General features: G+C 42.2%; 7 protein-coding genes across 12 annotated transcripts in view; 5 read left to right on the top strand and 2 right to left on the bottom strand.

Moving 5' to 3' along the window:
- Positions 1-46,334, top strand: part of pik3cb (phosphatidylinositol-4,5-bisphosphate 3-kinase, catalytic subunit beta) — a 56,464-nt gene extending 10,130 nt beyond the window's left edge. The window contains exons 2-24 of the mRNA XM_035154666.2: positions 1,309-1,388; positions 16,490-16,685; positions 20,292-20,520; positions 22,409-22,638; positions 26,849-27,028; positions 27,789-27,956; positions 31,400-31,489; positions 32,306-32,560; positions 32,696-32,792; positions 32,934-33,064; positions 33,451-33,501; positions 34,398-34,586; positions 35,189-35,310; positions 35,556-35,699; positions 35,839-35,938; positions 37,374-37,570; positions 38,057-38,166; positions 38,353-38,431; positions 40,291-40,458; positions 40,558-40,681; positions 40,769-40,914; positions 43,691-43,823; positions 44,658-46,334. Of these exons, the coding sequence (XP_035010557.1) occupies positions 16,527-16,685; positions 20,292-20,520; positions 22,409-22,638; positions 26,849-27,028; positions 27,789-27,956; positions 31,400-31,489; positions 32,306-32,560; positions 32,696-32,792; positions 32,934-33,064; positions 33,451-33,501; positions 34,398-34,586; positions 35,189-35,310; positions 35,556-35,699; positions 35,839-35,938; positions 37,374-37,570; positions 38,057-38,166; positions 38,353-38,431; positions 40,291-40,458; positions 40,558-40,681; positions 40,769-40,914; positions 43,691-43,823; positions 44,658-44,795 (3,240 nt within the window). The 5' untranslated portion in view covers positions 1,309-1,388; positions 16,490-16,526 and the 3' untranslated portion in view covers positions 44,796-46,334. The remainder of the gene's footprint in view (positions 1-1,308; positions 1,389-16,489; positions 16,686-20,291; positions 20,521-22,408; positions 22,639-26,848; positions 27,029-27,788; positions 27,957-31,399; positions 31,490-32,305; positions 32,561-32,695; positions 32,793-32,933; positions 33,065-33,450; positions 33,502-34,397; positions 34,587-35,188; positions 35,311-35,555; positions 35,700-35,838; positions 35,939-37,373; positions 37,571-38,056; positions 38,167-38,352; positions 38,432-40,290; positions 40,459-40,557; positions 40,682-40,768; positions 40,915-43,690; positions 43,824-44,657) is intronic.
- Positions 46,335-52,864: 6,530 nt separating this feature from the next.
- LOC118106568 (period circadian protein homolog 2) lies at positions 52,865-70,688 on the top strand. Of its 2 annotated transcripts, none has more exons than XM_035155232.2 (22): positions 52,865-52,987; positions 56,426-56,996; positions 58,104-58,196; positions 58,359-58,513; positions 58,797-58,918; positions 59,076-59,277; positions 60,208-60,259; positions 60,766-60,908; positions 61,665-61,743; positions 61,871-61,977; positions 62,144-62,297; positions 62,412-62,520; positions 62,631-62,898; positions 63,240-63,387; positions 63,500-63,636; positions 63,797-64,003; positions 64,132-64,377; positions 64,596-65,680; positions 65,820-66,081; positions 66,216-66,453; positions 66,711-66,861; positions 67,988-70,688. In XM_035155232.2, exons 2-22 carry the CDS (start codon positions 56,542-56,544, stop codon positions 68,141-68,143), a joined length of 4,569 nt encoding a protein of 1,522 aa, XP_035011123.2. In that variant the 5' UTR covers positions 52,865-52,987; positions 56,426-56,541; the 3' UTR covers positions 68,144-70,688. The 2 variants fall into 2 exon arrangements, with proteins under 2 accessions (XP_035011123.2, XP_035011122.2); XM_035155231.2 differs by having other exon boundaries at positions 63,237-63,387.
- A 3,655-nt stretch (positions 70,689-74,343) lies between these two features.
- Positions 74,344-78,448, bottom strand: her13 (hairy-related 13). Of its 3 annotated transcripts, XM_035153534.2 has the most exons (5): positions 78,342-78,448; positions 77,250-77,385; positions 76,839-76,925; positions 76,646-76,727; positions 74,344-75,654 (listed from the first exon to the last, which is right to left on the bottom strand). In XM_035153534.2, the coding sequence occupies exons 2-5, from the start codon at positions 77,334-77,336 to the stop codon at positions 75,188-75,190; spliced, it is 723 nt and encodes a 240-aa protein (XP_035009425.1). In that variant the 5' UTR covers positions 77,337-77,385; positions 78,342-78,448; the 3' UTR covers positions 74,344-75,187. The 3 variants fall into 3 exon arrangements, with proteins under 3 accessions (XP_035009425.1, XP_035009424.1, XP_035009426.1); XM_035153533.2 differs by lacking the exon at positions 78,342-78,448 and having other exon boundaries at positions 77,250-77,705; XM_035153535.2 differs by lacking the exons at positions 77,250-77,385; positions 78,342-78,448 and adding an exon at positions 77,050-77,198.
- A 2,674-nt stretch (positions 78,449-81,122) lies between these two features.
- Positions 81,123-83,437, bottom strand: her8.2 (hairy-related 8.2). The gene is made up of 4 exons (XM_035154762.2): positions 82,709-83,437; positions 82,498-82,593; positions 82,328-82,406; positions 81,123-81,862 (listed from the first exon to the last, which is right to left on the bottom strand). Exons 1-4 carry the CDS (start codon positions 82,769-82,771, stop codon positions 81,495-81,497), a joined length of 606 nt encoding a protein of 201 aa, XP_035010653.2. The 5' UTR covers positions 82,772-83,437; the 3' UTR covers positions 81,123-81,494.
- Positions 83,438-87,325: 3,888 nt separating this feature from the next.
- Positions 87,326-100,440, top strand: cab39 (calcium binding protein 39). Of its 2 annotated transcripts, none has more exons than XM_035154594.2 (9): positions 87,326-87,571; positions 91,856-92,011; positions 92,135-92,299; positions 93,468-93,586; positions 94,610-94,778; positions 96,974-97,033; positions 97,367-97,432; positions 97,904-98,047; positions 98,307-100,440. In XM_035154594.2, exons 2-9 carry the CDS (start codon positions 91,898-91,900, stop codon positions 98,493-98,495), a joined length of 1,026 nt encoding a protein of 341 aa, XP_035010485.1. In that variant the 5' UTR covers positions 87,326-87,571; positions 91,856-91,897; the 3' UTR covers positions 98,496-100,440. The 2 variants fall into 2 exon arrangements, with proteins under 2 accessions (XP_035010485.1, XP_035010486.1); XM_035154595.2 differs by lacking the exon at positions 87,326-87,571 and adding an exon at positions 89,969-90,187.
- A 4,190-nt stretch (positions 100,441-104,630) lies between these two features.
- itm2ca (integral membrane protein 2Ca) lies at positions 104,631-109,852 on the top strand. The gene is made up of 6 exons (XM_035155280.2): positions 104,631-104,858; positions 106,950-107,093; positions 107,183-107,371; positions 107,894-108,004; positions 108,518-108,668; positions 108,809-109,852. The coding sequence occupies exons 1-6, from the start codon at positions 104,769-104,771 to the stop codon at positions 108,898-108,900; spliced, it is 777 nt and encodes a 258-aa protein (XP_035011171.1). The 5' UTR covers positions 104,631-104,768; the 3' UTR covers positions 108,901-109,852.
- A 17,066-nt stretch (positions 109,853-126,918) lies between these two features.
- On the top strand, positions 126,919-139,093 carry meis3 (myeloid ecotropic viral integration site 3). 2 transcript variants are annotated; one of them, XM_035153544.2, is made up of 13 exons: positions 126,919-127,405; positions 127,777-127,883; positions 131,973-132,112; positions 132,420-132,594; positions 132,680-132,730; positions 132,819-132,869; positions 133,272-133,421; positions 133,634-133,742; positions 134,001-134,143; positions 134,816-134,892; positions 135,784-135,842; positions 135,946-136,032; positions 137,737-139,093. In XM_035153544.2, the coding sequence occupies exons 2-13, from the start codon at positions 127,872-127,874 to the stop codon at positions 137,934-137,936; spliced, it is 1,254 nt and encodes a 417-aa protein (XP_035009435.1). In that variant the 5' UTR covers positions 126,919-127,405; positions 127,777-127,871; the 3' UTR covers positions 137,937-139,093. The 2 variants fall into 2 exon arrangements, with proteins under 2 accessions (XP_035009435.1, XP_035009436.1); XM_035153545.2 differs by lacking the exon at positions 126,919-127,405 and adding an exon at positions 127,429-127,678.
- Positions 139,094-143,474: the final 4,381 nt, after the last annotated feature.

The following is a 143,474-nucleotide window of genomic DNA, read 5'->3' as shown; positions in this document are numbered from 1 at the left end:
ATGGTGGCACTGTGTGTTTTTGCCAACAGTATACTTTATTTTTTTCTGCATAACGCAAAGTCCCCTCGTTGGGTTCCAAAGTTTCAGTTCTTTGAACTGTAGGCAGATGGTCATGGCAGGGAAGCTGCCTTGGGCAATTGATCTGCACATACAGATATGATGCCCTTTGCTTCCTGTTTATTCTTGATGTTTCGAGCTAGCACACAGTGTAATTAATGCCTGCTTTTGATTTTTTTTCTTGGCTTCTTAACACTGACGCTTGAATTTCATTGTACAGACAATAATTTTGATTAAGTATCTATCAGAAAACTTAAGTGATCCCCACAGGCAAATTAGTTATTTAGAATTGCGTAACATACAAAAGAAATACAAATTCAAATGTGTGAAAGGCCTCTTTAAAGTTAGCATACAGCAGGTCCAGGGTCCAGTCCTCTCGGTTGCAGTCCACAAACTCAGCGTGGAGATAGATGGAGATGATACTGCCAGAAATGCCGGGTCGGGCATCAGTTAGCATCTGAATCTATGTACCAATCCAATACCACAACTTCAAAGTAGATTAGTTTCACCCAGATAAAAATAACAGTGACAAACATGGCAGATGCACACATACAGTGAGCACAAAGTTCAGTCACTTAGTAAACAACTGTTTAAGACATTTGCCCCTCTGATAATGGTGTTGTACTCTACAGTCCAGTCTATGGGACATCTTTATCATCAGTATCTGCATTGGTAAGATGACTAAAAATGGAAAGGATGAATCACACACTGAATCAATTGTTTGTTACTCAGTGTTGTTTTCTGCTGGGTTTTTTTGTTTCCAAAAGCGATTTACAGTTTATTCTTGTTCGGGCAAACTGCCTTGTCAGTGATTTCTAATATTGTCTCTGCTGTGACCTTGAGTGAAAGGGAAGTGATTAGGTATCATAGAAAGGAGAAGTAAGGAAAGTCGGAGGGGTCACAGGGGGCACTTGGAACGCTCTGTACTTTCTGTCTTATCTCAAATGCCGGTGAAGCCAGGGCCCCTTTGAGTGTGTGTGTGTGTGTGTGTGTGTGTGAGGTTACGTCAGGTGACACAGTATTGCAGAGAAAGGCTCACTTGCAGAGCAAATCACATTTTGTGAATCAATTCACGTTTGCCACATTTTACATGTTTACTTTCTCCCAGACTTAATGTGTAACTTTCTAATCTACTTCTTACATACACTACGAACACTCACACACTTATTTAAACAGCTCCCAGACATCTACTGCTGTGGTTTTTCTCTCCTCCCCTTAACTGTCAGTTTGTTTTGTCCTTTTGTCCATCAGATGCAGTGTCCCAGAAGCAATCCATACACCCCCAGTGAGGAGCAGAGGCACAGGAAATAAGAGACTTTAGGAAAGAGCAGGTAAAACCTCTATGCTTCTGTCTGTGTGCATGCGTATGTGAGTACTTGTTTTTGTATCCTCATTAGGACATTTTCCAGGTGTAAGGTGTAAATTGTGCTTAGGTTAAGGTTAGAGTTGGTATGAATTGGTCATGGTTAAGGTTAGAGATGATATTAGTTTGGCTGTTCACAATGAATGGAAGTCAATGCAAAGTCCTAACAAGTATACTGTAGCTGTGCAATGGCGTGTGCGTGTCAACTGTTTTTGTGTTATGTGTGTATGTCCGTCTGTGTATATGCTGGATTTAATTATCATCATAGTTATCTTGACATACTTTTACCTGTGATGCCGCAGTGCATGTGTGTGTTGCTCTGTGATCGTGGGAGTGGGAGGAATGGATCACTGACTTCACTGGAATCTGAGTAGGCCTCGTCCTGACAGGCGGGGAATGTGTTGAAGTCAGCCAACATGCTTCATTTTCACGTCAGAGCTCATTTGTTGGGTTTGCTTTTTGTGTCAATAGTACAACAGCTCTGTGTTGAAGGGAAAAGCTGCTTCCTTATGTTTCACTTGTAGTTCTATTGGTTCAAGTCTACACTTGTCAGTTGTGCACCCTGTGCCACCTTCAGCTAACTTTGGACTCTTAAGGCAAGAGTTATTGGAGGAAATAATAATATATATTTATCAGCTATATGCACTTATTGGCATGTCACTTCTGTTCATTGTTTTTATCTAATGATATCCAATAGCAAAGCTCATAATCAAGTGGCCACTGAGTATCTGTACAGATGTCTTTTTCCCTCGCTGTGTGATCGCTGATCAGCAACCCCCCTTTTTTTAAGAACAGATAAGCCAAGCACTGAACCGTGGCACTCTCAGTACTACTGACCCAATTTTTCAAAGTGCAGTAAATTAGTGTACAGCTTGTTAAGTGAAGAGAAGCTTGTTCGTTACAGTTTGTCTTTTTTTCCTCTGTCCTGAGTCCTTGTGTTAAACTGAAATAAGCCTTTTTTTTTTAAATAAACTGAATACAATAATAATACTGTTGGAAAAAAAAGTTTAATCCTAAATTAATGTGGGCGTTAGGTGATGACAATTTTCCATTATTTTTTGACAGTTTGTTAATCAGTTATGAAGAAAATAATTAAATGATTAATCAATACTGGAAAATAGTGGAGGTGTAATGATTTTCCAATCCATGGTTCGGTTCAGGTCTTAATTTTTGACTCACAGTTCAGTTCATACCTTGCTTCTTTTTGTTTTTGTGGCGTTGACAGAGAATAATGAAAATACTCCCACGCTGCTGGTTTGCATGTGCCCAGTGGAGTCTGCAATTTTATAGGTTTATTATACATGCGGAGGTAGTTAAACTTACCAAACTTTTACTGTAGGGGGGATCACTCATCATTGTTGGACCAAAATTATCACATGACACACATGCAGTTGGAAGACAATGCCAATGCTAAACTACCAGAGATAACTACTTCTTTGCATTTCAAAAAACTGTTCTCGCCAGTGGCAGTACAGCACCACTGCTGCTTGATTTGCAGGAAAAGAAAATTGCAGTTTTCTCTGGGTGAAGTGGTATCAGATATTGGTGTTGTTAAATCTCGAGCTCACCTTTATACTTTGGATCATATATAATGTGGTTCAGGTGGTAGAGCAGGTTGGCTTAAAGGGTTCAGGCTCTGCTTTGCCGCTCCTTTTCACCGTGATGGCATGTACGCCAGCTGCAAAAGCTGGCGGAGTAAACACTGTCTTAACATCCTTCCTCCTCCTCACACTTTCTAAATGTGGTAGAACGAGTGCAGCTTTGACATCCATCAGCATAATAACCATGTTTCCTGCCATCAGTCAGCGCCGGTGGCCAATAAATACCCACCAATAATCAGTGCAGATGCCTTTCACCTGTGTATACCCTCCTCCGCCCGCCACTCAAACGTGGAAAAATGGAAATGGAAAAATGATCCAATTACTCATGCTACGTTCTGTCTCGATCACGATCTTCCCACAGTCACAGCCGTGATGTTTTCATCATTGGCAAAGTCATCACATAGCTGCTTGTCATAGTCATAGGACAAATGAGTAATGTCTACTTTGTTTTTTTGTTTTCCTCCAGAAATGACCTCCTGATATTTTCTTTCTTGCGTTAACTATCAACACCAAGCATTTGTCTGAAACCCTTTCACTCAAACAATCCTAGGAAGCCCTGCCCTTCAATTCTCAGGAGTAGGTTTGCTTGGGTGGCATTATCCTTATGGCAGTGACCCTGCCACCCAAGGGATCACAGAGGTTGTATATAATTAGACTAGCCAAGCTGGACAATAGCACATGCACTGTTAAAGCTGACTAATTATAGATGGAGGATAATGAAAGGCAGTTTACATGCATGTATTATATTTCCTCCTTGCAAAAACAAGAGATGTATTAGTCTGTCTGTATGTGTGGTTTTGATTCTTACAACACTGGCTTGTGTGTGTTTGTGTGTGTGCTATATTAACAGGAAGGGATGTTGTGGCAAGGCAGTGTGCGTAGTCGAGACAGACAGACGGATAGATAGAGGGACATTAGAACCGCAGCTAAGTGTTCCAAGCAACCAAGTCACCTCTATAGCGAGATTACAGCCGGAGCCAAGAAATAACTAATTTCGAGGCTTGTGCGAGTGTTAGTACGTGTCATTCGGTGCCAATGTGTGGCGCCTTTGTTTTTGAGAGAGATAAATGGTGGTGTGGCAAGATACTGGGAGGCAAAAGACAGAAAAATCAGCAGTGTGTGTGGGAGCTGTCCCGGCTATATTCACGACAGCTCTGTGTTATTTCTGTCTGTTTCTTTCCAGTTTTGCAATACTATCAGTGGCTGCACTCCTCTGGATGCCGTGTGTCTGTTTGTATCAGGCTGGGATTATCTATCTATCTAAATCGATTTTCAAACTTCCCTCTTATGAAGAATCTCATTGCAGAAAAGAACCGTGCATCTGACAGTGACCTCAAACAACCTCTCAGCTCTGTTCTTGGCTGTAATTGGTTTTTCTATGCACGAGTATTCATAATGGACTCTGTGGTTAAAATAAAGCCAAAGTTGCCATGGTACATCTATTTATGATGAAAAGAGCAGAAACAATTTGTTGAGGGTTTTTCAAAATGTGAAATATAATTTGAAAGGGGTGTGGGGAGGGAGAGAAGTGAGATTTAAGAAAAGAGCCCGACCTATTTATCACTTGCATATAAAAATCTGCCGATACATATCGGGATCTGTGTCTTTGTATGCCAATATGAATACTGTTATTAACAGAATAAACAACGCAGGAGACATGTTTATTTAGGTATTTTAAATGTATAAGCAAGTTTAAGTTATAATGATTGTTGTTCTGCCCGTTGATGTACTTTACTCTAAATATCATTGAGGGTTGACCCTCATTTACAAAGGTATCGAGTTGAATTACAGAGACAGAAAAAGATGAGAAAAGAGCAACAACAACATAGGGGCAAACTAATAAACAATTACAACTAAGCTAAATAAATGCCATTAAAAAATATTTGGATTAGAGGAATCAAGATGATCACAATGTAAAGTACATGACTTTTAAAAGTGTTCGGTAGAAAAACATTGACCTTAAGAAAAAAAGAAAGTTGACTGTCTAATGATAGCCGTTTATTGTTTCCTCATAGTCAGAGTTTCCAAGGAGAGCCCCCCCTGTCCTTTTTTTTTTTCTTTAAAGAAGCTTTGTCAAATGGAACAAAGGCTAATCCTTATGTCATCCTCATAAAGCAGCTGCTAGTGCGCCATCCTACTATACGTCAAAACAGGAAGAACCATACCGGCCACTTCCACTACTCAGCCTGCGTATCATCTGCTGTCACTGGATGCTGAGGCAAAGGAGGAGGTCGGAAGGAAACAGTCCTTTCAGTATTCAAATTAGATCCGATGCATTGTTGTGTTTTTATAGAGGAGAAGAAGAAGATAGAAGAAATTGTCTTGGATTCATTGTCTAGAGTCAGTGAGACAAAGAAGAAGAGTAGTCTGTGGGTGGATATGGAATTTTTTTATTTCCTGTTTCACAGAATCAGATTGGCAATGCAAACTTTGCACATGCGTAGGCTTCCTTGTGTTTGTGGTGTGGGTGTATCGGAGCTTGCTTTGAATAATGATATGTGGTTGTGGTTAGAGTTTGCATATAGCCTCAAGCTTTTCTGCAAAGGTATGTTCAGCTATGTTTGGGTATTGAGGATGTGTCACTGCTCACATGTGTAGCTGTCGTATATTTGACTATAGTATTGATTTAATGCTGTGGTGCTCAGACTAATGAAAGCAGCGTATTTACATGCTCTTAGCTCCTGAACCTTGTGACCTGTGTGTTGATGTTTATTTAAATACAGTAAAACATGTGAGTGTTGTTTATGTGGAGGGGGGGGGGTGCTCTGTGTGACTAGCCATGTGACCCTGTTGCCCCCCTCCACCCTCTGTGTTTTTTACTGATGCTCGTGTGCTGATTGGGCTGTGTGTGTGTATTAGAGAGAGATGTTTCAGGGAGGGAGGGGCGGGTTTGGTTGTGAGGGTTGATGGGGGCAAGGGCAGCACAAGGGCAGTGTTTGTGCAGGGCACGGGACTGTCCTCACTGGCACGCACACACACACATGCAAGCATAGACGGGCTGGCAAAAACAGAGGCTTATTGTGGCCACTCGGCCCAGTTGTGCCCTCCCACTACAGTCACACATTGTATCACACGTTGCCTTTCCAACTCTGTCTTCCTCTTACCTCTCTCTTTGGCTCTTTGTTTATCACTCGTTACTCTGTTTTCCCTCCTCTTCTGATGTGACCTGACACTCATACCTCACCTGTAGTATTAGCTCATCTGTGTCCCATTTTCTTCCCTTGTTCTCTTTTCTTGAATGCTATCAACATCTTCCTATCTGTCCTCCACCCCTTCTTCATGACTGATTCCCTCTCCAGTCATTTAACCCCTCCTCCCTTCATCCCCCGCTTTCCTTCTCATCTCTGAGGGAGGTGTGAAAGGTCTGAGAGTTGAGTCATGCATAGAGAACCCCACTACACCAACCCATGTTCTTTTGTTTCTGGCTGTAGCAGCCCCTATGCACAATGTATTTGTTTAGATTGTGTTTTATTCACTTTAGTTTAATTCTTTTTTGATTCAACAATTGACAATTTCTTGACTTTTTAGACAGCCTCATTAAAAACACACTTTTACCTATGCATAATATGTTTTTATTTGGTTTTAGTTTCCATCGTCCTCGCTTAAATTTAGGCGTATAAAATATATATATTTTTTAATACATTGCTGATAATTTGTAAAATATTTGCACAGCCTTTTACTTTAACTTTTACTTATCTTCCATAAATCTTAAGTGCTCTTCTTGCCCTTTATTTGCATTTTAAACTACTGGATGCCTAAATTTCCTTTGGGATCAATAAAATATCCATTTATCATCTATATCTATCATCTCTATCGGTGCTGCTAATGTTTGTCTCTACGTGTGCAGCCTGTGTGCTTTGCCTGACTCGTTCTGTGTCTGTGGTGAATCAGACTCTGTGGAAAAATCACACTTGCACATCTGATTTCCCCCACCACCACCACCACATCCTCCTCCTCACACACAGACAGAGATGAAAGCTAATAAGATGAACTGATAATACATTTCTATAATGCAGACTATCTGCATCACAATTGACAAACATAAATTATATTCCTCTCTCAACAGGGTGCTTATACTTTCCTAATGCGACTCATTTTACCTGCCTGTTGTATCTTACTGTAATTTTTTCATCACTTTACGTCTTCCTCAAGGAAAAGCACATACTTTGTCTCTGATGAATTACTATCCCAGTATGATCTCTTGCAACATTGAGGCACCCTTTGCCAATTATTTGCCTGATAACAGTTAAATAATGGCTCACAGGTACATGTTCTTGGATTTGTTTGTGAGTGCTGATGTATAAAGACATAGTTCTGTTATTTCACTTCTCTTCATTGTTGGAATTGAAGTTGACAAAATAACAAAAACATCCGTTAGGTTAGGCCAAACTTCTTTAACGTATCAAAAAGCACTGACTGAATATTATAACAATCATGAAGGGAGGGTTTGTTGTGGGACTGTTTTATTAGACTACATTAGTTTAGCTAGTTGTAATAAATAAATAAACTGACTGTGTATACCATGATTGCAGATTTTATCGATATGACCTGCCTCTAGTGGAGACGACTGTGACACTTCTCTCTTATTACCACCCACACTTGCTCGAGCCGCCATGTGCTCATGCATGACACAGCTCAGTGTGGACAGTGTGTTCTAGGCACGTTCAAACTGATACTGCCTGAAAGTGGAACTTGTGAGATCATGTTTTCGACATGGGAAGATGAGTATGTAATATCCTTGGGTTCAATTGGTTTAACCCCAGAGAAGGGAGTTGCAAGGCAACTGATTTAGTAAAATGAATGCTGTCTTGTTGTCCTTGAAAGTGGTGAATGATGGTGCTTTCTGTATTTCAATGGGCTTTTGAAAGGACTTCTGCAAACATGTTCTGCCCGCACCCCAGTATGTGATTTGACGTTAGTGCAGGTTTTTTCCATCGGCTATTAGAGACACAAATACCACTGAGACATAACCAGACAGGGTTTCAAGCCATTGAGGTTTGGGAAGAGCAACAAATACATATAGGAAGTTACTCAAGCAAATACTATAGAGAACAATTCTACAGTAATTTGTACAAAAAAACCCTTGTGATATATGTAAAACTATTATTTCTTTAGTGGATTCCCCATCAGGTACCTACAATAGCACAGTTTTAGGCACCAAAAGTAAAGTGAGGATGGTTTGAAAATAATTTCGTTACTCTGTTTTAAACTAACTTGAAAGCAAATATCATTAAAGAGAAAAAAGAAAACGATCCTGTGAGCATCCTTTTCCCCATCAAATGAATTGTCCTGTGTAATCTTGAACACATACGTTTTTCATGTGGCAGGAAGGTTGTTCCAAGCATCTTGGGGAACATGCTGTAGTTCCTTTGTGGAATTAGTCTGTCTTCTCATTTAATCCTAGACTGATTCTATGATGTTGAGATCAGATCTTCATGGGGACCACACTATATTTTGTCGGACTCTGGGTTAGTAGACTGGAGATAGGCTGGGGACTGAAGTGTTTAAAATGACCAATCGAAGGATGAGAGCATCAGCCACTGTCCCCGCCTCCAAAGCGACCTTTGAGATTGAGAAGTTTCCAGCTTTTCAAACTCAACTTTTTATCTGTTATTAGTACACAATCCAAATACTTGTAGTGCACTGCATGTTTGCCTTGATTTTCATCTTGAACAGACTCATTCACTCCAATCAGCAAGTGTCAGTAGGGAAGGATGTGTATTGAGACACAGTCTGTGTAACATAAGTGAGTATCTTTGGAGGGATTATTCATTTCTCCAATCTAACGTGATCTTTTCACGTTCTTCTTACTCTCCTTACCCGCTGTATTGTATTTTCCAGCTCATGATGTAACGATAGGTAATGGATTGGATATGATTAGTGTCACGCTGGATTAATAACCATGAGACATGTTGCTGTGATTGGAGGTGAATTATAGCCTTCACAGTAATGCAGGAAGATGTTTATTCCTGCTCAGCAAAACAAAACACCTCAGCGAAAACACCATTATGTCATAATCCATTACAGAGTATTTCCTGCTGTGACAAGTAAAAATGTCTGTTGGGCAAAATGTTTGTCCACCATGAAGTCTTTATTGTGATGTCACAGCAATGCCGTGGGAACTGACCTCATCTGACATCTACCTAATAAGAGTGAGGTTGATGGAAAGGATGGCTGATTGAGTCATACCTCTGCTGGGACTGGACGTGACTGACATACTAGAGAGATGTGAAGCAGGAGCGACTTGAGCTCAGTCAGGAGAACAAAAAATATTCCTGGAGGAAAAGGACAGGTAGTTCTGAACGTTTATGAAAAGGCACATCGCGCATTTGAAGGTGAAGTGAGCCTCTTGCTCCCCCATTCTTATTGCAAACGCTCACCTTGTGTTATTCATTAAAATGTTTAATGTATTTTAATATTTCCTGTTTATTCATCCAAAACAGATCAGGCCTGTTAACTGACTCTACAGTCATTAGATTAGCAGCCTGCCCATGGACTGTGCTCGGTATAGTACGACTGTTTCTGTGTTTGTGTCTGAGACAGCTAGTACTGACAGGAACAGGAACTGCAGATATCTGTTTTTACCTCTGCTAAGGACGTTATGTTTTTATCTTCATCTACAGACTCCACTGCTGTGTGGCCTCAGCTGTAAGGCTTGTTTTAATTTAAGGGGTCTGTTGGTCCTTGATGAACATATGCATTTTACTGAGTGCAGTTCTAGGTTATCCTACAGTTTATCTGATTTTACTGTTGTCTCTATATTTAATGAAGATGTTTTTAACCTTTTTCTGTTAAATAATCAAAATATGTTACAAAAATCTTTACCACCAGAGATAGTCATGCGCAATGGATTCTGTTTGCTGTCTATAATGTACATAAGCAAAAATTGTTGCATATACGATCCACGCAAAGACATTTTATCTTCCTCTGCTCCAGCTAAGCTGATTTGACAAAAGCACAGTAAACCGTTGAATCTCTTCAAGAATAAAAATAGCAGCTCAGCCTCTGATTGGGCGTTCATCAGCTTTTTTTATGAATGACTGGTCAGGACTTTTGCTCCGGTTGTTGTTAGTCACTCACTTCCTGGCTGCTGTCATTGCTTCCTGCCTGAGAAGTGGGTGTTTGCCACCGTGTCAATCGAGGTGGTTTGTGTGATGTAGCACTGTTAGCTGTGCTACGGATGTGGTTGGTTCACGCTCGCTAACCTTACACACACACACACACACACACACACACACACACACACACACACACACACACACACACACACACACACACACACACACACACACACACACAGGCTCCCACTCAATCGTTTCCTCTCAGATGCTGCACGTATGCAGATAATTTTATCTTCAGCGCCTGTGAGAATTTACGGTGAGATTTAACACGGAAATTTGTTTCAAGGCACTTTCTCATTTCCATTTCCAAGAATGATGCTTCAATTTTCTGAAGGATACAGCTTGAAGAGGATGATTTCATTCATAACACCCGATGAAACTGATAGCTGTTGAGGAATGGAGTCACTGAAGTAATAAATAGCTGTATGATGCTGGAAAAGATCGAAAAATCCTTGGGAGGACAAACATTCATACAGCTCTTCTACACGGGGTGCTTTCCCCATCACACATTACTTTTACACTGTCAGCACAGTCATCAGGCACAATTTGGGGTTCAGTAACTTGACCACGGGCATTTCAGAAAGTAGACAGGAGGTGCTGGGAATCAAACCACTGAAACTCTTTTTGGTGGATGACCCTCTGTATCTCCTGAGTCACAACCACTGTCACACCTGAATGTGTCTGTCTACATCCACACCTAAATATAGTAAGTGTTAGTCCTGCTCAATTTGTGACTCACACACAGCTGACTGTTTATCCACACACTGGCCAGAAAAACACAAACAGCTTTTCTGTGAACCCACAGGCCAGTACACTGTAATATTTTAACACATGAAGTGTATTGTGCACTAAGCTACAAGAACGTTTCAATATTTACAACATACAGTTTACACTGCTCTGTGGGAGTTACTCGTGCTCATCTACAATACGTGTTGTTTTTTTTGAATTTAGTCATCACTGGTTTCAGAGCATGTCGTTTATGAATGGACTGTCTTCTGTTTCTGGGTTCAAGTTCATGGTGTGTTCAGCTTTGGTGTATTATGGCTTGGTAAGCTCTGTGTTTCCGTCTGTGCCCTTTGTGGTTAGAGGCTGAAAGTGAACCAACACTCAAAGATGTTCAATTTCCTCAGTCAGGCAGACTAAGCATCTGTATGCAGCTGTATGTACTTCTACATACTCATTTACAGGAGTACTGTGGTTGTAGTGGAGAGGTAAAGAGGTCTTAGATCCTCTTTGTAAACTTTATTTGTAGAGCAGTGGGGGCGGGAAATGTGTCACAGGACTCTTAATCACCAGACATGGCGATTTACACACACACACACACACACACACACACACACACACACACACAGTTAACACCATTTATGTTAACTGTTCTTTTTCAATCAGTCGCACACAGACACGTGGACACACACTCCATTGTGGAGAGCCTCACAGGCTCTTACTGTCAGACAGAGGGAGCTTTAGAAAGAGAGTGCTGAGTAACACTAGTGTTTAAATAACCATCAATGCATCTGGGCATGAAAGCCCTCACAACATGTCACTGTCATCGTTTCAGAGGAACTTCTCCCATTACAAGCAGCTATTTGCTTCATACTGTATTATCTGAGCTAAGATTTGTCATGGCTGGTTTGATTACAGTGGAACTCTAAGTTGGAGGTTGTTATTATTTTCAGTTTCTGACAGTCAATGGCAGTCTCATAAAATCAACCCAGCTTGTCTGTGCGTCCCTCTGATCAGCTCTCCTTTTGATCCAGACACGCCCCTTTTCTGCTACATTTGCACACATTTGATCAGACATCCAGATTAAAAGATTGTAAATAAAGATAGTTCCTCTTTTGATCCCAGGCAGCTGTATTTGAGTTTGTGAAAGGAAACAAGCACAAGCACGTTTTAAATAGTGGTGAATCTCCTGCACTGAAATAAGTTGTGTTTGTAACTGTTACATAAATGCAAGATCTGCCTTGGTCAAGGACATTTAAGTTGGATCATAGCTTTGCACCTTAAGCTGTGGGACGGAGGCTGCATAGCTACACATTGTTTACTAACTCGACAGATCCCTTCAGGCTCTTCTGTTTGTTGTCACATGAAACTCTCTCTTTCTCCCTGATCTGGCAAACCCTCTCGCTCTCCTCTGATCCTTCCGCTGAAACTCGACCTCACAGCAGACCTCTGGCTGTCTGCCACCACATCCTCAATAACCTTGCTCACCTGTGTATATGTGTGTGTGTGTGTGTGTGTGTGTGTGTGTAAGTGAGACAAAGAGGTAGAGAGGCCCAGTGTGTCGGCATCACAGCAGGGTGAGACCATAGGGGTGAGACACTATCCAACCTGTCCTGTGTGAAAACACGTTCTTGAAGCCTATAATTATTGAGACTAGGGTTTAAATGCATACTTGTGCATACACATGCACTTGTTCATTCATCCCTGACCACCCGGGGTTGTCAGTGCATCAGACAGACATGCCGGGTGTCATGTTACCTTTTCATGTGTGTAACTGTGCACCTTTTGTGATTTTGTGAAAAATTATCGTTGTCTGCACTTTTAACTGTTGATCTGAATGGCTTCTTCTGTGTACTTTCCTGATTCCGCCCAGACATGTGTGTGTCAGTGTCAGTGTTTAAAGCATTGTCCTGTATCTTTTATTGTTTACTTGTTTGTGTATCTGTCAGCAGGATCACACAAAAACTACTGAACTGATTTGCAGTACACTTGTGGGAGGGAAGGAGGGGACTTGTGGGCCAGGGAAGAGCACCTAGATTTTTGTGTGGATCCAGTTACAGGGACAGACCCAGGAATCTTTCAATCATTTCCTGAAACGTTTTTAAACACCAGCATCTTTATCATTAATGCACACATCTCTGACCAAAACAAAGCAACTCTGGCCTCCCTTCTTCTTATCAAGGTGTTGTCTATAGATTGTAGCCCAGTGGCAATGGCCCCTAAAACAACCAGAAGCACAACTAAATAAGTATCATAGCCTCTGTGTGAGATGCTTCACTTTAATTGATCAACTTCTCTTTTGGGGCTGTGCACTGCATATTGAAGCGCTGTAGATTTGTGCGTGAATGGCCTAATGAGACCTACACTCTAAAGCGCTCTGAGTGCTATATAAATACAGTCCATTTACCATTCATACTCTTGGTGGGCCTGCATGGCAGCTAGTTATCATTGCTAGCATTGTTAGCACAGGTTTAACAGCACGGTCATGGGCAGGTGTCTACAGTGTTTATGGGCTCTGACAGAAAGCGTGTCCATCCAGGTGTTGTATTTACATCCCTGCCGATCAGAGCTGGAGCCATCATAAATTTATGAAGCGCCAAGTGTTTCAAAGGGAGGCATACATTTATGGTTTTGTGATCTGAGTTTGTACAGTCTGGTTCAATGTATCAGATTACTTCCTTTTCCCTTTATTTTTTTCAATTATAAAAGATAGACAGACATGTCTAAGATTTTTTGGGCTCGGTGAAGGTACGTGTGCTGTTTTAGTTTCATATATAAACATTCCTATATAGTATATGCGTTTAACTGAGATTTTCACATTCAGTAACTTCACAGTCCCCTTTAAGAGACGTTCAGACTGTAATCTACAGTTTGAACAACACACGGAAACGCACAGCATTGTTTTCCATTTGCATGGCTGATAATGTTAAGTGACTAAGATTGTGGCTCCAAATGCACCGCAGATGTGCGTCCATCCTCAGGCACGTGGCATAACAGAGGCTCATCTGCTGGTAGCTCGAGCACTTAACTTGGAGAGGAAAGACCATTAGAGGCAATCAGGCCGTCTTTTTTAATGGGCGGATCGGGATGAAATGGAGATGGACATTTGGCCTGGTGGAAGAGTTAATGGTCTAGTCCACTTGAGGACAAGGTAATGAGAAAAAGGCAGGTGGAAGTGGTGTGACTGTGCATCTGTGGTTGAGGAACGGGTCCTAATGGAAACCAGGCTGTGGGCTGTTTTACACCAACCACCACCAGCTGATAAGCCACTTACTGCAGCTCTGTGGAATTCCCTGCACTCAACATGCAGCCTGTATGTGTTTACGTGTGTTTTCTTGTTGTCTGCCTTATATCTTATGTAGTTTGGAATGTATGTTTGCAGTGTGACATTGCAATGCGCTGATATGTATTGATTTGGGGCTTCTGCATTTCTCATTGGCCTTTTCCAGCCTGTGTTTTTGAACACACACAGAGAAACTGCGTGAGTCAGGCAGGTGGCTTACTTCCCTGGTAGTTTTTTAATCAATGATTTTGGTAGTGCTCTGTGTTTTTGTGTGTGTGTTTTGGGACGACATGCATGGATCATATGTATTTATGTGAACGTTCATGCATACATATTCATCAAGTGTGCTATATATATATATATATATTTTTTTTTTTCTTCTCTGTGTGTGTTTTGTGCCAGGGAGGAGCAGATTGTCAGATGAGGGGAGGGCAGGCTGACCTTTTGTTCTGTTTGCTTAGTGGGCATTCTTCTTAGCACTGGCCCTCATCCAAGTAAAAGCCAGTGGCCTTCCACAGTACAGCGCTGCCCCCACAGGGACACAGTGACACTGAATCATCCACGCCTGTCAGTTTGTTCTTAATGAAAAGGATTAGAGAAAAATAGTTTTAAATATAAAATAAGAATTGCTCGTTCATACTACTGGATCATTGGGTGATGTCTGTTGAATTGTCATATGACGATGTGTACAGTGAAACATATAATTTACAAGTTTACTAAGCTCTGATAATAATAATAAGCGTTAGCAAACATCATTAGCCTTAGTAATGCAGTGTAGAGGCCATAGAGCTGTAACTTCAAATTTTTACACGGGGCGGAGAGTTGCTGTGGCCGGTCAGAAAACGTTTGAACGACTTGTTGGTTCGTCACATCATCTAAAGCTAATTAACTTGATAACAGGCCTAAATTAAACTTGTCTGCTGTCAGTTTGTGTCGGTACTCGTCAACGATAGTTTGTGGGAGAAGAACCGCCAATCTGTACAACCACAAGTGTTTCTTCAGCTCCAACAAATGAGCGTTTTGACACCTTTTGACATATCTTATTGTTAAATTAAGCTCAGGCTTCATATTTCTTTAACCATGACCTTCAGGGTTTAGAACAAGAAACTCATAAATGACAATAATAATAATTTTATTATATAGTACCTTTCAAAGCAGATTTTACAAAGTGCTTCACAAAGAGGACAAATATAAGCAAGAATACAAAACATAAAAGTCAAGGAATTAACACGTTTAAAATCAGAGACAGCTGATAAATAATACATGGCCTGTCAAGAGAGCCCTCTACTAGTAGGGGCTGAGCGAAGAAGAAGAAGAACACAGTAGATGGCGGTAATGCTACTTGACGTTGGTTGCCACCCGCCAATAAACCGAACGAAGAAGAAGAAAATAATACATCATCATTAAAAAGTAATGGCAAAAGAAAAGGATGAAAGAAATTAGTAATAGCAAACAACAATCAAGTTAAAGCCATTAAATAAAAGTGCATTTTAAAGAGTGCCTTAAAGGGATAGTTCACTGAAAAATGAAAATTCACTCATTATCTATTCACCACTATGCTGATGGAGGGGCGGGGGGAGTGTTCGAGTTCACAAAAAACGTCTGGAGTCTCTGAAGTAGATAATGATTGAATTTTCATTTTTCAGTGAACTATCCCTTTAATCAATGAAATAAATCAATCAAATTTGATTTTATTAACCCATATTCACAAATTTTCTCATACGTCTTAGAAGGGTGCAACATCCGTCCCTTAACCCTCAACAAGAGTAAAGAAAAACTACCCAAAAAAACACTACTGAATAAAGAAGGAGATCAGATTTAGTATCCGCAGATGCACTGTGGTGGTGTGGGAATCACCATCCACAAAGCCAAAGTTTCACATTTCTGTATTTCTTGGAAAGAAGCCATTAAATGCTTTTCAAACTTCTTTCTTCAAGCTACGCATCTCTTCCTCTATGATTTGATCTGGTCTTATGTTTGAAGTCTTGAACTTGTGCATGTGCAGTTGTCTGCCTTGTTTAAACCAGTCTCAAATTATCCTCATGATAGCTGAACGGTGTCTGGAATCCAACACTAAGTTGCAAGGTTTCCAGTAAAGTGATGTCAACATGGGATTGTAACATGCTCACATGAGATGTGTTTGTTTTTATGTTCAGTGAGTTCACTGACTGTGAAGAAGGTGGATGACTCAAAATATAATGTGCTTTCTGTTAGTTCTGTAGTTGTTTGGCCAGCTCTCTAACCTCAGTGATCCTTTCCTGTATCTAAAAATAAAGGATAAAGTTTACTAATACAATCGAGCCTGAAGTTAGTTTGTTGTCTCTCTCTTCTGTCCGTCCAGGTCCTTATGGTTGAGGTGGTGTGCTGTGCCCCTTGCCATGCCTCCTGCCATGACAGACCTCCTGGACATATGGGCGGCCCACTCGCCCCTGGCCGGACACCCTCCGGCCCATATCACTGTGGACTTTCTGCTGCCCACTGGTATCTACATCCAAATGGATGTTCCACATGAGGCCACTATTCAGCACATAAAACTGGTGAGTGACATTGGATGTGTTTTAGAGCATGATGGCATTCCTACAATAAGATTTCCAACTACTTAAAGAGATGTGTGTCTGCTGAGAGGTCGACCCAACACATTAATTTAATTTATTTACGCACTGTCCTGAAGCTCCATTATTGTCCTTGCATGCCTCTAGGCCTGTATAGTCGCAGTCTGCAGCTATACAAATATAAATGATAAGTACACACACACACACACACACACAGTCACACAGTTAACCACTTAGACATTATCTAATGCCTGTTTTGACAGAGGTGGCTTTTGAGGTAAGTTAGGTGTTTTTTGTTTGTCAGCATGCAAATACCTTGTGACATCATGCATGACTTCAGCCAATAATGTGAAGTGGATGGCTTTGAGAAGTTATTAAGAGAATAACACTAAAGTGTGTGTTGGTCTGCAGGGATTTTTAAATGATCATATTACCATTGATATGTGTGAATGAGAACCCGGAAAAATGGAGACACCTGTATGATGCCAGGAGATGAAATACAATATCACTGCAGTTACCGTCACCTTACTTGAGGCTGACCTTCATGCTGGTGCTTTTATGCCTCCGTGGCAGAGGCATTATGTTACCGGGTACCCTTCTGTACGTCCCATTATTGTGAACACGATATTTAAAAAATTCCTTTTGGGAATTCCTACACATTTTTTACAAATATTTATTTGGACTCAAGGATGAACTGATTAGGGTTTGGGTCATTGTGACCTCACAAAACACGAGAAGGTGGGCATTGGCACAAATGTTCACTTTCAGCTTTCAACGGTTAGGGTGACCTCATGAGTTTTGAAAAAATGTATGTTGACTGAAACTGTACTGGTTGGCGGAGGCATACAAGCGCAGGGTGGTAATTCTATGTTTTAGACTACACTGTATTGGTGGCTGTTCAGGATATTCATATAGGCAAACCAACACTATACTGCATCATGTCCCAAACAGCCTCACAAATCCTGGATTCTTTCTGAATCTACTCCACCAAGGTAATATTTGTTAGTGTTGTTATTATTATTCTTGTTGCATTGGATTGTACTTTTTTTCTGGTGACTCAGTGTTTGATATTCTTTAATTGTATTTAAAAACGTTGTGTATTTACATGGTGGCTCAAACATGTTCTCCTCAGGCAAACACTGTAAAATAAAGCCAGAGGGGCCTGTTCTGAATGGCTCTGGTGAAAGGTCTGGCATTTCATCAAAATCACTTCTGGCCTGTTCCGCCCTGTAATGTGACCAGAGACACAGACAGATTTCACTTTGTCAGACATGCACAAATATTTGCTATCAACAATAATGTTACTGTTGACTTTTCGTGGAATGATACGATGATGAGTGAGGTTTTCCCAAGTTCACTGGACTATATGTTAACGTGGTCATTCATGCATAGAAGTTGTTGGCATGGACACGTGAGCAATATTCATTGATTCCCTGAGGGAAGCACAAACAGAAGTGAGCAAGCGGGAGGGAAACAGACTCCTTTTGAGCCTTTTCTGTGAAATGAAAGTGAAGACAAATAGGAAGAGTGTTAGTTGAGCCAAAGACTCTTTATCTGTGATCTAACAGTAAAGAAAAAAAAAAGCTGGCTTATGAATGACTCAGATTTCTAAGAAAGCAAACAGTTTAGAAATGTTTTGTGAAAATGACGAGTGAAAACATTTATTTTCCCTTTGTATCTTTTTGGCTTGTAAACCTGTAAAAAAAAATGGAAATTGAATATGTATAAAAATTACACCATGGTAATTAATTTCCGAGAAGATTATGCAGTGAAATTATTAAATCTTCTATGCATTTCTCATGTGGTTTGTGGAGAGATATTTTCAACATAACATGAAATCACGAGTGCTCCTGGAGAAGAAGGTATTCGTTGTGAGGGTAACTGCATCCTGTTCCAGTATATGCTACAGCACAGCGCCATAGCCTCAGACAACAACACGTACAACTTGACACCCGACCCAGTGATCACGCTGTGGAGGCACAGACGCATGAATCATGCCAGGATTGGCTGCTGGACATATTATTCACATCCTGATCGGCTAACCCAGAAGCTGCGTCATGTTGCTATGAGTCATGTTTGACTGTGACCATTAAGCACACAGTTTTGTTAATATATTGCATTATATGACGTGTTATTCTTGTTTGTTTTAAGTAGGGCTGGGAGATAAAACAATAACAATAAATATTGCAATATAACTTTCATCAAAAGCAAAATAACAAAGTTTAAATATGTACCGATAACTTCCCTCATGAGATCACTCATGTGTCTTAAAACTTAAAATGAATAATAATGTGACATTTATAGAGATAAATATCAATATCAACTCATTTGAAAACTCATTTGAAAACTAGTTTTTGGTCATATCTCCCAGCCTGGGCATCTACCTTATTCGACATACGTCTGTCTGTGGAACGCATATCTCTAAGTGCTTTACATACAATATAGACAAACATGTAAACATGTTGATAAAGATAAAAAAAATTATAAAAATAAAAACATGTTAAAATATTTCATATAAGAGAACAGATTTTAGGTAACATAAGAACATGTTAAAATGACATTTAAAAGGAAATAAAAAATAAATTGTGGGCCAGTGCAAGATCTAGTTCAAGGCTGAAGTAAAGAGAAATGTTTTAAGTTTTCTTTTAAAGACGTTAACTGAACTAGCTTCTCTGATTTTCTTTTGGTTGTTGTTGGGAACCTCTAATAGACTTGCTGCAGATGATCTCAGTGTTCTAGAGGGGACATAGTTAACGTACATAAGACCGAACCTTTGTTATGTTTCTAAGGTGGAAAAATGTGGTGTTGGTCACCTTTAATATGTGGGCCTTGAAACTCAGATCAGAGTCTAAGATAACTCCTAGACTTTTCACTTCTTATTTAATCCAAGGAGTAAACTGACCGAGATTATTTCCCAGCATTTCCTTTTTTGATTTTGGGCCATCTAAAAGAATTTCTGTTTTATACTCATTAAGCTTTAGAAAACTACAGAGCTTTTATTTGACAACATGGTTCTGAGGATTGTTGAAGATAGCTGTCATAGCATAGCTGACATGCAATGTATGAAAAAATAACTATTTTGTTTTGTTCAGTTTTGTTTATTGAAAAACAGTAACTATAAAATCTTCATTGCAGATAAACCAAGCATGATAAACACAAAGTTTTTTGAACTTCACTTAACAGACTGTTTATAAGAAGCTCTGCACACAACATCTAGCAAACAAACAATAAAAAGTCACAGTATAATGTAGAACTTTTTGAGGAGGACTCACTAGTGACTAGTGACAGAGCATCAACACAGTTCAAACAGGCAGGGCTACAACAGGCACTGCACTAGTCATGATAATTATCAATATTTACAGATTCAAGAATTTTTTTATTTTGCAATAAGAAGTTGCTGTTCGCTTTGTTTTATTGAAGCCTGTTAAAAATCATCATATGACTTCATACAGAATGTATGACCATCAAGCCAAAAAATATGGAGTTATTCCTGGTTGCACATATTATAAGTAGGATTCATTTGATTCGGTCTAATGGAGACCTGAGGTTTTGTGGTACTGTAGTACTTAAGTTCTTCTTTTGACTCTCCAGCTATTATGGAAACAGGCTCAGACGTTGCCGCTCTTCGCCGCCCTGGGCGAGATGGAGAGCCACATGTTCGAGTGCGTCAACCAGGCAGCTGTGCACGAAGAACTGGAGGACGAAACTCGCCGGCTATGCGACGTCCGCCCCTTCCTGCCGGTGCTCAAGCTGGTGACACGCAACTGCGGCCGAGCAGAGCGTCTGCTGGACTCCAAAATCGGCGTGCTCATTAGCAAAGGTGTGGCACCGTACTTTTAAGCTTTTTTCCTCAATTTATAGGTTTCAGATCATCATGCAAGCTCTCACATACATTACTCCCTCTATGACTCATTCATTTACCGTCCCTCTTTGATATTCCTAATAAAGAAAAGCACTCAAGAGTAGGTAAGTGGGAATGTAACTTCTTCCTGTGCACAACGATCCTTAAGCATCTCCTCCAGGACACTATGTAACTCTCCTACTCAGCATATTCACCCGAGCCATCAGACCTGAGGCCCGTCTGCAGCTGGCTTCAATCAGATGACCTGCTGTCTGATGAACGAGCAGACATGTTTCTGACATGTCTTCCATCACTTGTCACCTTGAATTATCTCTGGTGAAGATTCTGCCTTTTAGAGGAGCAGAGAAGATCAATCATGACTCTGATTTGAATAAACGTGTTGAAGCTCAGACCCACTGATATTTATTCATGCATAAGAGGAAAGAAAGAGTAACACATTCAAGCTTTTTAGTTAGACTCTAGTAGCTAATAGAGCTGCAACAATTTGATTAATTGAGTAGTCAATGGATAGATTGATCAGCCATTTTCCCTGCTCTATTAAATATATAATTTTAGTCGTTCATTGAACATTTGCTGACCTCAGCTTCTCAAATGTTTAAGATTTTAATGTTAATATGTATGCTTTTGAACTCCAATCAAATAAATATATCAATTTAAATGATGTTGAACTTTCTACAGACAAAATGATTGGTTAATGGATCAAAAATGATCATTCTGCTGAGTAATAACTATATTTCAATAATGGAAATAATGGTTTGTTCTAGTCCTACCAGCTTATGTATATTTGAATGAAGTGTGGTCCATGCGCACTTTATACATTTTTATTGTTTGTAGACAAGCAGATACAAAAACAATTGTAAAGCACTATTTCCTCTTGCTCACTAACACCATGTCTACACAGAAGCAAAATAATTCACTTGTGTCATTGCAATTATGTGATTGGCTTCTTGTGTTTCTGATTTATAAAGCAGACAATTTGCCTATTGTAGGCGGTGATGGAATATGTGTGATGCAACCGCCATGTTTGGAGTTACAAACTTTTCTTTTCAAGATTCACAAAGTGGCTTGTGTGTCTTGCAGCACATTAACAGAGCAGCAGCATCACTCTGCAATGGAGGTGTTCACAATATTGAGCTATGGGTCATGCGCATTTTGGAAACATTCAGGGCACATTACAAAATCTGTGCCGTCATGCACGTAAAGTACAGGAAATAGAGATGGGGCGGTGGTGGAAACCTCCTCTGACAGACATGCAGAATTCTGGAGGGCCTTTGGTCACAACAGACGTCTTCAGAGGGAGGGAAGGGTCTCTGAGTTTAATTGAAAGCGACTCAGACGATATTGATATGCTCCCCTCCTGGCTCCACTTTGGTCTGACATGATCTTTAAAAAAGCTTTTGTCAGAGGAGAGTGGTGTTTCCAAAGGAACTCCACAAGCACGTCTGAATAGTCCCACACATACACACACATGCACCAACCTTGTGCAGTGCACAGTAACAAACTATTGCACACTCACAAGGCCAATTGGGCCCCCGCCCCTTCAGAAACAGTTACAAAAACCAACTCACACAATGCTGCTAATGTTGTCCAGAGCATGTGCAGACTATACAGTATCTTCCTACTTGCAGTGCGTTTTGAGCTTTACAAGCTTCATGCTTCATGAGTTCATATAAAAAAACACTGATTAATTAATTGTTTCCTAAGGCACTATTACTGTCATTTTATATTCTCATAGAACATTATTAAAAAGCAAAGATATTGCTGTATTCTCATCTGTCCTCTTTAATTAAATAATGATATATTTTATGAAAGTTATGTAACGATGCCCTTAACTAACCTCTACTAGGTCTCCATGAGCTCGACGCTATCAACGACCAGGAGGTGAAGGACTTTCGCAGTAAGATGTTCCGCATGAGCGAGGAGAGGATGCAGCGAGTCCAGACCATGACGAGCACAGAGTGGCTGCAGGCCTGCTTCTCCCCACAGCTGGAGCCCGCGGCCGGGACGCCTGTCACCGATGGACTCTGTGACCGGTCAGCCGACCTGAAAGTCACTATCCACTTCTCTCAGTCTCAGGTGAGAGTCTGCGACACAAGTCTGAAAGATGATGACAACAGTTGCAGAGCATCTGTGTTAAGTGAAATACAAATACCCAAAACAAAGTCATTAATGTAACAGACTGCAGCATTAGGTCGAGTAATTGAGTGGTCACCATTTGACAACAGACAAGAAAGATTTGTTATTTTTGATTAAATAACTGCTTTTATTTTTAATTTGTTCTTTGCTGTTATCAAAGGAAGTTACAATAATAATATCACAACAATGTTGTCTTTGTCCTGACTCTTCACAACCAAACCAGTTAGCAATCCTGTACGCATGAAGCTTTATTAGTGAGTTTTATTTCGTACCATGTAATGTATTGAGAAGGTCATCTAAAAATACCTGTCTACTGCCAGGTTTGGAGAACTATGACCAAACAAGTCTTATGGGACGCAGGAGTACATATATTTCATACAGTTACATTTTGTATTAAAGCTTGTTGGTAGTTTGGGGTAGGCTCATTTTTAGAGATGCTGCGATACTGAAACCAATGTTGGAAATGCCTCTGACACTTGTGAAAATGCTGGAACTGAAAATGTCTTTGAACAGATCTGATAACACGTCTTAAAAGTATATTAGTTTCACCCAGATAAAGAAATACTATCTACTTTCCCCAGAAAACACTTCTTCTTTGCAGCTCCAAAACAGTACAGTCCCTGACAAAAGTCTTGTCACTTATCCATTTTGTAGAAACAACAGCTTATAACCTGACTTTTAATTTATCCATTGGTTTTAGAAATGGCTCATATGAAAGCTAAAACCCTCCCAAATTATGTTTAATATACTAAAATAAATTTGCTTCACTGAAGAAAGATTGAACATTTAATGAACACAGAAAGGTCAGATTTTGGCAAGACAAAAGTTTTGTCGCCTACAGAGAGTAATGTGAAAATTGAACAAATAATTTACTTCAAATACAAAAATATCAGTGAATTAAGTAGTGGTGCTGTGAGATCCATATTTAATATCTTGTATGACTTCCATGAGCTTGAAGGACTGCATCCATGCGGTTCGACAATGATTCATACAATTTATTGATGAAGTCATCAGGAATAGCAAAGAAAGCAGTCTTACATGCCTCCCAGAGTTCATCAAGATTCTTTGGTTTCGTCTTCCATGCTTCCTCTTTCATTCTACCCCAGACATGCTCAATGATGTTCATGTCTGGTGACTGGGCTGGCCAGTCCTGGAGCACCTTGATCTTCTTCGCCTTGAGGAACTTTGATGTAGAGATGGAAGTATGCGATGGAGCACCATCCTGCTGCAAAATTTGACCCCTTGTATGGTTGGGAATGTAAGAGGTAGCTAATACTTCTTGATATTTTAGGCTATTGATATTGCCTTCCACCCTGCAAATCTCTCGCACACCCCCATACTGGATGTAACCCCAGACCATGATTTTTCCGCCACCAAACTTAACTGTTTTCTGGGTGAATCTCGGATCCATGCGGGCTCCAGTAGGTCTCCTGCAATATTTGCGGCGGCTGTGATGTAATTCAACCGAAGATTCATCTGAGAAATCCACCTTCTGCCACTTTTCCAGCGTCCATCCTTTTAGCAGGCTATGGGCCTTGGCAAATGCCACACGTTTTTTTAATTGCCTTTTGTTTAGTGCTGGTTTCTGGGCACTGATTTGACCATGGAGGCCATTTCGAGACAGAATTCTACAAACTGTCCTGGTTGACACGGGGACTTGAGGTGACCAGGCCTGGTGGAGCTCTGCTGCAGTGGAAAAGGGGCTGGCCTTGGATTTTCGAGCCAACAAACGGTCCTCCCGAGCAATTGTCTTGCGGGGTCTGTCGGACCTGGGCTTGTCAAAAACATCTCCAGTCTCTTCAAATCTTTTTCTTATTCTTTGTACTTGACGCTGAGACACATTGAAGGTGTCAGCCACCTCAGCAGTGGATCTGGTCTTCAGCCTCTTGATAATCAACGCTTTGGTCTCAGGGTGAATCTTAGGCATGTTGTCAGAGGTCAAGTTGCAGTTGATGTGAAGGTCTGGTGTGCTGGGGTTCTTTTTATACACACCCACTAATTGATTGATCAATTATTGATCACAGGTGAGGCTGTAATCTAGGATTGGGTGCATCATATGACAAGGCGACAAGACTTTTGTCTTTGCAAAAACTGACTCAGTGGGCTTTACCAAGCTGTGAACGTTAGAATGCTTTTCAGCAGTTTCGTTTGGCACCAAAACATTATTTCAAAAGCTGTTGGCATTGAAATTAGCCATTTCTTGTAAAAAAAAATTGATTACAAATATATTTTAGGGGCACTTAAGGTCAACTTGTACCCAAGCAACAAGACTTTTGTCAGGGACTGTAGATGGTCTTGTATTGCCATTGGTAAGTACTGTTTTAGAGCAGTGAAGAAGAAGCGATGTCTGGTAGTGTAGTGTTAGCTAGAGCTAGATAGAATGTCAACAATTTGGCAGTATTTCACACTGGAAAATCCCACAAGTATAACAACTATTGCAACCAGTGTTGCATGTTGCAACATCATAAGGCTTTTGAAGAAGCATCACATGAAAGAGCATGACGAGTTCATCAAGGCAAGGGGAAGAGAGGATTTGTTTCTGTTCAGAGGTTCTATGGCATTCATTCTCTGTATGTATTTGTTTTTCAAATGCTTTAACCTTAGTCAGGTCATACAACAATTATAGCAGTCATTACTTCCATGCAGGGCTAGAAGATATAGCTGTTACAATACATGATTTTTAAGTTTTTTAAATGCACTGGAATCAATGGGTACTTGTTATCCACCAATATGCAAAGTCCAGTTATCAGGAAGGGAACATGTTATATGAACCGCTCTTGGACGAGCTGTGCATTTTGTTAATTGTAAATAATTCACATTCTTTCAACTGCTTATACAAATATATTTGTTTATACATTTAAATGTTACGTACAAACCAATTAATTAAATATAGGCCTTTATTATGTTTGTTATGTTAAATCATCATTATAATTACTCTCTTATTATTAGGTATAACTGTTTAAAGTGCTATGCAGCCATGCTGGTAAGATAAGAAACCCATAAATACTGTCTGTACAACATCTGTGCATACGTGATGATAACGCTGCTCACAGTTGGCAGCTTCAAAGTCACATGACTGAGCCCGGACAGCTCATCATGTGACTAAAGCAAGTGGGTCAAAACCATCAGTGAAATTATGCCATTCTCCCTGACAAACACACACCCACACACACCCACACACACACACACACACACACAAACACATTAGCATGAGAGCTCAAGGGACCAAAGCACTGATTAAAATGAACCTTTCTTCCTCTTGTCCTCTGGACTCTCTGTCATCTTCTATTTGTTTCTTTGCTTTGTTTGAGAGATAATATTATTTCATCATAAAACAGATGGTCATGTCCCTCCAGACTCTTGTATATCAGTTTTGATGAACATCATGGACACACAAACGCACACAGACAAGAGCGGGCCATCTGTGCCACTGTGCTCAGGTGGACGTTGCCAGGAAGTCTTGTTTGGGAGGTCAGACACAATGAGGCTCATTACAGACAGGAAGTGTGGTGCTTTGGTTTATTGTTGTAAAGTGAATATGACAGTGTTTCAGTGTGAACCTTCTCATTGACATCATCAGGCCTAATCGGTGGTTTAACTCACTGCATTAGAATCTGAAAATAATTTCCCCCTCAGATCAGAGACATGTTGTAAAATGCTGGGTCTCTGTGTGGATAGCACACAGTTATTGGTTCTGTAGTTCCACCATAACGTAGTCATGGCCTTTTAGATGTTAATTATTAATGGATGACATTTTTATTAGACCTGCAGGAAATTAAAATTCCCCCTCAGGTATCAGGTCAGCGCTGTGCTATAAATATCATAAAGCTGTTAGTATGAGTGTGGCATTCAGAACATTCTGCCTGGCTGTGGTTGTGCGTGAGGGACTCATATTTTACACATTTTGTTCACGCTGAACTTCATTCAGCCATGAATGTACACATATCCAAATGATTATATTTTTTACTCAGCCCTGTACATTCTCACATTTCTTCCCCGTCTGCTTTTGTGACATATTTTAGTCATGATTTGACTAAACCACATATCTGTTAGCTATTATTTCAAAGGTTACAGTCACATTGTAAACACAAAAATAGAAAAAAAAACTCAATCTCTCTCTGTCTCTCTGTTTTTCTTTCTTGTCTTGCAGGACTCAGCCAGTCTGAAGGTGCCATCATCCTGCACCACTACAGAGCTGATGGAGCTGGCAGTGAAGAAGTGGCTGACCACCCATGGCCCTGAGGAGGAGGCATGGAGGAGTCAGTATGTACTGAGGCTCAGCCAGTGTCAGGAGTTCCTCTGTGGAAACCACCCGCTGATTCAGTACAAGGTCAGTGGCTACACAGAAGACTAGTGTCTATATATATATACTATATGTGTGTGTAGTGTTACTTGTTAGATTTCAGTGTCACTTGTGTGTGGCCTAAGAATAATCACACATGGAAAAGCTGATAATCTAAATATATGGACAATTTAATGTTAGCATACAAAAATGTCTTTGTAACAAATGAGAGTTGTAACACCACCAAGGAGGTCATAGTTTCATCTGGATTTGTTTGTCTGTCTTTTATTTAGCAGCATTAAACAAAAACTACTAGATGGATAACCACGAAACTTGGGATGATGTGGTGTGGGTCAGGGAAAATCCAGGACTTGTTTTCATTGTCTTTAACATAGCAAGATTGGTCATAGTTGACATTTAAATCAGGCATAATTCGGGGGCAGATATGTGTGAGAGATTCATTTTTTTTTTTGCAGATTGATATGTGCTCTTCTAGTTATTCTGAGGAGAGAAATAATGATAAGGCAGTCAAGTCGTGTACTACACAGTGCATTCTTCTTTAATATGCTCTCACGGTTTGCTTCACTAATACATACTCCTCAAAGTACTTAAGCGGATTCTTCCTCAGAGCACCTCTACTTTTAGTCGTAATACAACAATGCATTTGCACTGTGAATGCTTGTTCTTCACATTTCAGAATCCAACTTTAACATACAGCACGAGTATGAACAACATCCAGCTTTTTGCATTAGCAAAGGCTAAAAGATGCACTTGGCTAAAAAGCACGTCTGTCCTGTCTTGTTCTCAGTATATCCGCACGTGCATGCAGGCCAAGGAGTCTCCCCACCTCACCCTGGTCCACACCAGCACCATCAAAGCCATGTTTGACAAGGAAATCTCCACCATCGGAGCTGTGGTTAGCCGCAAGTCCTCCAACCCACCTTTACCACTACCTCCCAAGAGAAGGGCTCCCACGGTGAGTTCAGAAACGTAAATGAGTGAACTTCTTAATTTTGTCTGTGTAACATCTGATGTTGTTTTGAGAGGATTTACAAGTATGCAGGTCAACTGATGTGACATGTAACTGATTTGTGTCTCATTGGGCTAAATTGGTAATTCTCCTCACATACTATTTTTAGCCTGGTCTAATTATTGTAGGTCACTCGTATATCTAAACTCATGCCTGCAAATTTGATCAGGGATCACTCAATATCTGCCAGTGTTTACTGAGCTCTATTCTTGTGTAACCAAAATAGTAAAAGCTTCACAGTTTGATGCACCTGCCCTGAATGAGGCAGGTGTTGAGGTTTACCAAGTAAACATGTACATGGGCACCTGCCACCTGTCGTTTTATGAGGCAGTGTTCCGAAACCATCTCCTCACTGCTGCTGCCAGGTGCACGGTGACAACACCCCTCGATGTGTGCGTCCACATTTTACATGTCAGGTTGACTTTATTTGGCCTTCGTTAGCGACTCTCTTGGGGTTTTAATTGGCCGATGCAACGTACCATGGTGATGTGGGGTTTGGCTTGTCTGAAAATATTACAGGTGGGAGCCATCATATGAAACCTAACCTGATGTATAGATTAACTAAGTGTTAATTGTGTTTCATAATCTATTAGGAATTCAGGATTCTTTAAAATGAAAAACAGAGATAAAAAAAAACGTAAATGTAATTTTACAAATCCACACTTTTTAATTTTATATTAGATGGTAACCTACTGTCCAAAAGTAGTACCAATGATGTCCTGAATAAATTAAAATATTTTCTAGGTTAATACTGATGATCTTTTATTATTAAGTAATCAGCTAATCATTTTCTTGATTAATCTTTCAGTTTGTCTTTAAAATTGCCCATGGTTATGTCTTAATGTGTCATGATTTGTCAGACCAACAGTCCAAAACTTCTCTATACCAGAAGACTAAGAATCATCAAAAACTGCAGTTCATAGTCCAAATATAAAGATGAACAACACTTCTGCACTTCCTCCTTCTATCCCGGAATTAAGTCAAAATATCCTTGATATGAACGTTGCCAAGGTTACAAGGTCCCACCGATATAAGTGCTTGACCAATCGCAAGTCAGTCTCAGCTGTCAATCATGACGTTTCACCACGTTTTTAGTAACTAATTAAAACTACACTTACAGAAAAAAATGACCACGAAACCGGTAAAATGTAAGTGTTTGGTTACCGATCGGATTATTTTTAGGATCATAGTTTCATAATGAACCAGAACATTTTACACTTCTCCAAATAACAATATATCTTAAAATTAGTTCTTGAAGCATTTTGCTAGCACTTGTGTTATTGTCCATAAAGTTACCATCCACATAGCGACAGTAAAACTGTATTTTACACTAATATGTAAACTGCAATAAAACCCACGATTCACTTGCATTCAGAACCAAAGGGGTTGATCTGTAGAGATCACGGCTCAACCGTGGTCCATTACACCACTAAGAGCTTTCTAAGATGACAGAAAGACTGATTTGACATGTACATAAACATGTTTAGTTTGGTCCATGTCCCATCAACTAACATGGAGGAGGAAGGGTTTATGAACTATAATTCAGCCAGCCACCAGGGGCGATTGAGATGTTGTGGCTTCACTTTAGGGGAACAGTTCATCTCGTCCATCTATACATTCTCTGCTTACATTTAAGAGGATGGATTCTTGAATTAATATTTGGTACTTTTTATGAAGCAAAATTTTGTTTGGTGTTTTTGCCTTTTATATAAACGTCAGTGTAGAGGGAAGAAGTAAATGTGGGGAGAGAGGGGGAAGTGAGAGGCTACGTGTCTCTGCAGATTGAACCATGGATGTCGTGATCATGTGGTATATGTTGTACCCTGTAGGCAATAACAACATGCCTAACAGTTTTAGTCTTTTCGACTGGAACCATTATCCAAACCATGTGCCCTGCAAACTCAAAGAGTCGTGTTTTCATCAACACAGAAATATCTCATTGCATGTTTTTCCTGTTTTCAGCCTTCGTCTCCTCCTGGCGAGACAAATGTGACACTGTTTTTGCTCTGGTGAATATCGCTCATGTTTACAGCTCGCTCGAAATCAAATCATCAGGGTGTCAAACTGTAAATATGGAACAAGATCATGTTTCACCAATTATAGCATAATTTCAGTGACTTTTCTGGTCTGACTTTTCTAATAGACCTGATTAGAAGAATTTAAAGCCAGGACAGGGCCTCACTGACAACCTCTGTTGGTTTTGTTCCAAGTTTAGTGTTTAGACACGGAGATGAAAGAGCCTCTGTTGTTAGATTCACTCCTTTATAAATAGCACGAGGAGAGCAGGACAACTAATTTGTTTTCCTTTTTTCAAGAAGCTCTCTAATCTTAGCTGATAGTGTATTTTCTTTTTCTTTGCAATTGAAATTTTATTGAATTTTAGGAGAACATAAATACACAAATACACTACAAAACAAGGAAGAAATGACAATACATGTACATACAACTTGAAATAGAGGACTAACACATAAACTAGAAAAGGAAAAAATAAATAAGAGTACAAAGAGGGTTTTGTGTATTTTGTTTTGCTTTATTGTTTAGACATTTTTTTTATGTAACTGTAACTGAAAAGTGAATCAACTTTTCCAGTTGAGGAAGTGGAAAGAAGCAGACTCTGGTCAGACAGTAAGAAGATTACTGTAACAGTGTGGTTGACTGTGAAAGGAAGAAAGGTTTATTTTCAAGAAAGGAACCTGTTACTGGATGCTGTGTTGGAGGAATGCTGACTGATAGTTGGTCTAAACAAAGCAAGAGAAGGAAAAAGAGGGAAGCAAGTGTTATTGTGATGATGCAGTACATGAAGCTGTTGTGTCTGCGGACACAAATGTAGCATTATATCGAGAGGCAAATTACCCACACTCACATGAGGGTTTAAACGCATCAGCACACACGCACACATCCACCAATAGAGAGAAGTGGGAGAAGTGTGTTAGTTAGTCATGTTCATAGCCTCTAGATGTCATGTGATGCTGTTTGTCCTGCTGACTGCTGACCCTTGCAAATCCACTTGGCTTGACATCAGAATGACCCGCCTGACCTCCCCCACATTTGGGGGGGGTGTCTTTGTGAGGACTATTTGGAGCCGACAACCTACAGAGTGAGAACATTTTGGTCGGTCCTCACTTTCTGGCCCACGTTTAATGGGCTGTTTGAGGGTTAAGACTTGGTGTTAGGGTTAGAATTAGGTTTGGGTTAGGCATTTAGTTTTGATGGTTAAGGTTACAATTAGGGGCTAGGGAATGCATTATGTCAAGGAGTGTCCTCACTAAGATGTACAAACGTGTGTGTGTATAGAAGCAGTGTGTTTTTACATGGTGGTTACACTGCATTATGCTCGTACTGCTCACTCACTGCAAGTCTCTCTTTCTCCTCTCACTTTCTCTCTTCAGCAAGTACAGACGTGTGTGTGGGACGTGTCGAGCCCGTTTAAGATAGTCCTTGTGAATGCCTGTAAGGTGAACGCAGAGGAGACGGCCAAGGTAAACCCGCTCTGTCCACCTCCATGAAAGAGTCATTTATGTTCCTGTTAATGGCACTGCACAGTGCAAGCACAGTTCCCACTGACAGTAGTAACCCATGATGTACAGTGAGTTAGGTAGTGTAAAAACTGTCATGAAAGATTTATAATTTTGCAAATTATAGCTGTTTTCAGACATGAACTCTGGAAACTGTCTGGAGAATTTGGTCAATAAATTTTCCTGTATTTTGTCTTGCAACCTGCAGGAGATAGTCAGCGTCTTCTACATGTAAGACACCTAATCCTGAGATATTTACATCATCAATGCGCCCCTTCACTCACTGTGAATTTTCCTGCTGTATTCTCACATGAGCTCACTCTTTTTCTGGACTTTTTCTGGACATTTTACCAGGGGCTTGGCAGGAAAAGATCCAGAGCAACTGACTCGGACATTTACTTTCAGACATACAGCCCCTCTGGAAAATTTGAGGAAATGTACAGACCTAAGTCTGAAAGCAGCTTATTACTTTTATTACATGCTGCTGTGACTCAAAAATAATTGCTTTAAGGCAAATTCCGAAATGTATGTATGTGTGTGTGTGTGTGTGTGTAAATGACTGGTTTCTTGAATTGGTGCAGTAGCGCCTCTGCTGGCTACAATGTAATCCTATGGTGCAACTGACACCCAAATGTATTTCTCAATAAATGCTTCTGTCTGAAAAAGCTGAAACAGGATAGTTGTAAAAGAATATTCAATTTAATACAAGATTTTTAAAAACAATGATGCTATACCCTTGCTGCCCTTCCACACACACACCTACCCCTCCTCTTCACTCAGGTCCAGGTGAGGGCAGGGCTTTTCCACGGCACAGAGCTCCTGTGCAAGCCGGCGGTGAGTGGTGAGAGCAGCGGGCGCTCGGACCACATGTGGAAAGAAAGCACCCTGGAGTTTGAAATCTCCGTCTGCGATCTGCCCCGCATGACCCGCCTCTGCTTCGCCATCTATGCCGTCATGGACAAGGTCAAGAAGCAGAAGTCCACCAAAAACCCTCACATAAACAAGTACCAGACCATCCGCAAGGCAGGGAAAGTGGTAAGAGACAGGCTCACACTCCGACCGACAGTGTGTCATATAGTTTCCACAAATACACCATCTTCACAGGATTATTGATTCATGATATATATATATATATATAATATCACTGTGTTCTCTCTCTCTGGCATCCAGCACTACCCTATAGCTTGGGTCAATACCATGGTGTTTGACTACAAAGGCCAACTGAAGACTGGAGATATCAACCTGCACTGCTGGTCTTCCTTTCCTGGTATAAACACACACACACACACTTTATGTCATTTTATGTCCACAAATATTATAAAATCTAAATTAGTTTATCCAGTGATTTGCACCCTGCTGTAAAACCGCAACAAACAAGTGTGTGTCTGTTTGTCTTTGCCTTGCCCAGATGAACTTGAAGAAATGCTGAACCCCATAGGAACCATTCAGACCAACCCGTACGCTGAGAACGCCACAGCCCTGTTCATCCACTTCCCAGACTACTCGTCGCACCCTGTTATCTTCCCTCCCTTCGACAAGGTCAGACAGCCGTTGGTCACAGAGCTTGGTTGAGCTCATTCTCATAGAGACATTTTTCCAAGTGTTTGGACCAATGAAAAATCCCAGTAAGCTTGAATATTAAGACGCGTGACCAAGTTACTGCTATGTGATTGTACCATACTGACCATAAACAAGTGGATGGGATGTTTGGGACTTGACTGCAGTTGAAATTGCCATCATGGTGGTGTAGTGCTCCTCGTAACGGTACTTAGTGATTATGATAAAGTGGTGGCTGTTTGCATGAGAGGATCAGGACCTCCTCTGCCTACTTAATGCACTCAAGCTTTCAGTGTTGTATCTGTGTGTGTGTGTTTGTACTGATACGGTGTCCCCTTGCTTTATTTATTTTTTTTTTTTTTTTACAGATACTGGAAAAAGCTGCAGAGATAGCCCGAGCAAGTGACTGTGCACCCATGGTGAGTGTAAGGGGATAAGCATGTGGGCGTGCCTGAACGTCTTCATGCATTGAGAGCACATACAAGTGCAAACAGGGTGAAAACATAGTGGCATATTTGTCCCGGGACAAATAAGCCTGCACCATCATCAAACCTCCACTGCTCACACTGTGACACACTCATGCAAGTATAGCCTCTCAAACAGACAAACACTGCTAGTTTCTTAAGAAACCCCCTTGTTGTGATTTTTGGCAGGGTGTAGCAGCAAAAACAAGTTCAGTACAAATCAAAACTGGAGGCTCTAATCAGGTTACTTGTATGTTTTCCTGTCTAACCGCCCCTCAACCTTTTAAAAAAAACATACTCCTGGGTGTGTTGCAGCCTGTTATGTAATCCTGTTATGTAGAGGGCATGCCTGAACGCAGCACTTTTAATGTGAGGTGTATGTGAGAAACTAGGATTATCAATGACTTCCAGTTAGTGTAAGTGTTTTGTTACCGTATGAACAGATTCACACAGCTCTGCTAATGTTTTTCCTCTCTAAAGAAAGTTTGCATTTAAGGACATGTGAGTTTGTATTCATATTATGTTTACTTCTAATCGATAAACATGAGACTTGTTTTAAACAGAGACATGTCAGTGTCAGTCCTGTTGGTTAAAGATGTGTAGAATTTTATTCAAGATTCATTTGATTAGAAATGTCAGGACACTTTGATACACTCCTGCCATCTTGTGGTTCCTCTCAGTCACTGCTGCTACTCATCTTTGTCCTACCCACCTTTCACGTTCTGTTTCCTCTTCCAATTTATCTTCATCCACCCTCCGTTCACGTCTTCTCTCCTCCACATCTTCATAATCCTCTCCTTCTCAAACCCCACAACCAACCACTCCTCCTCCTCCTCATCCCTCTGTCTCAGGGTCGTGGGGGCAAGAAGTTCCACATAGAACTGAAGGAGATCATGGAGCGTGACCCGCTCTCCCAGCTGTGTGAGAACGAGAAGGATTTAATCTGGACACTACGCCATGACTGCCGAGAGAATTTCCCTCAGTCGCTGCCCAAGCTGCTGCTCTCTGTCAAGTGGAGCAAACACGAGGACATGGCCCAGGTTAGCCAGTGTGTTCACTGTTTGTCCACTTAAGTGAAGCAAATTCAGCTCTTTCCCATCCACACTACGGTGACACCAAGTTTCATAGTTCTTAATATTACTAATTAAAAAGATGAAATTTATTTCATATATTTTTCCTTAAGATGTGTTGTTATCCTAATGTGAGGCCATAAGAGTTCTTCTTCCTCCATGCAATTATATACACTCTTCAAGTTAAAAGGAAAAGATTACAGGAAAAGAACTCAGAATACAACAGAGTTCAAATCTGATCTTTTATTTCTTTATTTTTAATAATAAAACTACTCCCACTCAAAGTAACTAATATTTTAAAAATGTACATTTAAAGTGTCTCCTGGACACAGCCTGGACAGAATATTGCCTGTACCAGTTTCAGTTCTACAAATTATATATTGTGTTGTTTGTCAAAACGTTTATTGTTATTTTGTGCCAAATTAACATGAGGATTTTGTCTCCACTGTTGCGAACAGGATGTTTATATTGCATTTAAACTTTTTATATTGATAGAAATTATTATTTAAATCCAACACCATCAATTTTTTATTATCGGCTTTAAAATGAAGAATATCAAATCTGTGTTTCAGCTGCAGGCACTTCTTCAGATTTGGCCCAAACTGAGTCCCAGGGACGCTCTGGAGCTTCTGGACTTTAACTACCCTGACCAGTATGTCAGAGAATATGCTGTGGGCTGTCTGAGTGATATGAGGTAAACATGTGCATCCTCCCGCACACAGATTTTATACAATAGTGTTTTTTTTCTTCCTCTCATAATCAAGCTCCTGCATTCAAATCGTGTGCTGCATATATCCATGAATGACTGTCAGTAGAGTGCTGTGTGTTGTCTCTTCCTGAAGAGCACACAGGCACTTGAAATAGAATAGAAGGTTAAAGCTAGAGAGCTACCTTACACAATCAAACAGCTTCTCTGACCCCTGCTCTCTGTGCCCTCAGTGACGATGAGCTGTCACAGTACCTCCTGCAGTTGGTGCAGGTGTTGCGTTATGAGCCTTACTATGACTGCGCCCTCACCCATTTCCTGCTGCAGCGTGCACAGGGCAACCGCAAGATCGGACACTTCCTCTTCTGGCATCTGCGGTGTGTACAGACTCTGTGTGTGTGGCCATGAACACGTTTGTGCATTGGAAAGTAAAAGATGTGACCTTCATGAACAGCAACAGTTGAGTCTTGAGAGGTTTAATTTCTGAGACTGTTGTCTCTCTGCTGCCCTCTACAGGTCAGAGATCCACATGCCAGCTGTTTCAGTCCAGTTTGCCCTCATGCTGGAAGCCTACTGCCGAGGCAGCATCCCTCACATTGAGGTTCTAAAGAAACAGGTACATCTCACACACACATTCTCTTTTAAAGTCCTTCACACATGATCTCACACATTGTTTCTGTATCATATCTCATTCTTTATTTCAATATCTCTGCCTCAGACTTTGACGAAACTTGTAGCCCTTACTGTGAGGTCAGAATAACTGAGGTCTATTGTTATCTGTGGCAGGGCTTTATGTATGGTATTTTTAGTCACAGGGACACCAACGCCACCCCTCTGACCTCTAACCTTTTAGTTTTGACGGTCACTCCTCTGGACACTTCCTCCTATTTCCTCATCATTTATCTCTCCATTTCCTGTTTTGAAGAGCTTGCACAGGGGGTTGGGATTGCAATGCTAACATAGCTCGTTTAAGGAGAATGAACTCAATAATATGGTATAAACAGGGACAATTAATTACAAAAGTGAACTAGAAGGGCGCTCAGTAGAGTGCAAACCTCCACCAAAGCCCAGCAGTCCCCTTATGGAAAGCACATTTAAATTCACTAGATTGAAGCCAAACAAATTTCACACTCATAAATATTAGTCCCCTAAACATGTCAGAATTTTTAATCAAGATCCATGAATCATTTTCTGAGAAATTAAACAAAATGTAAAAGCAACTGTCTTCCCTGACCCATACCGCATCTTTCCAACAAGTTTCGTGGTAATCTGTCCAGTAGTTTTTGCATAATCTTGCTAACCAACAGACAAACAAAATGAAAACTTAAAGGGATAGTTTACCCAGAAAGGAAAATTCACTCATTATCTTCTCACCACTATGCCGATGGAGGGGCGGGTGAAGTGTTTGAGTCCACAAAACACTTCTGGAGTTTCAGGGATAAACAGTGTTGCAGCCAAATCCAATACAATTGAAGAAATTAGTGAGCTATCTTCAGACGTAAATAAAACAGAAAAAAAACATAACATGCCTCCATACTGCTTGTGTTGCTGCATTCAAAATCGACTCTAAACGGCGTCATTTACACGTGTTTTAAGCCCAAATGTCGGCTGATATCTTCCGACGAGGTGCATTCAGGGGCCGCCAAAAATGCTAACGTCTGCTAACGTCCGCTAGCTTAGCCACTTCTGGAGGAATTTTGGGCTTAAAACACGGTGGAAATTACCTCGTTTCGAATCGAATTTGAATGTCTGGGCTTGCGGACACTTTGATGACACCACACGAGCAGTATGGAGGCATGTTGTGTTTTTTCTGTGGTTTTATTACGTCTAAAGATGGGTCACTATGTCTTATGTCTTCAATTGTATTGGATTCGGCTGCTACACTCCAGAAGTGTTTTGTGGATTCAAACACTTCACCCACCCCTCCATCGACATAGGGGTGAGTAGATAATGAGTGAATTTCCATTTCTGGGTGAACTATCCCTTTAACCTCCTTGGTGGAGGAAAATATTGTTCCAACCTTAACATGCTGCATCTTTTGACTCCACCAGGTGGAAGCCCTGAGTAAGCTAAAGTCGGTCAATGAGCTGATAAAGCTGGGAACCACCAAAAATGCCCGGAGTAAGACCAAGGAGGCCATGTTGACCAAGGAGGCCATGATGACTTGTCTAAGGCAGAGTGGCTACTCGGAGACTCTGTCCGACCTGCACTCGCCTCTAAACCCCAGTGTCCTGCTGTCTGGCATCAAGTAAGACAACTCTAATGTTGCAGAGTATGAGAGTTACATGCCCTGACAACAGTAATGCAGATATTTATCTGAACTTTGTCCATTTTGGCCATCATCATTTTAAGTCTCTGAAACTTTTTTACAAACACCTTCCAAATTGCAGATTTTCAAAAGCAGTTTCTGTGTTTACATGTTAAACAGAGCCTTTTGGAAATAATGACATCACAGATTACCTATAAGCAAAGACATTAGTAAAGCCAACTATTGCTTTTGTTTTGAAGTTACTACTGTCGAAGGAAAACTGCTCACAGTTCTTCTCTGGTGTACTAGTGACCCCACATGATTGTTTGAGCGTTTGTAGTCATTATTTTGTTCCTGTCTGGATGGAGCTATTTTGTTAAACGGAGAGGAAAACATCCATTTTAAGAATATCAGCGGTAGTGTGGACAAGGCCTTGTTCTCCTGTACTTGGCCTCATTCCCTGTCTCTCTTTGACTCTTTCATCAGCGTGGAGAGGTGTCGGTACATGGACTCTAAGATGAAGCCGCTCTGGCTTGTTTACAACAACAAGCTGATGGGGGGAGACACCCTGGGAATCATCTTCAAGAACGGAGACGGTAGGGGGATCATAGAGGGGGGGACGGAGGAAACTTTGGGAAGGAAGATACAAAGAAGAAGTGGGAGGAGGAGGGCAAACTATACTGTGGGGTCATGATCTGAAATCACTTTCCATCTTCTGAGTAAATAAATGTTTCCCTTTTAAAATTAACAACTTTTATTCCACACTCACTTTCCTTTCGTAGATCTAAGGCAGGACATGTTGACTCTTCAGATTCTTAGGCTGATGGATTTGCTGTGGAAGGAGGCAAATCTGGACCTCAGGTGAGTTTTTGTGCTTGTGTGTGTGTGTTTAACGGACAGACCTTGTCGAGCTGTTTGTTCCTGCTCTCTGTAGGGAAGGGGAAGCTCTGGTGGGGTGCAGCAGAGGAGGGGGAGATACTAAATTACCCCATGCTAGTTTGACCTCTAACCCTTTTTACACCCTAGACGTCCACACACACACACACACACACACACACACACACACACAATATCTGCATTACATCCTAATCAAATCCACACGTTTGGAAACACTTTTTCTCTCTTCGTCATACACTGACACATCTGGAGCTGAGCACTTGAGGGTCTGTTTTGACAGTTGAGCTCCAGAACTGTGTTTCAGGTTACAGGGACATGGGTTCAGAGTTTGAACGCAGTGAGGGGACATTAAGATTAAGACAAAATCACTACGGTGCGGTGGATGCAGGTTTGTTCGGTGATGTCTTGCTGATGTATTTTACCTCCCGAATCTAAGCTTTGTTGTCCACCTGCAGTCGTTTTAGTTGTTTAGTTCGTTTGAAATCAGCACATCATCACATCACATCAAGCTGAGTAAAAAAATGGTTTAAAGGCATTTGGTCTCCATTAAACCTGTGTCAGACTGCAAATGAAATCTAGAAATTACTTTGAACTGTTCTGAGGAAATTTAATCCAGGTCACGCAATCTCGCAGCCTGCTGAATGAACAGCTGGTGCCATCTTGTGGAGACAAAAGTGAAAGCAAGTCAGTTGAAGTGAGCAAAGCAGAAAATGTTATATGTTCTGTAGATCATGTGTTTCTCCAGTATGAAATTGTGTGTCTGACAGTGGAATGCACCCAGAGGACTCCTGTATGAATGAACCTCCAAATGGACCACAGGATAATATCTTCATCTTTAAAATACATTTTAAACACACACAAAGTTACATTTACACTGCCTGGTCGAATTACCCAAATCAGATTTTTGTTTTCACTTCCATTAGGGATGCACGATATGGATTTTTTTCAACCCATACCGATAATTACATCCTTCTCATGGCCGATAGTGATAACAGATGATCTTAAGTTTTTGTATTCAGGAAAGAACCCAGGAATCCAGCTCAGTATTGTGCATTGCTGCCACCCACTGGCATAGCAACATCATTGCAATTATCGGCTCTATCCGCTTAAAGGTTCAGTGTGTAGAATTTAGTGACATCTAGTGGTGTAGTTGCATGTTGCAGCCGAATACCCCTCACCCTCCCCTTCCAAACATTAAAGAGAACCTGTGGTAGCCTTCAGTTGTCATAAAAACTCAAAAGGTGTTTAGTTTGTCCAGTTTGGACTGCAGTAAAAAAACATGGTGGCCTCCATAGAGAGGACCAACTCCTGATGTTAATATAAAGCATTTAAATATAAAAGGCCCATTCTAGGCTAAAGAAAATGTCAATTTGTACAATTTAGATGTTCACACAAAATTTCTGTCAATAGATCCCTTTCAGCTAAATCTTACACACTGAACCTTTACATTTTCATTATCGGAATAATGAAAAAGAACATATTTCCCTTTATCAGCTGATAATTTATTGTCCCTGATAATTATCGTTCATCCCTAACTTCAATGACTTTGGGAACAGTTTTCATTCAAATGTTATTTGTCACCACTACATTTGATAGTTATTACCATACATACAGTTTATGCAGTATTTCAGGTGTAAACAAAATTGCATTTGTGATAAATTTGTGATTTAATTTGTCTTTATTGACCGTGCTATATACATATTTTCCATATTTTCCTCAGGAAATGTCAGCAGTAGAAACTGCGGCAATAATTGTGAAACATGACTTGACGAGGTAATGATGTCTTTGTGTGCTCTTTGCTTCTTTTCCCTGTACATATGTAGAATTGTACCGTACGGTTGCCTAGCGACAGGTGATCGGGCAGGGCTGATCGAGGTTGTTTCCTCAGCGGACACGATCGCCAACATCCAGCTGACCAGCAGCAACGTGGCAGCGGCGGCCGCCTTCAACAAGGACGCTCTGCTCAACTGGCTCAAGGAGAGAAACTCTGGGTAAGATGGTGATGACTGAAGCTCTTAGGACTGAAGCACTGACTGAAATCTGTGAAAATCTGCTCATGTGTGTCCAACATGTATGTTGTGTATCAACAGTGATGCTCTGGAACGGGCCATTGAGGAGTTCACTCTGTCCTGTGCAGGCTACTGTGTAGCCACCTATGTTCTGGGCATCGGAGACCGTCACAGTGACAACATCATGGTCCGCAGCACTGGACAGGTCAGACATTTATCTGTGTAAACAATACAGGTTCTGTTGGTTTTCCTGCTTCCACAATGTTCACTGACGGGCTCTCTTGTCTGTCAGCTCTTCCACATAGACTTCGGTCACATCCTGGGCAACTTCAAGTCCAAGTTTGGCATCAAGAGGGAGCGAGTACCATTCATCCTCACACACGACTTCATCCACGTCATACAGCAGGGGAAGACGGGATACACAGAAAAGTTTGGCAGGTTGGTTTCACTGTGTCTGTCTTTTTATTTTCAGCCTCTGCCTCAGACTAATGCAGTAAATCCTACTTTCAGTGTAGGTTTCAGTGTTTGTTGAAACTGTGTTAAAGAGGTGTTCATTCAACTGTATGATCATTGGTGGTGGAGCTGCTGAACTGCTTTGCATTATTTTGACAGCTGTTGATATTATTGTGTAATATTTTGTCTACTATTTTCAAATCAATGAGGGAGGTCTTGCGCTGTCGAGAACACGGTAACCAGGACAAGAACCTAGCTCATGTTGTATGAGTGGAGCTCATTTATCTGTGCGAGCATATTGTGATGTTTATTTCCACTTCCGGTTTAATGTAAAAAGCATAGATGGAACTTGATGTGGTGCATGAATAGGTCAAAGACATGACTTCCATCCAGGAGACCAGGTTTCAAGTCCTGTAACTTCTTCACCTTTCACTCATTTTGGTGGGGTTTAATCACCGAAACTATTTCATATCATACAATTATTGAATTGATCACTAATTAGGTTGATTTAACAAGACACAAACTGAACATCTTTATTTATTGTAAGAGTGTTGTATTCAAACAGGATGAGTGTGCTACTAGAACTCACCTTTGTTTGAAGTGTGGCAATATAAACCTCTACCTGTTACAACACAGTTCATTTAGGTTGTTTTGGGGGGGGTACAAACAGTCACAGGAGTCACAGGTGCCGATCTCTCCATCATGGCAACAACATTTACAGAATCCCTTTCTGTTTGTCAATATGTTTTCAAAGTAAAAGCACAACGTTCCCTTTGTTGCCGCAATGGTTTTACTGAGCGGCATTACAGAGCTTTTAGTTTTTGTCTTAAACTTAGGTGAAAAAATTGTGCTGATTGCTTAACAGACCTGAAATAGTCGACATCCAATGTATGAAAAAATAACACTAGTTTAGTGAATCATTTATATTTCTATATAAACGACAGGTCAACGGTAATAAAGCAAATTCAGTTTCATTTTAAGCAAAGCATTGACTATGAAATCTTCAGTGCAGATAAACCAGGATGAATGTAGCTCTGCATCATAGACTGTTTGTCCATTAACACTCTCAACACAGGAGAAGAGAACAGCCCATTCCAACCTGATAAGGTTTCGAATGGGCACTGCTCCATTGACATAAAAAAAGGCTAAATTGATCTCAGTGCAGCACCCTCTTTCACCAGAAGGTGGCAGAGGAAGCTCAGGCGCTGATGAACATTGTATTTAAGAAAAGAAATAAGCTGCAGTTTACTCAAAAGAGGGAATGCTTCACACACACGGGTCAGTTGTTTTAGCATTTAAAGTTTAGAGTTAGTAGTTTAGAGTTTGGAAACATTTTGTATCTTTTCTGTAATTTCCTTTTAATAGATCATTTAATCCCCCAGGGCTTCAAATACATTGAGTGTGTTGAGAATTTTTTGTTCTACGCAAACGTAAAAAACTACAAAACTCAAACATTTAACCTGTTGTCACTGACCTCATGTATTGTCATACATTATTGACACTATTAAACCTAGATGGTTTATCTACTTCTGTGTTGTTCTACACTTTTTTATACAATAGGTGGATGCTTTAAAAAAGAACCCTGGGCTCTCTGTCCAATCCTGAGCGAGAATGTAAATCTCAAAACCTTTTTTTTTGGGCTGATAAATCACACAAGTTCAACCCTCAACATGTGTGTCTGCTGCTGAGGTCTCATAAAGCAGCACCGCTGGAGCGCACACTGTTTACCAAGTAGGCAAATCATTTGGGGAAAGTTGAGATACCTGTGTGGTGCAATAATGTGTGTTGTAATGACCTACATTCATAAAGGTATCACAGGAGCGTAAACATGTGGAGGCAGCTCCTGCACAGCATCAGCACTTTCTGGAGTTAATCTAAATAATCTCACTGATGTGTTGTAGAGAAGTTCAGATCCACTGTAAACATTACCCGGGCTGTGTCACACTGAACTGGAGGAGATCCGGTGATGGCTTAAAAACTTCTTTAAGTCATTACCTTTGTAATCACACTGACTTAATGGATTATGTATAATCATCACGCTGCTCCTTTGACATTTAAACTGCCAAGTTGTCCAGCACCTCACAGCATGGTTTCTGGAGGCTTTCTGTCTTACTGGTATCCTGTGAGTGAGAGCGAGAAAATAATCTGTACTCAAAATTGTTTGTGTAAGAGTGAATGTGGTATATGTGGGTTCAGTAAATGGTACATCATGCACCAGGCAGGAAACACATACACAAAGGGTTTTGATGGAAGTGGAAATACTCTGGTGTAAACGTAACTTCTGACTTGATGATCTGCAGCACATTCAAAACAGCCTTTGTAGCTGAAGATACAATTTGAGATCATTTGGTTTTCAGTGTCTCGTATATCCCTGACATCCTAAATAATAGGTTATAGAAGAAGTGATCAAAAAGGACTTTATTAATGCCAGAAGAAAAACAATAGGCAACCCTTTGAAGAAAACGATCAGAACTTAAATGCCCGAGCCTGTAAACAGGATCTGAACACACCATCTCACTGACACAGAGACAGGGTGCAGTGAGTCAGGGGAAATTTGGAAACAAGGAAGTCTTTGTCTTCTTGATCAGCTGATTTGTTGAAACAACAGTGTCACCTCCGACCTCAGCCCCCTGGTGTACGGTCACAGTCAACACAGGTGGTTAGGAACTAATCTGTTACACCTCAGATGTGTATGCATGTGTATTATCTGTGAATGTCGAAACTAACTTACAGTGTGTGTGTTTCTGTTTCTGTTCTGCAGTTTCCGTCAGTACTGTGAGGAGGCCTATCTAATCTTGAGGAAGAACGGGAACCTCTTCATCACTTTGTTTGCACTCATGTTGACTGCTGGACTGCCTGAGCTCACCTCAGTCAAAGACATCCAGTACTTAAAGGTACAGCGCGCGCACACACACACACACACACACACCAGTGTCATACTTGTAAAACTTGCTGGTCAGTCAGACTGAGAGAAACTGCCTCTTATAGATGTTTTCACAAGAGTTAGACTTCACCTAAGACCTTTTAAAACCACCCGGAGCAACAACAACATTTTGCTATGTGTGTTTTGTGTTTCTCTTTTGGTTAAATAGTAAATGCTCTGTATTTATATAGCAGCTTTTCTAGTGTTGATGAGCGTTCAAAGCAGTTTACAGAAAAGTTTTGCCACTCACACATTCATACAGTGCATCTTTGTGCAACAATTTCTCTGTCACACATGAATCACAGCCGTCTGGGGCAATTCATGTTTCCCAAGCACACTTGGAGGAGCCAGGATCGAACCACCACCCTTCTGGCTAGTGGACAACCGCCTCTACCTCCTGAGACACAGCCATAGATTGTATCATAGTTTATGGTTAAACTCTAAAATATCAAGCATCAATTACATTTCTTTGTCACAAGGGTTTGATAAATGCATCTTATAATATATATCAGCTGATTTATTAGTATTGGAAATTGTTTACTCCCTAATATCAGCATCAGTCCCCAAAACTCTATATTGGTCCGACTCTTTAATAGATGTATGTATATATAAGATATTATATAACTCGTTGCCACAATTATCACCATGTTGTTTGAGAGTTGCTATATAAACATCCATATGAAATAATTTTCTTTTACAGTTATCTGCTGTTTAACACAGTCTGTGTCCATTTCATCAACTTCCTCATGACTTCTCCATCCTCCTGACTAATCCTCCCTCTCTCCTACAATTCCTCCCTCCTCAGGATTCACTGGCTCTGGGTAAAACAGACGATGAGGCACTGAAGCAGTTTCGCCAGAAGTTTGATGAGGCCCTGAGAGAGAGCTGGACAACCAAAGTCAACTGGATGGCCCACAACGTGGCCAAAGACAACCGGTCCTAGAGCAGCTATGGCCCCTGAAAGTGCCGGGGCTCTGGGGCCAAGAGGACTCAGTGAAGACACAGTGTGTGAGTGTGGGGGAGAGGAAATGTGACAGAGGAGACAGTGGCACATCCACCTATATTTAAAGAAGGGAATCTAGCAGAGTATTCCAAATGAGCAGATCACCCCCATGTACCGTACATGCAGGGTAAACCTACTCCCAGACTGCCATTACCCTCAATCTCTGTATCCCCCTCACCTGGAATCACTCACACCGGCCTGGTGCCCCCTGGAAAAATCCAAATTCATGGTCTCGTGACATTTCTGTGGAATCATGGTGGGTAACGTCGCTGCTCATTTTGCACAGGCACAACAGCTGATGGAGCACACAGCCAAAGGAAGGGAACTGAAGCACCCACTCTGCCCACACTAAACCTGAACCAGTCCCTACGCAGCGGGCTGGGGATAAAAAACACATTTCGGGAAGCGGCCGAATTTTGTTGAAACTTTGGTGGCGGATTTGAGACTCTGCATGCATGGACTCTGAATGGGCCCCTGGACTGTATCAAGTATAGCAGAGATGTCAAAAGTCCAAAAAATTCAACACAACAACCCACATGTCTTAAAAGAATGTGCACAACGCCCACAGGAAGTGCATCTTAACAGTTTCGCTGTCTCAAAGTGTGCCTCAAAACTGCGGGACGATTGTATTTTTTTATGATTTTTCTGTTTCTTTTGCCATTTAAGAATATCACCAGACTTCTATGTGCCAGACTATTTTAGTAGCCCACAAAAATAAAACGTGTGAGGGAAATAATGATTAAAAGAGAAGGATTGATTAGAGAAAAAGACGCCGTTGAGCCTTTTTGGTCCACTGAACACTGGAATGTTTTTACAAAGACGTATATTTCAGTTGTATTTTTTGTTTCTTTTATTTTGAAATGACAATTTGCATTGTTTATTTCAAATGTCTTCATATCAGAGCATTATTGGACAAAGTGTGATCACCTGTAGGTTGTCTCTGCCCCACTCGACATAAAGTGTATAAGTATGTCAGCCTTTTAAAGCGCCCGCCCAAACCATGACGAATAAACTCACTGAGAAATAACTGATGCTTTTAACGTGGTAGGACCAAAACAAAAAAGAAAATGCATTTGTATTGTTTATACTATGTTTTTAATGATCTGCTTCAGAATTGAATGTGCAAACATGTGCCGCTCTCTTTTTAAGTGTATTTGTTTTTATACGAGCAGGTGTAGGCGGGGGGGTTTCTCAGTAGGGACGTTACACTGCAATGCAAAACTACTTCCCCGTTCCGACGTACGGTGTTTGATTTTCGTGCAATATCCGAGTATATGAACCATATCCTATTATATTAAACCTCGGGCGCAGACCTGAGCCTGTACTGGTTTTGTCTGTTGGTTTATGTGTGATGCAGCTGTGTTTCGCACCACTAGCCTTCAAATGTCTCAGACACTGGATATTGTCAAATATACAGGCTTTTATTGTTTTGCTGGTTTTTGTTTTCATAGGAGTTTTATTAAAGTTATTTTCCACTTGGCTGCTGTTCCACCTGTGCTCTATTTATTGCCAGAGATGTGGGCTGTGTGACCTTGGCCCACTCGGGGCAGCTTCACAGATTGTGTCTCTGATTTGAGCACTGGGATGAATATTGATTGGTTCCTGAGCAGAAGTATATTCAGACCTATTTTTGCATGCTTGACGCACAAGTGAGGGTACGAGAAGAAAAAGTAGTTTAACTGGAAAACACAGGAACGTTGTACCTGTTCATATCCTCTTGTTGAGGAAACCAGCTGAGTGTTAAGTTTAGATGCTTTTTTTCTGTGAAGTTGCTTAGAGCATCAAATTGCACATTCACGGCTGTTTTTCCCGACATAGAGGCTCAGAGGATGATACTGCACAAGTGATAAATGATGGAATCGTGAGGCAACATAAGGTTACATCTGATTTCAGTGTCACACAACCTTCTGTCCAGTCGTTTCAGGCTGCACAGTGCTAGTTAGTCAGTGGCTCAGTTACAGGACACTCATTTCTACAGAGAAAACTTCATGTGATCATGTTAGATTTGGGCAAGACCATAAGATATAGTTTCTCACCGTGACTGGAGGAGCTCCAGTCTCCAACATCTTTACAAACAAGAGACCAGAGCAACTGCACAGAGTCATTTTAGGACAGATTTCTACAGCATCTTCTCCTCCCCCATCACACAGTCTTAGATCCTGAGGAATATGCTTTTTGTGCTACATGTATGCATTGTATCCCTCCATCCCTCCATTATCTAGACCACTTATCCGTGAGGGTCATGGGGTCCTGCAGCCAATCCCAGCTGACATTGAGCGTGAGGTAGGATACACATTGAACAGGTTGCAGACAAAACAAGCATTCACTCTCGTATTCACACCTACAGTCAATTTAGAGTCTCTAATGAAGCTAATCCCAGTCTGAGGGAGGAAGACTGAGTACCAGGACTGAGTACCTGGGGAAAACCCACAGACATGAGGGGAACATGCAAACAGGTAAGTATTGAAAGTAAAAGTATTTATTACATTGGCCACTGTGAATGTCTTAGTACTAGATATCACATTACTTGATTATTATTACTGATGAAATAATGTGTAAGCATTTTACTGTTTATTTTGTCAAGGTGAAGCTAATTTAATCTGTTTTATATCATGTAAGGAAGTATAATCCTTTCCTACCTGTCATATAAATGTATTATGGAGTAAAAAGTTCTGAATTTCTGTCTGAAATGTAGCAAAGCAGAAATGAAAATACTCGAGTTAAGTACCTTGAATTTGTCCCTAAAATCAATATTGGAGTAAATATACTTTCCACCATCTGCCCATCCAGTATCTATACCACTTACAAGGATCGCCAGGTGACTAGTCAATACTCGATCCAGCGAATGCAACCAGCTGACATTGGATAAAAGGTGGAGAAGACCCTGGACAGGTCATCGTTGTATCGCAGGGACAAAATCACAGCTACGGTCAAAAGTCTGCAATTACTCTAATCCCATCCTGCCTGTCTTTGGACGCTGAGAGAAAGATCCCTGGATTCAAACCAAGAACTGACCACTGACCACTGCACAAACATGCCACCACTACTTTTTATACTTATTTTTTTTCATACTTTGACATTTGATAGAACGATGTGGCATTAGGCCATTTTTCGATTCATATTGTGGGGACTTAAATCTGTTTACAAAGTGAAACTATGAGGAATTGACTTACTTCCTTATGTCCCCAAAACATTAATCCTAAAAGATTTTTTTAAGGTTCTAAAGATTTTTAAGGGTTAGGGTTAGAGTAAGGTTTAGTTAAGGTTTACATTATGTTTAGATTAGGGTGAAGGTGAAGATTAAGGTTAGGTTAGTCATCCTTGCCTGTGGTGAGCTTCTATCTCAGGTCCAAATGAAAGGATATTGAGGTGGTCACACACCTTTGTGTGCAGGCTGGTAATCATCTGAAGTGTTTTTTACTGCTGTTTGTATGACGCATGAAATGTGTTTCTTTTCACTCTGCAGGGAAGAAAGCTATCAAAGTCTTTAGGGATCCCCATTTGTTGATTCTCTTTTTACTTGAAGTCACAGTCACTGCTCAGCGTGAATCATTTGCTGTGTTGTTGTTGGCTGGGGTTATGTAACACAGTCACCTGGGAGAAGGGTGGTTCATATAGAGCACACACAGTGGCAGGTATCCTCAGTGGAAGGCGTAAACAAGAGTAAGATAATGTCACAGTGAAAACTCCTCTGGAATCAAAGAATGAATGTAAGAGCAGTGGAGAAAATGGTTAAAATGATGTGAGTATAACAAACACTGGTTCCTCCCTTTCCTCTCAAAATGCACTCAGTTCTTCTTTGCATCGATTCCACAAGTTGTAGAAAACCTTTCTTTGAGATTCTGCTCCATGATGACATGGTTGCATCACATCATTACTGCAGCTTTGGCAGCTGCACATTCTGCTCTACCACATCCCAGAGGTGCTGTATTGGATTCAGATCTGATGATGAGGAGGCCGCTGAAGATCACTGAACTTGTAGCAGACCGCTTTCTGCTCCCACTCCGCTTAGTGTTGTGATGTTAGACACACACCGGAGTTGTGGATTTATTCCTTTACTAGAAAAGAAATAAAAGGTGTCGTACACTTCCAGCTGAATCATTTGTGCTTCTCACTGAAGCTGGACATGGAAGTGCAGCACTGATATAACAGCCAGATGTGCTACAGGAAACTAGGGTAGGAACCTTTTTACAACCGCATCTTATCTTAAGGAAGTTCACAAAAATAATAAAATAAAGATATTTGCTCACCTACAAAATCAGAGAGGTTTTTTTACCTCCACCAAGAAGGTTTTTTATTGCTCTGTTTGCAGAATTGCACAAAAACTACTGAATGGAGCGAGTGGGGGGTTGAATGAAAAAAACAAAAAGAATATAAATATCTCAGAATGAAAAAGCAGAGAAACGTAGTAGACACCGACGAAGATGTGAAGCAAGTTTGTGGTGATAAGGGCTGACGTCAATGTACTGTAACAAATAATGTGATCTCTGCAGCAGAAGTAATACTTTACATCCTGCCTCTGCCTGCTGCGCCACCCCTCACCTGAATCCTGTGGAGAATGTGTTGCTGTTGTAAAACCTCCACTGCGATGTGTATATGCGAAAGGCAAACTGCGGAGAAGGTCCAAACCCATTTGTCCGGAGATCCTCTGCAGTACGGTGTAGGGCCTCGATGCAGGACCCCCCCGGAGTCCCTTTTTCTCTGGGGCCCCCCAAAGTCCCTTGAACGCCCCTGACTCTGGATCTCCTTGACGATCCCAGGACATCAGCATTTTCAGAGATACTCACACCAACTCAAAGTCACTGAGATCACTATTATTCCTCCATTCACCATTTATGTGAACATGAACTGAAGCTCCTTAACTGTATCTGCCTGATTTTATGCACTGCCCTGCTGCCATAGCAGGAGTACAGGTGTCCCTAACAAAGTGCCCCGTGAAAAATGTAGAGGATTAGGTAATCCTTTGGGTCAAAGCTCCTGGGCTTTACAGGCAAAGTCGACCACATCATGATTCACTATTGTTGAGTGGATTCCACCCACCTGCAGGGTGCCTCAGTTTACTGTCACCACCAGAAAATGAAATGTGCTTGATTAAAAGAGATGGCAGTGAAGGAGGAGGGGGGTGATTCTTGAATCAATGTCACTGTCAGGGCCACCTATGCCCACACAATAAGTTTCCACCTCTCCCCTGGGAGGTTTGCTTCCTAGGAAGCGTCAGGAAAACACAAAGGAAACACGCCAGGAAAGCTGAGGGCAAAAATAGCTCCTCATTGAGGATCAAGCTGTCGGTGTGAGATCATAGGAGTCATGCAGTGCTGCATATGTGAGAGTGGATGTAAGAGACTTGGTTGGTGGGTGGTCAGTGAGGCAGACAGCCGGCTGTGTTGACTGGAGAGCCACCTCAGCAGGAGGGGGGGGGGTGGCACAGTCCAGATTTCTGCACCGAGCTCTTCTGGAGAGGGACAGTTTGGGATCGAGCAGGGGGAAGATGGTTTTGTGAAAGAAAAAAAAAAGTGTGAAATCTGCAGTCTCAGTCTCTCCATGACGTGTCTACGTTCCTTCATCACCACAGGCTGATGAACAGAGGTTTCAGTCGGTTATCAAAACCCTCATCATCCTCACATGTGTCGCCCGATGACGCAAGAAAGAGAGAGGGACAGGTTGCAGCATCGCTTATGTTTGTAAAATCGTATTTTTAACCCTTGTGTGGTATTCATGTTTTTGTCGCTCAGCCAGTGTTTGCGGGTCTGGTGGACCCACTGCATTATTGGGTCTTTCAATCAATACAGCTATAACAATTTATGTAAAAATACTTAACAGATGTTTTCTTTATCCTAATAACAAGCAATATAGACAACATATTTGGTTAATATTTGTCATTTACCTTTTCGTTTTTTGTGATAAAATGCAATTAAAAAGGAAAAATCAAGTACAATCAAGATATAGGTGGAAAAAACAAATAGCAGTGTTGATGTTTATTTCTTGGAACTCAATTATAAATTGAACATGCTCAGGCAGTCTACACAACACGAGCAACACTTGCAAGTTCCATGCATACGATGAAGCAGCATCACAGGCAGCCCAGATCTGGATTCCGTATTTTGGGTTAGGGTTAGGGTTAGGCAGCAGCCCCTAAATGGCATCAGCTGCTCATCAACAGTGACATTAGGCCCAGGGTTGTAAAATAGGGTGAGGCGGGGCACCCACTTGTCCCATACTGTCCTGATGGCAGCTAGCTTGTCTTTCTGCCGCCGAGCTGGTCTGTCGTCTCTGTTATCAAAGCAGATAATCCTGGAAATAATATGGAAGATTTCCAGAGACATTGTTCCTTGGAAAAGTTCTCTGCCAGTTTCTGCCTCCTATCTCCCTGTGGATTTGAAAACTCCAGCAAGGATAAGAACCCCAAAGTATGCAAATAAATGGGTTTGGTCCATCTCATTCCACCTCTCTCCAAAAACACGCTGTCCCTCCAAATTAGTGAAATCCAGAATGATTTTCTGGATGGAATCCAGGATGAAAAGTTCAAAAGAAGACTTGATGTCCTGCACATGATTGACCGCTATCCATCTTGGCACTGGTTGCATCCTTATTACATTGGTAGCCATGCGGGGTGGCTCATTCCTTGGGCAAAAAGACCATTCAATTTTATAATTTTTTGACATCCGTATTTCTCCACTTGCTGGCTGCTGACGGCCTGGTCCTGGGGCTGGCTGCTGATGGGCGGGTCCTGTGTCTGGCTGCTGACGGGCTTTTCTTGGAGCTGGCTGATGGTCATTCTCATCCTCTTCTTCAAACTCACTGTCAGACTCTGAATTGACAGAAATATGATCTTCATATTCTGAAAACTCTTCCTCTTCATTGTCTTCCAAAGCTTCTCTCTCTTCAAAAATCATTTCTAAGGCCCTCTGAGCAGAGTATCTTTTCACCATCTTCATGGATTGTGATAAGGAGCCACACGGTCAAAGCTATGTATTTGTTGTATCCCGCCCCCGATTTGCAGCTGGGATAGTGTGAGAGAAAATATAGAATGTTTCCCACAAGACAGAGGGTAAATGTGCAGGAATGAGGGAGCAGAAGTGCTTGAAATGTACAGTTTCCACACCTTTCTTACCCCTGGGTCCAGTGGACCCGAACACCACATATGTAATGTAAATGTGTAGGGGGGGTGTACAGTGTACAGTCACTGAAAATATGTTCTTTTATATGTTCATCACAGAAAATGAGCCAAGGCCAATGAGTCTCAGGTTGGAGAAATTATTAATCGCATCATTTTTCTTTTAGCAAACATTGAAAACGGGCCCCACAGACCCGAACACCACACAAGGGTTAATGTCTCTAAATCAGCTATGATTGTATCATTGATCTATTTTCTCTTGAATAACAAATCCAAGCGAAGTTCCATGGGTTCTTCTTCCCGGAGAAAAGTGGCAGCGTGCGGTGCATGTGACCATGGAGAGAACACGCCTGCTCATTCTTACTCTCCCTCTGCAGCTGTTCAGCAGTCATGTATGTTAGAACTGACATATGTGTAATACATGTCACTATGGGACACTCCGCAACTCGCCGGGCTGACTTTTCCTTTCTACAGCAGTAACTGTTTGCATCGCGTACATGAGAGCTGATGAGAATCCGACGCTGAAGTGATGCTGAACATGGATGTCGATTCCTGCTCATGTCTGCACTCTTCTTCTTTTTTTTCCCTCATTTATGTAATTTCAACACTAGATACGTTGTTTGGGATTCGCAATAATTCACAGTCTGGCGGCACAATTCACATAACACGGTGTTCCACGTGAAGCCACTGCCTTGTTTATGTAAAACGACGGACAGGGCTCCGGGCCAATGAGCGAGCGCCGCCGAGATTCCGTCACTTTCGCCATGGAGACCCGCAGCTCGCGGCCAATCGGCGGGCGCCGGGGGAGGAGCCCGAATTGAGGTCGCGCGGCGAGCTCTGTGATTGGCCAGCGGGGCCGAGCCGGAGAGAGCAGGGGCGGGTCCCGCGGCCACCTTGTCAGCGCGGCTCCCGTCTTGGGACAGTTAATGAGAAACCGAGCGCTTCACCAGTCGAACCGCTCCACGCTTACCGGACACCGAGCTCCACCGGAGAGACGACCCTCACCTCCGCAGCGCAGGTGGGTGTGTTTTATCTTCCAGCCGCTGGTTCGAGAGAAATAAGGCAAAACCGAGTGTACCAACTAAGTTGCATACCTGAAGACTGCGCATGCGCCAGCTGTCAGACGTGCTCTACTTTTTCTGCTTATATTTCTAAATAATGTCTCTTTCGCCGTTTCTCTCTCCACCTGTGGGAGGACAATGTCCCCGAGTGCTGCGGCTCCTGCGCGGGGAACATGTCGCCGTTTCGTGGCGGGTTTTCCTCCGCTGCCTCTTCTTTTACTTAACTGTGTCAGTGTACCGTGCGGTGGAATGCAGGTCAACGTGTGTGCGGGTTCTGGATAGCAGGTCAATGGCAGCTCGATAGGGGGGGGGATGTCTGTTCCCATTAACAGAAATTGTTGTGTTTAACTGAATTCGACACATTTTTGACAAATGTCATCTACGCGTAGATTCGATTTGTTTGAATCGATTGATAGGTTTTATTCCTAGCTCGTTCTGTTCACACACACACACACACACACACACACACACACACACACACACACACACACACACACACACACACACACACACACCAACCTGTGGATTGTAGGTCGACGCATTAATCCAGTGTTGTGATGTTAAATAACTGATCTGAATGTCGCTGCTGGAGCTTCATCAGATAACCACTGGGAGACTTGATGCTGGTTTTGACCCCATGACAACATTAAAAATAATAACATAGTGAGAGGTGTAGTGTAATGGCAACTACTGACATGTGTGTCACTTTCATTCAAATACATCGCATGTCATTTGGCGGACGCTTTTATCCAAAGCGACTTATAAAAAGTGCATTTAACATCTATGAGGGGCAATTGAGGGGTTCAGACTGAGGATCGAACCGGCGACCTTCTGGTTGGAGGAGCCACTCTACCCCTCACCCCTCTCAATACACAAATACTCGTGTAGACTTCACATGGGTGAATATGAAAACACAAATAATGAGAAAATATACAACTACATGTTGAGTAGTGTTGCAGACTTCATGTAACCCTGGACTAATGTTTCCCTGTGTGCTTTTGCAGGTAATCCCCGTAGCATTTTAAAAACCCAATCTTAGTCTGTGTTTGTGTAATTTCAGTGTCAGATTTCATGACAGAATGCTCCTCTCATTCGCTGGTTACAGGTGAAAACGTGTGGTTTTATGAAAGAAGGCTGCCACTGCTCCATATCCATGTGACTGGAGCAGCAGCGGTTGTATAATGTCTCAGATCTGTGCTAGTGTGTTGGTAGTATAAGCGCTTAAGCTGGAGTTCTTTTTCATTATGTCACTCTGCTGCTCTGTTTCTGAGGGTTGCATGCTGGCGTTGCCCATATCAGTTTCTTCTGGTATATTGTTGGGGAAAACCTTATGTTCAAGGAGGAAAGTTTCTCCTTCTGTTTGGATTTTAAAACATATATTTGTTAAATGCATCAGTTTTGCTTGTGCTGATAGTGAACCTGAATGGGATGGAACAGATCTTACTGTCAAGTCAGTATCATGGCTGCTTGCATAAGTTTTGAGGGCACAGCTCTTTCACTAAAATTATGCCAACACGAAAACAAACCTCTTCATTTTTCGACCTTGTTAGATTTTGTGTGTGGCAGAGTTTCCAGCGTGTTAACCTAATTTTATAATATTTTGAAGCATTTATTGTTGGCTGTTCAAGGCCTCAATCCCTGCTGCATAGACTCAACACTGTTTCCTGTAAACTGACTGAGTAATAAGTATCTTTGCCTTTATATATTGTAAAATATAGAGAAGTTATGTAAAGCAGCTTATGTAAAGAGTGCAGAATAGACATGTTGCTGAATGTACACACGTAGAAAAGGAGCTGCAACCTGATCTTGGATCGCAGTAGAAGAACAGTGAAATATTTTGGATTCGGCTCCCATCCCTGTTGCCAGTGTTTCCAGTCAGGGCTGAAATGGATATAATTCACCAGTTTAAAGTTGTAGGGCACTTTAGTTTTTCCAGCTGTTCTTTAAATTTACATAATTCAATGTCTCGGTATGTCTAAAATTTTACACTAGAACAAATAAAAAATGGCAGATGTCAAAAAAAGGGATCAAAAACAAATTTGAATCTTTAATCTCTTATTTAAAGAATGTCTTCTTTCTCGTTATGTTGCTATAGGCTGAAGGCCTCCCTCATTTTTCTGACATCGACACACAGTCATGAAAAGAATAGTCAGGGACCCTGTAACAACAGTTTGCATTGAATTTCAAGGATTCATTTACTTCCACTGCTAAGTTGAACTGTTTCTTCATCCATGTTTTAAAATCTTTCAATGTTGCTGATTCACTGCAGCGCCAAGTGTCTTTTCCTCATCGCCCCCTCCAGTATTTGGCTGCCTGGGAAAACTGTTGAACATCACTCTATGCACGAACATGCTAAAGAAAACTGGGCTGTTGTGTGTGAGCTTTCCAGCAATTATACCAAACCTTTCATTGTAATTGTAGTTTAAAATCATCTTCAAAGAATTATGTGATGCTTAGGCCAAGAGGAGGGTTACCTTGTGCTCAGTGGACCGCCGCAGTTTTAGTAAAGTGGTGTAAACCCTGAAATAGGCTGAACTACTTTTGTTTACTGTGGAACTACTCTGCTTTCCTCTTGTGTTTTTATCGGGCTCATTTATTGCACAGATGTTACCAGTGAAATTCAGCCTGAAGTGTTGGTCCTCATTTCACTAGGAGTTGTCAGGCGTTGTGTAAGGTGGCTCATGTAATTACTTAATACATTGAGATGGTAAATGTCACATTTTTTGATATTCCTTCTTGATTCAGGGGCACTGCACTGTGTGACATAGGGATACGTTTGTTTGATTGAGACTTAAGTGAACACAAACAATGCAGCAACACATCTGTTTATCAGCTGCTTCTGTGGGACCTGCATCCTTGGCATTAATGATAATATTGTAATTTGCGATGCAGAGGCAGAGCTGTCTTTTTCTCCTAATGTTCTATTAGTTCATTTGTGATGAGAGTGAGTGGCATCAGCTGCAGGGAAAAGAGACGGCTTGAATAGCACAAATGATTTCAAAGCATTTTGTCTTTCCAACATTCATATTAGTCATGATGAAAGTCAATGGGTTTGTTTCTGAGTTATTTTCATTTCCGCAGACCCACCTCTCTTGTGAAAAAATCTTTTGAGAAATTTAACTTTTTGAAGATTTGATAGCAGCTGTGTGTGTGTGTGCAACAACAAGAGCGCTTTATCTGTGCTGCTTCATGTCTGACATTAAAAAAAAGGCTGAGATCAAAGGCTGCACTGACTGAGTGTGGTCAAACTGCATACTTGATGATTTCATTTAATGCCCATTGATTGTGTCTAACTTTGGAACCAACTCTTTATCTTCCATTTACAGAAGTACACTTTATTGTTAACAGTTTGTCAAAGTAATTTCCCCTGTGTCTGTTTTATTTTCCTCCTTCAGACTGCATCTAACCTTCAGAGGCATCAAGTCTATCTACGTCCCAGTGCCACACTCTTCGTAGCATTTCCATGTTGAAGGTGACCTGATCGCCACTCATTTGCCCATTGGTCCATCCCATGTCTGAGGACAGTGATCCAAAGCACTACCTGTACTCAACCCTGGACAGTCTAGAGCGGAACCGGGAAAGGGTCAGCTTTCACCTGGAGGAAGAATCAGGCTCTCCCTGCGGCACCATTAGCCAACTTCACCATATGGCCAACAGTTACAACGAGGGTTGTGGGCGGCGGGATGGGGTCAAGCTGGAACCACAGCTGGGTTTGGCCTCCGAGGGGAGCGACAGCAGCCATGAGCACCCGGCCTCGGCAGGCTCCCCTCACGACGATAGGAAGCGGTCGCGCCCAACCTTAGACGAAGATGTAGAGATGGGTGGGAGCGGCTCAAGTGGGAGCGGGACAGAATCCCACGGTAACGAATCGCACGGCAATGATTCCCATGGCAATGAATCTGTGGGCAGCTCTAGTGGCAATGGCAAGGATTCGGCCCTCCATGAGTCATCAGCAAGCAACAAGAGGTGAGGACACATCTTGTAGTAAGTGAAGTACTTACCTATCACAAAGGGGGAGCGGACAATTTCTGTCACTGAAGTAGGGTTCATTAAAGGTAATTGAAGGCCCATTTTTTCTGAGTTATTGTTGGTCTGAGTCACTGTTGTTGTGCAGTAACAGTGACTGTCAGACCGAGAGGAGCAGTGGGTGTTTTGTTCCTCAGTACGAGACAGTCAACAAAAACCCAATGACTCTTGGTTTCATGTAGAGTTGAATTGTAATCACATTCAAAAGTGAAAACTAAAATATTTTCTGATTTATCAACAGATGCTCAAATAAAACCTTGTGTAGATGATGACAGAATGATTTTGAAACAAGTTCTCTATTCTGTTTGTAGTAAGTTTTAATTTTCTGGGGTCCTTGTCTTTGCTCTTTAACCAAATTCAGTGATATCAGGCTTTTAATAGCATGTCCCCATGTTATCAGTTTGACTAATGTTTTCACCCCTTGTTTGAAGAAAACAGCACAATTACTTTTACACAACCAAGTACTAATGTTTTCTCCACCTCTATAGAGAGCTCCATTAGAAAGTCTTCAAAATACAGTCCAGTATGATATAGATACAAACATGAAGCTCAAATATCAATATAGAATCAATATTTCATTAAAACCACAAGCAATGAATTTAAGAACTATTTTATGAGGTTCTGTTATGTTGTGAGTATATTTAATTGCTCGATAACAAAATTTGTAACAGATAATCGATGACCTGCACTGCATCATCAATAGTTATATGTATGAAACGTGTTTCAAACAAAATCAGCTGTTAAATGCACATTTATTTATTTCCTTAGCCGTCGTCCTTGTTCCAGATTTCATATACAGGAAAAAAGTGTTGGGCCCAGTTATTTATTCCATGTTAGCTACTCTCCATATTTGTGTAGTCTAATTTATTCAGAGAATACAGCTGGTATTTTTATAGCACACTCTATAACACCAGGTCCTTGACTCACTTGATATGTTTAGTCTGATGTGTTGTTTTCAGGTAATCTAGCTGTTCTTTCATAATGCTCTGTTGAGGGGTCTCTCTGTACACCTTCTTAAATAACATGACCTGTTGTTTCTGGTTCCAGCTCAAACTCTCACAGCCCGTCGCCGCCTAGCAGCTCCAACGCCTTCAGTCTGGTGAGCTCCGAGCAGGACAACCCGTCAACCAGCGGCTGCAGGTTTGTACACCTCTCACATTGCCCCGACCCCAGTGTACACGCACAATTAGCATACCCCATATAGTAGCTACCCCTCCTCCTCATCACACTCCAGAGTGTGAAAGTGCTGATGAGACCTTGTCATTTTGATACACGTGTATCTGTCTCATGTACGCCCTGCAGCAGCGAACAGTCGGCCAAAGCTAAGACTCAGAAGGAGCTTTTCAAGACCCTCAAGGAGCTAAAGATGCACTTGCCATCGGAGAAAAGGAGCAAGGGCAAGTCCAGCACCATCAACACGCTCAAGTATGCGCTGCGATGTGTCAAACAGGTGAAAGGTAAGAGTTACCTCTCTTTTCATGCACATGATCACGCACTTATTCACATCATCAGTGTTGGTGATTGATTGACAAATGCACTATCATGATCTTTTCTTTAGTTTAATAAATATTTTGAGGAATTTTGACCAATCAGGGGCATCTATTCAGAATCATGTTCCCTGATTTCTGGATGTGGATGTAGCATTAAAGTCTTGCATAATAATGAGATGCAAGCATCTTACTCAACACATACAATGTGAATTGATGTTTCCATTGATCCATGTCTACTTTTGTTTTGCAGCCAATGAGGAATACTACCAGATGCTGATGATCAACGACAGCCAGCCATCAGGGTTTGATGTATCATCCTACACCATTGAGGAAATCAACCGCATCACATCTGAATACACCATGAAAAACAATGTAAGTAGCTCTAATCTCCAGTTAGAGGGCAGGGCAAAAATTGGCTTTTGATAAAAAATAATTATTTACTTGATCCAGACAGAAAAGTTATCTGGGTCATCCTGAAATGAAAAGACACTTAACAGATTGGGTTTGTTTTCGACTTTTTCCCCTTTAGGATATATTTGCAGTTGCCGTCTCTCTCATCACGGGAAAGATTGTTTACATCTCAGACCAGGCGGCGTCCATTTTGAACTGCAAGCGGGAACGGTTCAACAATGCCAAGTTTGTGGAGTTCCTAACGCCACAGGACGTCAGCGTGTTCTACAGCTTCACCACGCCCTATCGGTTGCCCTCGTGGAGCATGTGCACTGGAGCAGGTACCAGCCTCAAAACTAAAATCATATAACTTAACTTAAGTTCTTTCACAGACTTAAAAAACATATCTCACTCTAGTAAAGTGACAAACTGGAGTAACACGGTACCAGACGTTATGAATGTAGGTATTAGATTTCCATCTGCCTCGAGGTACACGTGTAACACCCAACCCACCTCAATATACACGGGTGCTATTTTTCCTCATGTAACACCCCCCATGCACACACATGCTCATACACGCATATCACATATTTCATTAACATGCCTAATCACACATTATCGACCTCACTCCTACTCAAACACCTGCCACATATTTGGTAAGGGCTTTATTTGGTGCATGTGCGTAAATCAAATGCAAACCAGCCCATAAGCTGTGAGATAACTCAGACCTCTGAGAAGCTTCATATTTGAAGTCATTACTGAGACTGTTGTCTGGACTGTGAAAAAGCAACATAGAACACTGCCTTTAAACTGAACATGCTGATATCTACCTGCCACACCAATGACTTGTAGTGAATAAGTGGACATTGTGTACTATAATAAAGCTGCAATATTCACATATTTACAGTCTAGAATCAATTTAGAAAGGGACTCCATACTTCCTGGAATTCATTGTTTCAATTCTCAAGTGAATATTGATTGATTATTTTTTTGTCACCTTTTAAGCTGGACATGATATCAGTCACTCTTCCTTTTAATGCCATTTTAACCCACTAGACTTAACTACGTGTGCTGTAGTTGATTGTGTCGTCTCACTTTAACAGCAGTTGTCTAAGTGATGACTCAGCAGTTGCCTGTTTAAATTGAAAGTTATCTATAGTGCTTTCTCCCTAGTGGTCTTCACGCTTGAGTTGCATAACTGTGTGGAGTATGAATTCGTCCATGCATTGGGTGATGCACTCATCCCACTTTGTCCCCTGTCACTTATTTAGAGTCGTCTCCCACGGAGTGCATGCAGGAGAAGTCCTTCTTCTGCCGCATCAGGTCAGTAACAGCAGCTTCTCTAATCCATAGTTTCCTCTGAGTCGTAGCAGGGGGTCAGTGAGCAGGGAGGAAGTCAGCAGCTGTGAGCTTTAGAACTGGAGCTAAATTGTAAAAATAAACAGCTTGACTGCATTATTTTTCTGCAGGATCCATTGTCATCATTTACTTGATCTATGACTATGAAAATATATTTTAATAAGAGTTTTAATAGAATTAATTTGCCTTAAGAACATAGTTACAGTAACAAAGTTGACGTGTGACCATTAGTAGTCCGTCTTCATTGGTGAAATATAAGTCATGACTATGTAATAAATCCAATACATAATGGTACCTAATGAGCTAACGATTTAATAAGCTTAGTTTAATTAATTGTATTCTTATTTTATTCTCTATCTGCTCTTTGATGCAACAAAGTTAAATTGTCAGTTTTTATGCAGACTGGTACAAATTTGGACCAATGGTGAATTGTTTTATAATGCTGTGGGTGTTATGTGTGTGTGTTTCAGTGGAGGTAAGGAGCGTGAAGGGGATCTTCAGTATTATCCCTTCCATATGACTCCCTACCGCATGAAAGTCCAGGACGCTGAGCTGGCTGAGGAACAGTTCTGCTGCCTCCTGCTGGCTGAAAGGGTGCACTCCGGATATGAAGGCGAGTCCCACAACCACAAACACATGCTGTCATATGACATATGGAGTGGACATTTTGACATGCACTGATAATTATGACTCATGTAATACACATTATGGCACATCACTAAATTCACTGAAAATCATCTACTGAAAATACAAAACTGGACTCAATGGCTGTGTTTACCTCTGTATTCAACTCATCCATTGACAATACTCCGAAGTGTGTACATGTGTGTTGCATAAAATGACGAGATTATCGTCTTTAGTGCTTGAGCTCTGTCTGTTGGCTGCTCTCTGAAGCAACAGCTACATACAGATACAGTACAGTTGTAGAACAGATGGCGAGCCTTCTGTTAAACTCTGCAATAATTGTAAATAATAGTAATAACCTGGAAACTAAGCATTATTCAGAATGGTGCTACAAATTATTCATAAGAAACAAATCATGGTGGGCAAAAACAATTTTGATTTGATATTGAGTATTTGCAGCAATATTGTAGCAAAGTTCTAATAGTGAATTATAATCCTGGGATCAAATTATGAAGTAATAACACCGCTCATTTCAAAAGAAACATATTTAGTGTAAATGTTTAAAATGAGCTACTTTGATTTTATTAATGGGTTGATGTTGCACATTTCTATTCAATTTGACCTCTTGTGGTAATGAGTTTGATATACGGACCGATGGTAGTGAAGCTAATCTTGATTTACAAGCCATTCAAAGTTAAAATGTGTGAATGAATAATAATAACTCTCTCTGTCTTTCTCTCCACAGCTCCCAGAATCCCCCCTGACAAGCGCATCTTCACCACCACACACACGCCTAACTGTGTGTTCCAGGATGTGGATGAGAGGTCAGTGGGTTGAACGTGCTATCATTCCTTCAGAAGTACTGTACTTCTGGTTTGTCGTGTCTTGTGTGAACCTAAGTGCAGTTTCCTACTTTGTCAGAAAGAGTAATTATGGTTGTTTCCCCATCAGGGCTGTTCCTCTGTTGGGTTACCTCCCCCAGGACCTGATCGGGACCCCTTTGCTGCTCAATCTGCACCCAAGTGATCGACCCTTAATGCTGGCTGTTCACCGCAAGAGTAAGAACCTCTTTCATTCACTTGGTCTTCTCATTAGAGTCTGTTTTCTAAAGTTCAGTTCAGTAGTTATTTAAATTATTTGACATCTGACATATTTTGGCAAGTAAAAAATTGCTTGGTTTATGACGCTCAGCACTCTGATACTCACACACCCGTTCCGTTGCAGTTCTTCAGTGTGCTGGTCAGCCCTTCGACCACTCCTCCATCCGTTTCTGTGCACGCAATGGAGAGTACATCACCTTAGACACCAGCTGGTCCAGCTTCGTCAACCCCTGGAGCCGCAAGGTCTCCTTCATCATTGGCAGGCACAAAGTCCGGATGTGAGTGTGCACAATGTGGTGTTGTAGTTACAGGTTACTGGCATTCGTTGTGATGTGTTGGAATATATTTCAGTTTCAACAAACCAGATGACATAGGTGTCTGTGTGTTTTTAGGGGTCCTGTGAATGAAGACGTTTTTGCAGTGCCTGATTTCCACGGAGGGAAGATCATGGACTCGGACATCCAGGAAATTGGTGAACAGATCCACAGGCTGCTGCTCCAGGTACATATCCACACACAGAGACACACACTAAATCTCACTAAATCCCCCACTGAAATACAAGTTATCATTTAAGCTCTGTCATTTTCTGTAACAATCTTTTCTCTCCTCAGCCGGTCCACAATACAGGCTCCAGCGGTTATGGTAGCCACGGCAGCAACGGTTCTCACGAGCAACTTGTGAGCATCAGCTCGTCCAGCGAGAGCAACGGGAACATGACCCAGGGGATCGCAGTGGAGGAGACGGGCAAGGCCAAGCCGCCCAGGACATTCCAGGAGATTTGTAAAGGGGTCCACATGCAGAAGAACCATGATTCCCAGGTCTGCTTGCACTCCCCCTCATCACTGCCAAGCAAACATGAGCAGAAGAAGACCACTGATGGTGAGTTCATATCACCATACTTTTTCCATTTTGTGCTTGCTTTGACTCAAAGCTGATCACATTAATCCAGTTAAAATGTATAAATCCCAAAAAACGTAAACACCAGAACTGTTTTAAAAGATTGATTCCTATGTGGTTATTTCATCATTTAAAACTAAACATCGAAGGAAAAAATAATTGCAAATGTGAATGATTTATTTCATAATATTTCAGTTCAGTGCATCAGTGTCTAAAACAAATGACTGATCAGATTCAGAAATCAAATATGATGAGAAGTGAATTAAAAATCAATGTTGACATTTTCTCATCCCTCTCTTTATCTCCCTCTTTCACTCCAGCAGCTCAGAAGAGTCCACTAGTGCGTCTGAAGGACTCTGCGCCCCATCTGCAGGTCAGAGACAGTACTGCAGCCGCCACGGAGGACTTCACCTGCAAGGACCAGAATCTTTGCTCCTACCAGCAGATCAGCTGCCTCGACAGTGTCATCAGGTAAAGACCTGCTTGTGATACATGACAGATGTTGGTTAAAAGATCGTGTGTGTGTGTGTGTGTGCGTGTGCGTGTGTTCTCTCTGATTTAACTCCATGTATGTCTCCCTCAGGTACCTGGAGAGTTGTAACATCCCCATCACTGTGAAGAGGAAGTACGAGTTCTCCTTGAACACCACCTCCTCCAACTCAGATGATGGCAAGAAGGGCTCAGAGGAAGCCATGCAAATGGCTCAGGATACCAACACAGGTATGTGGATGTCACTAAGATCCAATTTGTCAGTACCCTTGAGTTGTTCATTTTCGTTGTTGATTGCTTTAACTTGTGTGCACCTTATGTAGTGATAGGAGTTTGACTATAATAACTTTGGTTTAGGGCTAACAGATGATCTCTGTCTTTAACCATCCAGATCCTTTGATGATGGACGCCAAGCCCGGCCTGTCAAACATGAAAGCACCTAAAAAGCCTCAATCTGGGGCCGCTGCAGTGGTAGGAGGCCCCCTGGCCCCCCTCACTCTACCCAGCAAGGCTGATAGTGTGGTGTCCATCACCTCGCAGTGCAGCTACAGTAGCACCATTGTTCATGTGGGAGACAAGAAGCCTCAGCCAGAGTCTGGTGAGCTTCCACATCCAATCCGGTTTAGAAAGTCATGTAGAACACAAACCTGAAATCGTGTTCAATCCAATCTTATTCAATAATAAGCTCTCTTTGACAGATGTTAATGGCTCTAATTCTTTCTACAGAGATAATCGAGGATATGGCAGAGAGCCCAGCGCCTCCAGCTCTGCCCGTCAGCATGGTGTCTCCGCTAAGCCAGGAAAAGGAAGCCTACAAGTGGCTGGGACTGACCAAGCAGGTGCTGGCAGCACACACACAGAAAGAAGAGCAGGCCTTCCTCAGCCGCTGCAGAGAACTCTGCAACGTCAGGAGCTTCCAGAAGGACTCTTCCAAATATCTGCACATGCAAAGAGGCCAAGCCAACGCTGAAGGTATGCAAGGTTTCATTTAACTATAACGGATTTTGCTCAGTAATTAAGTGACAGTTCTGTCCACAGTATATATTTATAAATCATTGACTGATTTTAACAGTAAATGTGCTGCACTACATATGAATTAGGGGTAAGTACCCAGTTCTTTGCCAGGTTAACCTTTGACTCTGGTCTCCAGTTCATACACAACCGTCTGACTTCTCCATATGTCACGACAGAATCCTCTGGTCTTCGAGGGGCTGTCAAACATGGCACCACCAGACCTGAGACCAACGCTAAGAAGGGCAACCGCAGCAGGAAGTCAAAGAAGCCACGAATGAAGCATCCCGATTCGTCAGACAGCGCCGCGTCTAACCGCAAACCCAGGCCCCCTCTCCAGGGACTCAACCAGACCTCGTGGTCGCCGTCGGAAGCCTCTCAGTCAGCTTTTAGCGTCTCCTACCCTGCCATGGTGCCTGCATACCCGCTCTACTCCCCAGCACCCGCTGCCCCCCCTCAGCCCCCTCGTCTTGACCCATCACTTTCCACAGGCTTTGGAGAGGGTCAGAGCACTCAAGCCCCGCCCACAGCCACTCCGTTCCCCACTCCTATTGTTACACCAGTGGTGGCTCTGGTTCTGCCAAATTACCTCTTTCCGCAAATAGGACCAATAGGACCAATAGGACCAATAGGGCAGCTGGGGGCTGCTCCCAGTCCAGCGTTTTTTCTTGAGCAGTCCCAAACGCAACCTGCGTATACTACCCAGCAGCCCTTTCAGCCCCCGCAGACAGCATACACCATGCAAACACAACCCCCCTTTGCTAACCAACAGCCGTTCCCTGTGCACACTGCCTTTACCCCCCAGCAGCCATTCCAAGTGGCTCAGACCGCCTACACTACACAGCAGCCTTTCCAGGCCCCTCAGACTGCCTACCCTGCCCAGCAGCCCTTCGCTGCCCAGCCTTCTTTCCCCATGCAGACTCAGTTTGTCGCTCAAACCCCTTATCCAGCGCAACCTTTCTCCTACAGCCTAGGCCCAGAGCCCCCCAAAGTCCCAGCCGTGGAGTCTCGAGAAGGGGCGGCATCACGCTCCTCCACCCCGGTCTCTGGGAACCGGGAGCCAGCAGCTTCACCACCGCTGTTTGAGTCGCGGTGTAGCTCACCTCTGCAGCTCAATCTTCTGAGCATGGAGGAGGGGCAGCGGTCTATGGAACATCAGGACAGCACAGCGGCCTCTGCTGGATGCCAGGGCAGCAGCACAGCAGCAGCATCAGGAGCCAGGGCAGTAGGGGAGAAGAACGGCTGCACGGTTAACCATCAACAGGTGAGAGACACAACAAACCAAATGAACTTTGATTTAACATCAGAACTTGAACAGGCTTCACTCCCTCATACACACAGCGACATTTCCTCTTCAAGCCTGTCATAGTTTTTATCTTATGGTTTTCCTCCTTGTGTCTCAGGTGGAGTCTCCAGGAGATGGGGCTCACAGTGAGGGTAACTCCTCGTCCTGCGACTTGCTGGACATCCTGCTGCAGGAGCAGGAAGACTCTCACTCCGGCACTGGATCAGCCACGTCTGAATTCATGGGCTCAGGATCAGGATCGCGATCGGGCTCTGGATCGGGCTCTGGATCGGGATCAGGATCGGGATCAGGATCAGGATCGGGCTTGGGCTGCAACGGCTGTGGTACCTCAGCGAGCGGAGCCTCTGGCAGCAGAACAGGTCAGCAGACATTAGCGGACATAAGCTTTACTTTTATTTCTGCATTGTCATGATATTACTAGTTTCTGTTTGGTAGTTACTTTAGCAATGCCAAGTTTTGACTCTTTTCCTGCCCCTTTTAAAACTGTGTATAGGGAGCAGCCACACCAGCAAATACTTTGGCAGCGTTGACTCCCTGGAAAACGACCCCAAGACGAAGGCCAAACACAAGGCTAGGAGCAAAGAAGGCTCTGAAGTGTGCCAGTCGCAGGCCAAAGTCTCTACGCAAGGGGAAGGAGAGCATTTAATCAAATACGTTCTCCAGGAGCCCCTCTGGCTGCTAATGGCTAATGCTGACGACAAGGTCATGATGTCATATCAGATGCCATCGAGGTGAGTCCTGACTGAAGTTCACTTTTATTTTGCATCCATTTAATAATTCCAGAAATACCTGTTTGTGACTTGCATATCTCCAGAAGCGTTCATCTTATCAGCTTCAGAATAACAACTGCAACCAGCATTACCACAGGCCAAGCAAACAGACAGGTTTAGAGCAGGCACTGCACTAGTCCAAAAAAGGCAAAAAAGAGTGTGATGGACACATAATGAATGTGTCTAAATGGAAGTGTATGTGTTTTTCTGATGAACAGGGACATTCAGAAGGTTCTGCGGGAAGACAAGGAGCGACTGAGGCAGATGCAGAAGACCCAGCCCCATTTCTCCTCAGACCAGCGACGAGAGCTGCTGGAGGAACACCCCTGGATAAGGAGGGGAGGTCTGCCTGCTGCTGTCAATGTTAAGGTCAGAGTCACACACACATTAACTCCATCACGGTTCTCACACACTGGTCTTTTGTGTTTGAGGAGTCCCTTAACACATTTGGTATAAAAATGTTCAAAACTGAAAATCTTAGATGAGATAAGTTTTATAATACCTTATTGGTTTCTGTGTGTTTAGCTTAGCTAAGCATTACAACTGCAAACAGGGAAAGACCTTGAATGACATTTAACATGTTAATGTGAGATGTTTCACCTTCGGACAGAGCCATGCTGGTTGTTTACCTGTAGCTTACTGAAGATATTTCCCAGTTCTTATGACTAGTTATTGAATAGACTCAGTGCTCACATGTTGAGATGTAGGTTGTTTTTAAAGGTTTCGTTGGTAGAATTTTGTGACATCTAGTGGTGAAGTTGCATGTTGCAGCTGAATACCCCTCAACTCAACCCCCCTTCCAAACATTAGAGAGAACCTGCGGTAGTCTTCAGTTGTCAAAAAAACTCAAAAGGTGTTTAGTTTGACCAGTCTGGGCTACTGTAAAAACACATGGCGACCTCCATAGAGAGGACCCGCTCCTGATGTTAATATAAAGTCTTTCAATATAAAGGGCTCATTCTAGGGTAAAGAAAACAACAATTTGTACAATTTAGGTGAAAACATCACTGGGTTTCTTTTATATTAAATTCCTGGCAATAGATCCCATTCATCTAAATCTTACACACTGGACCTTTAACACAAACATTACAAGCATTACAGTATAGATTATGTGTGACAGTGACTGTCTTTGTCTATAACCTGTCACACAGACTTTGATTAATAGGGACAATTCTCTTCTGGATACAGTGCTGTAGGATTTCTTCTCCTGTTTCACTGGCAGACATTTGAAATAACAATAACACGGACAAATGCCCTAGGGGATTGTGCGGACGTCGATAACAACTTTCGCTCAATATTGGACAGATTGCAAAAACATTTAGTCCATATTAATGATTGAGTCCACAGCAAAAAATTTTCCTATCAAGGGCCAAAATGTCACAGTGTACAGACAGGAATGTTTTCAATGATCAAAAACATGAGAAGTTCTGAGAGGCTTTTTCTTTTCAATAGTTCGATAAAAGATGTTAATTATTGGTTTTGTTTATGTGTTTAGGAGTGTGTGTACTGTGAGGACACAGTAGGGACGCCCATCGAGGAGGACATGCTGGACATGGACATGGAAGACTTGAGCGAGCAGCTGAGCCGAGGGGGTCAGAACAAACAGAACCAGTCAAAGGATTCTCAACCTCGACCATACTCCTGCTCCTGAACAGACATTTACCCTCACGTCGCCAGCAGGGGGACACAAAAGACTTGACTAGCCCTGGATCCTCATGATGCACAGACGCACACACATCGTGTGAGATGTGCCTCTCCTCACAGAAACATACATACAAGCAAACAAGCAGAACTTATGATGATATGCTTTGTTTGTGTGTATGAATGTGTGTGTACTTTACATAGGGTTGCTATTGGAGTGCAGTTTTTTGTGCACCCACACAGGGGGCAGTAGTGCTTTATAGTACTTTGTTCAGCTCACACACCAACACTCTGAAATGGTCCAGGGTGTGTGGCTGATGACCTTTTAACCTCTGAGATTTTTTATAATCCAATCCTCGCTGTCAGAGGCTGAGCTTTACAGCAAAATGAAGGGTTATTATCAAAAGAAATGTCTAAGTTGATAGACAGTGGACCTATTTTAAATACAAATATCCTAAATTAGAAATATATATGAATTAGAAATGTTATTCTGACAAAATAGTTGTCATTAAACAACAATTTCAAGGTGTTCCCACCGTACCCTCTGTTTTCCCATCAGGAAGTAGTAGACTAGTTGTGGTGCTCATTGGATGATGTAATATCCAGGCACTCAGCGGTGGTTGCACTTTACTCAGCAGCAGTTTACAACGCGTGTAAACTCAACGATGACAATCTGACACCTAGTGCAAATCTGATCTTAGATCAAATCTTATTTATTTTTTACCAGATGATGTATGAAGTAGTTATTTTGAAGCTAAAGCCAAATCCACTCAGCTGAAAGATGGTACTCACGAGCACAGTTTACATGTGTTAAGAATTAACACAATAGGATATTTAAAGTCACTTCAGTCTGTAACTAAAAACTGTTGTGGACCACTGCAGACCTTAAAACAGCATGAAGAGGTGGGCGTCATCACAGCTTCAGAAGCTGCTGAAAAGAATTTTTGTTGCATTAAAAACAATCTACGTCATAATGTCGATGATGCACAACAGGACCGACAGGATGTAGAGACTTAAGGCTGCCAATCAAGTTCAAAGCTCAAGAAATGTTTATTTTTTCTAAGATCCAAGATCCATTTTCTTTTCACCTCCACTTTGTATCTAAGTGATGCAGCCTGTTTCCTTTTTATAGATAGAAATATTTATAATATATATATATATATATATATACACTTGTAAAATTATGTAAATAAATATTATTGTTCTGTCTGTATGGTGCAGCTCTACTACAAAATGTCATTTTTGAACAAATCATTACCATTTTAGGGATTTATTCATTATGCAAAGTTACATTGCCTCCAACTGCACCCTTTTTAGATTAGTTTCTGTGGATTGGACTTCATCTCCGCACTGAGAAACCTTCTTTTTTCTACTATACTGGCATAGTTCAAGGGCCACCATGAGGACTCCCAGTCATAAGTCTCTGCAGGTGCCATAGTACAGCTTCTTGAATGCTGCGAAAGCAGTTTGACGCCGGGGTGAACGCTGAGCTCTGACGTCGTGTTTCGTGGTGGGACACAGCTTCATGGTTGTAGCACACAAGGGGGACCATGTTGGCGTCAGTGAGCTTCTGTAGAAACCAGGCTTACTCAGGAAATGGCACCCGCGCCGCCCCCCTCGCCATCCAACAGTTAGTAGTGAAGAAACTGTGGTCCACGTTGACTGTGTAGTTGATGTGAACAGTGTGAGAACTGGGAACAACTGGTGCTAAGGGAGAGAAACAAACAGTCAGGGCAGGGCCTTTGAATGTAACACAGACTGGACCCAAGAAGTTTGTGTCTTTTTTGTTTTGTTTAAAATTTTTATTTCCTGTTCACTTTCAGAACTTTTTTTTGTATTGCTCTATTTTTTTTACTTTGTCTTGTGTTTTATGTTATTGGTCTTATGAAGGAAAGACGCTTTTTTTGTTTCCGTCATTGGGGATGCACCTTACCTCTAACAAATCCCAGGTCATGTTACTGTAAGCAGAACACCGCGTGTATGCATGTCGGCAAAGCACAGCGGACGGATACTTGTGTAATTCCCGTGAGCCACAAGAGTTTGTCTTGTTGACTCCTGCTGTTCCTATGGATGGTGGCAAAGAGAAAACAGGGCCCCGCAACCACCTTTACCAGCTGCAGTCTATCTCCGTCTTTGTCTTCTCGTGTGCGATATATGTCAAAGGGGCCGGGCCTCCAACACTCACCTGTGTCTAAACCAGGGAGAATGCAAGAATGTAATTTAATTCACGTCTGAGCTGAAGTGTGGGAATGAGATGTGAACGCAGGGAGTGAAGCCGCACGTGTTTTTTTAGCCTTACTTTTCTCTTAAGGCCTCACAATGAGGGAAATGCATTTAAAGTGCAATACACACTGGTGGGCTGTTGGAAGCACCCTGATCTGTAAATGCAAACAGCTCTGGCACATGATGTCGTGTGTGGTCTTATAAATTGGTTTCATTGCCGCTGTATGAATCTGTGGTTTATTAAACTAGCACAGTTCTGTGCATTTTTTTGTAGTTCAAATGTGTTGTTTGACACGTGGAAACAATGTTGTAATAAAAACTACAGAAATATGTATAACCAGTGTGACTCATCTGTCGTGACCCCAACTGACTCTGAACTGAAGCCTAAAGAGTCCACATGGACCCTCATCAAGTTAATTCTTCGTTCATTCTTATGTTCTTTCTGAAGAAAAAAGTGAAGCCAAAATAAAAACACGACATAACTTTCTCCTCGTTAAAGCAAAGTGAGTCAAGTTTATTTATATAGGACATATAGATTTATTTATAGAGTCACAAAGTTCACTTCAGGGCCATACAAAGTTGAAATCAGAAATGTACAAGCTCATACAAAATGTTCAAACAGGAAATCAATACAGTGTGAATAAAGTAAAGTGCATAAAAACTGATGCAGAAAAATTACTCAAAGACCTGTTTAAAGAGATGAAGTAAACTCTTATTTGATATAATCTTGCAAATTCTGCATATTATTGTATAACATATACCAATTCTATATATTTGCATATACTATATGTATGCCTCTTATTGTCACATTCAAACACACACATATATACTGTATGTATGTGATCAATATTTTTCTATCGTCAATGGAGGACTCCATCTGAGTGGAGCAAAACATTTACAGGCCTTTGAGCTCTTTCCATAAAATAACCCACAGGATCTTTTATGGTGAACACAAGCTGCACTCAGCAGAGCCTGTGTGTGTAGCCCAGCCTTTGTGTCGTTTGTCGTCTGTAGATGAAATGACTCATCAGGGTTATTTTCTCTTCAACTTGCTGACTTGTTCTCTGCTGTATTAAACTGACCTTTATTTATAAAAGTGGTGGTCTCCCTTCAAATTACAGACCTTTACTTACAAAGAAAATATAATGAGTTTAGATCGATGAGTCCCACGCTTGTTTGGTTGTGACAGTGAGAATTGAAATGAAGGTGTGCTGGGTGGGATAAGGTGCAGTGAGTGGTGTGTGTGTGTGGTGTGTGTGTGCACGCAGCATGTGAGAGCTGCTGCTACAGAGTGATTGTTCCCTCACAGTCAAAGACAGTTGAGAAGCACCAGAGGATGGCAGGGCTCTCCCAGGGGATCTGTTTCAGCGCCATATGCTCGCCTCCGCCGTTGCGTCTCCCTCACGCCAACTGTTGTATTTCGCCGACCTTTAACCTCAGAAATCATATGCATGGTCACAAACTCACAGCTGATACATTTGGGCACAAAAGTCCTCCCTCATTTGTGTGTTTAACACCCCCACCCCCACCACCAGCACCACTAGCACCAGCACCACCTTTAACTAAAATCTGACAAAGTGCTCCGCCTATCCTCTGTCATTTTCAGTTAACAGATTCACCCTTTGATTAGGGGAAGTATTCCCACAGTCATTAACTCTGCGTTTATACAATCTACCAAAAACATGCAATTCACAATATATATGACTGAGAGTTTTTGCCTTATTTCCAATGATACGCAATATTTGACTATATTTTCAGAGTGTAGAGTCAGATGAGGATTTTATTTGAGTGTGCAGGAAATAATAACTTCAATTGTATTAGTTTGGTCAGACAGAATGGAGTGTGACTGTAATTGAATTTAGCCAAAACAGCGTCCTCTCATATTCCTCAACATCCACTCTGAGGCAGAAGCGACACAGCACTCAGTGAATGGTGTTCGTGCAGTGAGCATACATTCAGTATATTTAAGGACATTAATTACAAGGTTTGTCAAAGAAACAAGTAGAGAACTATACTGAAAAAGTAAATGTTGCAGTTTCAGACATCTGATGTGTCATGTGGGTCATACTTGGTCGCAGCTGATTGGAGGAAAACTGCTCCAAACTCATTTCAACCATTTGTTCATCCGTGTTTGTTTTTAAGTTTGTACGTTTGTAACAAGATCGCACAAAAACTACTGGACAGATTATCACAACATTTGGTGGAAGGATGCAGGAAGAGTCTGGAGAGAACCTAATATATTTTGATGTGGATCCAGACCAGGGGGCGGATCCGGAATTTTCTTTTTCACAACCAACCTGACAGAGGTTTAATTAAAACTCTACACAATTGTTCCTGCTCTCTCTCTCTCTCGTCTCTCCCCTCTTTTCCACCCACCTCTCCTCTCTCCTTCATTTCTCCCCTCTCACCCCAACCAGTCGAGGCAGATGTCCGCCCACACTGAGTCTGGTTCGGGAGGTGTCTTCCAGTTAATGAGGGAGTTTTTTCTCTCCACTCTCACAAAGTGTTTGCTCGTTGTGGGAACTGTTGGGTTTCTCTACAATATTGTCAGGGCCGTGACCTGAAGTGCCTTGATGATAATGTATGTTGTTATTTGAAGCTATACAAATCAACTTGAATTGAATTGAAGCCATGATGCATATAGGATCAGTATATGGTGTAAATGAACAGGTCGACAAACAGCAATCATCGTGTGCACATTCGTGTACCACAATATGCCTTGTTGCATCGTTAGACCAGATTATACACTCAGCATATATACATTCAAACAATGTCCACCTCCAGAAAACATTATGAAGGGATTACATTGGGTTATTTATGAAGTTATTTATTATTAAGGCATTTTAGATTAAGGTTAAAGCAAACACTTTCTCATTGGATGGACATCCTACCGTTTTCTGGTGCATAGTCTGTACCTAGGTTTGCTGTGTGTAATATTTTACTCTTTGTTTAAAGTGAAATGTTGAATTGCCTGTTGAATCGCCATTATTCTCCAAAGGCTGTGTGTGTGTGTGTGTGTGTGTGTGTGTGTGTGTGTGTGTGTGTGTGTGTGTGTGTGTGTGTGTGTGTGTCTTTTCTCTTTGAAGAACCTGAGCCTGCTTGGATCCTCTTTTTAGTGTCTTTTCAACTCGACGGCCTTTTGACGCTCCTCTGTCAAATGTCTGTCAAAGCTTTGATCACCGTGTCTCGTCCGTCCGCTCCCATTTCAATGCGTTTCCCCCGACGTTCACACCCGAGTCCTCCACCTCCACCTCCCCCCCTGGGCTTGTCTCGTTCAGGACACCAGAATCACCTGGTATTTCCAGATATTAGACGTGGCCTTTTCATGGATAATGAAAAACAAGAGATACGTGCGTGTTTCCCGGGTGGAACGCGCTCAGACCTTCATGATTTGAGTTTGTAGCCGACATGAGGGGTCGTGTCGCCCCCGCCGCCGCTGCCTCTCTGTGGGGTGACGGCTGGCCCTCGCAGTCCAGACAGGATCTAACAGACCTTTGTTAACAGGCTCGGTGTGAGAGGGACGGCTCTTCAGAGGTGTGACCCTTTCATGTGCGCAGTGCGCTTTTACGCACGGTGCGTGCTCGTGGTGTGAGGGCCCCGCAGCTCCAAGAAGAAGCAAGCACATTGCGAGGACATGATTTTTGATTTGCTGTGTGACTATTGATTTTAATGTTGAGCAAGTCAGAAATGAGAGTTTACTATGTGGCACCAAAGTGTCCTGGGACTGGGAGACCAAATGGAACACAAACATATACTAGAATATGACAAATTGCAGTTTCTTTTCTTCATAATATTGAATTGTGAGAGAAAAGGTGTAAGATGTATTTATAACATATACTATACAGGTTTTAGCCGAGAGAAATATACATCTGTGATAAACAAACATTCTCTGACAAGATTTTATTCCACATTTCTTCCTGAATTGAACTTTTACCCACTCTTCTCCTGAAGACATTTGATCCATTCATCGACTCATATCACACACAATTCATTTCAGTTACATTATTTTATTTTGAAAACTCAAGACAATATACAGGCTACAGCTGTTCTAAACATCATTACAACATAAAGTGGTCATTCTATAGGAGGCTACACTGGTCCATTAAACTACAGGTCTGAAATACAATAGAAATATTTTATATTAATTAATTAATCAGAGGCAATCTTCTAAAAGAGCTTCACTCCTCATACAAAATCCTATGTACAGAGTTATTGACAAAAAAAAGTGTGAACATCCGGAACTGTTCGTTTTCTGTCCTTTGTTGGGTTATAAGTGTGTTGATGGGGGTCTTCAGGTGTAGGGGTGGGGGATCACAACAGAGGACTCAAAGCTGGGTGTCACTTCCTTTGAGAGGAAGGGCCCCTCCGATGAGAGAAAGGAAGACTCCACCTTCTAACACTCTGGTTTACACGTTCTTCTGTGATATCCGAGGCACTGTTGTCTACTTCTACTTTTACACTTCACTAAGTGGTTTCCTACATTTCCCAGGGTTCAGGGGAAAGCCTGTCATCTCGCTGCAATCAGTTGAGAAGAAAAGCCACAGTCCAGGTTGCTCCTTAGATGCAGAGCGTTCCACGGATTTATTCCATTTTGGATGAACCTAGGCTGCCGTCGGAACTGTAAGGTCTCCTATTGAACAGATTGGATTATTGAAAATCCATGCATGTGACCAGCTACCTGCAGGGGTCGAGGAGATCATAGATGCAGGGTATGCCACCAAAAAAGTGTTTGTGAGGTGGAATTTTCCCTTATGTCAGCAGGAGGGTCCAGTGTCATAGCGTTAAAGGACACCCCTCATCCCCTGCTGCTACATGTCTCCCCTCCTGCCCTCTACCAGGGTCTCCACATAGACTGAGGGTATGTCATGGCGGGCATGCCGAGGACCTCCCTGCTCTCCATGCTCTCCGTGGAGCTCTGGTTGTGCTCACTGTCGGTGTCGTCCAAGTCGGAGCACAGGTCCTCGCTGGACGTGGTGGACGGGGCCGGGGAGAGGGCTGAGGATGAGCAGATGGAGAGACTCCGTCCTCCGGGCGAGGCCAGACTCGAGCAGAATGTCTCGTCGCCTCCGTGCCAAGTGCTGCCGTTGCTCCCGGGGGTGTCTGTGATCAGATCCACCAGCACGTCCTGGAGGTGGTCCTCGTTCAGGGGCATGCACTCCAGGAGGTGGTTGAGAAGCTCCGCCGCCACCGTGGCGTCTATCCCGGGACAGCTGGACACAAACATGTGGACCTCGTGCATGCACTGGATGTAGCCGGCTGCAAACCTCTCACTGGCTTCATGGTTCAGTGTGTCTGATTCTGTGGGAGGAGAGAGACAGTTGGGAAATGAATAAACATGATAGGACTCATATGATGCACCACTGCTTGTGGTTATGGTACAAATCGGGAGATATTGCCTTTCGCAGAGGTATTTCCATTTTGTGCGAGTGTTCCACTTTATTTCAGAGGGAAACATTACACTTTATACGCCACCACATTCATTTGTCAGCTGATGTTGCTTTTCATCTACTTCATACGGATTTTCATACAAAACACACCATCAACCAGTCAAATATGATGCATTGAAAATATAAATACTACAGCAATGAAATGTTACTGAGTCAGCATGAACAATAGTCCACCAATATGACACTTCTTCTGAAGAGGCCATTCTGCTTTAGTTTTCACTTAAATACATTTTGTAAACTCAGGTCTCAAAACATGTTTTACCATTGATCCCAACATGTTATTATCACTGTAGTCAGTCCGGGTGAGAACACTGAATAAGATTGAATTTGTGATTTAACAACTGTAGACTTTCACCATCTCAGTTTCAGATTGTTTTTCCACAAAGGATGGATTTGATTAATACTTTGTCCTCTTAGGTTTTAAGTTTGTATTCCCCCATTACACTTAAAGCGGGGTAATGTAACATTATAATATCCACATATACCATAAAATGAGGCTGGATATCATCTTTTGAAACCTCAAATTGTCTATGAAAGCATTTTAAGCAGTTAAATAATGTAGTTACTAGGTTGAAAATAAGGGATTATCCAACAAAATAATGGGCAGAATTTGAGCTGTTACATCAAATGCTATGTGTCCCTGATCATACATAGGACAGATCACTGAGGTCTGCAGGTTATAGAGGATGTACACTCCAGTTATCAGGGGTGTGAATACGAGTTAGTGTTGGTAATTCTCCAACATCATGCGCATAAACTTGTTTAAGATCTACTGACTGCATGCTTATCTGATCTCAATTGCTAACTAGCATCAGTGTATAAATGGGCAAATCTGTCCAGACCTTGGCTCCGGTTCTTCAAGATGTCCTCCACCTTCTTCACCGTCATCTCCAGCACCTCTGCGTTCTCCATTTTAGAGTGAAGCTATGGCAAAGACGAGCAGAGAAGCTTTAGAAACAAAATCTAGCGGCTCTACCTCCACACATGCACAGGTGATGGAGCCTGCGGCCGGCGCAGTGTGCGCTCCGCACTCACGTCTGTGTCCGCCAGCAAAGTCCGCAGCTCCTGCAAACTCTCGTTGATGCGAGCTCGCCTCTTCCTCTCCACCAGAGGCTTCCTGACCTGCAGGAACACAACAGATCTCATTTTAGTAAGAGGACACCGCATTTCAGTGACAGGATCCTGGCACAGGGGTCGATCTGTGCGTGGAAGGTGCATTACGCGTGAAATGAGGTTTTAAATCCACCATGTATGTGGGATCGGGCTACTCGTCTGTGTTTCTTCTAAACAAACTCCTGGCATACAACTCTGCAGTCTGCAGGTGATGCGAGATGCGTAATCCTGGACACAGATGCGACGGGAAACTGGCGTGACAAGTGCGTCACTCTCATGTGTGTGTGTGTGTGTGTGTGTGTGTGTGCGCGTTATCTCCCCGTGTGGACCAACCTTTCTGTCCCCTTTCTGGATCCCATAGTAGGGCTCGTCTTCTTCCATGTCTGGTCCCGTGTTGCTGGGCCGAGCCGAGGGGGCCATGTTGGTCGGATCGCCGCTTTCTGTCGACTCGCCTCCAGCGAAGAGGCAGCTGGCGAACACGGCCGGTTACAGGAAGAGAACAAAATCAACAACTCGCAGGCGAGGCGAGGCGTCCCGTGTTTATTATGCAATCCTATTGAGACGTGCTGCTGGCGCTGAGTGGCTGTTGTTAGTATTTATAAGGGCTGATTTACATGTGAATGGGGGCTGAGCTGCTCTGGCTGGGGGACAACAGAGCGCACACGGCCGGAGCCAATGAGCGCGCACCCCTTTTGTCTGCGGTCAGGCCCGGTGTGCGCCTCGCAGAGCTGCTGCTGCCGCTGCTGCTGCTGCTGCTGGACGGCCTTTAATCACACACTTTGTTGGGTTAGCGGCTCCGACCGACCCCCCTCCTCCTCCTCTCTGCTGCCACTAATGAACTGTGTGGACCTCCTCCCCTCAGATGCACTAAACTCCATATCATTCACAAACTGAATATCAGATGGATGTCTGCACGGGGTTGTACAAGTCAGTCACTTTAGTATTTCAGACTATATCAGTATAAAGATACAAATAGATACATTACAAAATACAGAATACAATCATCACTTGACACCAGGCTTGAAAACCAAACACGCGCACACACATTCCAAACACAAGAGTGCTGAGGCCCTTATGATCACATTGAGTCAGTTAATCGACACTTGTCAAATGTTGTGTAATGCATAACAGCATGAAAGGTGGAGTCATATGTTATGGCCACAAACACGTGGCTTGCACTTGTCCATCTGGGACACCTGAGCAAACGTCTGAGCCCATCATCACATTCCACATGAAGCTGTTTCAGTAGCTGCACCACGAGTGTGTTTACATCTCTACAGAGAGTTCAGATACATATAGGCAACAGTCTTTGGTAGAACTATAGTGTTATTATCCAAATAAGTGTTTTAGTTATTTAGCTCAGACAATCATTTCAGGTGCTTGTCTGAGCTTTTACGCGCGTATATAAAAAATATGAAAATACACCTATATTAAGAGCCAGTCCTGACTCTTCCCTGCCCGACCCACTCTCCTCTCCGCCTGCCTTTGTGTCCGGTCCTCAGCAGACTCGTCTGTTCGGCTGGCGGATGTAACGCGATGCCGTCAGTTGGCAGCTGCTGCCTCTGCTGCTCCTGGCGGCCCCTCGGTTCCAAACTGAATCAGCCGGGGGAATTAAGGGCCCTTCTCCAAAGAAAGCGACAGGTGTTGGCCTGCCTGCGCCTCGTTTGTTCTCCCCGTGGTTTTGTATGATTTCGGAATCGTGCGCAACTGCATTCTCACGTTGTCTGCTCCGCTGTGAGAGTTTATTCTGCGTGCTGATAACATTACCCCGGACAGGCCCACATGAGGTCTTTATTGTAATGTGACATGTACGAGGCTGTTATGATTTAATAACACTCTGACTCTATAGAGTGGAATGATGCTGACCTGTGATATCAGTGTTGGTATGGTTGGATGTGCTGCTTTAGTCCTTTGCGCACAATGTCTACTTGTTTATGTGTAATGGGGGCGCTCAGCCCTCTGCCCTCGTTATTGAACATGCTTTGTACAGGCTATTATCATGCAAATTGGCTTCACAATGGAGCAGCTCTGTCTGCTCGGGAAAAGGGAGCACGCAGGCATCTGTGCCACCTTCCAGGTATAATGGTTTATCAACAGGTGCTCTTTTTACGCGCGGTGTCCGCAGGAGGCCCCACTATCTAAACTATAGTAGCCCAAATGAAGGAAGAGTGGCAGACCTTTGAAGTGGAGGGGCTTTGGCACCTCGCCACCCTGTATCCGTGTAGCAGAGCTTTAATGATGTGGACTGCGGAGAGAGCAGCTGTCTCGGCTCGCTTTTGTTGCTGAGCGAGCCGAGGGACCAGGCGCCCCCTCTCCCACCCCACTTCAGACCCGCCGCCTGGCGCCATGTGGCGACCAATCATAACGGCAAGAATAGCAGAGAATTGACCAGATGCACGTTTCTACCTTTCTGCTTTACTCAAGCTAAATGATGAATCACAACTGTATAAAAGCATAAACACCATATCTCTGACCAGAGCTACAGTTGATGGTGTTGCGCACAGATGGAGATGACTGATGCTCCAAACCCTCCTGTCAAAACTCATGGGTTCCATGGCTTTACTCACTTTCCTTTCTCTCATTGTTGCTAGTTTTTATGATTGTCTTTCTATATTGTTGATCTTTTTTCAATTTTCTACTATTTCTATACTATTCCAGAGGTCAAATGAAACAACTTTAGGCCGGAGTCCCTGTTTCCTGTGTTTCGACCTTGCACCTACAGAAACACATTGTACAATCTAGTTGCTCCACTCATTGTTCATTTTTAGGTCAGCCTTCAACCTCAAAAACATGAACATCAATTTTTACAATAGGCCTAATTCATTTATTTAATATGAATCAACCTCCATCCTGATAAATGTTAAAGGGTCAGTTCACTCATATCCCATTTCAAATTGAACTTATCTCTACTGGCATCAAGCCATGCAGACAACTTGGCATTTTGTCCAGGTTACCTTTTCATTCAACAACCTCAAACAATGGAGATGATTTTCTTTGTCCCAGTGTCCCAGTAAGCTGTAACTGGAATTCAGCCATTGTTATTTTATCATACACCTGTGCTGTTCCTACTGTGGCATTTCAAAACATGGAAATAGCTTTGAGAAACACAAATGTAATTGCCTTGCTAGATAAAACTCTAGGCTAAGGTTTAGTAGAAAAAACTGATTGATGACGTTGAATTGACCTTTAGATCACAGCGGCAAATGTTATCCCCTGATGAGGTTGTAGCCAAATCAACACTGGCATGAAATAACAGTGTTTCTGGCCACCTGACAAATCCATGGCCTTTTTCATTAAAGATATTTGACACATCACAGCAGGGAAAGCACAGGTGATGGCTCACTATCATTGTTTACAGTAGAACCGAGCCATAATGTTATTTGTAATAGCTTTTATGACTCTGTGAAAAAAGGCCCATGGATCATTTAAGCTTTGGTTGATGTCTAAAGCCGTTTTCAGACATGACCTGAGAATTGGCCCTGAGGATTCTCTTTACAAAACACAGACACTGGTCATCACCTCGATCTCTCTTGACATCTTCATATGTGTTTTCTACGTGTGTGTGTGTGTGTCACCACTTTTTCACCGAGAGATATTTGTTTTCTTTTTGTTTCATTCATTTTGCGTCTGTTGTGCATTAGAAGCGTCATCAGTGCATGTCTGATATGGTCCAACAGCGAAACACCAACAGAGCTAAAATGCAGGAGGCCTATTTGCAACTAGCTAGCTTGTTCTTAGCTAGGTGTCTCTTCACTTGACATTTTTTGCTGGGCAGATAATCTGTGTTTATCTGACTTTACCTCCTGAAAACTGCTGCTGCTGAAAATGTGGTCAGACTGGATTATTCTGCATTGGTGTTTTTTTTACACTGATGACCCATTTCACAGCCAGCACGACATTTCTAAACATATTGATTTATTCAGCTTTAATAAAGTTTTCAAATGTTAACTGACTTTAACAATGTTTAGTTTTATTTGTTCACTTGTAAGATTGTTATTCTAATCTCTACTGAATGATTTTACAGTATTAAACACTTTAACAGGCCTCATTTGCCATATATCTAGAGTTTAATGATTCTATGAGTAATTAACCTGAACACCGAACAGGGGGGGGGTCTCAATGTGAGACCAAGCTACACTGTTATATGTCAATGGCCACTATAACAAAAAGGTCCAACATAAAACATAAGATACTATCAAATCTGAATAGAATGTAAAATAAGTTTTATTATTATAATGTTTAGGTTAATTTTACAGTAGTGGAGGAAGACATACAAATCTATGCAACAGCAAGCAAGTGGTCTAAGAAGCAAAGTCATGCCTTATAACATCAAATAAATAAAGCTGTTAATACAATAAATACATGAAAGATTAATAAGAGCCTTCTATAATGCAGGCTACAAGAAGTCGACTTCTAAAGAGAAGTACTGAGAAAAGGATCATTAAAGCACACCTACAATAATAATCACTGGAACCAAACTGTCCCACAGGTTTGTCTTCTGAGCACCATATCTATAAGATACATAACAGAGGATGGTCTAAAAAAAAAAGGAGAACCAAGATCATTAATCCGACCCATTCACCAGGGCCTCCACATCTCCAGCATCCCCAGGTGGGAGCTGTGCATTGCGGCCCTCTCCTGATGTCCAGCTACATGGCAGTTGGGCCCCTCTCTCTGGAGCTGCCTCCCAGACAGGCACTCCCCTCTGAGGGGTGTGCCGGGGATAACTTGGCCGGCTGGAGGAGGGACGCTGTGTCTGCGCGTGGACTGGGTGAGGGGATGCTCGTCGGAGGACCTGGGCAGGGACTTGAGGAGGTGGTTGAGCAGGCGGGAGCCCAGAGTCTTGTCCATCCAGTCACACGTGAGCAGCATGTTGTGGACCTCATGCATGCACTGGATGTAGCCCGTGCTGTATTTCTGCTGGGCCTCCAGGCCTGATGAGGAATCTGCAGGGGAAGAAGGGAATTGGAGTTGAAGTAATAGCATCCCCTGGTGGTGAAGGCTCAACTTTATCAAGTAACCATGTTGAAATACTGTCATCTCCTCGAAGGAAGCTGCTCAGCAATACGAAATCCTTCACAGTTGACCATCGCAAAGTCATTCAACTATTAAAAACAATGTGTCCAGATTATAAATTTCCTTTAAAATCACATCTCAGCTTAATGTATACACATTTGAAGGGGGGCTGTGGTATCAGGCACTATATATGCTGCTGCTGCCCCCTGCTGGCTAATGTCAACTAGGTCAAAGATGATGTAAAAAGGAATCCACTGAATTTCGCCCCATTGGATCACAAGACATCAGACAGGAAAACAAACATGACAGCTTGACGTTTTCATGCATTAGAGCCAACTTAACCACTGTGATGCATAAAGTCAAGTGCACAGGCTGTATGAGACGGTGTCCCTCACCGCTGAGTGTATGGCTCTGGATGTCCTGCAGGTGTTTCACTGTCATCTCTAGGATATCGGCTTTCTCCAGCTTGGATTGCTGTTGAGATACGAGCAGCGTCTCAGTCAACGCGATTCAGCCTCACGTGTTTACGCACAGATGGAGAGGAGAGGCGTGAGGGAGTACTCACATCAAGTCTGAACGCTCCGATCACAGTGTCTTTCAGCTGGTCCAAACAAGTGTTGATCCTCTCCCGCCGTTTCCTCTCAATGAGCGGCTTTCTGAGCTGTGAAGGTAAAGAAGTGCAGTTGGTTAAAGAGTTGGGGCTCCACGCTGGAGCGCATGAGGCGTGTGTGGACAATTAGTAAAACCAACCCATGGTACATCCATGCGTAAAATACCTTTCTCTCCTCCTTGGCACCGGGATGTTTCCCCATGTTGTGCGCCATGGATGAAGCAGTCATGCTCTTCCTTCCCTCTGGTGTCTGTCCGCTCCTGTGTCTTCTCCTGTGAATCTGAGCGCGTCTCTAGGGCCCTCGGCGCGCCACGGCCCTCGTATTTATAGGGCAACATTAGCATGTGAATGCCGCAACTCTTTGGCTGTGGGATTTTCCCACACACGGGGTCCCATCAGTCAAGACTGACAGGTCACTGGCTCCATTCAATAACCGAGAGACCCGGCCTAGAAAAAAAAAACGCTCAAAAGCGACAGATGTCCAGCCTGAAACCATGCGCCACCCCCCCTCCACCCACCACCCGAGGAAAAGACTGCAGCTTGCTCCTCTCCCAGGGATGAACAAGAGTGTGCAGTTACCGGGCTTTACTCCGGGGAGCCCGTCGCTCATTCTGTTCAGCAGCAACTTTACACTACCTGCGAAGAAGCCAGACCCATCCCCTCAAAGCTCAGGGGAGGACACAATAGACTGACAAATCACCCGAGGACAAATCGGCCCATATTAACAACACTCTTACCTGTGGCCTGTCATCTGTAATGGTACATTGATTGCCATGAATAACATGTAGATGGTGGCACAACAGCTGCTGCAGCTGGAGAGTCACACTGATGGTGACACAACACACATGTCTCTTGTTTTTTTAGAACAACGTCCGCTCTGGTGCACGCACACGCACTCAAACGCACACGCACACAAACACACACACACACACACACACTTTGATCACACTCGTTTGTGTTAACTGTTGGTGAGCAGATGTCAGATTGACCAGATGCCCCCATCCCCCCCCATCCCTATTTATTTTAGTTCCCTTAAAGTTTGGGTGGGGGTGGGGGGGCGTTTCAGAGCCACGCGACTGCCAGGCGAATGCCGGGTCGTGGGAACCGCGTCCGAACAAAGGCCCCCATTCATCCGAACCTAATCAGCATGAAGAGAGTAGTAACCTCCAGAGAGGACGGACAGGAGGAGGAGGACGCTGAGGCCTTGGCAGGTGACCAGTGGATGACCAGCCCCACCATAGTAACCACTCATATCACAGTCAAATTATCATTTCAGATGCTGGAATAACTAGGGTTATGTGAAGAGTTGAGAAACCCTGTGTAACCTTTCAAGTTTCAATGTCAACATCCTCTTTTAGTTGTTGCCATGGGATTTGTTGCCTATTTCACTTCAGGGTTTGTAGTTATCAATACGTTTTAACCCTTCATTAGCCCACATTTTAATGAGAAGGCTCATTCACACAGATGAGTTGGTCCAGGTAGATGGGTGCTGTGATAATCACCAGGGCAACCATCAGTGACTTGAACTTGTTTCAAGCAGCAAGAGGGAGTCAGAGTGATGACAAGAGCAGTCAATACACTGACACAGTTCATGCTGCAGGGGACAAGAATGTCTGTCCCACATCTTACGTCAATCCATCCAATTGTTGTTCAGACATTCCCCTCAAAATCACACTTCATGGTGGCGCTGAAAGAAAAGTTTCTACATCTCAAAAGTCATAAGGATACATCTGCAGGGAACCATGAATGACTGCAATGAATTTTCTTGCAATCCATCAGATGGTTATTGAGATATTTCACTCTGGACCAAAGCTTGATTTACAAGCTTGTTGAGCTAACAACTTGTGTACAACAGTACTGATAAACGCCACTGTCCAGACAGAAAGAAAGTACACAACACATTAAAAGATATATTAAAACAAATACAAACCATTGGTTCAAATCAAACAACAATTCTGAAGTTTGTAACACAGCATATTTAAGGTCAAGGCTGGCAAATGATAAGTGTTCTCTTGTGTCAGGGCTCTAAAGGCCTGACACTGTCAAAGCCCACTGTCATCATGCTGGATATTTGCTTGCAAACAGTGAACGACTCTGAACTCACACACAGATATCAGCAGACACATCTTACCTGCTGTTACTCTACCTGGGCTGTACTGCAGAGCTGCCAACATGGCCTCTACCCCACCTCCTTGTTCCATGGAGGGTTTCCCACGCTATGGTGCTGATGTAACTGCTGTAGTGTTTACATCACAAGGTATTTAATTATTCGTAATAAAAACGAGAGACACGGGCTGTCAACATCACCATCGACATGTTTTTTTATCTTAACTACAACTGTTAAGTTTCCTGACTGTATCTTGAATAGTTGCTACATCATTAGAGTGACGAAATCTGTCCAAACTAACACAGACAGACAGGACAAGTAGTCAAAACAATCTCTGTAGTAGATGTGTTATGCGTTTGTGCTTTTGATGCATATCTAACAGAATTAAACACAACAAACCTGGTTGGCAGTAATAATGTACACAGTGTAGGAGACAAACATGAAATGAATAGATGCCCAGCAACTCATTTCTGCCATGAAGCCTCAAAGTAGGTTAATTAGGCTGAGAGCAAGCCCAAATAATTTGAATGGCTGTAAATACACTTGTAGTCTACATTTCCATAATTCTTCTTCAACTTGTTTTGTTTTCGGTCCTGTGAAGTTAAACTGTGTGTAAAGAGGAGACGCTTCAAACACAGGTGATCTGGTGGAAATGGCTCATGGATAGTTACTTGGGTGATGCAGGCAGTGGGTTCAGGTGAGAGTACAGGAATGAAGCTTAGGTGATTGGAGAAAGAAAACAAGTCAGCTGATGGACAGAGAGTCTAGGGACCTCTTGTGGCCAGTAGGAGAATAGCAGGACTGGGGAGGCTATTGCCAGGGAGAAATGAGTGGATGATAAAGCACATCCCCTCATCCAAAAATAATTCAGACTGCATTGGTCTACTTGCATTATTAATTACAGAAATATAAGTTACATTTAATAATCAAACAAAATAAAACAACAAAAACCAACAAAGTTTGAAGAGCAGTACAATCCCTGCTGGCCGTCATACATTCTGTTGTCTTTTCTAAACATTTATCACACGGATATCAAATACATTACAGCCATATGTGTGGTACGGCATAGTAGTAATATTGTGAAATTCAAATATTAAGTACAAGTATTTGCACATGGATGTTTCCAGCAGATTCAGATTATATGTGATGTATTAATATAGTGCAAGGCAAAATACTGTAAGTTTGTTTTATTTATTAACTTGCTGGCAATTGTCAATTAAATGGACTTTAATCAATACTATGAGTCCCTTTACCAAGTGGATATAGCTCTTAAAACGTAAGATACTTTGGATATGTTGTTTAGCTTCTATGTCTAATATGTTGGTGTTCGTTGTGTACAAAAAATGTGTCTGTCAGCATGTGATGCACATTGCATCTGCTACAGCTTGAACCAGCGTCAGCTCAGCATCCAGGTGCAAGTACAACGTACGTTTACATTCAGTGACAATTGTGTCCTTTAAACAATGTGGAAAGATAAATGGGAAATGGATACATAATGGAAAGTTACCAACCAACTGACCTATACAGCATCACTAGAATTGTTAGACTATGCACCACGCTCATTATATAGTGAACTGAATTGAAAATATTTTATGTTGTATGACCTGTTAATCTCTTGAATGTTTTTCTTTATCTGGTATGAAAGAAGAACTGAAAATGTACATCTGAACACTATAACACCTCATTTTGAAAGGCCACTGATAGGACAGGAAGAAACTGACATGGTTGCTTCCCAAAGGGGAGTTTTGGACTAAGACTACTGCTGGCTTTAATTTCCATTACCAATACCTGGATAAACAGTCAACGGTCAATTTTGCTTGTTTGGTTGTTGTCTTGTGGTGATTTTTGCTGTACTCTTTGTCCTGCTTTCTATTAATAGCCCAGTTCTCTATCCACAGCAGTCAGCATCCAGCCTCAGCAGTTATAACCACCCATCACTTGCAACATCTCACATCCAGCTGCATCCCCAATCACTGCTTTACTCCTCTGGGGCAGGAATCCACAGCTTCTGCTTCCAGCAACTGTCTCTAGGTTGCACTCTAACCTGCTACCTGTGGTTTCTGTCAGCCAGCTTCAGCCTGATCATTTACCTGACATCTCAGGAACAGTCTCAGCCCCAGCCTCCACATGCAGCCCCTGGAAACAAAAAGGCAGCTGTGCAACCAGCATCCCTCAATTTCCGCAAGAGTACACAAAGACTTATCAGACGTAAAAGCAAAAGTACCTTAAAAATACAAGTACTCTGTGCAGATTATTATCCCTGTGAGTGTTAAATGATATATTATAGTAGCTCAGGTGAAAAACACATAGGTTAGAGTGCTATTGGGTGTAAAAAGGTGTCCCTCTTCAAATTTACAAATTGAGTAAGATTTAAAAAATCTGAGGAAGCCAAGGGGGAATGTTTTTAAAAACAACTGCCTCTTCAGTCAGCGTTACAATTTAATTTTTTTTAATTTAAATTAAAACCATGACGATGCGAAAGTATATATATATATATATATATGTAATTGATAAGCTACCTTTTGTGTTTTTAGGTGTATTCCCCCTGTGCTCTCCACACACTGTACATTATAGAATACATGCTTACATTGTGTATCCAGTTATTCGTGCCCGAGGCGTGAACGCGCCCTCCTTCGACCACCTGCCATCCCCGCGCACTGGAACAGCGCTGTTGCCATGACGCCAGACGGCCGCAGGGGGCGGTAGACGCAGTTGCAGTCAGTGAACAGCGCTGCGCTGTTAGCGTTAGCGGTCGCACTCACAGAGAGAATTAGGAAACGGGGGCCGCACAATTAACTATAGTACAAACAAGGGGAGGCGACGAGCGAGGAAAACAAAGCGCTTCTTGTTCCAAGGAGCCCCGGACTTGCCTCCTGCTGTCCTGACAAATCGGGGGAAACGAGTGAGAACGCCGTTTACAAGGTACTCTATTGTATACATGATGCTACGTATAAATATGTGCACGCATGTAAGGTTTCATTAGCCCCAAAACGGCTGTGCTGAAGTTAGCCAGTTAGCTGCCCTCGCTAGCGTTAGCCGACAGGACATCTCTCAGTGAACACAGAGGTTGTAGCTGAACTAGCTGATGATCTGCTAAAGTCAAGCGTGGGCTCATAGTACAGGCTGGCGAGCAGCCCCTGTCAGGCCTGGCTAACGTTATGCTAAGACAGCTAGCTAACGTTATGCTAAGACAGCTAGCTAACGTTAGCTGCAGCACGTTACCAAACGGACTGTCAGAGGCTCCCTCCCTCCAGTGTTAGCTGTTCGAAATGAAGCTGCAGACGGTTTGTTAGCACCAGGCCCGCTGAGGCCTTGTGTCTGTCGTGCACACACACGCTGTGAGAAGAGAACCAGCAGCTCTGTTGTGAAGTGGACAGCGGTGTTTCCGCTACGTTCATTTTGCAGCGGATTGCGGCAGCCGCACATTACATGTCGGGTGTCCGTGCACCGTGCCCTCAGCCCTCCGCTGACCTGCGCTCACTCTTCACCACCATCACTGATCAGGAGTCATTAGGACCTGAACGGGAATTGAACTTTACTTTGTGTTTGTGTGATTCACACGTATTTAAACACATTGGGGGAACAAAACGTCATCTTGCGCGCACGCAGTTCACCTGCCACACACAACACGAGATGTAACGTGACGCGCACATCCAGGGCACCAGGGTTAAAGTGACAGGTGTCGTGCCAAGGTACTTATCCCCCACACAGACTGTGCCCCTGTGGAGCTGGACCCACGATACTGACCTCAGATTTCACCTGAAACTCGCCACATGTGGATTGTTTACGAGATGGTTTTATTTTGTTCAATCTACGAGGTTGTGCAAAGTAAAACGTGTCTCATCAATCGAAAGAAATGCATTTATTCTTCTGTACGTGTTACCAAAATGATTCATTGCTCCGAGTTGGGCAATCAGAGCAATCGCATCCTGTTCCTGGTAATGCAAACGTTTCTTATGATGATTTGAAAATGTTTGAGGCTAATGTACCACAGGGAGCCCTCCACCGTTTAGAAGCTAAATCCAAACATGTGTAATTCAACAGTTACTCATGACTCACGATCACTGTCGTCATTAATACTTGGTTATTTCTACAAGGCTGGACTTGCAGTCTTCCAAAATATGTTACCTGTTCCATTATGCCCAGTCTCTATCCTACCATCAGGTGTTTTATTTTGCAATTACTTCACATCCTACCTAATGGTGGTGAATATTGAAGTTTCCTCTTTCCTAACCAAAGTTATAGTGTGACATACATTCTGTCTGACTGTCTATCAGTCTGTATTAAATATACACATAGATAGAAGGAAATGCCTATATTTACTGACCTGTGCAATTCCTGCTCATATACTTTACAATTGTTAATATACAATTTATTTCATTTCTTTTACTCAACAGTATTTTCCCTCTACTTCTGACACTCTTGCAGTGCTGTTACAAGTGAATTTCCTGAGTGTGGGCTCAATAAAGTTTATCCACAAATGTTTCCACCTTCTCAGCACACATGATCTCTTCCCAACCAGTAGTGCATATTAGGTTTGGTTGTGGGTGAAGGGTGGCAGGCACGTAGGTATACCATCACAAACATGGAGAGCACACAGATGGGTGGTGCTCCCTGTCAGCTTCATGTTGACCAGCTGCGCACAGGGCAGTATTATAGGTCTGCGTTAAGTTGTGTAATTTTTTTTAATTTTTAAATATCAGATATAATAAGTGTTGCAGAGATAGCTTAGCGACATATGTAAATAAGTTAGCCAGATATGTGGACTAGCATTAGCTGCTCGTAGTGGTGGTTAGCTAGCTGTCAGATCATTGCAGAGCATCTGCTGCTGTGTGGACTGAAGGCTGGAAGTGACGCTGTCTCCTGACACTGTTCTACTGGTTTCCTGCTAGGAAACTGTAGTCCCTTCTGTTGTAATCGTGCATATGTAAAGTCTGGTTTGTCAAACAGGATTGTATTTTTTCCCCCTGAAAACAGTATTGTGGTTTGGACTCTCATTTTGTCTGCAGAGCTGTGTTAGTTCAGTGTTTTTGACAAAGTCAGGGTCCCAGCACCTCTGACATGAGTTGTCCTGACATTACACCCGCCCTCGTAGTAAAGGAGTAAATGTGAGTGAACAGTGACCAGCTGATTGTGAACCTGCCATATGTGTGACCTCCCTGTGTGCGTCACCGATACTGAAGAGGGTCATGAGCAGAGAGGCTCTCCTGCTGGCTACATTAACAAGAATTAGCCTGTGCAAAAGAGGGATTTGGCCACCTGGCGATGTTGAGGTGTGTCTGCATTAATACACTTGTAAGCAAGCACCACTCAGGCGCTTGACTTTATTCTTCCATTCACGGGCCGGGTTAGAGTATTTCAGGCCAGTCACTCCTGACACATCATGAATGGTGAAGTACTCCTCCTACTTTGGTGCTGCTTGGTTTTTATTCCTGGCCTCAGTGTTACTTTTGAAATGTGGACTCTGCCAAGACCGGAGAGGAGAGCTGCAACTGCTGGCAGGTTGAGAGTTTAGAGAGGATCCGGACAGGACAACAGGTTGGTTTCATACTTTTAAACCAGTGCCTTTTAATTTTTAAAGTGTACCTCTACGTGACTTGTGTTCATGTTTTGTGGCAAACCTAAAAATCACACTGGAAATGAATTTCCTACAGTGTTGCATAGTTAATGCAAATGTATTTTTAGTTGAAATGATCATGAGAGTGGGAGTAAGTTCTATTGATGTGTTTGTTCCCACATTTTCTTTCTTATATGTTAAGAAAACTTGGCTTTTGCCCCACAGTGTGTACAAGGTGGTTGGGTGGGTCAGTGAATTGTGTAGATAAGGGTCCTTGTTAAGTAACCCTGTTGTCGCATGTGTCTTGTTGTATCGCTCATGATATTTCTATGGTAGATTTCTATACAATTTTTTGTATAGAGAAGAGTTTACAGTGTGTGTTTTGTAATGTGTTGACTTAGATATGTTTGTTGCTGTACAGGGAGTGGGTCAAACACAGGCCTGAGGATATGTTGTGAAAGTAGGTCAAACTTAGCACGATTAATCATTTACTAACAATAACCAGAAGATTCCAAACATTGTACATCTGCCCAATGAAGCAATGAAGGTCAGATCTAGATATGACATTAATAAAAATACATCTCCTTTTCTCTGCTTTGTTTGTACTGTACTGTTGAGACATTTTTATGTTAAGAAATGTTATTAGTTGGGTTTGTCTTCAATGCTTAGCTTACAGTTTGGCATCAGGGCTTTCTACTTTGTTTCACAGCAGGTGTTAGTTTTGTTTCTTCATCAGAGTGTACCTATCTTTGCTCCAAATGAACATACCAGAGCAGCAGTTGCATTAGCTCTGAAAGATGGACTTGAATTGTTAAAACTAGACTTGGCCCCACCAACAGTACACTTGTTGGGGACAGACTCGAACAGCACCACCTGCTTCTCTCTCTACCGCCTGATGCTGTTATTGATATTCTGCACTGAGGCCAGAAATCATCTAGTAACTCACAATACAGTCAAGATAATCTGGCCACAGACGCAACACTTAAAAAAATCCTATATAGGAAGAAACGCATCTATAGTACAACATCTGTGCCACCATTAAATTCTATATTATGGAAAATTACACTTGTAAAAAGGTGAAATGTAAATATCATTTTGTATAAATTTGTCTGAATTGTATTTACTGCCATATCGTACGTGTTCCGTTCAGAGGGTTTTATAAACAGGAGGGAATTAAACATACACAGACAAAGCAGCAATACTGTCCTCTTATTTTAATATCACACTACGACGAAAGAAATACATCTGTCTGAGTAACACAGAAGAGAGAACGACAGCACATATTGCAGGGGACAATGTAGTTCTGTAGTGGTTTATTGATCATTTGTCTTATCACATGAGCATTGAGTGACAAGCAGTCGTTCTTGGTTGAAGCTCCACACGTATCTGTAAGTGTTATTTTCAAGATCTATTCAGTCAGTTTTTGTCCAGACTTGCATGGAATGGTGGTTATGTGACTCCTAAATCACCTGAGTCACAGGCTATACATGTATATTTGTCATCACCTTCTTCACTGAATCTGACTAGATCATCCACTTCCTATAACAACTGGCTTGGGTGCAGTGTTGGATACATACAATCTGGAAAGTCAGTATCCAGAACTGTAATATTAACAGGGTTTTGATCCAGTTTTACATTTTGTTCCTCAGGTGGACAGTCCGCTGTCTTGTTGCTCGTGGTAACTCTCCACCATGCCTTTCCCCTTTGGCAAGTCCCACAAGTCACCGGCGGACATCATCAAGAGCCTTAAGGACCACATGGTGGTGCTCGAGAAGCCCGACATCTCTGACAAAAAGGCGGAGAAGGTACGATGGAACTCACAATTTTATTTGTTCTTAATTTTTTTGGTGGGAGCTTTGTTAAGCTTGAAATCATGTGAAATCTGCTTTATAGTACGTTTATGTTTACTTACATATGCATATATTCAGATCACAGAGGAGGTGTCAAAGAGTCTGGTGGCCATGAAGGAGATCCTATATGGGACGAATGAGAAAGAGCCCCAGACAGAAGCAGTGGCCCAGCTCGCCCAGGAGCTCTACAACAGTGGTTTACTCAGCACATTGATAGCAGACCTGCGGCTCATCGACTTTGAGGTGAGACTTAAGGCGATTTCAAACATGAAGTGCGGCGAATGTCCTCAACGAGTCTGACTGCAGAAATTCTGCAGTCAGACTCGTTCACAATAACACAGAAATCTTCACAGCTCTCAGGTGATGGGTGGTGTCTGGGTACAGCATGCAGGAGGCAGGACGTGATGTATTAATTCCACTGTGCAGATCACTTGTTTTTGTTTACAACACATCAGCACTGGTGACTGCCCGTTTTACAAAAAGCTCTCGAATCTCATCTTTCCTAGTCGACATCTTCATCTTTTTCTTCTACATGTATGGCACCTCGTCTGTTGCATGCTACAAACGTCATCAACACCCCCACTGAATCTGCGGCTCTTTTGGACTCATTCGGACATTGTCAGGAGATTTGACCTGGGGGGGTGTGTCCTTTGTAGGAGTAGAAGAAAAAGGAGGAGAATCATTTTGAATGACTGAGAGTGATAGAATGTGGAACCACAGTGTCACAGATTTATAACCACGAGGGTGTTCAGTGAAGTTGTTTTATTTAATCTAAAGTACGTGAGAGAAAAGGATATGTATTGAAAATGTGACGACAGTTGGACGTACGTGACAGACATGACTATGTTGATATAAACTCATGTCTCCCTGCAATATGTCAGAGCGGTGCTGTGTGGTAACTGCTGCAGCAGCCTTCCCTGACTCACCCTGTCACAGCATGACTCACTTTGTTGTGTGATCTCATCCTCCCTCCCAGTTTCAAAGAAAAATGATGTGAAGAATTGCAAATCACATGAGTGCAATAGAGAAGCACAACTCAATGGATATAAAAACTGCACTTATTTGATGTATGATGAATTCGTAAATAGGATTTTTTTTCTTGTTTCTTTCCTCCTCCTGTGCTGAAATATCTCAAATGAAAAGCTAAAAGGTTTCATTACAACAGCAAAGAAATAACAAATCTACAGATTTCACATAAACATTTATCAGCTAGTTTCATACGCCTGATACTTCACAAACACCGTAGCTTTCACTTAGAGCAAAATCTGGACTTTCCACCTCACCTGGTTGCATTGTCAGTTTGGAAGTGTGTTGTAAAATCTTTTTTTGTGTTAAATATTTTGTATTGTATACATACAGCTTAGAACTGTATCCAGACTTGGATAATATCTGTTTGATCTGTCACCTCCAGAGTAAGAAAGATGTGGCTCAGATCTTCAACAACATCCTGAGGCGTCAGATTGGCACTCGCACGCCGACGGTCGAGTATCTCTGCACCCAGCAGAATATCCTGTTTATGTTGCTTAAAGGGTAAGCACGCACACACACACACACGCACACGTTTCCAGACATGACCTCCGGATAAATTGATTTCCTGCAGACTGACTCTAACCTCAACCATAATTACTACTTCCTCAAACTAAACCTAACCTAAACTTAAAGCATATCTTCAACTTAAAATTCAATGATTTACCTCATGGAGTCTTTTTGTCCCCATAAGGAAGACAAGTATCCATAATGTGAGTGTGTTAACAAATGTATGTCCCCACAACATGAGTAATACCTGGACCACACACACGCCACATTATTGAAAAGTCAAAGCAACTTCCTATACGAAGAGGAAATTATTTTCAAAAGCCACATAAAAATGGCTCAAAAGATGATCTGAATGAAGCATCATTGTATTTTGGTAGAAGCTGTGTCTGTCCAGCTTCCTGTGATGTTATTGACCATTTTTATCAGTTGTTCCTGTGCTCCAGGAATCCTCGTTCTCCATGAAGCAATAGTGAAAGCAAACAAAACTGATAGATGATAGTATTTGCCCAGGAATGTGCACAAGCAGATGCTATACCAAGGATTTTACCCTTTTAAAACTTCATATTTGAATGTTTAAAAATTTTAATATGTGACATCTGCAACTAACAACCCTGCCATTGTCTTTTCTGTTAAGTCCTGTTTAAGATTAACCTGCAGCTCATTGATCCAAAACACATGAAGACATGTTCTTGGATTCACACAACTTCAGATGATTTGTATATTTCATTATATTATTTTGGGTTTAAATACATGAAAGGGACCCGATTTAAATGTTTCTAACAATGCCGTGTTCCGAGAGGACTCACACACCATGTGCAAATCCATGTGTTATGGAAACTCACATCTCTTATTTACAAAGTTATTAGTCATTCATTTCTGACCTCATTAGCACAATTGTTCATGTGTACATCTAGTTATTTTAGACTATTTTACACCTCATTAACCTCTTGTGTCTGTGTACTAGCCTATGCTATTAACAGATGACAAACCTTTGTCCCATGTTTCTGTTTGGTCCAGGTACGAGTCTCCAGAGATTGCCCTAAACTGCGGTATCATGTTGAGGGAGTGCATCAGACATGAACCGCTGGCTAAAATCACACTGGGGTCAGAGCAGTTCTACGACTTCTTCATATACGTGGAAATGTCCACGTTCGACATCGCCTCAGACGCATTTGCCACTTTTAAAGTAAGTTGCTCAGCTGTTTTAGAGAGGCTGATTTTGTTTTAGATATCTTTTGAGAAAGTTTACTCCATAAATGTTAAAGCCAGTCACTCCTTTGCAAAACATTATTTCAAATGTAACTTACATATTGGAAGTGCGCAGCAGATATGCTTTCTACACTTTCATGATATCTATATTCAGAATCCCAATTTCCTACATCTTGATACTTTATCGTCTGTCTATAAATCTATCGTCTATCTAATGTTACACACTGGGTCTAACTTGAGAGTTCAAACAGAAAGTGATGCGTTGGCTGCAGATAGATGCTGCTGATGCTCTTGCTGATATTGTAATTAGAAAGACACACTGATGCATACACTTTGTGACTGTGGATTTGCAGCTGATGCAAAGAAAGGGGCGTGTATGCATAGTTTTGTGTTATGATTTACAGACCTGAGTAAATCATTTAAGCTCTCATGAATCTGCCTCTGATTTTCAAAACGAAGGTCACAGCTTCAGCTGTGAAAACCTTGAAAATCTGTTTGACTTTAAATTTCTGATTAAATGTAAGATTAGAAACTGATCATGCAGTGTGCTGGTAATAAAACTAATATATTCATGTCATTTGGTTAAATGATGTCAAGGTATTCAAACATCAGAATTTGAGCAGGTCGACTCGTAACAGTAAAAAACATCTCCCAACGTGCTTTTCTTCTTAAACGTGCTTTTCGGTGATGATATAAGTTCAGCTGGAGGAGGGGGTTGTGGGAATGTGATTTGCGGTGTTGATGGTGCAGGATGCTGCAGGACATTGCATTGCATGGTGGGATTTGTAGTACCTGCATTGTGGGCAGTATAGCACTGGGTAACTTTTATTAGCAAATCACCTCACAGGCTTGTATAATTGTATGTAATATAATCGTACAATTGTGCCCGATAAGGTCCATGGGTCTTGAGTTGGACTTGAAATAACATGCGTCTTGTGATCTGATCACAAGTGGACAGCTCTAAATATGTCGGTTTACATCTTGAATTAGAAGATGTCTTGACACGGGAGTGGATTATACTTCCCCGCTCTATATACAAAAACACACAGCTCTTCTTTTGATTATAGTAGAAAAAACTGAAAATCAATATGTGATGGTCAGTGTTCATATTGTGGTGAGCCTTCACAAATAGTTTGATGTATGACCTGAGACAGATGTTAATTCTAGAGCTGCAGCTATTGCTTATTCCATCAATTAATCAGATAAAAAATTGCTTTTGCCTTATTAATTACTCTGCAGACGCCTATGAAATTAAGTTTTGTTGATAGCGACTTGCTACACCCGGTAGAACAGGTAGAAGCTCGGCTAAACACCCATGACAACCGTTTCACCTAAACCAAACATAATTTTAACACTAGGCAACTAAATCAGCAATGAAAGCCCATTCCACAGATTCTAACGTTATCTTTCTTATTGTTCTAAAACCAAATCTGAGCCGGCAGCCAAAGAAGACCAAAAAATATTTATAGGTCATACAAATCATGTCTTACCTTTGTTGTTTTGACACAATAGGCCTTGTTTTAATCCATAAATCTGATACATCAGCTGCATGAAGCTGAACATGTTTGCTCCCTTTTGCAGTAGAGTACGACAGGACAGAGGATTTAGCGTCAAAGACTGAGTTCTGGATTTTATAAACCATTTAATATAGACTCGACACAGACGTCAACATGTCTCTGAGAGAGAATGAGCGTGCAGTGATAGAGAGAAAGAGAGAGAGCTGCCGCTTTAGACATGAAACAACAGTAAAAAAAAAAGTTAGAGACCTTACATGTTGTTATGAAAAGTGTAAAACAATTTCAGATCATTATGTAACAAATTGGACTGAGGCCACTACAGTTTTATTAATTAACATGAGACACTGACACAATTTCAAGTGCACCACAACAGTGAGGCTGCCCACAGCAGGTGGTCTGTGTGAAACATGGACACCCCTGAGCAGTACATGTTTCTATGAATTAAACAAAGCTTCAATGGAAAAAAAACAAGCATTCAGGGTTTTTCTGTCCTGTATTTTTTGAATAAAATAGCAATGTATTTCTAAGGATGATGTCTGCATGTGTTTGAGTATGTTGTTAGTACGTTTTCCTAAAACCAAGAGATTTGGGATCAAGCTGAGTCAACGCCATTTGTCCATATTTATCTCTAACAGTCTGCACTGTCTGTTTCCAGGACCTCCTCACAAGACACAAGCTACTGAGTGCAGAGTTTCTGGAGAAACATTATGACAGAGTAAGTCTGCACTGAACTAAAAGCCACTATCTAATATGAGATCAAATTTGAACTTTCTTTTTTGGGAAAATCAGTTGCACAACAAATGCAGTTTATCACAGTGAACATACATTAATCAATCAGTCTTAACACTTTAATATGTAGTAGTTGTTTAAATCACTATGTTTGAGATGATTGTTTCCCCAAAAAGTATATACCAATAATTTCTGAAATAAAATTTAATTTAATTTCTGTGCCATTGAGTTGATACAAGACACTGATGCAGGTGAAACCACTATTTGGTGCTTGTCGATGACAATCTCCCTCTTACTCGTCTTCTCTCTCTGTGTGTAGTTCTTTAGTGAATATGAGAAGTTACTCCACTCAGAAAACTACGTGACTAAAAGGCAGTCCCTCAAGGTAAGGACCGTGACTCATGCCACTAAACAGGTCTCATGTCATAGTGCAATTCTGCTCAGAGCTAATTAAAGATGAAGTCTAGACAGGGTTGAGTTTCTCTAGTTTCATATTCTTGTTATGATCGCCATCTAGTGGTGGACCTAAACAATCTTTAACATGTCTTTTTAAACCCCTAAATTTTCTAGTGTTTTCTTTACTTTCCTTGTGATTTTGACTGTACATTGACTGCATAGTTTCAGCTTAGTGTGGATATTATTTAATATTAGTTCAGTAAGGGTTTTGTAGCTCTGAAACCACAATCTATTTTCTAGATGTAGAGAAACAAGATTCCCCACAGCCAAGTTATTACCGAATTGAAATCTCCCTCAAGTTACTAGTTATGTTCTATTCAAATCTATATTTTGTGATGTTTAAGTTTTGTTGACACTAAATAAATATTAATACATTTTTTCTTACTCTGAAACGATCTAGTTACTCGGGGAGCTGCTTCTCGACCGGCACAATTTCACCATAATGACGAAATACATCAGCAAGCCAGAGAATCTCAAACTAATGATGAATCTGCTACGGTACAAAAGCCGCAACATCCAGTTTGAGGCGTTTCATGTTTTTAAGGTAAAAACAAAGCATGGTTTAAGGTGTATGTCTGTCATCTTCAAAGGGCTCAGAGGAAAACTGGTCTCAAAAAAACACTCAGACGGGCTAAGAGGCTCATGACTCATGGCGTGTGTAGTGCATTCAGCATTCTGCTAACAGAAAAAAATGTATGAAAAATAACAAACAAAAAGTAAAATAAACAACAATAGTAAGGACTGACATCAGTCAATCATTATCTTCATATATTAATATCTTCACCCGCTTCCTCCTCTACCAGGTGTTTGTGGCCAACCCCAACAAGACGCAGCCCATCCTGGACATCCTGCTGAAGAACCAGACCAAACTCATCGAGTTTCTCAGCAAGTTCCAGAACGACAGAACAGAGGACGAACAGTTCAATGATGAAAAGACTTACTTGGTCAAACAGATCAGGGACCTCAAGAGGCCTGCTCCCCAGGAGGCCTGAGGAGAGCGCAGAGGTGGCTGGGGGAGGAGCCACCTGGACTACGTCTGGAAAAACACCCAGACAACGTCTGCTTAACGGAACCTTCAGCAGCTGCTCAACTGGTTTCTGAACAAAAACTGAGGAAACAAGTGAAAACCCAACAAAATGCAAACGTATCCATATCAACTCATCAGCTCCTCTGCTCGTCAGAGAACATTTGTGTATTTTTTTCAGTCTTTTTCCTTCAAAAGAGTTTAGAGAAAATAATAGATGCTGCTGCTTTCTTGCACATTGAGACATATAAAGTATATTAAAACAGTCCATCAAACATAGTGAGAGAAAATGTCCGTGCATTTAAATTAAAACAGACTTCCTGGTAGACACACACATAGTTTACACGCACATATATGCATCAAATGCATATACTGCAAGAATATCGGCTGAAACCTTGAGATGGAAATGGTACGAGCAAGTTGAACACTGGTGTGTTTTGTTGCATGCCTTGAAATGTGACAGATCCCTGGCTGTACCCGGCGTCTGCTCTGTGACGGCCTGCCCAGTTTGACTCCCATGTTCAGTGCCACAGACTCGGAAATGCACACGCATCACAGCAACCGCCACAGTTTGCATCTATGCCTTCATCCAATAAAGCGACAGTGGTTAATTTTACCGTATTTTTGTGGGGACAAGCTCTCAGATGCCATCACCCAGAACCATTCTCCTCCTGTGTGCTTTGTCCCGACACAGCACTTGAAGCACATGAGGAAAGGAGGGAGGGATGAAAGGTTTGGCAAAGCCCGAGAGTTGGGTCTCTTTAACGTTTTGTGGGACAGGGTGAACATGTACATATGCCTTTTTTTTTTTTGCTTTGTAGATTTTGTTTAACCTTGACATATGAATATATATTATATATATATATATATATATATTACCTTAAACATCACGTTTTTGGTTAATTGTAATCAAATTACTTTCTAAACCATAATAGAAACAAACAAGTGACATTGTTTTTGCATTTCATCTTACTGCTGAAATGGTTGCTGGTGGGTTTCTTTGTACATAACATTTAGCTAACCTATAGGATATTAACAATTTGTACAGCAGAGGAATGTCATGGTATTAGCTCTGGATCTGTTAATCCTCGTTTTATCTTACACTTTTGAGTGTGTCTCCGACTGCTGCAGAGGAGAGTGAGCAGTGCAGCGGGGGAGGGAGGGGAAGTATTAACTGAAAAATAAAAGCCTGTGTGTTTGTGCACTTTGTGAGGAGCTGAGCGATCAACATCATCTAACTGGAATCGAGGACTGGGTACCCCCTGCTTCCCCTCCTCAATTTCATTAACTTTTTTTCCTCCCCTTCTCTTTCTCACCACTCGGCTGGTGGCCTGGGAGCATCGTGTGGCCCCACAGCGAGTGCGCTTCAAGGGTGAGATCATCTGGAAATTAACAACTTGGCACATTATTCTTTGTTTCCCTTTCTCCTAATGTTTGAGCCGTTTCTCTTCACAGGGTTTATAATTCCAGTACAATAATGAATGTAAAGCATTGTGGGTAGCAGAGTCCTTTGGGCATGTTGGATTGTCCTCATGGTGCTGAGCAAAACTGATGAAACCATAGATTTGTTCATTTGCAGTGAACAACATGGTCAATGTAACGTTTCATATTTATACATTCAATTAAGAGAATACAAACCATCTGTGTGCAGACAACAGCTCGACCCAGATAGACCCCAGATGCACATTGAACATGCATGTTCCTCCACTGGCTGTGCATGATGCTGTACTAAAGACGTTGTACTGGAATTGTTTTTTTCCCCAAATATTTAGCAACATTGAAATGTCAAATTGAACTCTCGGCTACATGGCTGTATGCTGACTTTGACTGGAGTTTCAGCATAGAGTGTTTGGGTGTCAAAGGCCTGGGCCCTACAATCAAAATAAAGAAAAAAAACATTTGGAATAAAAATACAAACGTGGTCGTTTTCTTCCTGTATGCAGAAATCACACATCGGTCAAATGGTAATATTCTCGTATGTGTATCAGCTTGGTGTATGGTGGGAGTATTCTAGTAGCATTAAGGTCATGTTAAAAAAAAAAAAGTTAAAGGGATAGTTCACCCAACTATCTACCCACCAGTATACCGGTGGGTGAAGTGATTGAGTCAACAAAACCACACATCTCAGAGGTAAACAGTGTTGCAGCCAAATCCAAAACCAAAACAATCCTTCATACTGCTCCTGTGGTGTCATCCAAGTGTCTGTAAGCCCGGCAATCAAATTCGACTCGGAATGGAGTCATTTACACCATGTTTTTAGCCTAAATGTCCTCTGTGATCTCCGCGCGAACACGGCTCTGAAGGAGGATAACAGCGGACATTTAGGCTAAAAACATGGTGTAAATGACCTCGTACAGAGGTGGTATTAATCCATATTGAGCCAATATAAACTGAGGGGAACAGGCAGGTGTAAGAAAATAAGGGTATAGACAAATACATTTAAAAAAAGATCCTTTCCTGTAAAAGGGGTAAACATGAGTAAATATGATGATAAAAATGTGTAGCTCACTTTTCATGTTTTAAATAAAAAAAAACAAAACAAGATGATAAACAAATACAAAAGAGAGGAGTAATCTTTATTATGTTAAAAGGTGGAAACATTTGATGGAAGTAATTTTGGGACCTAATAGGGTTGCCGGTTGAACTCTTCTGGGTATGAAGCTGGGTATAAGCTAATCCTTCAGCTTACACCTTTTAGGTACGTACATTTGTTTTTCTCTTTTATACATTTTTTGTGAACGTTTTGCCTTGTTTTTATAACGAATCCTTTACGAAAAGAAAAGTTTTTGTGTAGTCTAATAAACTAAACTGACCAATCAATTATAGCCACTTTAATTCCATTACTCTAAACAAGCTGTATGTTTTCCTTCACAAACCAGGTCCTTTAGATTCCTGTTTATAAGGCTACAATATTTATAGTTATTGGTCACCTTTAGAATGTTTTTTTGAATGGTATTCATCCCCTTACTGGTCCTTTAAGGGTAGATTGAAAAAAAGTCACTTCCGGTGGATAAAGAGAAAAACAGAGAGAGGAGCAGCTCCGCTTTAGAGGAGGAGACAGAGGGAGGCCCGACGAGGAGAGACAGCAAGCTCAAATCGTGGCAGCGGCAGCTGGTAGAGGCACTTCCGGTGGCAACAGAAACTGCCACTGATATGTAAAGTCAGTTGCCCCAGCTGTTTGGGGACAGTTGCCACTGCTGCCACCCTGTTTGAGGGTAACTACCGCTGTTTGTGACTTATTCCCTGAGATGTATACGTAGTTGAATGTTTACCAGCGTGTTGCTGTTCTGAGCACCAAGAATAATTGATCTGTATTTATCCAATTGTATTTTGAAACATGCTTGTTTATATGGCTGATTTCTTTGTCATATTTGTACCAATTCTGCCTAAATGCTGTTAATACTTTGCCTATGTTTTGTGTCATTGAACTGCACTTACATGTAGCACTTTGTAGTTGGGCTTTCTTGTAGAAAATTGTACTTTCTTGATTGTTGTTGTTCTGGGTTTGTACCCTCATGGTTGAATGCACTTATTGTAAGTCGCTTTGGATAAAAGTGTCAGCTAAATGAAATGTAATGTAAGCTTGAAATCACACTGCTGCCAGGCTACAGTAGGGCACCTGCAGCAGCAGCTCCCACCTTTGTTTGGAGGCACCTGCCTCTGTTCCCACACTGTTTGGAGGCACCTGCCTCTGTTGCCACACTGTTTGGAGGCACCTGCCTCTGTTGCCACACTGTTTGGAGGCACCTGCCTCTGTTGCCACACTGTTTGGAGGCACCTGTCTCTGTTGCCACACTGTTTGGAGGCACCTGTCTCTGTTGCCACACTGTTTGGAGGCACCTGCCTCTGTTGCCACACTGTTTGGAGGCACCTGTCTCTGTTGCCACACTGTTTGGAGGCACCTGTCTCTGTTGCCACACTGTTTGGAGGCACCTGCCTCTGTTCCCACACTGTTTGGAGGCACCTGTCTCTGTTGCCACACTATTTGGAGGCCTCTGTCTCTGTTGCCACACTGTTTGGAGGCACCTGCCTCTGTTCCCACACTGTTTGGAGGCACCTGCCTCTGTTCCCACACTGTTTGGAGGCACCTGCCTCTGTTGCCACACTGTTTGGAGGCACCTGCCTCTGTTCCCACACTGTTTGGAGGCACCTGTCTCTGTTGCCACACTGTTTGGAGGCACCTGCCTCTGTTCCCACACTGTTTGGAGGCACCTGCCTCTGTTCCCACACTGTTTGGAGGCACCTGTCTCTGTTGCCACACTGTTTGGAGGCACCTGCCTCTGTTCCCACACTGTTTGGAGGCACCTGCCTCTGTTCCCACACTGTTTGGAGGCACCTGCCTCTGTTCCCACACTGTTTGGAGGCACCTGTCTCTGTTCCCACACTGTTTGGAGGCACCTGCCTCTGTTCCCACACTGTTTGGAGGCACCTGCCTCTGTTCCCACACTGTTTGGATGGTTTTTTGAATGTATTGTCATTTTCCATTTATGTGCAACATTAGTAGAAAATGTCTTTCCTTCACTTGTCTTTAGTCTAGCAGCTTGAGGTCTCACGATAGAGACAATTTCAAGGTGTGTTAGCCTACAGCGTTTTATATTACAAATACTAAGTCAGTTGTACTTTCCGATCCACAGAACAGTCTCGGGGCAAATCATGTCAAGACTGCCGAGGTGATGTAGCCAGTTTCTGATGCCATCGGTAATGTGTGTCTTTCTGTGTAATGACCTTTATCCAGGCATCATTATTTAGATAGTTGATAGAGTTGAGCTGTTGTTAAAACGATGTACAACAATCTGGTAAACACGGATGTGTTAGGACTTGGCATGATTCTTAACGACTGAAACTGGAACCCTGCTTTCTTTTCAATGAGTTACATAAAAAGACTCAAATTTGCTATGACTTAACTCCTCTGTCTGAAATGATGATGGTGAGAAGCTGTTATTAATGTATCATTAGCCAATTAATATCCGTGCCTTGTGAACTTCAAAGATTTTTGAATATTGAAGTCACTCTAACCCCGTCCTTACTACAATACCTTTGCTATCTTGGACACATGTAAAACCTGCTGTTTGTGTCTGTTATTGAAGCTCTGTAGCCCTTTTTAAGATTCTATTGTGAACATTTACCACCACTGACATGATATGTCCTTACAATAGACAATGCTTTAATGTTGTGTACAGCTTTGTTATCTGTCTAGTATATGCACTGATGCTTTTAAACTATATAAGTTCATAACTCATAAAACTATTTTGAAGTTGAAGGAGTAACAATAAGTCTATTTTAAAGGGTCTTATGGATGTTAGTTTAGTTAACTAAACGTCCTTGGAGAATGCCTATGAGATCCGATCATAAGGAAAACATTTGGACCAAAGTTATATTCCTGATAGTAAATAAAACAGTCAATGGTTTATATACAATTGGAAAGTAAAATGTTGGGAGTCTCTCTTTGCTGTCTTCTAACACAAAACACTGAAAATATGTATTCATACGAGAGAGAACATAAATATAAATAGAGTGTGCCTGGTCCTGCCGTTACTAAAACTTTGTTCCTTTGAGGTATTTCCATCTGCTTTGGTACAGTTGTCGTCAATAAATTGCTACATGAGCAGTGGCATCTCTGTGCATCACTGCTATCATGGAGTTATTCACCATCTTCTGTAGAATTTACGGCAAGGATAAGAATTTTCCTTTTTCCTTTGGTTTATCACAGATTACTCAGGCACAGTATCAGCCACACTGTAACTGATACTTGGAATACAGTCTTTCAGTTCTTACCTATCCATAGACACCAAGATCATGTATATGGATCTGATAGATGTGAAGCTTTTCTTGATTCATTTTGAGGCCAACCCCCCGAGAGCTAACAAACTATCTAATAAACTTTCATAACCCAGTATATATCTCATTGAATAAATCACAAACTCATTCAGTTGCTCTCAGACGGGGGTGGCAGGGGCACACACTTGTGGGAGCTGTGACAGCTGCCTCCAAACAGTGTGGCAACAAAGACAGCTGCCTCCAAACAGTGTGGCAACCGAGGCAGTTGCATCTAAGACAGCTGCCTTTACATATCTGCGCAGTTTCTGTTGCCACCGGAAGTGCCTCTACGAGCTACCGACTTGAGTTTGCCCTTACTGCCGACGAGGAGGTGAGGGGAGGAGTTTCAGAGAAGTGTCCGGATACAGTGAACATAGAGGAGGGGGGAAGACACCTGCACAGACAGACACACACAGACACAGCCATGGTGAAGATCAGCTTCCAGTCTGTCTCGGGACAGAAAGATGAGAAGGAAGATGGCGACAAGACCGAAGTCCTCATCCCTCATCAGATGGTGAGTGAACGCATCGCTCTCACGCACCGTGCGCGTCAGGATGTGATCGTTATGTAATGTGATGCGGGGCTGCACCTGCACACATGGGACCCGAGCGGCTGTGTTCTCACTGCATCTCTCAAGACAACACAACATGTCTTTGCTGTGACGCTTCTCCTCCACTGCGTCACTCATGCAAGTTTATCCCGACGTGCACGCTCTTTGTTCAGCAGCACACAGCAGCACCGCAACAACACAAAGGCTCCGTGCTGGGTCATGTTTTATAGGCGACATGACCGCAAACGGGTTTTTAGATTAACAGGTTCCCAGCTCTAGTCTCAAAAACATAATGATGTGAGGCAGCTGCAGGAAATGCACAAGCTCCAGCTGACAAAATGGCAGATGGGTTTCTGTGGCTTGGAGCACATGCAGGATTGTTTTGTTTTTTTCCAGCTCTGAATCCAGCAGAGCAGAGGAGTCCTCAACTTTGCTGTCCCTGTATGGCCTCATCATGTACATGCCCTGGAGATGCTGCACATAATGAAGTGTGTGTGTGTGTGTGTGTGTGTGTGTGTGTGTGTGTGTGTGTGTGTGTGTGTGTGTGTGTGTGTGTGTGTGTGTGTGTGTGTGTGTGTGTGTGTGTGTGTGTGTGTGTGTGTGGTCAATGCTGAAAAAGTAGATGGCTACAGTGACTGTGTGTGTGTGTGACTTTGAGATCTGTTCATCTAAATGCACTGAGCAGCACAATGCTGACTTGACTGGAGTTTCATCATAGAGTGTGTGGGTGCTTTCAGAAGTGTCAAAGGCCTGGGCCCTACAATTTAAATTAAGATTAGAAAACCTTTGGAATAAAATCCAAATGTCAAATGGTAATATTAGAGAATAGATTATGATAGGACCAGTATGTAGCAATAACACAATGTAAAGAAATTGAATCATGCATTTAACACAGGTTGCAGTATTTTGAGCATTTTCACCAAAATATATTTTCGTATCAAAAAAGAACAAGTTGTCATTATGCAGACTGGTTATTTGTAAAGTAGATTATACAAGCCCAATGTATTTTTCTCTACATGCCTGATTCTCAAAGAGGCTGCACCATAATGAGACAGGACATCAGGCATTTGTCTGTCTGTGTGTGTGTGTGTGTGCGTGTGTGTGTGTGATCTGTTAGTCCAAATGCACTGCACAGGACAGGGACAGGCCTCATGGTGTGACACGCTCTCAGCTGGCGTGAAAGAACCTCTAACAGTCTCAGTGGGGAGTGAGAACACAAAGAACCGAGTCTCACAGAACCGTGTTAGCGTTCGCACGGTCGCCTTGTGCCTAGCGCGCCCTCTGTTCTCCAAATGCAACCAGGACACACTGATCTGAAGCATATAAATCTGCACATACCCAAATATGTTGCAAACACTGAAAACAAAGGGACGCAGCTTTCAAGCTTTTTCTGTCATTTCCTTCTACACACAGGATTGCCGTCATTTCCTATTCATACATTAGGATTGTCTCACAGCAGACAGCACGAGTAAATAACGTAATTAATTACTTGAACTCTTAAATAGTAGAGATATATTATCAATGCACTATCAGGCACACTTGAGTCATCTCTACTATCAGGATATCTGCTGTGAAAAAAGCCTATTGTTATTTTTCCCCTTCATGGCTCTTGCTAAGTATAGCAACACACAGAGCTCATTTTATCCGGAAAAATGTCTGACCTGCCACAAGCGACTTCCTTCTTGGTCATTATAGTTGTCAATGGCAGCGCACATTGGAGTGAGGAGCTACTATCAATGTGTAGTGCCACCCTGCCAACACCAGTTGGGCGCGTGGCTCCAGCAGATGGGCTGCGAGACTGGAGGCGTCTGGGAAGATTACTCACCATCGTCTCCGTCAAGTTTTCATTATCAAGCGCTCCGTGGGCCGGGCTCAGTGCTACTCATTCCTGCTTGAAATGAGGCATTGCTAATTATGCGAGCCTCTATTTTAACAGTCGGTTAATTCAGGTCATTTTCCGCTGCTCGTCACGGTGATGATTAGTGACTGAAGCTGCCTGGAAATCCTTTTCTGTGCCCGTTTTGAAGTTTGTGTGTGTGTGTGTGTGTTTTCCAGGATGAAGAAGAGCTGGTCCTGCCGCTGCGTCCCAGGAAGTCTCTCCTCAACGGCCTGTGCTGCCTGACATTTGGCCTGGTTGTGTTCATGGCCGGTCTGGTCCTCGCCTCTATTTATGTCTACCGCTACTACTTCATACCTCATGTAAGACTTTATTTGTCTCATACTGCAATTCTTAATTTTGATGTTCTTGCTACAGAATTGTTCCGAAATGTTGTGTGTGTATGATCCAGATCCCTGAGGAGAACCTGTTCCACTGCCGGGTGCTATATGAAGACTCAGTGTACGCACCGCTGCGTGGGCGTCAGGAGCTGGAGGAAAATGTCGGCATCTACTTGGCCGACAACTATGAGAAAATCACTGTGCCCGTGCCTCACTTTGGAGGCGGTGACCCTGCTGGAATAATCCACGACTTCAACAGAGTGAGGACACACACACACACATTTGATATATATACAATTTGAACTGGGAGGAGTAGAGTGCAAAAGAAAAGGAATCTGAAAAGAACAATTGTATATAAAACAACCCATGTCTGCAGCCATGCTAAAGACTCTTTGAGACTCTACTTCTGCCTTGAGTTTTATTCTTCTGTTCAATTGCCAACATGCTAATGAGCACAAACGTCATTTGCCTTTTAGATATTTAGTCATGCCAATATCAAAACATTACATGAATTGCTAGAGGAAAAGTCATTAGATCACTAAAGTCATTAGGTTCATTCTAATCTTAATGGTAATCGAGTCAATATTTGAGTCCAGACCTAAATGGTTTGCAGGCCATCTAACTGACAGCTGTATCTTCAAGGACCCACAGCTATCATGGCTAATATTATTAAAATTCCACAGATGCAAATAACACAGGAATTAAGACGTTAGTGGAAAAAAGCTGAACCTGAGCACTGGTCTTTAGAGTTTGCCTTTAATGAATTGCCTTTTTTTTCCTAGGGACTGACTGCCTACCATGACATTGCTCTGGACAAGTGCTACGTAATTGAGCTCAACACCACCATCGTGATGCCTCCACGCAACCTTTGGGAGCTTCTTATTAACGTCAAGGTAACAACTGCAATGTTTTCTTGAATTTATCTGTAGAAATGTCTGTTTCCCCCCCCTGTCTCTCTGAGCTAGTCAGCTAGCTGGCTGCTCCTTAGCTTTATCTCTAATGGAACGATACATTCACACGGTTTATGCAAAAGACACATGTACCATTGATTCCAGTCTCAAAACTATGTGAACCACATTTCTATTGTGAAGCTGTTTAAACTCGAGCAGAGGGGAATCAATAAATGTGGACTAATAAGCTACTGTACAATATCTTTTCCCTTTCTGGACTCTCTGGTCCTCTATTAACTCAAATGTCAGCACTGCTATTGGTCAGTGGTGCAAACTCCTGCTCCAAGTCCACTGATGACTACGATTCCACTCTACTGCAGGATGATGCTGGTTTGAGTGCTGGTGGGATCAGACCGTAAACACCCAGTGTTGTCTAATTTTTGGACCATCCAGCCCTTAAGCGTTGGAAAATAATAACTCAGCGAGCTTGTTGTGATGATTCCACATCTCTTACAGAAGGGAACATACTTGCCTCAGACCTACATCATCCATGAAGACATGGTGGTGACTGGCAAAGTGCACAACATGCGTCAGCTGGGACCTTTCATTTACCGCCTGTGCAACGGGAAGGAGACGTACCGCCTGAGCCGTCGTGTCAAGCGTAGACGTAAGTTGACGTTAACAGAGTAAAGTATTTAAAAAGGGAGCATTGATGTGTTAATGTATTGTGATTAGATCTGAAGCTCAGCATGCACCAAAGTGACATTGCTGATCTGCTTCCTGTGTCTCACCCTGTTTGGTTCTCAGGCATCAACAAGCGCGAGGCGAAGGACTGCCACCACATCCGTCACTTTGAGAACACATTTGTGGTGGAGACTGTTATCTGCGATGAAGCGTAAACGGTTTATCCATGTCATACCCCCCCACCCACCTAAAGGCACATCTCCAGTTGCTACCGCAGCCACTGTAGCACTCTCTCGTGGTTCAGATCATGTCTGAGTTGCACTTTACTTGTGAATTTTTTTTCAATTTCCCATAGGTAATATGTACCCTTATCTGTGATGCAATACTTACCTGATGGTTCTATCACAGGATTTTCCATGTAGCAAAGTCCTTAAGCCAATAATGACTCATGATTTCAAGATCTCTCCTGTTGCTCTTCGGGGATTTCTATGATGGTTACTGTCGTGGGGGGAGGTGACTGTTGTTTAGTTTTTTCCTCGAGCTCTGGAGGTTAATTTGTGTCTCTTCGTTTCACTAACATCTACACAAAGCATGCATCCATGCTTTCCTGAGCAAACATTTTCCATACATTTCAATTATCTTCTTTTCTCTCCTGTTCTCAGTAATGTAAACATGTAACTGCTGATGACTAGTTGCTTGCTTGCATCTTAATTCTCTTGCCTGTTGCTTCCTCTCTTTCTGTTTTTCTCTTCTTCCTTCAAAGCTTCAGTAGTAGTAGAGTTGCACTGGGCATTAGGCTGAATTCACTTTTATAATATTCTATCACAATTGAAACCGGTAAAGACCATTATTAATATTTTGCTCTCATTTATCATTGGCTTTTCACTTATTATTGTGCTTTTTTTGCAATTCAAAAGCTCCTTATCACTGCATTGGTGAACCATTTTACAATATTGTCTTTGTTTTCCCTTGCACGTGTTGATCTATAAGAGAAAAAACAGTTTTGTAAACCAACGTTTAAAGCCTTAGTCCAGAGTCAGAGACTGGACTAAAGTCAGAGCTACTGAAAGGGAGCTTATAATATATGTTAGTTAAACAAAACCAACTCTGATCTGTATATTTTGTCTGTTAAGGAAATATGTCTGGCAATAAAGTAGTGAAAAAGTGTATTATCCATGAATGCTTTATTTACACCTAACTTCCATACATAACCTACTGTGTGGAAATACTTACAAAACAAACTCAAAACCACTCTTCATCCAAAAGAGCCATAAGATAAGTAAATAAAACCACTCATAGAGAAACAACATACGGAAGCGTATTGTTTTATTTGGGTTTTCTTATTTTGTGTTTGCTCTGAATGCTGAAAGCTTGAAGGTGTATGAACATACATTTTGAAGACAAAATATAGAGGTAGGGTAGGACTCGATAAGTTCACACTTCATTCCTATTCTCCTTTCGGACATAACATGTGCCCCTAGATTGTATAGAATAACCTTTTTATTCCTTCACATTAGGATAATAAAAAGCCAGACAGAGAGAGGCTATTTGCCAATCCTCAGTCCCTAATCACATTAGCAGTGATTACTCTTGGATCATTTCAAATCTGCAGATGAGGTAATCTAGACCCTTACAGATGCTCTTCAATCTGGTGGGATTCAGAGCTGGAGATCTGCCATCTCCATCGCTGAGAGAAAAGAAGACACAGAAAAAAGGATGATTCTCAAATAAGGTTTATGTCCTTTTTTTCCCACCCAAAACATTTGGCAGTATTTTCTGTTTTTTTAAACAGCTCTGTTCTGAGGAATAATGCAACACAATAACACAACACAAACTGTTAAATTAATTTTCTTGGGGAAAATCAGGTGAGATGAAGTTTGAAATATGTTTGTGCTCTAAATATGATGCTACAGCCAGAGACAGCTTAACATAAAGACTTAGCTGTGGGAAACGGACAACTTGGCTCTTTTTGATAGGAACAAATACATTTGTTATTGGTATTTAAACTAACCGGTACTAAAAGGTTACTGGATTATTAGCCCATTTTCCACAGTTTTTTTCCATCTTCAAACTTAACTACTTAACCTCCTGGCTGACTTCTATTCATCCTCTTTGGGTAAGAAAGACAAGAAATGTATTCTAGTTCCCAAAGTGTTTTTATGCTGTGGTTTAACCACCAGTCAGACAGCTAGCTACCTGTCTCTCTATATTTACAGCCTTACTAGAACCATCTCTGGCTCTAGATCTGTGTTCATATATTACTGGAAGGTTCTGTGAGTGGTAATGAAGCTCAGCATAGATTCAATCAGGAAGACTCTTTGTGTCCCATTAATTCACAGCTCAACAGCGTGGTTCTAGGTAGACTCACCACAAGCTACGAGATTGTGAAACAATAGAAGCAATAACTGCATTTGAAGACAAACGTGTTTTATTCGAGATGTCAAGGAGACGTACAACACTACTCACAATCCTCAGGTGTAATAGTGATATCTCTGATTGGTGGAGCTTGCTGTTGTCATGGAAATGTTAACCACAACCGCAAAATCATGTTTAGCATTACTTCAAACGAATAAGTCGCAATGGTGTATGGGATTCACTATGAAATACACAGTGTTGTACCGTTGCTTTTTTTTCCGTTTCCGATATTTTTTCTAAAATGAGATAAGATGAGATAATCCTTTATTCATCCCACAACAGGGAGATTTGCTATTGTTACAGCAGCAAGAGGGCAGTCAATAATAGACTTCAGTAATTACTAGTTAATAAGCATAAAAAAGATATAAATGGAATAAAGACTAATATATACAGAGTAAAAACTGAATATATACAGTGCGAGAATATATACAGTGGAATGGATTGCACAGACTGAATGAATATTGCACAGTTAAGAGAGTTAATCCAGAGTTAAATTGTAGTCCACAATGGGTGCATGTAGTTTTACTGGGAGCAGAACTGGTTGTACAGTCTAACAGCTGCAGGGCGCAACGACCTGGGATACCTCTCCTTCAGACATTTTGGGTGGATTAGTGTGTCGCTGAAGGAGCTGCCCAGTGCTGTGATGGTGTCCTGCAGGGGGTGGGACTGGTTGTCCATCAGAGATGAATGCTTCGCCATCATCCTCCTCTGTCCCACCTCTATTCAGTCAGTGCTGATGCTCACGTCAATGCAATGCTTATGCTCCAAATCCAATGTTTTGTGGTCACAATCGTAGCTGGTCGTTCTGGTTCTAGGCTAAATCTATTTTTGTAAGGATTTTCTGAAACGTCAATGGAGAAAATAAATGGTAAATTTACCAACAGAACAACAGCCTTTCTATAACTGGTTGGTCACTGTCACACTGTATTCTCTCACTCTGCCCACCTCTTTTATTCTTTTATTTTAATGTTGGGTGTTTATGGTAATCCAATTAGATTTTGCCATGTTCTCAGCCTATCATGCCTACTGTCAAGCCTAAAAGCGCCAAATGTGTATATATATATATATATATATATATATATATATATATATATATATATATATATATATATAAAAGAATCAACTAATTTTCTTTTCTTAACAAATAAGCAATTTCAATGTTCAAAAATCATTCTTTAACATTCATAATATCCTCGAATACTAGCTGCATTAACTCTTTCTGTACATGAAGCAGTGATGTCACGGCCTACAGTATAAAACATCGGGAGCGGGTCCTATCTATGGAGGCTGCCATGTTTTATACTGTAGCCCAGACTGTACACACTGAAAACCTTTTGAGTTTTTTGACAACTACGACAGGTTCTCTTTCATGTTTGGAAGGGGAGGGTGAGGTGAGGGGTATTTAGCTGCAGCATGCACCTTTAGAATTTAGTGACACCTAGTGGTGTCACTAAATTCTACACACTGAACCTTTAATACTAGATTAATAGTAGATCATTTTAGAATAACCTATGTTGGTCTGTGTCTAGATGTGAAAATAGGCAGCTGTTCTCAAACACATTTTATAAAGTGATGGACTTTAAACCTGCTGATGTTTTGTGACCATAGTGGCAGTGGAGACCATCATAACACTCACTTCAAATCTAAATGTGAGCTGGTGTCATGAACTGATCCCACATGGGGAAAATAATAAGAGTCACTTTCCTGAAAAACCTCAAAGTCATGATCTGAATAGAAAATCCTTTTGCCTTTACTGTGACTCAGTCTATTACTTCAGAGGACATTACATTAACTTACCTTGATTTCCTGGTATTACAAGGGGACTGAGAGTAGCTATCATTTATCTTAGGTCAGGACGTGGATTGGAAGGAAAGTGTATCATTGCTGTTTGCTTTCGATATATTAATATTTTTCATCTGCGAAATAAAATTTGACCCTCATCATATTTTAAAGCTTTTGGTCAAACCATCTTCCTGAGTCTTCCTGTGCAGCAACACAGTGAGTGATGTATGGTTACAAGCAGGGAATCTAATTGCTACAATGATGCAGCACAAGAAGAGGAAAAAGTCAATCTTCTCCTGTAATGTAACCACACCAAAAAAAAAAGAAGCCATGACAAGGCCGAGGGATCTCATTACATGCTGATTCTCTGTTTTACTGAGCAGTTTGTATATGAAAATTACACTTTCACACACACTTACCGTCTCACTCTGTTCTCACGATATAACGCACATGTCATATCGTGTTTTTTGCAGTCACTTTTCAGGGACCACTTCGTCACTGCAGCGCCTTACTGGGAATGTAGGGAGCAGTTAATTGCGGAGATCCTCCTGAGCCCTGCTGAAAGATGCCTCTGTCATCAGCCCACTTTCTCATCCTTCTACAGCTCTTGAGCCATGTTAAAGGTGGTGAATTTATTAGTGTTCCACTGAATATGAAGGGTGACACCTAGATTAATGTTTCATTTGATATACTAGTGCAGTGGCCGTTCTACACTTGCCTGTTTGTCATGGGGTGCTGTGTGCAGAGCGTTTATCAACAGTCTATGGTGCAGAGTAAAGTTAGAAAGCTTCAACTGACCACAAGCCAAAGTAGGCAACATAAAAACAACGATTATAGTTAAGGTAGTGGTATGGGATATTGTTAATATTTTGTTTAAAAACAAAAGTGAATTAGAACTATTCATGTTCAAGGTTCAAGGTTGGTGTGTTAGATGAAAACTGGAAGTGTAGAATTGTATGTACATATTTCAAGCATTTGGGTCAAATTTAGGTTAAATGTTGTTAGGGTTACATTTTTTACTTTTTTCCTCAGTAGTTCTATGCTGCTGCTGTGCAGTCTTTTCACAAGGGATAGAGACTGTGAGAGGCCTTGTGCAACTATAGATGTTTCCATTTATCTATTAATTTGGTCGGGGGCAGGGTGGGGTGGGTTTGTTGTGTTGTTTAAAATGGCCATAAAACACAATGTAGTGACAAATTTCAATGACTTCATAGCATGAAAATTGCTGTGCTTAAGTCCTACAAAGGACAATTCAAAACATGAAATTCATGTAACTCACATAACTTACAAAAATGACCACATCTCAGATCTTTTAGTTTTAGGCAGTTTCAATTTCTCATCTTTTTCACTTTCGACAGAGTGTGAACAGCTATGCACTGTAAATGCAAGCTTAAGCTTGTCACACATTAGGCCTACTTAGTAAGATATTTACGCTATTTGAAGTTTTATATGGCTGGTAGCTTGTTTAGTGACATATAAGGTGAGAAGGATTTTATCATGTTTGACTTTCGAGAGTATGCATATGGCTGTTTCCTGTGCAGTTTCACAAAAATATAAAACTGGCAAGGTATGAGTAGAAAAGATTGTTCAGTTTTGCGCCGGACTACAGGATGGAACTTTTCTTAATTGGTATATCCATCCATCCACCCATTATCTATATGTGAGGGCTGACAGCTAGGAGTTAGAGCACCACCCTGGTAGGTGGGATTGGAGAGCTCCCCGCCTTTATAAGGACAGGTGAGGGCAATTTCTGCCTCTTCCTCTGATGCCTGGTAGATGGTGACTGCTGTGTTTGTGCAGGTAAGGGCGACGGGGAGAAAGAGATAATTGATTTTTTCTGCTTGAAATCTAATGAAGTCTCTTGTACATTCAGTTGGGTGGCTGTGTCTCGACCAAGATTTCTGTGGCCTCATGTTTGAGTGACAATTCAGGGTTCTCCCTCTCGTTGCAGATCAAGTGCCAGACTGCTGCTTTGCCGCCACCAGTGTTGTGTGGCCACTGTTTCGGGGGAGGCACACCACTTTGCATGCAGTGTGGTAGGCCTGAAGGGTGGTGGTCACTTGAACAGTGTGTTGTGGTTTGTCCTTGCAGTGTGAGCTGCAGTGGTATTGATCACCATGTGCTCACGTGGTGGTGTCTATTGGGGTTTGCGATAGAATCTCCCCGTGGTAAGTATGCTGCCTACATAATGGTCTCCGCTATTTAGGTTAAAGTGTGTTATATCTCTGTGGTCAGTTTGTTATTGTAGCTTCTTATAAAATGAGGAAATAAAAGTATTTGGCATTTACTTATAATTGTCTCTCTTTTCCTCTCAGGTCCTCAATTCTAGTCCTCCCATTATTAAATAAAGATTTAATTGTGAACTGAATGCACGTCTGAACCCCTTTCTAAAAATATTCTAAAACAGTTATTCTAAACACTGTCTGGTTACACAATTCACGTGCTCGATAGTCTTTATCTTAGGGCATTGAAATTCATTACAAATTGTCACTTACCCACCATTGTTTACTCACTCAAAAGCAAATAGCTCTCCCTTATGTATGTGTTACCTCAGTACCCAGGGTGGGATGCTTGCAACAGTGAGGGATTTTCCGCTGCTGGTGGACCTAGGGAAGCAGCTTAAGTTTCTGGACATCATTGCTGTCACCAAGGGTTAACTAAGCATGTGGTGTTGCTGGAGCTGACAGTGTGTTTTTGTTTTTGTATGCTGACCTGGTAGCTGAGTGCTAGAAGAATTGATGTAAAACTTGCTGTGAAGCAGTGGAAGTGGGATGTTGGGGCTTTGCAGGTCAGTCCAAACATCAGGTCCTGGGGCTCCTCAGCACATGTGGCCTGCAAAGGAGGAGGTCCATCAAGACCATCTTGGAAGCTGCAGTGAGGTCTTCCCGCTGGCTCTGGTTGAAGAGGGGGGATGAGTGGCATAGCTGCTACCTGGACACATATCAGGGGCTGATCATCCCTGCCTGGGTGACCCTCACCCAGGCAACCCAGTTAAGACCTGAAACACCTGATGACCCTGGGTTCATCAATGACAATGTTTCCAGGTTGCACCTTGAAACACACAAACACACACACACACACACACACAACACACACTATATATATATATATATATGTCGACTCTGTTTCAGGGCAATGGCTTGATTCTCATGAATGAAGCAGTTCGTGCCTCAGAAAAGGTGTGAAGACAGCCACTTACATGTGATGCATTACAATTCCAGTCTGAGACTCACACTCATCCTCTCCATGCAGTGTCTGGCTGTTGTGTGGAAAGCTGTGGAAGTAACCTTGATGGGTGGTAATGCCAGTCAGGGGGCCATAGACTTAAACTGCTGTCAGATCCCCAAGGACCCTGATGGTTTGGTTTTTATGAGATGCTCAGGGGAACAAGTCAGTGGTTGTTAAGTCCTGTTCAGATGTATGTTTAGATTTATGGAGTGCTTAAACAGAAATATTAAAGACAGGAATCGATTAACTTAATCTGAGAACTATCAAACTGAATATTCACTCACATATATAAATAAATAATATCCAGATCACAGTGAATCCAAGGATAAGCACAACAGACCATTGATAACACGCAAATACTAAATTGACAAGTCACAGATGTACAGATAGTCACAGATAGCCAGCTGGCCCCATGTAAACATGTATTGATCAAGACTGCTCAGTAGAGGGCAGTCAGTCGCTCATAAGCAGCCAAATGTGCATTGTTGTAGATCAGTCTTCAAGGCAGGCAGTTCTTTCTCTTGTGTCTCACCAGTATCAATTTTAGCTGCTGGCAAATTAATCCATCTCCCAATCCCTGAAGAGGCACCCTTCACCTCTTCAGCAAGAATTGACTGGTATCGGTTATAGTTCTGCTGTCCAATAGCATCTGTGTATTATCTGCAGTTGAAGAAAATTATCTGCAAGGTTCTCTACAGTCAAATCTCCTCTCTCTTGACCTTGAACAAGGGGTAACATATTTATCCCTGTAGTAAGTGAGATCCTGGTAGTGATGCGGCTACATGATAATGATCAAATCAGCCATTAAGAGGGCTGTTTTCAACCCTTTTTAGAAGAACCCTTACCTTCCTATCAAATTCATCTATCCATTATCTATATCGCCAGTCCTTTAGAGGGGGGAGCTGGAGCCAATCCCAGCTGACATTGGACAAGTCTTTTACATTTACACCTATGGCCAATTTAGAGTCTCCAATTAACCTAACCCCAATCTGCATGTCTTTCGACTGTGGGAGGGAAACAGACACAGACACGGGGAGATCATGCTGTACAGAGCCGACACCAGCTGAACCAGTAGGAATCAGGGACCTTCTTGCTGTGAGGCAACCCACTGCACCACCGTGCTCCCAGTCCAGATGAAACTTGATTGTCTATATGTATAGACTATGTGCTTCTGAATGGAAAATACCCATTTTGTCGTACATCTCTTCTTCAGACTGAGCTGATGCAAAAGCTGGATGACAGCATCATGGAACTAGTGTAGAAGGATGAGGAAGGAGTCAGAGAGCTCTGTGGTCTCGTGACCAATTAGAGCGAGACACATGACGGGGATGGAGGCATACAGTGGTCGTGTTAAACTAGCACAGTTTACGGACTTTACATTAAGAGGCCAGGTGGCCTGCAGAGACCTTCTCCGGCCTCCAAGTATAAAGTCTTACAAATTCAGGAGAATTTGATGTGAACACATCAGCGGATCCCCTGCTGGAAGACCACATTCACTGGTCATGCACAGTCAAAAACCACAAGATGTCACTGTTGCACTGTGTAGTGTGGAGTTCTCATCAGTGACACTAGGCCCACACACACACACACACACACACACACACACACAACACACACACACACACACACACACACACACACACACACACACACACACACACACACACACACACACACACACACACACACACACACACACGATATTGACACATTGACCCATGGCAAGAAGTGTCAGTGGTCCGGGGCAGGATTGATCACTGTGCTGATATGATGGCCAGAGGAGTCACAGCTCATTCATATGCACAACAAACACCAGGATCACAAAGTCTTGATGTATTTGCCTCAAAGGGTTAGCACAAGGTCCACCTAGTGGAGACAGTAACAGCAGAGGGAGGGAAACATTCAGGTATCAGTCTGTTTCAGTCAGTGTGCATCAAAGTGGTGCTCCCTTAATCAAAGATAATTTGAGGTTTTACATTCCTATGATTAGGGGCCACTCTATCAATGCAGAATCAAGGTTAATTGTAAGATACAAATTGTTTGTAATATAAATGTTGTGTACACAAATTGTTTGCTTCCATTGACCACATAGGTGCCTGTACGAACTGTACCAGATCTTAATCCTTTATATTCTCTCTCTTTAAAATTGGTCAGATTCATCTAATGCGCGTAAACATCACAAATCACTTTCCCTTCTCCTCCATCTCTCAGGAGATTGAGATACGTGTGGCATGGTGGCTGAAGGCCGATGCCCAGGAGAAGATGGAGAAGAGAAAAAAGTCTGGTTAGGTCATATTATAAACCTGATCAGTTCTTATCACTGATAATAATAATATAGGACTTGGAAGTGGTTTATTTGTTGTTGGATTCAAACACTATATATATTTTATATACAGTCTATGGTCGTAACCTTGTCATACCACTAGGGCGGGATATTGTTACACATTGTCAAAGTGATTTCTTGACCCTCAAACTCTGTAAACACAATAAATCAAAACTCAGAACCGTTTGATTGTGATCTGTTGATGTAAATAAAAGGTTCTCAAATAGGTATGCTTAATGCAAATCTTTAGCACATATTTCTATTTTTCATGATGAAGCGTTTGTTTGGGGGTTAAAACAGAAAGGTAATGTGATCTCAAATGAATGTGAGACTGTTTGATTGTTGTGTTTGAAACAGTGAGAGTAAATGATGAAGAGTTGGAGAAAAGTGATGGAAGCACCAGTTGTCCTCAGGCCATCTGTTTCTGTATGGACTGCTCTCTTTCTCTCTCTCTCTCTTTCTTTTTCTCTCTCTCCCTCTCTCTCTCTCTGTGTGTATGTGACCCTCCCAGTAGGGGGGTCAAAAGTGGGAGGTCATGACCCCACTGACCCTGTGGGAGTGGGAGATCATCAATCAGCTAGAGGCTGGACAGAGCAGCGGGAGGGGACACACACACACACACACACACACACACGCACACACACACACACACACACACACACACACGCACACACGCACACACACACACACACACACACGCACACACACACACACACCAAGATACTGTAACATTATTCACTCTGCAAATGCACCTGGGGAAAAAAGCATATAATATATATAAGTCGTATATATTTAGTATAGAATGTATTAAAGGACAATTTCCATCAAAAAGTATTTCTCTTGTGGATAGCCGATGATTACATTACATTACATTTCATTTAGCTGACGCTTTTATCCAAAGCGACTTACAATAATGATGACACCCTAACCCATAAGACTCCCCCCGGACTGCACACACACACTTTCATGCAGAAAAGCCTCCCAGACATTTGCTGTTGGTGTAGGTGTGTATTTTGTTTGATAACATACATGATGTCTTATTCATGGTAATCTCGCTGATGCTATCAAACACTTCAGCACAGAGAGAGAGAGTTGGACAAATGGAAGGAAAGTAAGTAAAGCTTTGGCCCTTTTCTCACCACAGTGCTTCCATTTCATCCAACTCCTCAACTCCCTGCCTTTGAAAACAAGCACACCCTCAAATAGACACTCACACAGAGCCACAAACACTACCACTATCAGGGTTATCAGCCAGCATTTGCAGAGCGACAGGGCATGCTTTTTCTCTTTCCACCATTCCTCCTTCTCCTCCCCCCTCCCTCCTCCTCCTGCAGCCTGTCCTGTTGATCAATGAGGAAGTTCTTGAGCCTCAACTATTAATCAGAACCTATCGGCTATCTGTCTGCTGGGCCAACCAATCATGGCCGTAGGACAGCTGGACTGTGAAAAATGTGGCCTGCTGGATGGAAGGGTGGTTGGGGACTTTGGGGGTGGAGGGTTCATGGAGGAGAGGAGGGAGGTGAAGGAGCACTCAATCTGATCTGAGTCAGAATGTTCAGAACACAGCTCCGCTGCTCAAATACACTTTATACACTGACCGTTTGTTCTTGACATCATGGGGACCGTGCACACACAAATGAGTGCACAGGGGCAGGTTTCATGACCGAAGCACCATTGTCATTACTTTTATTTGGATTTGGTTAAAGCTGCCAAATTCTAATAAGTATGATGAATAGTTTTAGATAATTATATGAAATATAACACACAATAATATTTCAACTAGTTACAACAAATACCAATTGTTTAAAGCTACAAGATAAAAGTGAGTCTCAAGAAGAGATTTTAGTAAAAGATACTGATATTACCTGGCTAAGAGCTCCAGGAAGGAAGATCCACAGCTGAGGGGCCGGAAAAGCAAATTGTAATCAATCATATTCTGATTCAGGGTTATTCAAACACAGGAAACTTTGGGACATTCAGATATAAACTTCAGCAAGGCATGACGTAATATGTGATACTTCCATGGTACCGCATATAAATATTGCCAATGATGCAATTGCATGATTTACCCCAGGAGTCACTTGTACATGAACCCAAACTAGACCCCTGGGGAACCCCGCAAAAGAAAGGTATGAGGAAGAAGCATCCTCAAGATTTATTGAGAAGGACCAACATGACAGATAGGAGATGAACCAATCCAAAGCCACATCCCTGAAACCAACAACATTCTTCAGACGACTAATCAAGGCATTATGGTCCACTGTATCGAAGGCCGAGCTGAGGCCAAGGAGATTTGAAATAGATTACAGGCCTGTGTTGGCTGAGTCATTGAGTCATTGGTGACCTCGACTAGATCAAAAATGTGAAGAAAAGCCATCTGATTGGAGACAATTTGAAATCTTTGAGAAAAACCGCAACACATACAATCATTCAAAACTGCAGGGGGGAGGGAGGGGTCTTAAAACGGGGTAAACATTGACGTGGCACTGAGTTTGTCCTTTTTTCCATTTCAGCTCTGCCGGCATCGTGTTTTTAAAAACCTTACTTGTGTAGTCTTTGCGGCGGTAAACTCCCCAGCGAGAACTATAACCTTGTTGATCTGTTGTCCAATAACAAGGCCTGTCCTCACACCTCAAAGCTTCATCAACACGCTACCATCCCTCTTCTGCATAATCACCATGCTCACTCTCATCCATTCACATCTTATTGCCATGATTTGATTACACCTAATGCTATTACTCTGCTCCCATCTCTCTCTCTCCTCCTCACTCCACCTCTCTCTCTCTCTCTCTCTCCCTCATCATGGATTTCTTGCAGATCTTATTAGTGTGTGATGTGGACCAGGTCTCCCACTTTGGATTTATGAACCCTCAGACTTCTCTCCTTTAATCTCTCCCTCTCTCCTCCTCCACTCGCCTTCCTGCATCTGTCCATCCATCATTCCCAGGGTTGGCTTGGGCGGAAGAGTATTAATCCCTCCATCCCATCTCTCACTGCTCTGGACAGATGAGGGGATGGAGGAGGGACTGGGGAAAGGAGGAGGAAGAGGAGGGGTAGAGGGTAGGCTGCCGAAGATTACTTTCCATAATATTTCTGTAGCATTGTGGGTAAAAACGGAGAGGTATTGCAGGTAATGTATGCAGATTTACTCGATGACTGCTCATTGCTTGGATACCTTCAACAGGTGTCAGGATGAAGACAAGATTCTGCATAGGTGAGTGTGTGTGGAGCGGGGGTGCACTTGTGATGATGAACAGCTCAGCGTGACAGTGTGTGAATGAAAGTCAGTCGTTCACATGATTATTCGGGGTCTATGCAAAAACGTCCTCATGCAAAGTCCACATTTCTGCAAAGGCCAACAGGAACTGCGTCTTATTACCTGTTGATGCTTGCAAAGCACACACACTCTCACGCACACACACACACACATGCACACTAACCCACACACAGTTTGTTCAACCGAATCCAATAAGCTCTGGGAAATCAATTGGACAGATCAGGACATTTAATGAGTCCAGTCCTCACAGGCCAAATTCTCTCTAAAAAAAACAACAACCAAGAAACAAATTTGGTTAAAGAAAATAAACCTTTGACCAGCAGTCAAGGTAAAGCCGACAAACCCCACCCCACCCACCCCCTTCCTCCATCCGAACCTCTGCAGTGACAGGTAGATTAAGGGGTGTGATAGATGCCCCTCTCTGTATCTCCCTCTCTCCATCTCCCCTCCTTTCCCTCCCCTCCATCCATCATGGCGGCTGGTGTAATTGTGGCTGCGTGGGGCTGGCAGAGGGAGCCTCCATCCATCTCCTTAACAACAAACAGTCACCAGGACGGATGGCGCTGCACTCCCCAGTTAATCTCCATCTATACGGGGAAGGGGGCATGCAGGGATGGGGAAGGGGAAGGGGAAGAGGAAAATAACAGAATGGAGAAAGGTAGTGTTGGCTTATACCGTAAACAAAAAGAGATGGAGAGGGAAAGCCAGATGGAAGGAGAGAGGGAAAGATGGCGGAGGTGAGAGCCAATGCCCAGATGGGTAGAAGCAGTGGGGATGAGAGGAAGAGGAATGACCCAGGTGGGGGGAGAACAAGCAAAACTGGAGGCAAAGTTTGCAAACAGGCTGCAGGAGCAGGTCGATAAAGGTGGATTTGTTCGGCGAGTGTACCAGAAGAAAACAGGAGAGATGGGGGAAGGGAGGGGGATACAATTTATGTCCATGCAGCCAGACGACCCAGAAACTGGAGAGGCACAGGCTCGTAAAAATGCACTCTGCACCCCACCCACCCCGCCGACTACACCTCACTCATACCCCCTCCGTTTCTTTTCCTCATCCTCTCTTTCACCCTTTACCTCCCTCCGTCCCTTCACTCCCTCGCTCTCATGCAGGCGGTAAAGGGTCACAGCTCTCTGATGTTTTCGGGCGCTAGTGTGCGGTTGCCAGAGGTCACCGCAGCCATATTCTCTTAATGGCGGAGTCACTGGAGTCAACAAGGCTGGGTGGCCTTCTGGCCTAACCTCCATCTCTCTCTCTCTCTCTCTCTCTCTCTCTCTCTCTCTCTCTCTCTCTCTCTCTCTCTGGTAAAGTAAAGTAAACTCGCCATTTGTGGCAAGGTGGAGGCCGCACCGGTTTCTTTATGTTGTTGTTTTTCACCTTACAGATGATGGATTACCATTTGAACAATGTCAACAGCTGGAAATGTCATATTCCTGTTTGCGGCAACTGCTTCACAAACTGTGGGCACAAACTATTTGCAGAAGTTTGTAATTTAGTCAGCACGCCCAGCTCTTTTTCGTAAAGTCATACTGAAGAATGCAAAGCTGCAACACACACGCAATCCTGCCGGTAAACCACACACACACGTTCAACACATTTCCACTCTTCACTTGTTGTTTCCTATTTACTAGCCTTTCGGCATCGCCTGCATTGAGCAGAACGCCTTGACACTGACCCTCAGGCGGGCATGCGTACATGCAAACACACAAAGCCAGGGACACACACATACATACATACATACACTCCTATGTTGGCTGTACGGGTGCACACACTACACAGGCCTTGGTGGTTGCAGAGGAGGCAGCACTTAAGCCCAGACAGGCTGTGACAAATAACTGCAGCAGCCTTGACATGCAGAACCTGCCTGACTCTGTGGTGCAGACTGTTTTATACAGGAGAGCTGCCACCGGGAGAAAATCACTAAAACATTCAAATTATATTCATAATATGTTTTAATCAAGCACCACATGTGTATTTCTGCGTTCAACATAACAGAAGGTTGTGAACACGAGAGAGCTGTGGTATCCTGCTTAAAATGTATAACACAAGGTTTTAGATCACTAGTAATGCTACCAGTAATCTATACTCCATGTATAGGGTGTTTACATATACAGACAGTAATCAAAAGGAAATGTTTTTACTCTGGAACAAATGAAGTATTATGTCCTTTACTCCCACATCCACTTTTTTTTTCTTTTCCTGTGACCCCATTAAAACGTGGTATGTAGAAAAGAGCGGCTGACACATCTGACAAATGTGGAAAAACACATAAATGACTCCAAAGCATTGTTTTACTAAATGAGGAAATGATTCATGTTTCTCGTTCATATGGGCTGTGCACGAACAATTTGTTCAAAAAGGAAAGAAATTAACTTTGTTTGAAATTTCACAGACAAAGAAATGTGCAGTAGGGCTATAGTAACCTATGGTGACATAACCTATGTTCAATTAGACTGACCTTTTTTGAGCACTTATAAAAAACCCAATTACTGAGATCCAGATAGACGTGTGATTAGGGATTGGAGCAGGGTTGTGCTGCATGTAGTGCTGTCAACACAAATCACAGATGTAGAGCATCGTGAAAATCCATTGTATTTAACTATGTTTTACTGCTGGGCCTCTCAGACCCCAAGATGGTATAATGCATCATTTAAGCACTGGACTTCAGAAACATGACATGAATTCTGAAAAGTACGACGCAGATAATACGACGTTTGAATTTGAGCTTTAAGCAGCTAAAGAGGGTCTTAAGTTCTCCAGGACTCTTAGGTTTGACAAAAACAACACAAAAATGATTCAAATCTTTTGAACTCTATAGAATTGAGAATCTTCATTTTTATCCCATTTTAACTTTTTTATTGAATTTCACTTTCCTGTTTGCTAGGCATAGGATATAGTTAGGACGTGCTATTTTAGGGCATCTGCTTCTCTGGGAACAGCCGATGCAATTGAGTTAGCTTTCAGCATAAACTTACCAACATATGTTGTGTTAAAACATGTTGCACTGAACTGTGCTGAGAGTAGGTGTTGCCCCACAGACACACAAGTGATAAAGAAGGAGAGATCCTCTGGTGTTTGTGATGTAAATGAGTGTAATCTACACGTTTAGATAACACTCTGTTAGATAAATGTTACACAAGCTGGAGATGTATGGTTCAATGCCAGCAGCAAGCTGAAGTGTCCTCAGGTGAGATCGGCTCAACAAGTCACTCATTATACCTCCTATTATAAGCTGCTGTGTGACTTGTAAACTAAAGGGTTTCCCCACAAAGAGATGAAAAAAGAAACTGGATCCCTGCGAACATGAATTCGTCAGATGGCTGCACACTTAAAATGTTAATCCCTTTTTCATTCAACCTGTTAACAAAGTGAAAACAAGCCGTTTCCAGCCCATTGACACCGCTGCACGGCTGTGTTAACCGGGCTCAGTGTAGGAGGGGGTCGGGCGCTCTGATCACTCCTGCAGGGAACCAGCACCCTGCGGAGTTGAAAGACCCCTGCGGCCGCGGCGGTGGTTGCTGGGGGCCCGGCCGCACGGTCAAATCTCCACGCCGCCCACAGAGCCGCCTGCCCCGGCCGGCTCTTCCCCCGCCAGGCCGCCGCTGATTGAAGTGCAGCCGCCTGTTGGCCCCTCACAGCGGGGCCGCGGGAAGAGGAGCGTCCCGAATAATTATTATGTTACTCAGGTGACATTTACAACACAACGCGGGCAGTTTAGATATTCCACCTACATGCGAAGAGCTTGTTTTCTCTCTCTGGTTTCAACGAAAAACTTTCTCACGATAAATGTTTTTGTTTTCTCACTTCTGCCAATCAACAAACAGCCAGAGGGGCCACGAGGGGCCTTCAGGGGCCATTTGGGCGTCAAAAGGCTGAGCCACAATGCATGTCCCCACAAAGACAATAAAACACTTTGAGAGCGATTATCAGCCGGTAAATTTCATGTCATCCAGCACACTTCAAACTTATTTATGGTCCAGCAAGAGGGAATCACTGCATTTAATTATTTATTTATAATATGTTTACCTTAACTAAAATGAACTCTACTGCAGAGACAAAAATACTTTTGATTGGTTTTATTGTCTTTTAATCGTCCCACATGCTCAGTGGCTCACATGTTCTAAATCAGGGGCCATAAAGTGCCCTGATTCAGCAAGGTGCAGGTTTGTCCCATATTATCGTTACTTAAGCTTAGTATTAGTCTACAGTCTCACGTAAATTACTTTATTTTCATTTCCAGCGTTACTTGCTTATATGCGAGAGATAGCTGAAGAGATCCAGATGGTGTTGTGCGGGGGAAATGTTTGTGGCTGCAGGAGTCAGCACTCTCCAATCGATCCCCAGATATCTCATGTACTATGAAATTATCTGCTGACTCAATGACTCTGAAAATGAAATCGTCAAGGTGTTATCAAATATTAAGTTTAGCACTACATGCCAATCCCAACTGTGGAGGCATTGGTATAGTTGGCTATTCTAATCTATGTTGTGTTGTATTTTATCTGCACCTTGAGTGTCAATAATAAAACCATCATCATCATCTATGAGGCATTGGTTCTACATTTACTCCATATACACTATACATTTTCTTTTTCACCCATATTGAACTTTATAGTTTTATTTTCACTTATTAGATTTAATACTGTATTGTTTTACTCTATTGCATATTGTGTTACTGTAATCATGGAGCAAGCTGGCACAAGTATATCCTTTGGGATTTATGAAATCGATGTTATTTTATCTTATCTTATCTTGCAAAGCCACACGTCATTAAACATATTTTGAAAAGGGTTTCTTGTTCTCGCACATAACTTAAAAAAAGCTTAGAAAATAAACATATGCAACAAATTTAAAACATATTTAATGTTAGTATTGTTAGTGTCTAGTGTCTCTTATTGAATGTATTTTAAATGTGCTGCATTTATAATCCTGCGATTACGTTTTTAGAGCCAAATATAGGTAATAATGAGAAGTTCTGGTCTTTGACAACATATTGTGATCACTTTAATGTGATTGTAGATTCATGTTGTTGAACATGTTCCATCCCATAGATAGACTGAGGGTCATCACGGGTTCTTCCCTGCAGTTATCCCGGGATGATAATAGCGCAGCTGCAGCGAGGATGGGGGAGATAAAGAAGGAAGGATGGGTGGCTGATGATGAGAGGAGTGGTATCAGCGACCGAGGGGGGTCTTCTTTTTCTTCTTCTACTACTTCTCCTTCTTCTTCGCCGTTTGTTTGTGATGTGGAGGAGGAGGAGGAGTAAAGGAGGAGGAGGAGGAGGAGGAGAAGAGAGGGAGGGGAGCCAAGAGACCCCGTCGCGTTTTGACCCTCGGAAACCTACACACCACCACAACCACCACCATCATCACCACCATCACTCCTCCTCTTCGCCCTCTCTCCTCTGACTCCAAACAACACCATCGCTCGTTCACAGCCATCTCAGCCGACCGTCTCCGTGTGGACAGCGAGCACAAGGGGCCAAAAAGGACAAGAGCGGACGCCTCCTCCGTCTGAACCTCCGCACGCACACCGAGCATCCCGAGGCTCTGCGAGCCGGAGCGAGGGGCGCACCAGTCGGACGCGAGGCGCTGCAGGGACCGCCGGCTGCTCGCTGCACTCCTCCGCGGGAGAGGAGGGGTTTTTCCTGGACTATTCCCCGGAGCAGCACCCGGACTGGACGAATATTTACGTCTCGGTGGGACATTTTTTTTTTGAAACCATTAACTGGAGCGCTCACCATCACCAGGAAATCGCGTTTACAATAGCATCAAATAGGCTGCGAGGTTTATTAGAAGCGTTTATTGACTCCTAGCGTATTGTAATATCACCATCAGGCTGGGGGGGTGTCAGGGTGTCCATAAAATCTGCAGTCCCGTCATTATGTTGTAATATAAAACGCGATGGGCTCCGAGTAAACAGGAGGAACAGGTCCTGAGTGTTTTCTGTGCACAGCCCGTGTGTGTGTCATGTTAGTATTAAACCTTGCAGATCGCTTGTGCTCGGTGTTAATCATGTCAACAACTTCATAATTGCTCATGCACATAATAAAAACACTTTTCTCTGCAGGACTCCGGCGACCAGAAGGGGAGGCAGCAGAGCCCAACTGGACTAGCCGAGCAGGGCATCATCCTCTCCGGGTGGAGGGCTGGCTGTCGAGTCGCATGGAGAAGAGGGTACGTCTGCTGTGTGTTCATTTTTATTTTTTATTTTTTTCAATTTCTAATGAGAACGGTTTAGAGTAGACATATTTGTCTATGTTACCAAGGAGAAGAGGTAATTAGGAAAGCCATCATAATGGGAGCATATGGCTGGGAATCCTCTTTGCACTGCACACAGTCAGTCCCTGGTTTAGCAGGCACACACACACACACACACACACACACACACACACACACACACACACACACACACACACACACACACACACACACACACACACACACACACACACGCACACAAAACAGAAGGCCCGGAAACAGACTGGTGGACTGTGCTGGCATGGGCTGCATGTTTAGGGGAAAAACAACAGAAAAGCATGCCAGCAGAAAGCATCAGAGCCACAGAGAAACCCCTATTTAAACTAACATAAAAGCTATTCACAAATGTTCTTCATACACCAGCAAGTGCTTGTTTCAAATTACATCCATGATGCTGCAAAGGAACAACTTGCAGTGCTTGTGCCTAATTGCAGTTCAATGGAGGTTATGCAGAACTTGCAATCTAGATGTCAGCATTCTCTCCAAACACGCCACAGGGAGCTGTTGATTTGGATCTAATATTTCTCCCTCTCCTCGGAATAATGTGGACTTATTGTTGTGTAGTGTCAGTGAGGCGTTATAATGGCACATAAGGGTTAGAGAGTAGTCATTAAGAGGCAGAGCAGAGGAGATGCAGCTCTTCAACTCGGTAAGTAGGTCAGTTTTTTTGCTACAGTGATTCAGAGGCATGGTGGTGGTGGTGGTGGTGGAGGTGGAGAGACAGGGCAGAGGCTGCAGGCTGCAGACCTGAGTGCAACAGAGAGCAATTAGAGATGTCCAACGTGTGGACAGAAAATCACTGCTGTATGAAAACAGACACACACACACACACACAGACACAGTTCTCCAAAATCAAATGACAGAATTAATAACATGAATTCTGGATGTACTGTGTAATCACTGCATGCATCCAAATATAGACCAATGAATGTTATCTTCTCATGATTCCATTCAACTTACAGTAAAATTCTACTCTTGTTTTCTTTTGCGAGGACATTGTATCACTAATTGCGGCCATTCTCTCTTGCAAAATTGAAATACAATCCAATGGAGTCTGGTCTAGTGTGTTTGTTGAACACACTCAGGATTTTGCCTGCAGTTTTAAAAAGTTGTTATGTGTCCTACAGCTCCAAGATAAATCTGCAACAAGCTCAGTTTTATTTTCTTCTTTTTGTTTTTTTTTATGTCCTTTAAAACACAAAATCTGCATGACAATTGTTAAACTTTAGAAAACGTTTAACAGATCCACGTCACCCGTTAAAAGCTCGATAATTCCCATACACACGTTGCGTCTCTTTAATCTGAATATCTTGTTCATTCAAGCGCAGGAAAACTGTGAAACTTGCGGCGAATCCATCAAAGCGCGTGATGGAAATAATCCTCAAACAAATTCCCCTTCTTACTGAATTGACGCACCGAGAAAACAAAGGATTTAATTGTTTTGCTGCATAACTATTTTTAAATGTAGTAAAAGAAAAACATTTCTTTAGACTTTAACCATTAGAATATTGTAATGTAGATGTTTACAAAGTTTAAAAAATTCGTCATTCTTAATAGTTAATTTTGTGAATGCAGATTTGTTAGTTGAGACTTTTAAAAGTCCGAAATAATACACAACGCTGTGGAACTTACCCCGTCTTCCTGTTGTATTATTTATTTGACGTTTTATTCAATGTCTCAGTCAGATATAAATCCAGTTCTACAAAGCGGAGTTACGTTATTACTGTACTACAGCTCATGCGAAGTTATTTTGGCCCCGTGAGCAGAAGTGAGGAAAACACGTCTGTTGAAATAAAAAAAAAATAAAATCGCATATGAAGACGTTGTGCTGCATCTGAAGCCTGTTCACCACCTCCGTGACTTTTTGGGGGGGAAGAAATTAAGTGAAAATTCGCGGAATTTCTCATCTCGACTTGTGCGCTTTGATCTGCTTGACGCACAGAAACCCGATAGGGGGCCGTGCGTAGAGGGAGACGCGCAATCCGATAGCGGTGATTGTGTTAATAGCCAGCCTCCATAAAAACTAGAAGGTGTCCCGGGCCAGGGCCTCAGAGCAGGTGCTTTCTGTGATCCTGGTGGCCACATGGGACTCTGGCATATACAATAATTTGATAAGCCATTTAGGACAGTGGTTCCCAAAGTGGAGTCCATGAGACCTCCAGGGTTCCTGCAGAGGGGTCTCCAAGAGGGCACTGTGTAGGAAGGCATGAAGAGGACTAGTTTAATCTCTCATATTGGATTATAGAGGTCAAAATAAAGAGAATATGTGGGAATGATAACTTGTATTATTGTGTCACTCTTAGAATTCCAGAAATAACCACAAAATTCATTTTAAACTGGGCACTGTTGGATTAGGAAAAATAGTGTTCACGTGCTATTTGCAGTCCTGATGAGTAAACAAGTGGAACTAATAAACAGGATTGTTTAAGTGTAAATCTGAAAGGGCAAATGTAATTGAATCACTCTCCTGCAGTGGCACAACTGTGGAGTAAATCACAACCTGGGGGGGCAACAGTGTCCACAGAAATATATAGGCTATAAGCAGATCATAACTTTTATGGCACAGTTAAAATAACACAGGAGTGAAAGGTGTCTGCGGCCGGGCCACCTAGCAGGTGCTGTCTGTCTGTGATCCCGGTGGCCCTGCTGAGGGACTGAGGCGGAGGGAGTCTCCTTTTAATCCAGCAGAAAGAGAAACAGAGGCAAGATCTGCTGACCTGAGCAAAGTCTCCTCAGAGACAGAAGCTGCAGCGAGGCACAAATTAGCTCCATAACACAGAGAGAGAGGGGTGTGTGTGTGTGATACATGTATATTAATGATGCTCTGTGTGTAACTGCTGCTGTGTGTCTCTGTATCTGTGCGTGTCTGTGAGTGTGCCATATGTGTGTCTGATCCATCCTGTGTAATAGTGTGTGTGTGTGAGCAGGCTCTCACAGCAGGTTGCGAGGGACGTCTCAGCACGGCTCCTGTCTAGTCTGAGTTTAGGATGGGAGGAGAGGATATTAGCAGCTACAGACTCATCGTCTTTCTCCAAGGATCTCATCTCTCTCTCTCTGTCTCTCTCTCTCTCGTCTCTTCTCATCTCCTTCTCCCTTTGAGCAGCAGACAAGGACCAACAAAAGCTGCTTTTTGGTTCTTTACTGCTTTATGCATCCGAGCGCTTTAGGAGTTTCATCAGGGTGTTGTTATCCAGGGGTAGAATGTACAGCAATTACGCTGAGAAGACACTGAGACACACACCAGTGGATTTTACTGTACACAAACCTGCAGTATTTGTCTCTGCGCACACACAAACACTCTGTGATCAGAATACTGTAACCACAGTATATTATTGGAAATATATTAGACTGAATGCTCTCAGTAAAAAGGATGTTTATGCCTCTCTGTGTCTTTATTTTGTTGATATTGGTGTTTATTTGGCTTCCACTGATTCATTATGAATAATTAATCATTACTGGAATGTTTGAAGTGATGAATTACTGTTTCCCATTACAAACGCATAAGCATGCACACACTTAAAAGCTGACATAATTAGTCCATTAATCTGTTCTGAATCAACACAAAACTAATTTACTTTAAGTCATTTGTAAAATAAAAACAGGTCAGCTTCTCTTTTCTGTCAGTCTTTTATGATAGTGAAATGAGCACCTTTGGGTTCTGGACTGTTAGTCAGACAAAACAAGCAAATTGTATATGCCAATTTGCGCTTTTGTGTAATTGTGATTTTTCATTATTTTATCATATATTTAATATAGATAAATGATGAATTGATAAATCAAGAAAATAATATTATTGGTTATTATACACAGCTCTGTGCAGACCACAATTCTAAGCAGTTAAGACTCACATCAGATGTGGTCACTGAGGGTTGGTCCAGTAAGCCGCTCCTCTGAAGCCCCCCGACAGCTCAGCCACATAATAAAATCACTACAGTTTGATGTCAGACAGGCGCAGATGTCGAACGTGTCTCATGTTTTCTGTCCTTCTATCTAATTGTGTTTCAGTATGAAGAGCTGGTGCACTACTCAGGGTCGGAGGCCATGTCAGTGGGGGGGTACGGCGACGACGTCAGGACGCTTCCTCCCCCACAGTACGGAGCCCCCATCCCTGACTCGCTCAAACACCACAAAGACCTGATCTATGGGTGAGCATGTGTGTGTGTGTGTGTGTCTGAAACATTAGATGTGCACTGATGTTGCCTGTTCGTCTCAAAAACACACTTTAAACTACACATGCACTTTCAGCAGATTCTACATACGGTATATCTTTGTACACTGTATATGAAAATACATGTAAAGTGTTTACAGCTGTCCGTTTTTTTTATAATGTATTGAGTTTCACCTTCTATAAATGTATCATGTGTTCACTGTGTCAACTGTTACTGTGTTTATGTACATTATAGAATGTTAACTGTTTACACTCTGTGTGTGTGTGTTTTTGTGCGTGCGCAGACACCCACTGTTTCCACTGCTGGCCTTAGTGTTTGAGAAGTGCGAGCTGGCCACCTGCTCCCCTCGAGACCCTGCCTCCTTCTCCGCCACCTCCCACCTCACGGGCATGACCAACCACAGCGACGTCTGCTCCTCGGACTCCTTCAACGATGACATCGCTGCCTTCGCTAAGCAGGCGAGTGGGAGCTTCGAGAGCCAATCACATGCCCACGAAAGTCTGTTTTCAGATTTGTAACAACTGTTGGAATTTTGCGTTGCAGATTCGTTCAGAGAAACCCATATTTTCGTCCAATCCTGAGCTGGACAACTTGGTATGACGTAGATGTCACGCTAAAATAAAAGCACATTTTCACACATGCATTGTGGTTTGTGTATTGATCATCTTTATTTTCAACACAGATGATCCAGGCCATACAGGTTCTTCGCTTTCATCTGCTGGAGTTGGAGAAGGTTGGTGGATGAGCAGCATGAGTTTATTTTACCTTTTTGTGGTCATCCAGGTCTTACAGCACTACAATGCTGCCTTTCCTGTAATTTAACAAACTCCACACATTTATTCAAGGATAGCCAAATCAATTATGAGAAGGTTTAGGGAAATCTTTTTCTTTTAATGCCTTTTAATTTAGAAAAAAAGTAAATATATACATATGGTCAAGCAGTGAAAGACATTTAAGGATAGGTTAAAAAAGTCTCTCCTTGTGGCCAACATGCACAATAATACACATATAACAAGTGAATATTGTTTTAAGATGGACTTATAAAACGTTCACAGCACTACTATGACTTATTCATATACTTATTAGGAAGTGGTGTTAACGGTTTGCATTGATGAATGTAAACCTGTCTTCTAAGGTGCACGACCTGTGTGACAACTTCTGCCATCGCTACATCACCTGTCTGAAGGGCAAAATGCCCACGGACCTGGTCATGGATGATCCGCAGGGAGGTTCCAAGTCTGACATGGAGGACTTCACTGGATCCTGCACCAGTCTGTCAGAGCAGGTGAGACACTGGGGGTCAATACAGAACTCTACCGCTCACCTGTACCACTGCATCCACTGGATGACTGAATAATGACCCTGTGTTTCCTGTCTTGTCGTTCTCGCTCCCTTTCCACCTGCTGGGAATTCTCCAACTCTCCATTAATCCACTCTCAACCACTCTCTCTCTCTCTCTCTCTCTCTTTTTCCCTTTCGCTCCCTCTCTCCCTACAGAATGCATCATGGCTCCGGGAGCCAGATGAATGTGCCTCTACTCCTCTGGGAACACCAGGAACCTGTGGCCTGCCCTCACACAGCACAGCAGACAACTGTAGCGACCCAGGTACATACACACAAACTGGAAATACTGTGTGTGAGAGATAACACTGCATAGCACAGATGCAGGCCGGGAAACAGAGGTGTGCATGTACTCAACTGTCCCATCTGCAGCAACAGTCACGCACAGCCCGTAACAAAATAAATATTATTATTATTATTATTATTATTATTATTATTATTATTATTATACATAATTTATAATTTAGACCCCAACACGCATACACATTTGCTAACATACAGTGTTTACCTGGTGTTCCTACAGGCGATGGTCTGGATGGAGTGGGCTCCCCCAGCACAGGAGAGGAGGATGAGTCTGACAGAGACCGGAGGAACAACAAGAAGAGAGGGATCTTCCCCAAAGTGGCCACAAACATCATGAGAGCCTGGCTCTTCCAGCACCTGTCGGTGAGAAAGCTTTGACTCTGGACAATACTCTGCTGAGCGGTAACGAAACAAAGAAAGCTTTTGTGTAAAGCTGTGGATGAGGGAATGATTATATAAAGTAAGGATTCAGTGTGAGACCAAACGTCAGTGACAAGAATAGACAGAGAGGTGGAACGAGTGTTATAATGGAGGTCAATTAAATTAAATGAAAAATCGGGGGATTAAGTGATTATGTGAATATGCTCGCTATCGAATAATCGTGGAAGTGATAGAAATGGAGAGAGTAATTGTTGATGAGGTGGTTAGATTGGTAATTAGCTATTAAATGAGGCAGGTCAAATGTTGCTTTACTCCATTTATTACTGTGTGCGTACGTTGGCAGGGCGCATGCGTGCGTCGTGTGTGTGTGTGTGTGTGTGTGTGTGTGTGATAGAGAAAGATACTGGGAGAGCATGAGGTGTTGCTGAGGTTGAAAATGGCAGTGTAGATTTGAATTCAGAAGGAAGGTCGTCTGTGTTCACACAGAGTTCATATACATTCATTTTCAGTTTTCTAGATTTCAGCCTCAAGATGAATCTCATGTTGATCCACATGAATCTGGTTACGTCTCTGCAAGACAGCGGCAAACATTCCACCCTAAAACCCTGTTTGTGTTTGATTTCCTTAACCCCTGCTCTGTGTATCCTCACCCAGCACCCATACCCATCTGAGGAGCAGAAGAAGCAGCTGTCGCTGGACACAGGACTGACCATCCTACAGGTCAACAACTGGTCAGTGCACACAAAATCAATACACTAATTCTAACCTTACAGCTTATCAATCATGAGTTAAACTGACTCATTTAAATTGAAAGTGTCGAGTTTCAATTTGACAACATGGCCGTTACCAGGTCAATAGCATATTGGCGTGATAGTCTGATGCATAAATGAACAGTATCTACATTTTACAACTCACCACGGTCACACTTTTTGCTTAGTAACTCTTGAAAATGAAAGGTGGCGCTTTCAAGACTTTTACCGAAGACTGTAATCGACTTTATTGGAGAGAAGGTTGTAACAGAGGAAGAAATGTCCCTCTAAGCATTTTTCCTGAAGCTGCAGAGCAGTAAAATCTACTTACTCCATGTTCATAAAAGAGAATAGCAAATCAATATCAAATAATCAGATGATTTACAGCTCCCAAAGTCCCCGTTCACTCCTCAGGTATATATCTTCATATGCATACAGTATAAATACACACACAGAGCATCTCCATACTGCTGATCAATTAGTTCTTTCATGATTTTCAGTTTTCTGTACTTCAGTTTTAAATAGACAAACACACTCTTAAATTAAAAATATATATGTGTGCTAAAAAGTGTATTTTGTAATCTGCTAACTAACATGTTTTTATTTGTTTGTATACACACACACACGCACACACACACACACATACTCACAGTGACCCAATCAATGCAGATCAATCAATTATCACAGGGCCGATCAATACCTGCTCTGCCCTAACGTTGATTTACGCTGCCCTCTGAAAGGGTTAAGGGTTGTAAAATAGAAAAGGTTAATAGTCTGCCGGTCAGCCTTTTTCTCCATTAACGGGTGGCCTCTCTCTCTCTCGCTCTCTCCCTCTCTGAACACTCTTTCTTTATGTCTCTCTCCCCTGCAAAGGTTCATCAACGCCAGGAGGAGAATAGTTCAGCCGATGATTGACCAGACAAATCGCTCAGGTCAGTGTTGCCCTAATACATTTACTCGTTCTCTGCGTGTGTGTAATGTAGAGTGTGCGTCTGTTGTGTATTTGTGTCTGATAGAGTGTGTGTTGTCTCACAGGTCAGGGTGGTCCCTACAGCCCAGAGGGGGCGGCCCTCGGGGGCTACGGGCTTGACGGACAGGCCCACCTCGGTCTTCGAACAGCAGGTATGTTTTTCTGTAGGAATAAAAGGTTTAGCACTTTTGGAAAAAAATGTATCCAAATTCTGCTAAAAACACACTGACCGACATGATCCTTTATTACCTCAGACACAATTAGTGTAGTTTATTTCGGCTCAATCCCACATGTATCGTCCTGCTGGCCCAAATACTCACTAAAGAACCACATGTGTATTATTTTGCTGCTGGAAATAGTCCCAAACAAATGCACTTTTTCTGTTATAAAACATTTGTTATAAACTTGGGCACAGCTGTTTCTGGAAAGTCTTCAAAAGCGTCTTTTGAAAATTGAAGTTGATGTTCTACCTATTCAGTGGGAACAAGTGGGTTTGGGGCTGGGTGCTACAAAAAGGCAGGACAACTCCAAACTCTTTTCAAAGGATTTGTTGACAGTAAGAATATTGTCAGCAAAACACAGTCACTGCTGAGTATCTTGCAAAAATGTGCTTTTTCATTAAATACTGTGAATATAAATATTTACAAGCCTAAGTGAAGAGTGACTCACCATCTATTTAGCAATGTGAGGTGTCTCCTGGACACACTTGTACACACCCTACCACAACTCCACTGTCTTTCCACACCCAGATTTGACGATCATTTCAGTAATTAATTTATAACCATGTTAACCAACACATGTTAGCAATTCAAATGTTGGCCACTTGCAAAAATCACACCATAAGGCTGGAACCAGTTGTTATATATGTTATAACCACAAGAAAACAATGTTTTCTGATGCTGTTAAAACCTCCTGGACAAGCTGCTGCGGACAGAGTTTAATCAAACTCACAGTCTAACAGAGCTCGCAATACTTCAAGAATATCAAGTACATCAGGGTGGTGATGAGGAAAATGTGTGAAGAATGATTCATAATTCAAATATGTCCATATGAGGTGATACTGAAAGTCCCTGTATTTTTCATTTATATAAGCAGATCATCAAACATTTGATAAATGGTTTAAAACATTTACAACAGTTTTTAACATTTTTAAAATTGTATTTTATTTATTATTTATTTATCATCATTCCCTATCTGCTTATACAGCAAACTCTACTTACATTAACTACATTAATGTGTGTTATAAACCTTGTATTAATTAAATACATAACTCTCATGAAACCTAAATTGAGGGAAATTGTTAAACATCTCGTCAAGTTTGATTGATTGGTGCCGCCATTAAGAAAAGGGACGTTTCGGGTCTGAATATTTATCCCAGTGTCAAAGTCTTGTAGCTTTAAATAAAACCTGAAACATGCCGAGCAGAATAAAATGATTTTAACGAAACTCAATTTATTTTTAACAAAGGCAGAAGCCTTTGTTTTATGCAACAAGGGTTTCAAAGAAGAGTGCAGGAAATCTGATCTAATTTTTAAGTAATGATAAAGTTGAAAAATATTGTGTTTTCAGTTAGTTTCCAGTGGAAAATACAAAATTATCATATCTTATAAAAATGTTTTTAAAATATTTTTTTGATTTATTTAATAAATAAATACAATTTTAAATGAATAGAGTATAAATAACAAAGTAATTCAAAGTAAAATCACAGAGAAATAAGGATGATATCTTTTACCAAAGACAGATTATTAAAAATGCCGTAGACTGTAATTGATCAGCAGATTTCTCCACATTAATGGAGCCGTATCCTTTCACCTTCTACACAGTAAAAGCCTGTTCCTCTGTTGTTGCCTCACCAGGTCTCCAGGGGATGTCTTCTCTGCATGGTGACTACTCCAGCGCTCTCTTGTCCCAGCCGGGCTACCCTCCCCACCCAGGACCTTCCCTCCACCCTTACCCCGGCCCACACCCCCACCCCGCCATGCTGCTCCACCCGCCGCCACACGCACACCCTGCAGAGCCACTCCTCGCGCAGGGACTGGACATACACGCACACTAGCTGTAGAGGGAGTCGGGGGTGTGCGTGTGAAGGAAAATTGCTGTATGAATGTGTGTGTGAGTGAGTGTGTTTGGGTAGATATGTAAGTGTGTGTGTGTGTGTGTGTGTGTGTGTGTGTGTGTGTGTGTGTGTGTGTGTGTGACTGTGAATGTGCAATGACGCACACAGTACACTATTTAAAGAAAAAAAGACACGTTGCTCCGAGTTTACATTCCCCACTGAAAGACACTGACCTCAATGTAGCTGTTCCACTTGCTAACACACACACACACACACACACACACACACACACACACACACACACACACACACACACACACACACACACACACACATGCACACACACACCGTCTGGACCCACAGGTTTAAGCCATACCTCTTTCAGAGTAGAAGTGCTTCCTCCTCTCCAAATGTAGCCACTGTGTCCTGTGGGTGAGACACATGGTTTAAACTACACTTCCCATCAGCCCATCATGCCTGCTGAAACCACAGGAAGATGCTTGACTGGATCAGAGACACAGATGATTATTGATCCTCAGACTTTTTTACAACAGCACATTGACGTTACTGGATGGGACTTGATCCTGTGAACACGCCTTTTTCACAACCCCCTGTCTTCCTGCGCACGCTGACTGTCAAAGATACAAACACACACCTTCACACACACTTTATTTAAAGCTGATTTGAGTTGTTTTTTTCTTATTCTATTTTTCTATTTATGTGTGCCACTCCAGGCGGATGTAGCCTCACATGAGCTTGTTGAAATGTTAGTGCTCTTCCTCAGCATGAAGCTAAACACTATGAATGACTTCCAGTCTGCCTCGCTCTCGTACCACTGAGCTCCTTAAAATGCCAACAGGGGTCCGATACCTTAGGATCTTTCCTACACACGCAAATACACAACATATATACACACACACAGCAAGACACGCTACACTGAAAGCCATTTCTACACACACAGACATACAAACACACACAAACTTCTGTAAGCATTTCTAGTACATGTTTGTTTGTCGCAGCCAGCGTTGTGTGAGGGGAGCTGCGGCCAAAGGACTCTTCAAACATTGAGCTCCCTCTCCGCACTGCTCGGAGCGCTGAAACATTTCTGAATGATGATGGGATAATATCGTTAAAGTATTAAAATGATTTTTTTCTAAGACATGTCGTGGTCTTCTGTTTGTGTGTATGTGTATGTGTGTGTGTGTGTGTGTGTGTGTGTGTGGTTCTACCTATGGCCAGTTAAAACACCCACAAATATTAATACTGGTTAGTTCATATAAAGAAAGTGAAACTGCAGGTCGGTCAGTACATTTCATTTCTTATACACCAACTAAAAACATTAGTTGCCTGGTTAATTTGTCAGCTTCTTGGTTAAGTTTTTATTTTTCCATGCAAATACCAGTGTATATATCTCGCATGGACCATTAAGACACCAGAATACTGCAGTGCTAAAATCTAAAAAAGACATTTTACTAAAAAACACAATCTTTAAATCATCATAAAACGAGCAGCTATAAGCTATATCTTTATCTCATTTAAACCACTTTACAAAGAATGTATTTCCTGCTCATTGTGAAGTTTCAACTACAGTCATGTTTAATTCAGGCAGCAAACGTTTGGTGAGAAAACATCTTTGTTATTGAGATTTGCATCAAACATCACATTTTCTTATACATGATGAAACATAACACTGTAACCTGTTTTTCATAAATAATAATGTTAATATGGATATTTCTGAAGTGAGCTGCTGCACAGTCAGTTTCACAAGTCTCCTTCAAAACTGAATTACCCTACATTTCTGGAGACGGCGGTTCCCATCCCCACTGATGACCAAAACACGTGTAAGCTCATGCACTCCCAGATTTTACACTGTACCATATTTAGTGTATAGTTGGGATGCAGCCGATGTCTCTGTCTCAGTTTGAATGGAAAATAAGTCAGTTCAGTGCAGGAATTATTAAAAAAAACGATTAGTAGTTTTCTGCCAAACAAGACAACCTTTCCATATTTTTCAGAAACAGAGCAGCCTCGTCTACAACCCTATGTATAGAATGTGGTGTGTTTCCATCCACCATTTTCTATCCTAGCATTATTCAGTTCATTCCAATAACATATACATTGATGAAACTGATATGGTACAAAGATACACAACTGAGGCCCTCTCCTCTCACGACTTCCTAAACACGACCAAAGTCAAGATCAGGCAGCACAAATGTTTTAAAACAGAGCAAATAAAATGCTTGCGTGTTCTTGATTTACAATAATCAAAACCACTCGGGAATATTTTGACTCCTTCATGAGATGCTCTAATACTTAATAAAAATAAGCCACCTTCACTGTCAAGAGATCTTTTCTTGAGAAATAGTGTAATCTCCCCCCTCTTTTCCAGTCATAAGTCACGTCACTCTGTTCCCTCCCCTGACTATCAGTTCAGCTCTGACAGAGGCCTCAGGCTGCAGCCGCAGTAATCTGTCAAACAGGCCAGAATATCACAGAGAGGGAAGAAATCAGATGTTTCTTAATGTTTTATAGCTCAGACCAGAGCGCCTGGTGGCCTCAGTAGATATTTTCCTGTCCTCACATTCCTCTTTTCTACTTGCTTATCACCTAAATTAAGGATGACGTGTCAGCAAGGACAAACACTAAACTTTATCAACCTCTACATTAACTTTTCCCCTGGCAGTAACACATTCCATTCATAACCTTCACCTCTCTTCTCCTCTACATCCCTTTATCCAACAAACCTCAGCACATAATTTTGCCATCCTACACCCAGCATCCCAAACACACAACAAACACTGAATACCCACACCCACCCTGCCCCCCATTCAGCCTAAGGCAGGAGGGGTGGGTGTGGGTCAGGGGCCAGAGTTCAGACAAGGGTCAACAGGAAATGGCTGTTGTCCCTGGCACCAGGGCCCTGACCTCGGTACCCCTCTGCTTTTCATTTCTCTTTGTCCCCTCTTACACTGACTCCTCGGCAATGTGGTTCCGGACGAGCCCCTCATTTCTGCTCTTTCTCCTCCTCGCAGGATGTTTGTCTGGAATATCAATGTCATGTAAAACAGTGCAGGAACTTTAGTTTCATACTTAACTGTTTTCAACATCAGTGCGACCTCTTGAAGTTCTGACAGTGACCTCTGCTTTACCATAAAGCTCTTTGTGAGACAACATGGGTAGATTGTGCTTTCATCTTTTCGAAACATACTTTATATAATGAATGACGAGTCTCCTCTTCCTCTCGTTGAACAAAGTCTGAGCAGGCGTGATTGTGGAGTGCAGCCGTGGGTTTGAGGTCCCGCCCCTACACGTGTCAACCTGTAGTGAGTCAGTCCCAGCTGTCAATCATGACATTTCACCAAATATTTATAGCATCCAATAACTCGAATTAAGTCAATTTAAACGTACTTCAAACCAAACTTAACAGCAAACATGAACACTAGAACCAGTGGTGGGCTGTCAGGGCAAGCAAGTCAAGCAGTGCTCAAACCTGTTAAATCTAAAAACAAAAGACATTTGTTAAACGATACGTAGGTGGAAGCAATATCTCACCTTACATCTGTGTAGAATTTAGTGACACCTAGTGGTGAAGGTGCATATTGCAGCTGAATACCTCTCACCTCACCCTCCCCTTCCAAACATGAAAGACAACCTGTGGAAGCCGTCAGTTGTCATAAAAACTCAAAAGGTGTTAAGTTTGTCCATTTTGGATTACTGTAAAAAACATGGCGTTCTCAGTAGAGAGGATCCGCTCACAATGTTAATATAAACAACAACAATTTGTACAATTTGGATGATTACACACTAGTGAAAACATCACTAGGATTATTTTATATCTAATTTCTGCCAATAGATCCCTTTGACCTAAATCGTACACACTGGACCTTTAAAAGATCTAATATTGCTCGTTTGTATAATTTTTGTATTTACTCCCTCTTGTGGAGGCAAGGGGTTATTGTCTCGAGAAGCCAGCTTGACTTCCAGCTGCTCCATCTATCGTTTTGTCATATTTCTCGTATTTTCTAGTATCTTATTAGTTTAATTTAGCGTCTGGTTGTCATCTTTCGGCAGATCCAGGCTAGTCGTTTCCCTCTGTTTCCAGTGTTTATGCTAAGCTAACCAGCTGCCAGCTATGGCTTCATATTAAAAGGTCAGTGTAGATTGAGTGGCATCTAATTGAAAACCCCTCTTGTGACCCTCTCTTTTCAAGCATCAGAAGCATCACCTTCATGTAACATTTAAATGCTATAGAGCCAGTGTTTGGTGTACCTGCTCTGGGCTACAGTAGAAACATGCAGGTAGATGTAGATATAAAGGGCTTATTCGAAAGTAATAAAAACATAATGAATCTTGGTTTCAGGTGATTAAATGATTCAATAGAAACAACATGAAGAAAATGATATTTAAGTTCTGCCAATAGTTCTCCCTAAATCCTCCACGCTGGACCTTTAAAATGTACACATTTGAGAGAGTGGTATCAACCTTCTCATCTAATTCTCAGTATTAAAGTGAATAAGTGTATTTCCTAACACGATGAACAACATTAATTCTCAGTGTTGGTACTCTCTCTTCCTTCAGCCCCACAATGTGTTGACTGAGCTTCATTTATATTGTATGAATTTCACTTCTCTCAAATTTTTCTTTTTCTCTCCAGCTGTTAGAAAGCAATGATCCTAACGTGTATAATCCCGCAGCATCACAGGCAGGGATCTTGGCAGAAAACATCCACAGCACATGCTGCACTTCATTCATACGTCAGTGTTGAAACCTCACTCACACAACATAACTCATGGTCAGAGGCTCAGCTTGTGATTGGCTGCCCTGTCTCTCACCGACACAGACTCCATTAGACGGTGGGAATTACTCTGCATACGATCTGACAAATGGAGAGAAGAACACTCTCATGTGTATTTGTGTTTCACTGTTTGTGTACTGAAAGGAATATGAAGCTTATAGCACACAGAGGAGTGTGGGGTACTGCAGAATGTTATTTAACCCCAGACCTTCACAAATCAGAGGAATAAGTTTCATTTATGTATTAGATATAAGTCAAGTTGAGACATTTTCTTATACTGACAAAAATAATTTCACATGAGTTGCATTGCAGTGCTGGTACAGCGTCGGCCCTTGTGTGCAGGATGTTTCATATGCTTTGAGTGTATATTGCTACATTCCTTATAATGTTTCCATCATTTCAAGACTCCCACTGGTTTGCATTTCACCATTTGGGCTATTGAAGCAAAATGGATGCACGTGTGTAACGTGAACGCCTGTGTGTGTCGGCGCATGAATATGTGTGTGCATAAATATGTACAATTCAATTTTAACATAATGTGTGTGTGTGTGTGTGTGTGTGTGTGTGTGTGTGTGTGTGTGTGTGTGTGTGTGTGTGTGTGTGTGTGTGTGTGGGGGAGTTACTCTGGTGGTCATTAATCATTCAATTACACACCTGTCAGAGTTCAGACAAGTGGGAGAGAGGGAGGGGAAGGGAGGGATGTGGTAAAAGAGGGAGAGGGGGGTGGTGGTAATGGAGGAATG

The sequence above is a fragment of the Hippoglossus stenolepis genome, chromosome 4 (assembly GCF_022539355.2).
Source record: "Hippoglossus stenolepis isolate QCI-W04-F060 chromosome 4, HSTE1.2, whole genome shotgun sequence".
NCBI classification, from domain to species: domain Eukaryota; kingdom Metazoa; phylum Chordata; class Actinopteri; order Pleuronectiformes; family Pleuronectidae; genus Hippoglossus; species Hippoglossus stenolepis.
The sequence above is the reverse complement of the archived record's forward strand: the minus strand, read 5'-3'. Positions and strand labels throughout refer to the sequence as shown.

Excerpts from the sequence above, each read along its gene's own strand:
- her8.2 (XM_035154762.2), bottom strand. The coding sequence starts at position 82,771 with ATGACTGCTTCATCCATGGCGCACAACATGGGGAAACATCCCGGTGCC. Across the intron at positions 82,594-82,708 it reads GTGCCAAGGAGGAGAGAAAG|CTCAGAAAGCCGCTCATTGA; the intron begins GTATTTTACGCA and ends TTACCTTCACAG. Across the intron at positions 81,863-82,327 it reads CCAGAGCCATACACTCAGCG|ATTCCTCATCAGGCCTGGAG; the intron begins GTGAGGGACACC and ends CTTCCCCTGCAG.
- meis3 (XM_035153544.2), top strand. Across the intron at positions 132,731-132,818 it reads ATCCTGAGCTGGACAACTTG|ATGATCCAGGCCATACAGGT; the intron begins GTATGACGTAGA and ends TTTTCAACACAG. Across the intron at positions 135,843-135,945 it reads TGACCAGACAAATCGCTCAG|GTCAGGGTGGTCCCTACAGC; the intron begins GTCAGTGTTGCC and ends GTTGTCTCACAG.
- her13 (XM_035153534.2), bottom strand. The coding sequence starts at position 77,336 with ATGGCCCCCTCGGCTCGGCCCAGCAACACGGGACCAGACATGGAAGAA. Across the intron at positions 76,728-76,838 it reads CTTTGCTGGCGGACACAGAC|CTTCACTCTAAAATGGAGAA; the intron begins GTGAGTGCGGAG and ends TCTTTGCCATAG. Across the intron at positions 75,655-76,645 it reads CTTGAAGAACCGGAGCCAAG|AATCAGACACACTGAACCAT; the intron begins GTCTGGACAGAT and ends CTCCTCCCACAG.
- itm2ca (XM_035155280.2), top strand. The coding sequence starts at position 104,769 with ATGGTGAAGATCAGCTTCCAGTCTGTCTCGGGACAGAAAGATGAGAAG. Across the intron at positions 107,094-107,182 it reads GCTACTACTTCATACCTCAT|ATCCCTGAGGAGAACCTGTT; the intron begins GTAAGACTTTAT and ends TGTATGATCCAG. Across the intron at positions 107,372-107,893 it reads TAATCCACGACTTCAACAGA|GGACTGACTGCCTACCATGA; the intron begins GTGAGGACACAC and ends TTTTTTTCCTAG.
- LOC118106568 (XM_035155231.2), top strand. The coding sequence starts at position 56,542 with ATGTCTGAGGACAGTGATCCAAAGCACTACCTGTACTCAACCCTGGAC. Across the intron at positions 60,260-60,765 it reads TCCTTCTTCTGCCGCATCAG|TGGAGGTAAGGAGCGTGAAG; the intron begins GTCAGTAACAGC and ends TGTGTGTTTCAG. Across the intron at positions 63,637-63,796 it reads GGCTCAGGATACCAACACAG|ATCCTTTGATGATGGACGCC; the intron begins GTATGTGGATGT and ends TTAACCATCCAG.
- cab39 (XM_035154594.2), top strand. The coding sequence starts at position 91,898 with ATGCCTTTCCCCTTTGGCAAGTCCCACAAGTCACCGGCGGACATCATC. Across the intron at positions 92,012-92,134 it reads CTGACAAAAAGGCGGAGAAG|ATCACAGAGGAGGTGTCAAA; the intron begins GTACGATGGAAC and ends GCATATATTCAG. Across the intron at positions 98,048-98,306 it reads AGGCGTTTCATGTTTTTAAG|GTGTTTGTGGCCAACCCCAA; the intron begins GTAAAAACAAAG and ends CTCCTCTACCAG.